The following is a 144,179-nucleotide window of genomic DNA, read 5'->3' on the forward strand; positions in this document are numbered from 1 at the left end:
GTTGTTGTACCCTTTCAAATTGACAATTGTACATGTGGCAGGTTGTTAAAACGTGATTGCCGATGTGTTATCAAGAATTGAATGAGATATGGGGGCATTCGGTGGCGGGTCTGCCACGGCCTGAATTCGCATGTAGTTGTGCGTGTTTGCATGTGTCATGTCAGTATAGTGTATATGTGTGCTTTAGATGACTAACTAGTTTGTTTTTGAAGGGTTTTAAAAATGAACCCATTGTTTGATCTTGGGGGTTCATTTTTTTTAAGGGGAGAGGTGTCACAAAGCTGGTCCTTTTTTTCTCTAAAAGCTGTTTCTTTTCTCAAGGATACTGTGTCCCTTGGGCCTTTTCAGAGGGTTCATAAACAGGCCGGGCTCCAAAATGTCTGGGTTTGGTACAGAGATGAAAGGCCTTTTTATTTATATATAAACAGATGAGTCTTTAGGCCAATGTTTTAAGTTTTTATAAATAACCTGTATAAATGAAGGGGCATGATCAGCTCTCTAGCTGAGCAGTTCAGTCTAGAATTAGTTCAGGAGTTCAGCTGTGGTCTGCGTGAAAACAGGCTGGGAGACTCTCTCTCCTTCTGCCCTTCTAACTTTGATCTGAAAGCCCTTGTTTCATTTTCACTGTATTTAAGTGGTTTGTTTATTGGGACTGTTGTGTATAATCGGAACAGCATAATTAGGTCCAATTTGGATAGAGTGAGTTCTGTAGGGGTTCTTTAATCTGTTCTTTGTGTTTCATTGTGTAATTTTGTGAATAAATTTTTGTCTGTTTTAAAACCAGGTTGTCAACCTAGCTAACTTACTCTGGATAATTTTCACTGTACAAATTGTAAAATTATGGTCTGTGCTGCCTGCTTAAGAATGTTTTGAGTGGTCTGATCTAGTTCATAACAAACAGATATTAAAATGATGGTCTCAAGCAAACATGACCACTACACAGTCTGTAGTAATTGCAGACCTTTCCGTGTCAGATAAGCAAATCTATTCAGCCAGTATGAACGTCTCACATGGGTTTACCATTTCTAAATTGCAATTAATACTTGATAGTGGAAAGCAAAGCTTTAGACCCGTCCCATTCAAACACTGAACAGCAATGAAAAGGCTTGTGATGTTCAAGGTGGCTTTTTTTGGGAATGGGTGCCAACATAGAGCAATAAAGACAGAATTACAACTCCTCCAAAATAGGATTAACACCGGTTTTGTGACATACATCTAGATGGAGTTATCCACCTCAGTGTTCCTTATCAAGGCAAGACATTGGCATCTAATGAAGCCTCCATGGCAGATTGTGTTAAGGAATATCATGACAGTTCATTGCGATCCATATGAAGGTGGGTGTAAAGGTGGATGACTTGTACAGAGGCAGGCTCCATCACCATCCCTGCCCATTGCTTGTAGCCTCAGTATTGTCCACATTAAATTGCAATGCCTTGGCTGCAGTCTCCAATGTTTCAAGGATCAGTAACTGCTGAGGCCAACTGCTGTCAAGAGCTTGGAAGAAATAAGCAATGCCTGGCCATTACAACTTCTTTTATTCTAGGAATGTCTGAATGGTTTGCTCATCACTCACGTGAATGCGTCTGCACCAGGTCTGGCAACTAAAAAGACATGAGAGCAGGCATTTAAGAGTGAAGTGAAGTTATATTTACACACCATCACATTGGAAGCCACAAGAAGAGGGTTTTCAGAAGCAGCAGAACTGAGCTGAGAAGCTCATTGACATCTCCTGGCTACCTGATAAATGAACAGTGCTCCGAACGCTTGTGCTGTCAAATAAACCTGGTGTCATGTGATTTTTAATGTTGGTTGATCACTGACTGAAACACCCAAACAACCTCCAAAGCAGACTATTGCTCCTCAATAATCAGAAACCCAGGCAGGGGCCTGCAGTAAATAAGCAGCTATTACAAGGCATGTGACTACCAAGAAATGCCTTATTTAAAAAGAAAGTTCCACTGTCCTTTAATTGGAATCTTCAAAACAGAAATCTAAGTAACGTTCAACCTCAGGCCCACAATATTGTTAAATATGAACCATTTATACATTTGCAATAAAAAGTGTCTCTTTAAGTTAGTTTTCAATTAGACAAAAGTCAACACAATGACTTGTTATTAACATGGAACAATTAATATCACTTTGCTCAAACAGAAATTGTACATATTGTAGATGATTACATAATTAAGTACCATATGCTGAGGATAATGATACAGCACAGTTAAAGACCAAAGCGTTTGTCATAGCTTGAATGAACTCAAGAGAATTGGCACATTAGATAATCATTTGAGATAGTAAAATCAGGTGTTGCGCTCAGTTTTGATTCTACTTGGCCAGAACTGAATTGAGATATAATACATGTAGTATAAAGCATACCGGATATGCATATTTTATTAACTGTGGGTTTCGAGCCAGAAACCCTTTTGTTGACAGGAGCAGAAACATTCGGAAAGGAGATATGCATTGGAAAGGCAAGATATGTTCCCTTAATATTGCATTTGAAGCACAAATTACATAATCAGGATTTTGATTTAGTTGAGAAAGAGCTGATATTGTTTCAGGTAGGTCCTTAAGCTGCTTTGTTTAATAACTGTCAAATTGCAGTGAACCAATTGTCAGGCAATTCTGGGGAGGTGTTAGTGCAGTGGTATGTCATTAGACTAATGATCCACTGGCCTTTGGGTCAATGTCAGAGTGACAAAACCAATGCTTTATGACCAAGGTAATAGATTTTAGATAGAATTAATAGAAATCTAGAATTGAGAGCTCGTCTCAATTGATTGTTGTAAAAACCCATTTGGTTAATAAAATCTTGCTGATCTGGTCTAAACTTTGGTTAGGGACAGCTGGAATACTGTGTGCTTAGTTCTGGTCACCACACTATGGGAAAGATGTGATTGTACTGGAGGGGGTGGAGACAAGATTCCTCGGGATGTTGCCTGGAATGGAGCAGCTTAGCTATGAAGAGAGGCTGGACAAGCTCAGGTTGTTTTCTGTAGAGCAGAGAAAACTGAGAGGGGACTTGATTGAGGTGTATAAAATTATGAGAGACATGGACAATGTGAACAAAAAATAGCTGTTCACTTGAGTTGAAGTGTGAGAAGCAAGGGGTTATAATTTTAAAATGAAAGGCAGAAGATTTAGATTAGATTTCCTACAGTGTGGAAACAGGCCCCTCGGCCCAACAAGTCCACACCGACCCTCCGAAGAGCAACCTGCCCAGACCTATTCCCCTACATTTACCCCTGACTAATGCACCTAACACTACGGGCAATTTAGCATGGCCAATTCACCTAACCTGCACATCTTTGGACTGTGGGAGGAAACCAGAGCACCCGGAGGAAACCCACGCAGACACGGGGGAACGTGCAAACTCCACACAGACAGTTGCCCGAGGTGGAAATTGAACCTGGGTCCCTGAGCTACCGTGCCACCCTTTTTTAAAACTCCATGATTACATGCTGAATTGAAGGAAAAATGTATTCACCCAGAGGTTGGTGGGAATCTGGAATGCACTGCTTGGAAGGGTAACTTTCCACAACCTTTTATAAAGAACTTGGATGAGTACTTGAAATAGCAATGGGGCAAGTACTGGAAAGAGGGACTAGTGCAGATTTAGATAGTTTTTGTCAGAACAGACTTGATGGGCTGAAGTGCCTCTAACCATACTGTGTGATTATATCATACATATGGCATGGCTTGTGGTTGACTCTTAACTGTTTTATGAAATGGCCTAACAAGCCTCCTAACTGGGGGAAATTCAAGAAATTGTCAACAAATACTGAGCTTGCTAGTGACACCCTTATTCCATGACAAAATGTGGCTGGAAGGCTATTGAGCATTGTTAGACCCATACTACCATGTAAACGGCACTTTATCAATGCAGGAGAACTTTTTGTAACAATAGACTTCCAAACTTACCAGGGAGGAAGATGTGCTGCTTCAGGTCCTAGGAAATGAGGCAGGGCAAATTGAGAACGTTAGAGTCGGGGAGTATTCAGAAACTCTCAATTGTAACATAATAAGATTCAATATTAAGTTGCAAAAGGATAAAGATTGTTTACTGATTAAATTCTGGACTGGAAAAGGACAGTTTTAAGGAATCTAAAAGTTGAATTGGAGTAGGTCGATTGGAAATGCATTTTGTTGGATAAAACAGTGGATGAAAAATGGCAGAATTTCAAAAGTGATAAACAAGCTAGAGACCTACCCAAAAGAAACATATACAAGGTATCAAAAGCTACAGTAACCTGAATGACTGACTAAGGATATTGAATGCAAACATAAAGAATTAAAAGGGGGCATATGATGTATGCTAGAATAATAATTGCAATAGATATAAGGAAGAGTACCTCGAATGCAGGAAGAAGGCTAAGGCTGGAATAAGGAAGGCTAAGAGGCTGCTCCAAAACAAATAGTAAAACATTCTTCAAAAATATTAATGGTACAAATTTTTAATGAAGCATCGAGTGGGACCCATAAGAAACAAGCAAGGTAAGCTGCTCAGTGAAGCAAAGGATATGGCAAAGGTACTAACTGCATATTTAACTTCTGGATATACTAAATTAGAAAATTATGACAATGGCAGAGTTGAAAATGCAGGTGTTGAGCAACTGAGCAATATAGCAATAGATAAAGAAGGGGTGCTTAAAAAGGCTGACAGCACCCCAGATAGGGTAGTCCTCAGGCCCGGATGGGAAGCATACTAGATTGCTGAGATAGATAAAGCAGCAAATTACGGAGCTGTTTACAGAATTTTTCAGGCCTCTCTGTGCACAGGATTAGTTCTGGAGGGATGGAGGATTGCAAGTATGACACCGTTGTTCATGATTTTGAATACCTCAATAAGTTCACCGTAAGAAACAGGAAAATGATAACCCAGAAAATTGCAGACCTGTCAGCTTAACATCAATAACAGGAAAACCGATGGCGGCTATAATATGGGATAAGTTAAATATACACTTAGACAAAAATAAGTTAATACATGATAGTCAACATGGCTTTGTCAAGGGCAGATTTTGTCTGGTAAATTTAATTAAACTCTTTGAGATGACACAGTCACTGGATGAGGATAGTGCTGTGGATGTTGTATATTTGGACTTTCAGAAAGTATTTGATATGGTGCCACATGGTAGGCTGGTTAGTACATTACAAATGTTTGTGGTCAATGGATACTTGGGAGCATGGATTAGAAATTAGCTAAAAGATAGTAAAAAGAGAGTAAATATAGATTGCAGTTCTCAGATCAGAGATGAGTTGAAAGTGGTGTTCCTCAGTGATCAGTATTGGGATCCTTGCTTTTTTTCTGATTTCCATAAGTGATTTAGGGATGGATATTGAGAGCAAAATCTCTAAATTTGCAAATGATACTAAGTTAGGGAGAATAGTAAATTGTGAAGATGATACTGAATGACTTCAGAGGGACATTGACAATTTGATGAATTGGGTAGACACGCAGCAGATGAATTTCACTGCAAAGAAGTGTAAGGTAGTGCATTTTGGAGGAAGAAACATGGATAGATGATACAGGCTCACTGGTACAACTTTGAGGGGAGTACAGGAACAGAGATACCTACAGGTTCACATGCATAGTTCTCTGAAGGTGGCCAAACAAGTAAAAACAGTTGTTAAGAACTGGATGTAGGTTTGCTCGCTGAGTTGGGAGGTTCATTTCCAGACGTTTCATCACCCTACTAGGTAACATCTTCAGTGAGCCTCAGGTGAAGCTGTGTAAATGATTCCTGCTTTCCATTTATATGTTTGGGTTTCTTTGTGTTGGTGATGTTATTCCTTGTGGTGATGTCATTTTCTATTCTTTTTCTCAGGGGTGGTAGATGGGGTCTAACTCGATGTGCTTGTTGATAGAGTTCTGGAACTCTATCAACAAACACACCGAGTTAGACCCCATCTACCACCTCCTAAGAAAAAAGAGCAGGAAATGGCATCACCACAGGAAATGGCATCACCACAGGAAAAGGCATCCTTATCTCTGTCCTTATCATGGTGGCTCAGTGGTTAGCACTGCTGCCTCACTGCACTAAAGTCGCAGGTTCGATTCCAGTATCTGGCGACTGTCTGTGTGGAGTTTGCAAGCTCTCCCTGTGTCTGTGTGCGTTTCCTTCGGGTGCTCTGGCATCTTCCCACAATCCAAAAATGTGCAGGTTAGGTGAATTGGCCATGCTAAATTGCCCATAGTGTTAGTTGCATTAGTCAGAGGGAAATGGGTCTGGGTGGGTTACTCTTTGGAGGGTCGGTGTGGACTGGTTGGGCCGAAGGGCCTGTTTCCACACTGTTATAACAAATGCACAGAGTATATGAGCACGGAAATGATGCTACACATCTATAAATCATTGGCCAAACCACATTTGGAGTATCGTGTTCAGTTCTGGGCAACTTATTTGAGGAAGGATGCTAAAGTCATGAAGAAAGTTCAAAGGAGATTTACTAAAGGATACGAGGAATGAGGGATTTTAGATACAAGGAAAGATTAGAGAAGTCGGGCTTATTCTTCTTGGAGCAGTGAAGATTAATAGGTGAACTTATTGAGGTGTTCAAAATCTTGAACAATCTTGAAGGATATTCTGTTTCTACTAGTTGGTATGTCAGTAACTAGGGGTCATAATTCAAGACAGTCAACAAGATAGCTCAGTGAGATGAGGAGAAACTTCTTTACTCCATTCTTGGAATTTGGAATGTGTTGTCTGGAAGAGTGGATTCTATAGGAGGATTCAAAAGAGAACTGGATATATGTTTAAAAGTGATGAATTTAGAGCTCTACGGAAGTAGGACTAGAGAATGGGACTAGTTAGTAGTTTTTTTTGGAAGCCAGTATCCCTGAAAGTTGCCACCCAGGTGGATAGTGCTATTAAGAAGGCATATGGTGTGTTAGGTTTCATTCATAGAGGGATTGAGTTCCGGAGCCGCAATATCATGCTGCAACTATACAAACGCTAGTGCGGCCAAACTTGGAATATTGTGTACAGTTCTGGTCGCCATATTTCGGGAAGGATGCGGAAACATTGGAAAAGGTGCAGAGGAGATTTACCAGGATGTTCCCTGGTCTGGAGGGAAGGTCTTATGAGGAAAGGCTGAGAGACGGGTCTGTTCTCAATGGAAAGAAGAAGGCTAAGAGGGGATTTGATAGAGACATACAAGATGATCAGAGGATTAGATAGGGTAGACAGTGAAAATCTTTTTCCGATGATGACATTAGCTTGTACGAGGGGGCATAACTACAAATTGAGGAGTGATGGATTTAAGACAGACATCAGAGGCAGGTTCTTTATGCAGAGAATGCCCTACCTGCTAATGTAGTCAACTCAGCCACATTAGGGAGATTTAAAAAATCCTTAGATAAGCACATGGATGATGATGGGATGATGAGCTGAGAATAGTTCACAGGTCAGCGCAACATCAAGGGCTAAAGGGCCTGTTCAGCGCTGTAATGTTCTATGTTCCATGTGATTGGTTGAATGGCCTCGTGCTGTACTGTAAATTTTGACTCTATGATTGAGCCTGCAGGAAATATCCCTTCTTTGTATTTATGGTCATGGTGATGCGGAGTCTGCTAATCATACCTTGATCTTGTTCCCTGTCATAGTTGCAAATTCAGTTTCCTGCCCAATGACAAATTAATTGTGAATCACATTGCTTCCAGGTGTAATTGTGATTTTCGAGTCATTTCCATTCTGGACTATTTCTGTGATGCTTTTCAAGTCTTTCTCTTTTCCAATCAGCTCATCTGGAATTCATGTAAATGGAAAAAAGGAGAAAAACCTGAGAATTTGAATTCCCTGTCTGGTTGAAATATCCCATTTGGTGTGTTGTCCCCAGGCCAAAGACAATATAAATACCTTGTCTACTCTCACTGTCAACATGATGGATTGGGTGACTAGCCAAGGTCTTTTTCCTTAGGGGATAGGGGACAGGGGTGTCCAAAACTAGAGGGCATAGGTTTAAGGTGAGAGGGGAAAGATTTGAAAAACTCTTCAGGGGCAACTTTTCACACAGTGGGTGGTGAGTATATAGAATGAGCTGTCAGAAGAAGTACGGAGGTTGGTACGATTATACCATTTAAAATTCATCTGGATGGGTACATGAACGGGAAGGATTTAAAGGGATATGGGCCAAATGCTGGTAAAGGGACTAGATTAATTTAGGATATCTGGTTGGCATGGATGGGTTGGACCGAAGGGTTTGTTTCCATGCTTTGAGTTATTGCTTTTACTCTAAATTAGGCAAAAGATATTAAACATTGCTGCAAACTATTAGATTAAAATGTGATATGAAGCACATTTGTTTCCGAAGAACCAAGAAGCTTCATAATTCCTCAGAAGGTGAGAAGTTGGAGCTGATTATATGGAAAAGCAGCTGCCGTTTAAGTTGGCATCATTTAGATTCACTCCATTAAACAACATGGTGTGTAACTAACCTCTAACAATGATTTTAAGGAAACGATTAATGTTACGCGTGAATATTCTGAAATGAAGAGGCCAAGTTAGTATTATATTCTGAAAAGCCAAGTTAGTATTTAACTCAGAACTTGGGGTGGGAGGTCAAGCAACATTTGCTTGTATTGGGTTTAAAAATGTTCCTTCTACCAATATTTTCACAAAGTTCTTCATGATCGTTACGCAAAATCAATTTTCTTAAATAGAAATTGGCTTTTAAAACATGCTTAACAAAATGATTAGCATTGAGAGAAAATCTGTTGTTGATAATGGTAACACAGATGAATTAGCTGTTAACAATTTAAATGGAGATATTAAAGACATTGTTTAAACTCATATGTTAGTTATCATTAAATTACAGAATTCCTACAGTATGGAGGCTGGCCATTCAGCCCATTGAGTCCACTCTGACCATCTGAAGAGCACCCCATACCCTGCACCCCAACCCTCAACCTTATATTCACCGTAGCTAATGCACCTAACCTATACATCTTTTGGACGAGATTCCCAGAGATTGGGTCATACACAGTGAGGGAGGAAACCAGAACACCCGGAGGAAGCCCTCACAGACACAGAGAATATTGAAACTCTACACAAACAGTTGCTCAAGGCTGGAATCAAACCTGAGTCCCTGGCACTGTGAAGCAGCAGTGCTAACCACAGCGTCACCGTGCTACCCATTTCATGTAAGATGCTGAGGAATGGCATTGCCTTTATTATAATTTTTTTTTAGGGATTCTGGATTAATAGTAGTTTGGAATAATAATAGCAGGGAGTAATCTGCCAAACGTAGTTTCAATTAAGAACAGCATGTTTATTTTGATTAAATCCAACTTAGTTAATTTTTTGTTTACTTACCTTCCGGAGAGAGTTCAGTGTGTGGAGGCCGTGGCAGTGAGAGTGTGGCAATGGCTGGGGGCCTGGAGCAGGACTTTGACAGTCACCATGAGCCTGGATGGCGGTCAGTGGTGAGGTGACGGTAGGCGGTGAAGCCTTTCTTTATTTTCCTACTTTATAATAAGAAGAACTATAATATTGAACTTATTTCTTTATTTTCCTATTCCTGTACCTAAGATTTTGTACCAAGGACCTTTGTACCTAAAATGGCGCTGGGATTGGTGACTTTGTATATTTTTCATTGTACTCATGTACTCCTATACTTGAGTATACATGATAATAAAACCGAATTCTAATTCTAATTCTAATTACTGTAAACGATTTTCGGAAAAGAATCAAAATTCTCCTGATTCTCAAGTTCATGTTTTCCAGAGAATGAAATTTTGGTGGATAGTTGTGACGTAAAACTGAGATGTGAATGTGAATTTATTACCTTTCTACTTAGCATTTTAGTCCTACTCCTTTTTGGTAACCTGGTAATAAACATTTTGGATCACTCATATGTGCATGTTACTGATAAGTGCACCTGTTTAATATTTAACAGAAACATTATGCAATGACCTCAATTAACTAATTATTTTCTCTGTTCCTTTAAATGTTTCCATGCCATGCAGTTGGTTAAGAGGACAGGATGGAAATTTACAGTGATGTTTTGCCAGTGTTGGTCTATCTCCCCCTAAGTGACAGAAATGAGTGGTCTTCTCCCTCTTTCCTTCTTCAAACTTTTCAGAATCTTTCCAAGGAACAGGAGAATCAGGAAGCCAATGTGTGTTGAACCATCTGCCACAAAACATCACTCAGGTATTCTGTGATACAGTGTGTTGTAACTCCAATTGTTGCCATTAAAGTTTTTGATCTTCTTGATTTGTCTTAATAAGTTGAATATCTTGAATGTTACAGTATAGAGACACACTGATGGCATTAAGTGATTAGAATATAGCATGGAAAAATGGCCTCGAGGTAAATGAGCAGCCATGGGTCAAGAATCATACGGCAGTGTCCAAGGGTTGAATGATCTACTCCTACTCCTACGTTCTTCATAATGCAGAACAACTTAGACCTTTGCTCGACATCAGAAACCCAGAAGCATATAATCCAGAAGAGGGAGAACCCAGAGACATTTTAAGGCTTTAACATTTATACGACACCAGGGAGCATAACAAAAATTCAACTGCCAAAGACTTTTTGGCCAACAAATCATTCTGCTTAGCTGTAAGTCAAAGGCAGCTAGCATAGATGGAAATCTGCTGGAGAAACAAGACAATTCGCAGACAGGGCAATAGTGAGCCACAGTAATCTTACAGAGGCTGGAGCAAGGCTTCCTGATTTCAATTTTTCTATTTAGGATTCGCACCCTCATGCTTAAATTTATTAGTGACCTTGCCCCAATCTATTTCTGTAATTTTCACCAGCCTACAATCTCCCCAAGAATTCTGTTATGTGGCTTACGGTGCATCCCTCTGCCATTATTAATGGCTGGCTATTCAACAGTGTAAGACCCAACCTCTGGGAAGTCTTTCCTTAAACTCCCCTACCTTTTCTCTCACTTCTCTTTTTTCAAAGACTCCAGAACAATCAAGTCTTCAGCTAACCTTCTGTCATCCCTACCAGAATCTCTACTTGAAGTCTGTTGAACATTTTTAAAGATTTTTAACCTCAGTGAAAGGCCTTGGAATATTTTTGTACATGAAATGCACAACATAACTGCAAATAGCCATTGAAAAAGTACATTTTTTTTCCCTTGAACAATCAAGCAGCAGCTATGAATTGTTTTTGCCTCCAAGGATAATGGGTCTCAAGACCAGATCTGCGGCATGGGAAAATGAACTGAGCAACATCACCTCCTCATGACTGATTTAAAAAAAAAAATCCCAGCCCATTTCAACTCCTGAGCCTCATCAGTATATTATGAGATGGAATGCACCTGAATCCCATGGGAATGATGAGAAAGAGTAGGAGAGAGATTTCAGGCAATCTGAGGATTAACCCCTAGGTTAAAAAGTTGGGTGCTAGAGATTAGCAGGCAATCATGATCTTGGGAGGGCAAAGAAATATGTGAAGAAATGGAGAAGGAGAGGAATATTTCTCTTTTTTTTAACCGAGCCACATCGGTTCTGAAGGGCCACTGAACGCAAAATGTTAACTCTCTCATTTCTTTCCACAGATGCTGCCAGACCTGCTGAGCCTTTCCAGCAGTTTCTGTTTTTGTTTCTGATTTCTAGCATCTGCAGTTCTTTTGGTTTTTATTGAGAAATGTTTTTTATTAATTTGCATTTAAATCAGACTACAGACAATATTGCATCTTTGGGAGATGTCTCAGTCTTCTTTTCGAAAACAAGATTATACAACCTCTTTTTGTTTAAAAAAAAAGGAAAATGTCTTTATTTAAAAACAGCTGTCTGTTGAAAGTTTCCACAGTAACCTTTGATCTATTTTCCCCTAGTACATCACAAAGAAGTGGTTTCCCAGAGGAAATGACAATAAACATTGCTGCAAAACATTCTGGATGATGCACTTAATGCTCACATAATCGGAGAGACTTCTCTTGTCACCGTTCTCCAAAGCCAGACTTATTTCTAACCCAATGATACTTAAGCAAAACTTTAACAAGCGAGAAAATATGTCTTGGCCTTGATACCAAAATCATGTTACAAGTTCTCCTTCAATATTCATCATACTTTCACATCTTCCATAATTTATCCATCAAATTTCTCTTGATCCAACTTCGAATTACTGCTTGATATAGGCTAAAATGATACAAATAGAGGTGATTGAAGGTTCAATGTCAACAGGTTTATTTCATTTGTGTACACAGATGAATCAGCACTCTGACAGGCTGCTTCCCCAAAAGTAGTTGGAGTCTATATTTATGCATCTATAAGTCTGATTTTGGGTGGGTTGAAACTAATCCAGCAGGGGGATGGGAACCAAAATTGTAGTTCGATATAGAAAAGGTTGAGAGTAGGGAGATCTGAAATCAAGTTTCAGGGATGCAAGATGGCACCGGCAAGCAAGAAGTTGGTTTGACGTGTGTTTACTTCAGCACCAGGAGCATTCGGAATAAGGTGGGTGAACTTGCAGCATGGGTTGGTACCTGAAACTTCAATGTTGTGGCCATTTCGGAGATATGGATAGAGTAGGGACAGGAATGGTTGTTGCAGGTTCCAGGATTTAGATGTTTCAGTAAGAACAGAGAAGATGGTAAAAGGGGTGTGTGTGTGTGTGGCATTGTTGGTCAAGGACAGTATTACAGTTGCAGAAAGGATGTTTGGGGACTCATCAACTGAGATAGTATGGGCTGAGGATAGAAATAGGAAAGGAGAGGTCACTCTGTTGGGAGGTTTCTATAGGCCTTCGAATAGTTCCAGAGATGTAGAGGAAAAGATAGCAAAAATGATTCTCGATAGGAATGAGACACACAGGGTAGTTGTCATGGGGGACTTCAACTTTCCAAATATTGACTGGGAACACTATAGTATGAGTCCTATAGATGGGTCAGTTTTTGTCCAGTGTGTGCAGGAGGGCTTCCTGACACAGAATGTAAACAGGCCAGCAAGGGGCAAAGCCACATTAGATTTGGTACTGGGTAATGAGCCCGGTCAGGTGTTAGACTTGGAAGTAGGTGAGCACTTTGGTGATAGCGATCACAATTCTGTTATGTTTACTTTAGTGATAGAAAAGGATAGGTGTATACCACTAGGCAAGAGTTACAGCTGGGTGAAAGGCAATTATGATGCGATTAGGCAAGATTTAGGAAGCATAGGATGGGGAATGAAACTGCAGGGGATGGGTACATTAGAAATGTGGAGCTTATTCAAGGAAAAACTCCTGTGTGTCCTAGATAAGTATGTACCTGTCAGGTAGGGAGGAAGCCGTGGTTTACGAAGGAAGTAGAATCTCTGGTCAAGAGGAAGAAGAAGGCTTATGTTAGGATGAGATGTGAAGGCTCAGTTAGGGCGCTTGAGGGTTACAAGGTAGCCAGGAAAGACCTAAAGAGAGAGCTCAGAAGAGCCAGGAGGAGACATGAGAAGTTGTTGGCAGATAGGATTAGGGTAAACCCTAAGGCTTTCCATAGGTATTTAAGGAATAAAAGAATGATGACTAAGATTATGTCCAATCAAGGATAGTAGTGGGAAGTTGTGTGTGGAGTCAGAGATAGGGGAAGCACTTAATGAATATTTTTCAACAGTATTCACTTTAGAAAATGACAATGTTGTCGAGGAAAATACTGAGATACAGGCCTACCAGACTGGGTGTGATTCACAAGGAAAAGGTATTAAAAATCATGCAGAGTGTGAAAATAGATAAGTCCCCTGGGCCCGATGGGATTTATCCTAGGGTCCTTTGGGAAGCCAAGGAGGAGATTGCGAAGCCTTTGGCATTGATCTTTAAATCATCATTGTCTACAGGAATAGTGCCAGAAGACTGGAGGATAGCAAATGTGGTTCCCCTGTTCAAGAAGGGGAGTAGAGACAATCCTGGTAATTATAGACCAGTAAACCTTACTTCAGTTGTTGGTAAAGTGTCGGAAATGATTATAAGAAATAGGATTTATAAACGTCTAGAAAAGAATAATTTGATTAGGGATAGTCAGCACGGTTTTGTGAAGGGTAGGTTTACCTCACAAACCTTATTGAGTTCTTTGAGAAGGTGACCAAACAGGTAGATGAGAGTAAACCGGTTGATGTGGTGTATATGAATTTCAGCAAGGTGTTCGATAAGGTTCCCCACAGTAAACTAATGTACAAAATGCAGAAGAATGGGATTGTGGGAGATATAGCAGTTTGGATCAGTAATTGGCTTGCTGAAAGACAGAGGGTGGTGGTTGATGGGAAATGTTCATCCTGGAGTCCAGTTATCAGTGGTGTACCTCAAGGGTCGGTGTTGGGTCCACTGCTGTTCGTCATTTTTATAAATGACCTGGATAAGGGTGTAGAAGGGTGGGTTAGTAAATCTGCAGGCGACACTAAGGTCGGTAGAGTTGTGGATTGTGACAAAGGATGTTGTAGGTTACAGAGAGACATAGATAAGCTGCAGAGCTGGGCTGAGAGGTGGAAAATGGAGTTTAATGCGGACAAGTGTGAGGGGATTCACTTTGGTCGGAGTAACCGGAATGCAAAGTACTGGGCTAATGGTAAGATTCTTGGTAGTGTAGATGAGCAGAGAGATCTCAGTGTCCAGGTACACAGATCCTTGAAAGTTGCCACCCAGGTTGACAGGGTTGTTAAGAAGGCATACAGCATTTTAGCTTTTATTAATAGAGGGATCGAGCTCCGGAACCATGAGGTTATGCTACAGCTGTACAAAACTCTGGTGCGGCTGCATTTGGAGTATTGTGTACAGTTCTGGTCACTGCATTATAAGAAGGATATGGAAGCTTTAGAAAGGGTGCAGAGGAGATTTACTCGGATGTTGCCTGGTATGGAGGGAAGGTCTTACGAGGAAAGGCTGAGGGACTTGAGGCTGTTTTCGTTAGAGAGAAGAAGGTTGAGAGGTGACTTAATAGAGACATAAAGATAATCAGAGGGTTAGTTAGGGTGGACAGGGAGAGCCTTTTTTCAAGTACGGTGACGACAAGCATGAGGGGGCATAGCTTTAAATTGAGGGGTGATAGATACAGGACAGATGTCAGAGGTAGTTTCTTTACTCAGAGAATAGTAAGGGTATGGAATGCTTTGCCTGCAACGGTAGTAAATTTGTCAACTTTAAGTACATTTAAGTCGTCATTGGACAAGCACATGGACGTACATGGAATAGTGTAGGTTAGATGGGCTTCAGATTGGTATAACAGGTCAGCACAACATTGAGGGCCGTAATGTTCTATGTTCTGATTGGTTCCACAGGTTTCTCAAGCATCAAAGGATTACAGGACATGTACAATGATTACAGAGTTTCACATCTCCCAGACACATCTCAGGTTAGTATATGGTATATCTAGAAACTCCTAAGCCAGTACACATTCCTCAGCACTGGGCCCTTTTGTGCTGCTAATGGCACCCTTGATAGTGTGCATTCCACAATGGTGGTGTCCCTTGTGTTTCTGACAGCAGCTCACCACATCCAAGCAGGAAAATGATCTGATCCCAGGTTTATTGACCCTTTTTGGCTCTACAGTATCAGTGGGATTCCTCTTTTCTTTGTGTTGCATAGAGGTTTCCCTCTGACCCATCTTTAACTATAGACCTTCACTAGATTATGAGGGTTCCCAGTATTTGCAGGCATTACAATCATAATATCCCTCTCTGTGTGATAGGGTGACAATCTTCCTATTTCATTTAATGCTTAGTCTGGTTCCAATGTTAAATGATTTGACTACAATATACACATTCCAGTTCTACTTGACAATGTCATCGCCTATTTATATATTTATTTGATGTTGAATTTCTATATCCTCCTATTACATCACATTTCCTGGTTGTGATGCGACTAACATTCTACTTCGCTATGATACTGTTTGTTTCTTTTCTGATCTGCCATTGCTATACTTTCATAACAAGCTGACAACTTCCATTTTTTCCAATTGGAATACATATCTATCCGACTATCTAACCAGCCTTTCCACTGCTGGGCCCATGAATGTCTTGCAATTTCCCACATTTGCTTCAATCTCCTTCCAAATATGTTCTGGTCTGTTTCTGAATGCCTTGGTATTAAATCTCGCTCCCAGACTTTTCCCACCTTGTGTCTTCCAGCTGTAACGTTCTGATGACTTATTAATCTCTTTGATGTTGATAGCACATTTCTGTGCACAAATTTGTTAGGTTTGTCTGCCTAACAATAATGGCTGCATTTTTAAAATAATACATTGCTATGCAGAGATGACAAAGATGAACCTTTGTCTTTTTTTTGTGAGTTCTTTCTTTTTGTACATTTTTCCAGCTCTCCCTGTCCTACTAGCTATGACAAAGCTCTCAGCCATATCTACCCTCTCTCTCTCTTCCCTAAAATCTCTCCTGCTATTTGCTCTGAACTTTTAAAAGTCTTTTTAAAGCTATAAATGCTCCAACCAAGGTGTGATATCCATTTGTATTATGTTTGTACGAGGATTCTTTTCTGTGACATTAAGCAGGCATTTCCTTGGGTAGCCATTCCAGCAGCTGTACTGGAAGAATATCTAATGTATATCTCAGTGTTGGAGGATGGGTGATAGGGAAAATTTGGAGCATCCTTGGCAAATAATTACCTTAAGCTATAGGGAACAAAGTTAGACAGCCCCCTTTGGTAAGAGGACTCATTACCCAGGTTCCACTGTGTCATTCTGAGCCATCCCCCATTAATACTGATTCTGGGTGACACTTTTGGACACCATTATGACCCACATACACACTTGATGAGACCCATTTTATTGGGTCTAATAACCAACATGGAATCACTCACTCAAAAACAGGAATTGCTAGAGAAACTCCGCAGGTCTGGCAGTGTCTATGGAGAGAAAGAAGAGTCAAAGTTTTGGGTCCAGTGACCCTTCTTTAGAACACCATCTTCGAACTGATACAGTACAGAAGGAAGGTACTCAGTTAGTCGTGTCCATGCTGGTTCTCTGCAAGAGCAATTTAATTAATCCCCTCTCCCAGTGCCTTCCCCATAGCCCTGTAATTTTATTTCCTTCAAGTACTTTACAGTTCCTGGATGAAAACTCTCATTGGATCTACCTCCATCATATTCTCAAGCAATACATTTAAGATCCAAACCACTCGCTACAAACAAAAAATATTCCTCTTGTCTGTGTTGGTTCCTTTGCCAAACACCATAATTCTGCGTCCCTTCGCTCTTTACCCTTCTACCAATGGGACTAGTTTCTCTGTAACTACTGTATCTAGATCTCTCATGATCTTGAACATCTATTTGAACCTCTTATTTACTTTCTCTTTGCAAAGGAGAACAACTCCAACTTCTCTATGCAATTCATGTCCTTTCTTCCTGGGACCATTCTAGGAACAGGTACTGCATGTCCTTGATAAGTATGTGCCTGTCAGGCAGGGAGGAAGTGGTTGAGCGAGGGAGCTGTGGTTTACCAAAAAAAGTTGAATCTCTTGTCAAGAGGAAGAAGGCTTATGTTAGGATGAGACATGAAGGCTTAGTTAGTGTGCTTGATAGTTACAAGTTAGCCAGGAAAGACCTTAAGAGAGAGCTGCAAAAAGCCAGAAGGGGACATGAGAAGTCGTTGGCAAATAGGATCCAAGGAAAACCCTAAACCTTTCTATATGTATATCAGGAATAAAAGAATGATTAGAGTAAGGTTAGGGTCAATCAAGGACAGTAGTGGGAAGTGGTGGGTGAGTCTGAGGAGATTTTTCATCAGTATTCACACTGGAAAAAGGCAATGTTGTCAAGGAGAATACTGAGATACAGACTATTAGACTAGGTGGGATTGAGGTTCATAAGGAGGAGGTGTTAGCAATTCTGGAAAGTGTGAAAATAGATAGGTCCCCTGGGCCAGATAGGATTTATCCTCAGCTTCTCTGGGAAGCCAGGGAGGAGATTGCTGAGCTTTCATTTTTATGTCGTCATTGTCTACAGGAATAGTGCCAGAAGACTGGAGGATAGCAAATGTTGTCTTCTTGTTCAAGAAGGGGAGTAGAGTCAATCCTGGTAATTATAGACCCGTGAGCCTTAATTTGGTTATGGGTAAAGTGTTGGAAAAAGTTATAAGAGATAGGATTTATAATAATCTGGAAAGGAAATGTTTGATTAAGAATAGTCAACACTGTTTTGAGAAGGTAGGTCTTGCCTCACAAACCTTACTGAGTTCTTTTGAGAAGGTGACCAAACAGGTGGATGAGGGTAAAGCGGTTGATGTGGTGTATATGGATTTCAGTAAGGCATTTGATAAAGATCCCCACGATCAGCTACTGCACAAAATATGGAGGCATGGGATTGAGGGTGATTTAGCGGTTTGGATCAGAAGTTGGCTAGCTGAAAGAAGACAGGCGGTGGTGGATGATGGAAAATGTTCATCCAGGAGTTCAGTTACTCGTGGTGTACCACAAGGATCTCTTTTGGGTCCACTGCTGTCGGTCATTTTTATAAGTGACGTGAATGAGGGTGCAGAAGGATGGGTTAGTAAATTTGTGGATGACACTAAGGATGTTGCAGGTTACAGGAACATAAATAAGCTGCAGAGCTGGGTGGAGAGGTGGCAAATGGAGTTTAATGTGGAAATGTGTGAGATGATTCACTTTGGAAGGAGCAACAGGAATACAGAGTACTGGGCTAATGGTAAGATTCTTGGCAGTCTAGATGAGCAGAGAGATCTGTGTCCATGTACATAGAGCCTTGAAAGTTGCCACCCAGGTTGATAGGGTTGTTAAGGCATATAGTATCTTAGCTTTTATTGGTAGAGGGATTGATGTTTGGAGCCATGTGGTTATGTTGCAACTGTACAAAACTCTGGAATTTCTGCACTTGGAGTACTGTGTATAGTTCTGGTCACTGCATTTTAGGAAGGATGTGGAAACTTTGGAAAAGGTGCAGAGGTGATTTACTAGAATGTTGCCTAGTATGGAGGGAAGGTCTTATGAGGAATGGCTGAAGGACTTGAGGCTGTTTTTGTAAGAGAGAAGGTTGAGAGGAGACTTAATTGAGACATATAAGATAATCAGAGGGTTAGATAGGGTGGACAGTGAGAACCTTTTCCTTCGATGATGATGACTAGCATGAGGGGGCATAGTTTTAAATTGAGGTGAGACAGATGTAGGACAGATGTCAGAGGTAGTTTCTTTGCTCAGTGGTAGGGGCGTAGAACGCCCTGCCTGCAACGGTAGTAGACTTGCCAACTTTAAGGGCATTAAAATGGTCATTGGATAAACATATAGATGAAAATGGAGTAGTGTAGGGTAGATAGGCTTCAGGTTGGTTCCATCGGTCAGTACAACATTGAGGGCCGAAGGGTCTGTACTACACTGTAATGTTCTATATTTAATGTTCATTGTCTTAAATTGTTCTGCACCTTCTCTAAATCCTCCACATTCTGGATAAACTGTGGTGCCCAGCATTCAACCCAATACTCAATTGAGGCTGAGCCAATCTTTTGCACAGGGTCATCATCACCTCTTTGCTTTTGAAGTTCATTCTTCTACTTTCAAAACCCAGAGTCCTGGGCACCTCTAGCCGTCTTCTCAAGCTGCTCTATGAACTTCAATGAGTTGTGCACATATGTCCCTTGCTCTCCCCCTATTTATCTGCCCTATTTTGAACAGAGCACTTTGTTTTATAGTGCCTCTCTTTGTCCTTCCATCTTCTGTGACTCCACACAAAGGCTGCCTTGCTGATCTTTGAGGGGTCGTATTCTCTCCTTAGTTACCCTTTTGTCCTTAATGTATTTGTAAAAACTCTTTGGATTCTCCTTAACCCTATTTGTCAAAGTTATCTCATGTCCCCTTTTTGCCTTTCTGATATCCCTCTTAAGTATACTCCTACTTCCTTTATACTCTTCTAAGGATTCACTCGATCTATCCTGTCTATACCTTACATATGCTTCCTTCTTTTTCTTAACCAAATCCTCAATTTCTTTAGTCATCCAACATTCCCTCCACCTACCAGCCTTCCCTTTCACCCTGACAGGAATATACTTTCTCTGGACTCTCGTTATCTCATTTCTGAAGGCTTCCCATTTTCCAGCTGTCCCTTTACCTGTGAACATCTGCCTCCAATCAGCTTTTGAAAGTCCTTGCCTAATGCCATCAAAATTAGCCTTTCTCCAATTTAGAATTTTAACTTCTAGACCTGGTCTATCCTTTTCCATCACAATTTAAAAATTAATAGTATTATGGTCCCTGGTCCCAAAGTGCTCTCCCAATGACATCTCAGTCACCTGCCCTGCCTTATTTCCCAAGAGTAGGTCAAGTTTTGCATCTTCTCTAGTAGGTACATCCACATATTGAATCAGAAAATTTTCTTGTACACACTTAACAAATTCCTCTCCATCTAAACCTTTAACACTATGGCAGTCCCAGTCCATGTTTGGAAAGGTAAAATCCCCTACCATAACAACTTTGTTACTCTTACAGACAACTGAAATCTCCTTGCAAGTTTGTTTCTCAATTTCCCTCTGACTATTAGGGGGCCTATCCCAATCAGGTGATCATCTCTTTATTTCTCAGTTCCATCCAAATAACTTCCCTGAATGTATTTCTGGGAATATCCTCCCTAAATATGGGTGTAACACTATCCTTTATCAAAAATGCCAATCCCCCTCATCTCATGCTTCCCTTTATGTCATTCCTGTAAACTTTGCATTCTGGAACAATAGGCTGCCAGCCCTGTCCATCCCTGAATTACGTTTCTGTGATTGTTATGCTATCTCAGTCCTAAGCATGCCTTGAGTTCATCTGCCTACCCTATTAGGCCCCGTGCATCGAAATAAATATAGTTTAAGTTATCAGTCCTACCTAGTTCTCTGCTTTGTCCCTACCTGACCTGGCTACTTTGCCCACATGCTTTCTCAACTGTACCAGTCTCAGATTGATCTCTTTCTTCACTATCTCTCTGGGTCCCCCACCCCCAGCTTACTCGTTTGAATCCTCCCAAGGAGCTCTAGCAAATCTCCCCACCAGTATATTGGTCCCCTTCCAATTCAGGTGCAATCCGTCTTTCTTGTTCAAGTCACCTCTACCCTAGAATAGATTCCAATGAGACAAAAATGTAAATCCTTCTCCCATACACCAGCTCCTCAGCCACACATTTATCTGCTCTATCCTCCTACTCCTAACCTCACTAGCTCATAGCACTGCAAATAATTCAGATATTATTACCCTCGAGGACCCCCTTTCTAAATTCTTGTCTAACCTTCTATATTCTCCCTTCAAAGTCTCATCCTCTTCCCTTCCTATGTCATTGGTTCCAATGTGTACAATGGCCATAGAAATGTCTGTCTGTGCCTCTGACTAGACAGTCCCCTAACACAATTGATCTCTTGAAACCCGACATACCCCTCATTTCATTAGAGCCTGTCTCTGTACCAGAAACCTGGCTGTTCGTGCTATGTTCCCCTGAGAATCCATTACCCTGAGTATCCAAAAGAGCACACTTGTTTGAAATATGGATAGCCACAAAAGACTCCAGCACTACCTCCCTCCCTCTCTTACCTTTCCTGGAGTTAACCCACCTATGTGTATCTGTGGCTTTTCTCCCTTCCTATAACTGCCATCTGTCACCCCCCCCTAGCTCTGGTAAATTCCTCATTGCCTCTAACTGTCGCTCCAACTGATCTATTTGATCTGATAGGATCCGTAACTCATGGCATTTGTTGCTGATATAATCCTCAGTAACATGTAACTCTCCCTAAGTTCCCACACTCGACAAGAAGAGCATGTCACTCTACTGAAGGCCGTTTTTGCTTCTTCCAATCTACAGACCCAGAAAATAGCATTGTCTTACTCCTCTACAAAATACCACTCCAGGCTAACTTAATACTTATGACTTCAGGGACATATCTCAATAAACATACAATCAATAAAGAACCTACTCTCCTCACAATTGCAAGGCTATACTTAAAACTATTCACTTACCTATTTCTGTACTGTGACCTCTCGCAAACAGGTTCCTCCAAGATCAATTGTGAATCCCTCTCTCTCTCTCTATCTAAAAATTGCTGCTCCTGGAATTCATGGAAATCACCTCTAACACCTAAAATACCTTAAAGGAACAGCCTGTTACAGCCAGAAATGTTTCCCATCTTCCATCTTGGATTACCCAGAATCCAAAAGTTACCAGAGGGCACAATTTTAAAGTGATTAGTAGAAGGATTAGAGGGGACATGAGAAAAACATTTTCATCAAGAGGGTGATGAGTCTCTGGAATTTGCTGCTTGGTTTGATGGTTAAGGCTAAAACTCATTTAGAAAGGAATGTGGATCTGTACCTGAAGCTATGAATCAAGGAAAAAAAATTGGGTTGGTTGCCTCGTCAGCTATTGCGGACACAATAAGCTGAATGGCTTCTTTCTATGCTGTAACTGTTCTATGGTTCTCTACTGTGCTGGGCCACAGCAGGGTCTCAGGAGAGGCTGCTCCAATTAAGGCCTGTGGTTTGCCATGTAACAATGCAATCAGAATATCCCATGAAGCAAAGGCATCTGACCTGACAAAATTATTAGTTTTCAAGGCTTTCAGCTGACCTGCCTAAGGTTTGAACAGTGCATCCATCAAGGGACAAGCTAAATTTCTGAGGGTGGATTGTCAGCTTGGGTATTGGAGGAATTCTCTGTTCTTTATCAAACAGTGCTGCAAGACCTTTACCATTATCCAAACTGGCAGAAGAAACCTCCACTTAAAGTTTCACCTGGAGGACAGCATCTTCGACAGAGCAGCACACCCTCACTATCACCTGAACTGAGCTTTAATTCTATTCTTAAAGCATGGGACTTTCTGACTCAGAAACAAAAATGCTGTAATGAGCCAAACTAACATATTTGGCAATGCACTTTAGTAATATTTTACACTTTTTGATACCCTTGGACTTAATTGAATTGTTGTGTTTTTTTAACAAATGGCTAAGAAATATCCAACATTAGAAATCTGAATGTCAATGCATATGGGTGACTTCCCTCAATCTGAACTGGGAACACTTTAATCAGCCATTTTCTCCAAATTTAATCTGCTCGATTTCCAGCTTCAGGCAACTCAGGTATTATTGATTTTTTTTCCAGCGTTGGACATCTTTTGGGAAATCAGCTTTTGCCTTCCTTCTGAATTATGTCACTGTTCTCCTGAGCAGCTGCTCCTAGAACCTGGGAGAAAGTCACAAACAAGTAAAACCACAGACATTTGGCAAACATACTTGATCAGAGCAGCCAGGCGTTCCAAATGCACTGCCCTCCCCTTCGCCCTGTCTTGGTTCACAGCAGACTCTGGTTTGAAACTGTTAATTATCTCACATATCCCCATCGACAATCCAGCCTCCCTTTCCCTTCCACTACACTCAGCCATGCTCCACCCCCCCATCACTCCTTTAACAATTACGTGATCTAATCTTCAGTCATAGGTTCCCATCCACTTTAAATTGCCTGTTTGAATCATTGCATTGGTTGTATAAATAATTTGCTCATACCTGACGCAGATTATAGTTTGGCTTCACAGTGGCATACAGACACCAAGTGAAAATATTTGTGGTACAGTCCAACAATTTTGCTTTTGTGCTCAAGAAAAGTTGAAGGTCATCTACATTTTTAACTTGTTCATCTCGCACAATGAACATGAGAGAATACATTGAACCATTTTTGGTTCAGTTAGTTCCAATAATTTGGCGGCTAGTGTTTTCAAAGCAGCCTCTGTGGTGCAGCAAGAAATACGAGAACATTGGCTTGTAGACTGTGGAAGAGAGTAGCTGCAGCAGGCTGTGTAACTGGACACTTTACTCTGCAGTAAATCACATACTGCTCCCCCGACAGACAGCTAGTTTAGGTAGCGAGCTGTGCAGATGGTGTTGTAGTGCTTGGGGGAGGCATGCCCGCACCAGACTGGAAGAAAGGTCACAGCACAGAAGCTAAATAGGGGAGCTGAAGTAAAAGTGATAGGATTTGGATATATGGGTAGAAAGCTAAAGAGACTCAGTGCAAAAAGGGAGAAAGATAACAAATTCTCAGCAAACAGAAAATGCTACAGAAAGCAAATAATATAATATCTGTTTCAAAAAAACAGTACAAGGTGCTGATGTGACCTCATCTGGAGTACTGTGAGCAGTTTTCGTTTCATTTAAGGAAAGATCTTATTTCACTGGAGAGTTCAGAGAAGCTTCACTGGGATGATCCTTGGCAAAGAGGGATTGTCTTATGATCAAATGTTAAACCGGTTAGGACTGTACTCTCTGGAATTTAGAAGACTAGGAGGTGATTTCATTGAAAAACATAGGATTATTAAGGGCTTGACAGAGGTTATGCTGAGAAGGTGTTGCCCCTCATGGGGTCTCTAAGACCAGAAAGAGGCGCAAAATTAAGACTGAGATAAGGAGGAATTTCTTCTGAGGGTTGAGAGTCTTTGGAACTACTTGCCACAAAGAGCTGCGGGAGCAGGGTCCTCGTGTATATTTAAGGCTGAGATAGATAAATTCTTGATCAGTCGAGGAATCAAGGGTTATAGGGATAGGGCAGGAAAGTGGGCATGATGAATGTTGAATCAACTATGATCCTGTTGAATGGCGGAGTAGGCTTGAGAGGCCGAACAGCCTCCTCCTGTTCCTATTCTGATCTTAAACAAAGGATCAATGAAAAATAAAAGCATATCAAATTGCAGTTACACAGCATCAACCCCCAAACAAGGGAGTTGGAGGCATTAATCAGAAAACAAGCATCAAAAACATAGTTGTAGACATAACAGGATCAGATGTGAAATATTGAAGCCTTAAGGGAATGTGTGGAAATCAGTATATAAATGAAACAATGCTGGGGAATTAACGGAACTAAAAAACTCTCAGGTGTGACAGTCTGCATTATATGTTTTTTTAAAATGAGATAACTGCAGTTATCATGAATTCATTGATTTTGGCCTCTCACATTGCAGATCCGAGGCTATGGATAGGAAAGTAACAAACGTAACCCTGCTAATTAACAAACATAACCCTGCTAGTTCACAAAGAGAAGGTGAGAAAACAGATAACTATTGGCTAGTAACCTAACATTCAAAGGAGCAAAATAGTAGCATTTACTGCTAAAGGCTTAGATCTGTTCTTAGTACATCCCCCTGGTGAATTTGAATGTGGGAGATACGTAAAATCTAGCATAAGGTCTTCTTGTCACCTATCCATCTGTCCTGATCTGGCTGCAGGACCTCATCGTGTCCCAGTGGGTCTAAGATTGTTTCCAGGTAAGCATGTACTTGCAGTTGTGGATGTCAGCAGACACTGTCTTTTTTTCTCCCCTAATCAACCTGTTTAGAGTTGTTAATATATACCTTTTGCAGCAAGTGCGACTTGAACCTGGGCCTTGCGGTCCAGGGGTAGGGACACTACCACTGCACAACAGGAGGACTCAAGGCTACTGCACCCGGTATTCCCAGGTGGTCTTCCATGCAAGTTTGAAACCGGCCTGAGTCTGCTTGGTTAGTACTTGGATGGGAGACACACACTGCTTTACCTTTACTCCCTTGCTTTCCTTGCCATCCTCGATTGCATAACATTGCACATCTGTGGATTAAATTCCATTTTATATCTTTACACACACAACAGAGCCATTGATATAATCCCTTAGTCAACAGCTACCCTCCTCATTGATGATGTAATTGAAACATATATATTTATATAGCAAGCATTTTTCACTGTATTGAAACAAGTACACATACCTTTGCACTTTGTATTTTACTTGGAATTTTGCAAAGTTTTTCAAATAAAACACTTCTTTCCCTATTTATAATTGATATAGATTACTGCATCATAATTTAAATCTGTTACATTATAAAACAATCCAACAGTTGGATTGCTAAAAAGACTTTTAGACTTGCGACAAAATCAATATTTAACTATGTGAAAAATCACACAACACCAAGTTATAGTCCAACAGGTTTAATTGGAAGCACACTAGCTTTCAGAGCGACGCTCCTTCATCAGGTGATTGTCGCTCCGAGAGCTCCGAAAACTAGTGTGCTTCCAATTAAACCTGTTGGATTATAATTTGGTGTTGCGTGATTTTTAACTTTGTACACCCCAGTCCAACACTGGTATCTCCAAATAATGTTTAACTATGAATAACAAGCACAAAATAAAAGGAAATTATGGCTTTCCTGAACTGAACTTTAAACATCGATATTAGGTTATAACAGTTGTATTTGGTGATGATATCTAATTCTAATGTTACATTGTATAGTAAAGGATGACACAGTGGAGCAATATGACAGTACAAATTCCATTATAAAGTTCAAACTCTGTACCTGAACCGCAGGCTTGTGTTTATGGATGTTGACTGAACTTTTGGGTGGCATGGTGGCTAGCACTGCTGCCACATGTGGGTTCGATCCCAGCCTCAGGTGACTGTGGAATCTGCAGTTTGACTAGATGTGACAGGTTATTGTTAAGGATTCCCAGGGCAACTTCCTCCCACTCTAACCCCACTGCAATGTCACCGCTGCAAGGTCTGACCTGTCGGTAGATCAAGAGACAACAGGGATAATGATGGCAGCATCTGGAGCATTGTCTGCAGAATATTTAAAGCCTTGCTTATCTAATCTGTGGGATAATTCTTCCAATTTTGAAATTAGCCCAGATGTCAGTAAAAATGACTTTGCAGAGTTGACAGCTGCATGTGACATTGTCATTTCTGGTGTCTAGGTTGATTGTAGAGTTTCCATTACATTTCATTGCTTTTGATTGTGTAATGCTTGGTCCAACTGAGTGGCTTACTAGGCCATTTCAGAGGGCAGGTAGAATTCAACCACCTATTTAGTATTTTTAGACTTACAGGAAAGAGTGTTAACACTCTGCAAGGCTGACAAATTTTCTTCAACTTCCTCCCTCAAATCACTGACTCACAACTAACTGTCTAGAGTTTGATCTAATTCTTCTTCCAACTTTGGGAATCAGGGGGAAAGCGTACCACTTGTCAGTGTTGCATGTAGCACAAATATAGATTGACCTCCAGCAACCAGAGCAATCATTGCAATTCCATCAAATACTGGAGAGGTTCCTCAGGGTACTGTTCCAGGTTGAAACACATTCATCTGCTCATCAAAGTCCTTCCTTTCATCATAACGTGAGAAGTGTGGATGTTCGCTGAAAGTTACATAATGTTCTGCACCATTTGGCACTCTTCAGGTACTGAAGTGGTCCATGTCCATGTGCAGCAAAACCTGGACAACATTCAAGCTTTAGCTGATAAGTGGCAAGTAACCATTTGTATCACCCGAGTGCGAGGCAATGACCACCTGTAACAAGAGAGAAATGCATTAAATGGCGTTACCATTATTAAAATGATCATATCAGCATTCTGAGGATTATCATTGACCAACGATCCATCCATATAATTGCTGCAGATGCAAAATCAGGTTGGGAATTTTGTGGCAATTCACCTTTCCATCATCCACAAGGCATAAGTTGGGAGTGTAATGCAATTCTTCCCACTCTCTGAATGAATGCTGCTCCAATTACACTAAAGAAACTTGATACAATCCAATTCAAAGCAACCTGCTGGATTGGCATCATATCCATCACCTTAAAAACATTCACCTCCTCCACTTGTACACTGTAGCAGCAGTGCGCACCATCTACAAGATGCACTGCAACAACTTACTGAGGCTTCTTAGACAGTACCATCCAAACCTACAAATACCACTATCGAGAAGGACAAGATCAACAGATACCTGAGATCATCTCCATCTGTAAGTCCCCCTTCAAACCACACCCTGGCTTCCAAATATATTGCTGTTTCTTCATTGCCAGTGTGTCAAAATCATGCAACTCCTTTCCTAACAGCACTGTCAGTGTACCTATACCCCTGGGACTGCAGTGCTTTATCTTCCTGCCTCACCACTATCTTTTCCAGGGGACTAAATGCTGGTCCAGCTGATATCCCATAACAGAACAAAGAACACCTAATGAGGAAAGTCAGGATAGTTCTCTTTCTGTCCTGGTCATTATTGATCTCTATTGATACCACTATCCGTACGTTATCAGGTCATTAATCTCATTGCTTTTCGTGGTGTCTTTGAGAATGCACATTATTGCAATATTTACTGACATTATAGTGCTGACTACTTTTTAAAACTATGTGATTGGATGTAAAAGAAAACGCTGAAAGAACTGTGGATGCTGGAAATCAGAAACAGATATTGCTGGAAAAGCTCAGCAGGTCTGGTAGCATTTATGGAGAGAAACCAGAGTTAATGTCTTGGGTCAAGTGACCCTTCATTAGAACCTCAGTTCTCAGATTTAACTCTGACATTTACTCTGATTTCTCTCCACAGATGCCGCCAGATTGCTGAGCTTTTCCAGCAATTAGTCATAGAGTTACAGAGATGTCCAGCACGGAAACAGAGCCTTCGGTCCAACTCATCCATGCTGACCAGATATCCCAACCCAATCTAGTCCCACCTGCCAGCATCCAGCCCATATCCCTCCAAACCCTTCCTATTCATATACCCATCCAAATGCCTTTTAAACTTTGCAATTGTACTAGCCTCCATCACTTCCTCTGGCAGCTCATTCCATACGTGCACCGCCCTCTGTGAAAATGTTGCCCCTTAGATCCCTTTTCTACCTTCCCCACTCACCCTAAACCTATGCTGTCTAGTTATGGACTCCCCCACCCCAGAGAAAAGACTTTGTCTATTCATCCTATCCATGCCCCTCATGATTTTATAAACCTCTTTAAGATCACCCTTCAGCCTCCAACATTCCGGGGAAACATTCAACTCAAATCCTCCAACCCTGGCAACATCCTTGTAAATCTTTTCTGAATCCTTTCAAGTTTCACAACACCCTTCTGATAGGAAGGAGACTAGAATTGCATGCAATATTCCAACAATGGTCTAGAACCTTACCTTTAAGTGTATAAATCCTTATAAGATTTACTTTCCACAAAATGCAGCATCTCGCATTTATCTAAATTAAACTCCATCTGCCACTGCTCTGCCATTATTTACATAAAACAGGACCAAGAAGAGGGTACAGTTTTAAAGTGTTTTCTTAAATAATAAATGTGAGGGGAGAAAAAGATTTAGTTAGGATATCTGTAAATCACTGCCGAGAAATCTTTTGGAGGTAGGTTGTTTCAGTTGACATGTTCAAAGGGACATTATATGATTATTTAAATAGAAATGATGTACAGGATTACATGGAAAAGGTAGGAATTTGGTACTCAGTCAGATGGCCCCAGAGCTATTGGCCATAAGGCCTCCTTCTGTACTGTAATAATTGTGATTCTTCTCTAAAAAATAAGCAAAGCAAAGATGCAAAACAACCAACTCTGAAGGCAAAGACTAAAAATCTCATGTCTAGGATTTGCCCAAACTTGCAGGTCTTTCAACAAGTGCTGTAATAATTGCAGTTTGTTTGAAAGCATGTGACAAAATCAATAGCTACTCTACCTGTTAAGTGTTGGGAATTAGAATTGTAAAACAATGAATTGATATGTGTATCATTGGTGATGCAGTATTTGTCATCCTAATGCATTGAGGGTTGGTTTGGTTAAGAAAAAGAAGGAAGCATATGTAAGGTATAGGCAGGATAGATCAGGTGAATCCTTAGAAGAGTATAAAGGAAGTAGTAGTATACTTAAGAGGGAAATCAGGAGGGCAAAAAGGGGATGTGAGATAGCTTTGGCAAATAAAATAAGGAGAATCCAAAGAGATTTTACAAATACATTAACGACAAAAGTGTAACTAGGGAAAGAATAAGGCCCCTCAAAGATCAGCAAGGCGGCCTTTGTGTGGAGCGGCAGAAAATGGGGGAGATGCCAAATGAGTATTTTGCATCAGTATTTACTGTGCAAAAGGATATGGAAGATATAGACAGTAGGGAAATAGATGGTGACATGTTGCAAAATGTCCATATTACAGAGAGGAAGTCTGGACGTCTTGAAACACATAAAAGTGGATAAATCCCCAAGACCTGATAAGATGTACCCTAGAACTCTGTGGGAAGCTAGAGAAATGATTGCTGAGCCTCTTGCTGAGATATTTGTATTGATAGTCACAGGTGAGGTGCCGGAAGACTGGAGGTTGGCTAACGTGGTGCCACTGTTTAAGAAGGGTGGTAAGGACAATCTAGGGAACTATAGACCAGTGAGCCTGATGTCAGTGGTGGGCAAGTTGTTGGAGGGAATCCTGAGGGACAGGATGTACATGTATTTGGAATGCTGCGCTTTTCCAGCAACACATTTTCAGCTTGGATCTCCAGCATCTGCAGACCTTACTTTCTCCTATGTATTTGGAAAGACAAGGACTGATTAGGTATAGTCAACATGGTTTTGTCTGTGGGAAATCATTTCTCACAAACTAAATTGAGTTTTTTGAGGAAGTAACAAAGAGGATTGATGAGAGCAGAGTGGTAGATGTGATCTATATGAACTTCAGTAAGGCGTTCGACAATGGGAGACTGATGAGCAAGGTTAAATCTCATAGAATACAGGGAGAACTAGCCATTTGGATACAGAATTGGCTCACAGGTAGAAGATAGAGGGTGGTGGTGGAGGGTTGCTTTTCAGACTGGAGGCCTGTGACCAGTGGAATGCCACAAAAAATCGGCGCTGGGCCCTCTACTTTTTGTCATTTACATAAATGGTTTGGATGTGAGCATAAGAGGTACAGTTAGTAAGTTTGCAGATGACACCAAAATTGGAGATATAGTGGACATTGAAGGGTTATCTCGGATTACAACAGGATCTTGACCAGATAGGCCAATGGGCTGAGAAGTGGCAGATGGAGTTTAATTCAGATAAATGTGAGGTGCTGCATTTTGGGAAAGCAAATCTTAGCAGGACTTATAGACTAATGGTAAGGTCCGAGGGAGTGTTGCTGAACAAAGAGACCTTGGAGTGCAGGTTCATAGCTCCATGAAACTGGAGTCACAGGTAGATAGGATAGTGAAGAAGGTGTTTAGTATGTTTTCCTTTATTGATCAGAGTATTGAGTACAGAGTTGGGAGGTCATGTTGCAGCTGTACAGGACATTGGTTAGGCCACTGTTGGAATATTGCATGCAATTCTGGTCTCCTTCCTATCAGAAGGATATTGTGAAACTCGAGTTCACACTGCTGGCCCCACTCATGTCCACACTGCTGATTTACAAGGATATTGCCAGGGTTGGAGGATTTGAGCTATCGGGAGAGGCTGAACAGGCTGGGGCTGTTTTCCCTGGAGCGTAGGTGGCTGAGGGGTGAACTTATAGAGGTTTTCAAAATTATGAGGGGCATGGATAGGGTAAATAGGTAATGTCTTTTCCCTGGGGTTGGGGAGTCCAGAACTAGAGGGCATAGGTTTAGCGTGAGAGGGGAAAGATATAAAGGAGACCTATGGGGCAACATTTTCACACAGAGTGTGGTACATGTATGGAATGAGCTACCAGAGGAAGTGGTGGAGGCTGGTACAATTGCAACATTTAAGAGGCATTTGGATGGGTATATGAATAGGAAGGGTTTGGAGGGATATGGGCCAGGTGCTGGCAGTTGGGACTAGATTGGATTGGGATATCTGCTCGGCATGGACAGGTTGGACCGAAGGGTCTGTTTCCATGCTGTACATCCCTATGACTCTATGACTCTAAGATCCAACAACAATAATCTGAAACAGAGCACAGCTGTGCTGTATTTGTGAATTTATAATCTGGAAAAAGTGTATAAATTCCATACACTGTAAGTTACCAGATTTAGATAATGAAATCTATGTTGAATCTTGCTACAAGGGAAAACTGTACTTGTTAAATTGGTAATTTAACTGCTGAAAAAGTGAATGCATAATAATTATCTTTTTAAGCACCAAAGGGGGAATTCAGAAACTTGCAACTTACAACTCTGAACAAACATATAGCTGGAGATTTTCTCATAAGGTCTGTCATCTTCACCTACTCTTTCCCCCAAATGTCTCCCATTGATCATCTGAAGTGTCTAACACTGAACAGAAATGGGAGAGTTTCTTTATCAGGTGATGAGCTGATTCCTCACTCAGTCATACAGTCATAGAGATGTACAGTATGGAAACAGACCCTTCGGTCCAGCCCGTCCATGCTGACCAGATATCCCAACCCAATCTAGTCCCACCTGCCAGCACCTGGCCCATATCCCTCCAAATCCTTCCTATTCATATACCCATCCAAATGCCGCTTAGATGTTGCAATTGTACCAGCCTCCACCATACCCTCAGGCAGCTCATTCCATACCCGTATCACCCTCTGTGTGAGTCCAAGCCTTTTTGCCCCTGCCCAATGCTTTCTCAACTCATGATTAACAATCAACAATAAAGCTCTTTTTTTTGTAAAAGCAGTGTACTGTCCCGAAAATAACGGTATCCTGGATTTTGACCCAGCGACCAGTGTAAATTGCTGCCGATTCTGGTGTGTTTGCGAGATCATCCCTGCCCATGCATGTTGTTATTTAAATCTCCTTGCTCAGGGGCTGGCTGCGGGAACAGCAGAGGAGCGAGTGATTGAGATCACCGAGTTTGGGTGTAACTGCAGAGCTCGGGTCTTAGTACCGTGCAAGGTCAGAAAGTGACAAGAGTTTGAACAGTGGTACAAACAGCTAAATCCCCACCCATAAGCAGACTCTAAAGTTAGCCTTTTGCTGATTCCACTTGGAGCTGACTTCAATCAGGGCAGCTCTTCCATCGGGCTCGCTGTAAACAAACGCGTTTCGAGGTTGTTTGGTGTAACTTGTGCTCAAAGAGCTGCCGTTGGAATTGGTAACACGACAGTTTGTGTTGCGGGAGATGGACAAAAGTAAAAGGAAGAGGTTCCTGTCTGATTCTGAGCCTGAGTCTGGGGAGAAGACAGCAGCAGAGGATCAGGCAGAGAGCGGCACATTGACTGTAGGTGACAGCAGGAAGAACGTGAACAGCAAAGAGTGAGTACACGGAATGGTGTTACAGTGGATATGAGCATCTCTGCTTCAGCCCATGCCTGCAGCTTCTGCCCATGAATCTGTATTATAAAATTATATTTGCCTTTTGTTTGCCTATCCTCTCCACTTCCCATTCATTTCTCGCCCCACTGTACCTATTTCTGTCATGCCTGTTGCTCAGACTCTCCTCTTACAATGAAACTTGTTGAAAGATTGGTGTAGCGACTCACAATGGTAAATGTGAGCAGAAAATCGCAACAACAAAAAAACTTAAGATGTTAGGAAATGCAAATCCGAAACAGGGTTTTTAATAATTGGGTGGTACGTTTTACGTGGTATTCTGTTATTCTAAAACAGCACCAGCAACTCACCATCATCAGCAGTAAAGTCTCTGGAAAACCAGCAGGAACTAAATCTTATCACGAGTAGTCAAGATGTTCAGATGTCCAAAAGCTTGTCATAAAATCTCGACAGATGGTTTCTGTTTGAAACTCCAAATACATTGTGGAAACCAGTAATTAATCACTTTTAATTATACTGTGATTTTGTACTGTAGGCCCAGGCCATTCTATTTTAGAAAATGAAACCTCGCTTTTCCACGCGCCGCTTCTCCTGTGATGTCCTTGAGTAAATTTCCTGAGATAATACTGCCCTCTGGTGTCCTGACCAAATGACCACTCTTTATTTGTGAATCTTGACAGCAAATGTGTTGGCAACATCGCTAAAATCAGCTCTGCTTTTCCTTGGCAACAACATCCTCGCATTTTGCAACTGGGGTCCAAATAACTCCTTTTCTTGCTAGCAATTGCAATTCTTCTTAAAAACCAATCCACGCAAGATTGATGATGCAATGTAGAATGAGAATTCAATTTTGAACCTTTCTTTTCACCTTACATTAAAAGTTTGGTTGTATTTAACTTTGCAACACAGATGCTGGTGCACACTGTAATGTTAATTTGTGTCACTGTAATTTAGTTCTGCATGTTTAATGCTGATATTGTAAACTATTGTCTGATTTTTTTTTTAAAAAACGATGACAGTTGAGGGAAAATATCTGCTGAAAATGTGTTGCTGGTTAAAGCACAGCAGGTTAGGCAGCATCCAAGGAATAGGAAATTCAACGTTTCGGGCATAAGCCCTTCATCAGCCCTTCAAAATATCTGCTGTTGAGTTCAAGAAACATCTTGCTGAAACTTCTCTGTTACAATTTGAACATGCTTGGGAAGGTTTTTGTTTTCATAACAACTCTTGTTGTCTTCTCTTAGTGATGTCACATGCAACTTAATTATACTCACTGTTTAACTGCAAAGCAGTTGGGCATTTGTTTTTTATTTGAGTACCACATTTGATTCTCTTCTGTTTTAAATACATTACACATTATTACAGGATTAAATGTTGACTTGCATTAATGTCTGTTTTGTAGTGTCGCTGTTAATCAAGCTCATCCAGTGTTGCATCAAGTTGATCACACAGTTCATTACGACGCACCTCAGCTGCCTGGTGAGTACATATAACTATAGCGAATACAGTCAGTGAGACTGCAGGCAAAGCAGCCAGTAATTTTACATGCATCAAATGTTGGTTTTTGAAAATGTTTCACTGTATTGTATTTGTTGTGAGCCTTTATCACTCAGAACCGACTGGAGATATGACACGTTTTGTTTTGAAGCATGGGTTGGAATGAGGGAACCTTTTATTTCCTTCCAAGCTGTAATGACAATTTTTTTATGTTGTGGGGTATAAAATGATGTTTTGAAATGCTCTCAAGTATCTCATTATTGTTCAAGATGTAGAAAATGAATTGTTTGAATCAAGATCCACCCAGAATATCCAAGATTATTTTGTGATTTGGAGACGCCGGTGTTGGATTGGGGTATATAAAGTTAAAAATCACACAACACCAGTTTATAGGTGAAAACATGTTGCTGGAAAAGCACAGCAGGTCAGGCAGCATCAAAGGAGCAGGAGAATCGACATTTTGGGCATAAGCCCTTCTTCAGGAATGAGGAAAGTGTGCCAAGCAGGCTAAGATAAAAGTTAGGGAGGAGGGACTTGGGGGAGGGGTGTTGGAAATGCGATAGGGGAAGGAGGTTAAGGTGAGGGTGATAGGCCGGAGTGGGGGTGGGGGCGGAGAGGTCAGGAAGAAGATTGCAGGTTAGGAAGGTGGTGCTGAGTTCGAGGGTTGGGACTGAGACAAGGTGGGGGGGAGGGGAAATGAGGAAACTGGAGAAATCTGAGTTCATCCCTTGTGGTTGGAGGGTTCCTAGGCGGAAGATGAGGCGCTCTTCCTCCAGCTGTCGTGTTGTTATGGTCTGGTGATGGAGGAGTCCAAGGACCTGCATGTCCTTGGTGGAGTGGGAGGGGGAGTTGAAGTGTTGAGCCACAGGGTGGTTGGGTGGTTGGTCCGGGTGTCCCAGAGGTGTTCTCTGAAACGTTCCACAAGTAGGCAGCCTGATTGTCAACTACCTGATGAAGCAGCAACACTCCAAAAGCTAGTGCTTCCACATAAACCAGTTGGACTATAATCTGGTGTTGTGTGATTTTTTAACCAAGTTTATTTTAAACTATTGTATTCTTCTTTACTTTGAGTGCAAGGGAGACCATTTTGATTGGGTTGTTACTTCTCTGAGCATCTCAGTTTGGACTGTATAGATGATTTGAGTTTCCAGTTGCCTGCCATTTTTATTCTCCATCTCGCTCTCCTTCTGGCCTCTTTGCCCTCTGTCACCAACATTGTTCCAAGCAACCTCAGTGTAAGCTTAAAGAATAGCTCCTCATCTTTCACTGAGGGACCTTAGAGACATTAGGATTCTTACCATGTTTGAATAGTATCATACTTTGGCTTGGTATCATTTTCATTAAGTTTCATGGAGGGTTTCTCTTCATGAGGGCCGATGAGTTTTTTCACGCTATTCTTGCAAAACTGCCTCATGAACTACCTACCACACATTGATGGAGCTCCTCTCATTTGATGTTAGCCTGATGCTACCACTACCAAGAATTTGGTACTGTCACGGCATCCACATGCTGTTATCCCTGGTGCTAATAGTATTGTTGAATCTTGGCTGTGACCCAGTCAAGTGCTGCCAAGCTGGAATTGTCCTTTACTGTTAATGTGTTTCCATAGCAACCACGATCCAACGCTTCTCATGACATATAGCTGGCATGATGGCACAGTGGTTCAGTGGTTAGCACTGCTGCCTCATGACACCAGGGACCCAGGTTCAATCCCAGCCTCAGGCAACTGCCTGTGTGGAGTCTGCACATTCTCCCCGTGTCTGCGTGGGTTTCCTCCGGGTGCTCAGGTTTCTTCCCATTGTCCAAAGATGGATGGGTATATGACTAGGAAGGGTTTGGAGGGATATGGGCCGGGTGCTGGCAGGTGGGACTAGATTGGGTTGGGATATCTGGTCAGTATGGACTGTTTGGACCGAAGGGTCTGTTTCCATGCTGTACATCTCTATGACTCTATGTGCAGGTCAGGTGAATTGGCCATGCTAAATTGCCCATAGTGATAGTGGCATTAGTCAGAGGGAAGTGGGTCTGGGTGGGTTACTTTTCGGAGGGTCGGTGTGGACTGGTTGGGCCGAAGGCCCAGTTTCCACACTGTAGGGAATCTAATCTAATCATAAATTATACTTACAGTTCAGATGTAGAGAGTGTCAGTTCCGTACTACTGTGTATACTATAATGTCTGACATTAGTTCTATGCGCATTGTGGCCCGGAGGTGCCCCTTTTAAGACTGTCACTGATTACTTCTGCCTCACAGAAATGTCCATCTACAAACTGCAAGGACCAATGACACGGTTGACATTGTTTATGACAAGCAGTGGACCTTACACACTGGGACACTGCCTGTATTTCACATGCACAATGATACGATTGCAAATGATGTGAATCTGCATTCTTCAGGTGTATTATTAATGCAAATGCCCCTTGAAGGACCTGTTTCACAGAACTGAAACCTGCATCTTTGGCCAGCAATTGTTTATTGGTCAAAGCATTGGGTATAGGAGTTGGAAAGCCGTGTTGTGGCTGTACAGGACATTGGTTAGGCACTTTTGGAATACTGCATGAAATTCAGGTCTCCCTGTAATAAGAAGAATGTTGTGAAACTTCAAAGTGTTCAGAAAAGATTTACAAGGATGTTGTTGGAGTTGAAAGGTTTGAGCTATAGGGAGAGGCTGATTAGGCTGGGGCCATTTTCCCAAAGCGCAGAGGCTGAGGGATGATCTTATCAGGGTTGATAAAATCATGAGAGGCATGGATAGGGTAAATAGACAATGTCTTTTCCTCAGGGTGGGAAGTCCAAAACTAGAAAGTATAGGTTTAACATGACAGTGAAAAGATGTAAAAGAAATCTGAGGGGCAACCTTTTCATGCAGAGGGTGGCGTGTGTATGGAATGAGCTGCCAGAGGAAGTGGTGGAGGCTAGTACAATTGCAACATTTAAAAGGTATCTGAATGGTTATATGAATAGGAAGGGTTTAGAGGGATATGGGCTAGATGCTGGCAAATGGGACTAGGTTTATTTAGGATATCTGGTCAGCGTGGATGAGATGGACCAAATGGTCTGTCTCCTTGTTGTACATCTCTATGACTCTAAGTAGACAGTGACTCTGTCCACTTCAGGCACGCTAGCAGCAATTTTCCATTCATAGGCTACAATTGGCAATGGAAAGATTAGAGAAGGCAATGCACATCACATTGGACATCACGAATATTAGGCTCATCCTGTTGGTCAGCTGTCCCTCTCCTACCCCAAAGCCCCATGTCCCTTTCTACCTTGCATTCCTTGGATCGTCCTCCTGACTGAACCCCCACATGTTTCTACCCACTACTTCAAACTGAGAACCAACTGTCTTCCTTACCCCCTGAGCTCCGATCACTACAGTTTGGTGATGTCCACCATTATGCTGCACTGTCCCTCCATTAACACCATGGTGGTGGTGACTATCTGTCACCCTGCCTCCTCTCCTGCAGTATCCCATGTTCCCCCATCTGAGGTAGAGTCACCAGGTACCTACTCAGACTTTCTTGTTGGAAATTCCTGGTATCCATTTTCTATCTAATGGAAACTTCCTGTTAATAGGGCAGGATTAGATATTAATAAGGGGTAATGAGTAATAATTCCCATTAATAGACTTCTCACTGCTCATTAGTAAGAATCTTGTTTCAACGTACGAACTTCTGTTAAAATTGTGATTTGTTGCTCTTGACATCAAAAAAGGCCTCACTCAACTTCTCACATGATTCTCCAGATTTCCAGCCGTAGTCCATGCTACACAGGGTCTGGGAAGATTCTGCCTACTTTTTTCCTCCTTACCATTCTCTTTTTCGTTAAATTTCTAGTTATCAACGCGAAATAGTAATGCTTTCCTCTCTGCACAGATAGAGCCTGCCTTTGATTTTCTTTGAGATACATAGAATTCTGAGGGGCTTATTAGGGTAGATGCTGAAAGTCATTTTCCTCTTATGATGAATATAGAACAAACCTGCCACAGTTTCACAATAAAGGCTCCCATTTTAATTACAGCAATGAGGTGGAATCGCTTCTTCAAGCATTGCAAATCCTTGGATTTCAGTCTGCCACAGACTGTGGAGGCTCAGTTGTTGTCTTTCTTGACCATAAATACATTCAGACTTTTCAAAAAGTAGCAATGCTGTAGCTTATGGGGAACAGGCTGGAGGGTGAAGAATTAGAATGAGAATTAAGTTACTTGTCACATGCATTCAAGTACAGGGATATATGAGTCCAGCGAAAATGTGCAAAGTCACCATTTCTGGCACCATCTTAGGTACAAAGATACTTAGGTACAATGTTTTAGGTCTAAATTATAAAAATGAAATAAAGTTAAAAGTTCAGCATCGTAGTTCTTACAAAGCTAGATACAAAGGTACCCAGGGTACAAATCTTAGGTATAAATCAGCAAGAAATAAAGATAAAAGTTCAGCATTACAGCTCCAAAACAGCGAGTCACTCTGGGCTTCACCTCGAGCCTGGGAGTCTGCGCTGGGCTTCACCTCCAGCCTGGAATCCATAAAGTCTGTCTGAGGCATGGAGGTAAATAGAGAGAAAAAATAAGAAAGAAGAAGATAAAAGAACACAAAAAGAGGAGAAGATAGAAAAGAAACCAATGGACCAGAAGAGCTCTGGCTTAGGAACTCTCCTCTACCTCCATGTTGAGTTGACCTGCCCTTGGTAATTGATGGAGTTAGATTTTGTGGAATTGAGTCTAACTGTAGTCAGCAATGACCTTCCTGAATGGTGGAGTAGGTTTGCTTGTTTTTGTGACCTGCTTTTCTGTGTATATTCTGGGTAAAATGATGTTAGGTTGGAAAGAACATGTTCCAAACTAAAGACTTGGAACACTTCCTGGAATGTGGAACATTTGCACAGGAAGCTTCAATGCAACATCATCATAAATAATTATATGTGGAGAGAAGATGTAAATGCTAAAGGGGATGATTGAAGAGCTGGAGAGGTGAGTGGAGTGTAGGTGAGGGATGTCAAAGCTTGAAGCTTATGAGATAAAGGGAGAGGCAAAAAAAATTTGCAAAGTTGGGGACAAAAAACATAAAATGAGTTAAACACAGGGATAAAAAAATGGGGCTTGTTGAAGCAGGAGAAACCGGTTACTCAACAAAAACAAGAGTGTCAGGTGACCAGGACTTGGTGCATCATATTATACATTTAGCAATGCAGCTTGCATGAACGTCAGTTCATGCAAAACAACGTTGTCCAGGGATCACTGAGCCAAGGGATGATTGACCCAAGAGATGACTATCTGGAAGAAAGATGAAACAGTAAATGGGTTCAGATGGAAGAGGAATCCTTGTGGAAATCAGGAGATAACTATCTGGGATTGGGAAGAGAAATCATTATTAGAGATAGTCTGCCTGGCATTGGATAGATTGAAACTAAGCAAGGTTAGTCCCACTGAGCTGAACAGTGGAATAAGGGGGATAGTGTGGTTGATCATATTAATTATATGCTAGCTTACATGTCTCAGGTAAACATTACAGAATGGCCCTGGTCTAAATAACTGAGGGCAGTATTCTCTGAGCAGAGGACCAGAAACTGTCATAATTAGAATTTAGGTGCAGAATGATGAGACTGAATTTTCCTGTATTATGGATTACTCAACTTCTCATATTTGAATGATTATCTTTTCTGCATTTTATGTACAATTAAAGCTCATGGAAGGTTAAGTGTGTATATTTCTTTTAAAGTTGAATCTGTTTAAATCACCCTGAAGTGACATTATATCCAATTGAGAGAAGAGACTATCATCTTGTCTCGTTAAGATTTGAACTGTGGTTCAAGGATAGCATGCCGTATCCAGGCTTTGAGGTTTTGTTGTGAATTTTTCTAAATCATTACTTTGTTTCCTAAGGTTCAGTGTCATGTGTAAATGGGAGATAAGACTGGTTATTGTTTTTGGTCCTTTGTTGAATGCAGGCCACTGTTACGACCCTGACACCAGTGCACCAGTCAGCTTTTACATCTCATCACTTGAGGAACTGAAATCGTGGCAGCTTTCTATTCAAGATGAGCATTTCAACAAAGCAGTCATCCCCCTCGCTCCACGACAGCCACCTATGCAGTGTAATCGGCCAAGGACGCTGGTCTGTCATGATATGGCTGGCGGCTACTTGAATGACAGGTGGGTTTTCTCTGGATAGCGTGGTTACTGATCGATATCCTTAACAATTTTTCTTGAAGTTGTGGCAGGCCTCAATGGAAAAGAATGATGACAAATGATTCACATGTTTTGCCTTTTATACCATGGAATGTGCCACAACATTCTGCCTTCTGACACAATTTGGTGAACTTGGAATACTTATGGTGATGCTGATCCAGTCACTAAGGATTTAACATTATCAATTTCTATGTCATTATTTAAAGCACAACGCTCAACATTTGCTTTTATATAATTGGAAATGTTATTTATAGTTATATTTGAATTTTTAAATGTGCTATACATTAAACTAAGATGAAAATATCCATTTGAAGTGAGGCAATTGATTAACATTGATACTTAAATGCTTGTTAATTACTTAGGGTAGACACTTAGAGCACTCTGTTGAAGCATGATGGGAAATATAGCCAATACTGTCGGAAAGAATGAGGCATGTTTCCGTTCCTGCAGGAAGTGAAAAATATAAGTTGTAACAATTATCCATTGCTGTACAGCCCACAGAGGTAAGGGAATACTGAAAGTTCAGTTGCCATGGAAATCAGGCTGAGATTGAGATTGAGATAAGAGGGTGCCCTACATTAAATTGAGAATTATAAACTGTGTTGAAACTCTTCAGGAGAGGAGAAGCATTCCTGGAGATAGTAAGCATTGCAGATACTGGAGAGTCAGAGTTGATAAAATGTGGTGCTGGAAGAAGCACAGCAGGTCAGGCAGCATCTGAGGCGCAAGAGAGTCGATGTTTCAGGCATAGTCCTCCTTCAGGACTAGCCTGGGCATTTAGCCGAACATTGTCTTCCTTCAATAAAATCTGCGCTGATTTTACCCAAGATTCAAAAGTGGCTGTTTTAAAATGGTCACTTTATAGCATAGTGAATTTCGATGAAATCTTTTTAACTCTTTCTAAGCCATTAATGATCATGTTGAGTTGGATTTGCCATACTGAATAAAGTCAGATCACCTAAAGCAGCAGCACCTTGTGTGATGCATTAAAATGTGGCAAATATTGGGAAGTAATGAAATCTATGTTTACAGCTGTGCCATCTCATTGGAGAAAAGGATTATTTGATGGGAGATTAGAGATTTGGCAGGTTTTGAACCATACAAAAGATCTCTTTAAATATTTTTGAATTTCTCTAAAGCTGCTGTTTTAAAATGTGGATACATCCCTGACAGCAGAAACTGTCCAGCTACACAACTGGGTGACTTCAAATTCCTTTTGCGGTTTAATGTTGGAAGATGGAAGTTTTACCATGATAGTGTATGTCTCATTAGCTTGTGGAGGTGAGGTAGGGAATTCCAGTAAGACAGCAGTTCTGAATTGGCCGAAGTTGGAGCTTTAGCCCAGAGACAGGCTAGCTTGTGAAGAACAGAAGTCTTATCTGATACGTTACAGGGTTTGTCAATGGAGTACTTTAGATATGGCCATAATGCTTCAAATGTCTTTGCCCTCAATATGCTATTTTTTTTATCATGAATCGGTCAATTGGTGTGCGATCCCCATCTTTAGCAGTTTGCTGAATGGCAGTCAAAACATGACAGGAAAGGTTAAAATCCCAAATACATGGCTGCGAATTGTGAAGTGCTGCCTCACCCTTGGAGCCTTACATTACTGTGATTTGATGTTTCATATATTTTTGAATTCCAAGTGTGTGATTGTATAAAGAAGATTAATTCAAGTTGCAAATCCAAATGTTCCAATGTTGCACTTTGCCCAGTGAATGCCTTGGATTCAGGAGAGTTCGGGCCCAGGAGAGAGGGGTGCATCAGAGCCCAATAACCAGGACCAGGGGATCGGGGGGGTCACTGTGTTTGGATCAGAGGGACTAGGGACCTGGGCCAGGAGCAGTAAAGGCACTCATAATTTCTCTCTCTAGCCCTGCACGGCACCACTGGTTGGGTTCTGCAAACAGGAATTTAAAGTAAGGTAATGTTAGAATTGTGAGCGGACAGCGATAATGGAAAATCACAGCATCATTTATATTTGGTTTGGTTATGGATAAAGAGAGATGGCACAGAATGCATTCTTAAAGTGTGTACTCTTGCTTGGACATCAGCCAGTCACTCTTTTTCTCTGGGAGATTATGTGCGATAAGTCCCTAACCTGCCACTTTCTTCTCAGGTTCATACAAGGCGTGCATGAGGAGAATCCTTTTGTTTTTTACCACTGGTTATATATCGATATCTTTGTATATTTCAGTCACCATATGGTGACCATCCCACCCGTCTGCTGGACCAACGCTGCACATAAACACAGTGTCGCTATTCTAGGTAAATATGCTTTATTTAGGAACTAAGTATATTTGTGCTTCACTATGGCAAAAGGCATGGTTAACTTTCTGTATTTTCAATCTGGATGATTTTCATTGACACAGAAAGCTTCTGATGGAGTGCTTTGTTTATTCTCTTCTTGGAAATAATCTTTCTTAACTGCTATGTTCCAAGAATTAGAATGCTATTTTTGAGTTATTTCAAGTCTCTTTCACAGAACTGGAAGCTCTTTTTTTTCCCTGTGTCTGGTAAATATTGTTGACTGGCTCAGGTATTTCTCCCGTGTGGCAGTCTGACTTTAGAAAAAGTGTTTTATAGAAACATGCTGTTCCTGATGTAGGAATAAGAATGCTTTTTTGCTTATTTAAGTGCTCAAATTAATATCATTACAGACATTCTATATTGGATATTTCTATAAAATAGGTGAGGTTATTTCTAATGGGTAGAAAATTTTGATTTTGTGTTCAGCTGTTTTTGGTTTCAGGAACATTCATCACAGAATGGGATGCTGGGGCTGCAATCTGTGAGACTTTCTTGGAGAATGAGGAGACATTCCGAGCACTGGCTGATAAACTAGTACTCATTGCCCACTGCTTTCAGTTTGATGGATGGTTGGTTAACATCGAAAATGAATTGAGCGTGAGTAAAGTGATCTGTATTTTGTTGGCACTTACTAAGCTAGTAAAGGATGCTGAGGTGACAGCACTCTTTGAGCAGAGGGAGAATGTAATTGTCACATTCAAGAGCTTTAGAATCGAAAATATTTATTGTTTTATAAGATGTGAGCTTCCTTAATTGGTCTTGAGAAGGTGATGGTGAGCTGTCACCTGCTGCAGTCCTTGTTGTGTAGATACACCGAGAGAGCTGATAGAAAGGAAGTTCCTGGATTTTAACCTAATGACAATGAAGAAGTGCCGCAGATCCAGTCAGGTTGGTCTGTGGCTTGAAGGGGAATTAGCAAGTCGCATTACTGTATCTGGTCCCCTTGCCCTTTAGGTGGTAGAGGCCATGGGTTTGGAAGATGCTGTCAAACGAGCCAAGGTGAGTTGCTGCTGAGCACCTTGCGGATGATACACAATGCTGCCACTTGTGAGTTTTAATTGAGATCTGTTTCAAAAGCAACATTTTCCTGAAACAGTCAACAGCCTGTGGCCAGAGGCTGTAGCATGTGAGACACCACTCCATGTCAAATATGGCTGACTAGGAGACACTGCTGCACTAAGTGACTGACTGTCACAGGCATATCAGAGAGATTGACAGGTTGAGAATAAGGTTGACCACATTATGAATACATCTTCCATTGTCATCAAGCCCTGGAGTGGAATGTGAACCTGGAGTCTCTACTCCCAAGCCAGAAGTGTTATGACTATACCACAAGATCTCCATCATCTGCTTTTGGCTGGTTGCTAATTATACAGTAATATTAAATAGACAGTAACTAAAGAATAAAGAGTTCAACATTTGTTTCTTTGACCCAGTGTTTATACAGAATGGTGTCCTGAATCCTATTAGCTTGCTCCAGAGCTTATTGTATGAAAATAATTTGTGATGGCCAAGTTACACTAAAAATACGCTACCCAGGCACACTTTTACATTGTATGTTGGTACTAGAGGGAGTGAACATTGAAGGTAAAGACATGGGTATCACTAAATCACACTGATTTATCCTGGCTGGTGTTGAGTTTTGTGTTCAGCTGTACTCATTCATCACACTCCTGACTTGTGCTTTCAAGATGGTAGACAGAGTTTGAGCAGTCAAGAGTGGGGTTATTCACTGCATATTTCCCAAACTCTGACATACTTTAGTAGCCACAATATTTACTTAGCTGAATCCAATTTAGTTTCTGGTCAATGGTAACCCCCAGGATAGGCCATCCTTTGTCTAACTTGATCAGTACCTCCTCAAAAAATTCTAACAGATTTGTCAGCCATAATCTCCCCTTGGTGAAACCGTGCTGACTCAGCCTTATTTTGCCATGCACTTCTACGTACGCCTCAATCATATCCTTAATAATGGATTCTAAAGTCTTACCAATGACTGCAGTCAGGCTAACCGGCCTGTAAAATCCCGCTTTCTGCCTCTCTCCCTTAAACAAAAGTGTTACTTTAACCATTGTCCATGCTTCTAGGACCCTCTCTGACTCCAGTAATTGCAGAATAGTCATACGAATGCTTCTATAATCTCTTCAGTGAGTTCCTTTAGAACCCTGGGGCATAGTTCATCCTCTCTGGGTGACTCATTCACTTTCAGATCGTTCAACTTCCCTAGCATCTTCTCCTCAGTGATGGCTACGACACTCACCTCTTCCCCATGACTCCCTGAAGTTCTGATATGTCACTAGTGTATACCACTGTGAAGACTCATGCAGAGTACCTGTTCAATTTCTCTGCCATTTCTTTGTTCCTCATCACTACTGCTCCAACCTCATTTTCCCGCAGTCCAAAGTCCACTATTACCTTTTTATATAACCAACAAGAACTCCTGCAATCTTATTTAAAATTAAGAGCTAGTTTACTCACATATTTCATAGTAATCCCCCTTATTATATTTTTAGTTATCCTCTGCTGATTTTTAAAGGTGTCTCAATCCTCTGGTTTCCCACTAACCTTCGCCACATTGTATGCTTTTTCTTTTGCTTCTCTGCGGTCCTTGACTTCATCTATGATTGCTTCATCCTCTCTTCCTTTGGGGATGAATTACTGCTGTCCCTCCTGAAATATCCCAGAAACCCCCTGCCATCTTTCCTGATGGGCTCCCCTTCCAGTAACCTCTCTCATGTCTTTGTCATTACCTTTACTCCATTGCAATACCGTTACATCTGATTCCAGCTTTCCACCTCAAACTGCAGGGTGGATTCTCTCCTATTGTGGCCACTGCTCTCTAGGGGTTCCTTTACCTTAAGATCCATAATTAAGTCTGTCCCATTACATATTACCAATTCCATAAATGCTTGTTCCCAAATGGGCTCCACCACAGGCTGCTCCAACAAAAATCATCTTGTAGACATTCCACAAATTCCATGTGATTTGCTACCAACCAGCTTTTCCCCAGTCTATCTGCATGTCGAAGTCCCTCATGATTATTGTAGTGGCTACACAGGTAGTGCCTTCCTTGCATGCCTTTTCTATCTCCTGATTTCTTTTCTGCCCCACATCTTAACTGCTGGTCGGAGGCCTGTACATTAGGATCTTCCTTGCTCTGCATTTCCACAACTCTATCCACACGATTTATACATTTTCTGGTCCAATGTAGCTTCTTGCTATTGATTTCATTTAATTTCTTACTAGCAAGTCAACTCTGCCCCCTCTGCCCACCTGTCCTTTCGACAGTATCCTTGGATATTGAGTTCCCATCGTCATGTCTCTGTGATGCACACAACATCGTACCTGCCAATTTCAATCTGTGGCACAAGCTTATTTACCTTGTTTTGTAGTGCTAACATTTAAGTACGACACCTTCAGTCCTATCCCCCCAATAGCTGTTCCCTTATCTGCTGTGCCTGAATTTAGATTCCTGAGCCTTCCCTACTCTCTGTCCGAATACTTGTTCTGGAAACTTTAATAATCACAGCTGAGCCCTCCCTCCTTTCTGTCACTTTGCTCATGGTTGAGAGTAACTTGCTTGGTAATTGGCTGGGTTAGATGTGTCCTGCTTTTTGTGTACAGGATAGGCCTGAGGACATTTTCACATTGTCAGGTAGATGCCAGTATTGTAGCTGTCCTGGCATTGCTTGGCCTGGGGCATGGCAGGTTCTGGATCATAAGCCTATTGTCAGAACGGTGTCGGGTCCCGTAATCTTTGCAGTATTTGAAATGTAAGCTTTTTTGCGAGAGAAGTGATGAAATGTAACTAAGTTACTAGAGAGCAGTTGGACACTAGGTCTTGCTTCAACATTGTGAGTTTACATCAACCATTACATCAATCATTTACATAGTGCCTTTAATGTAGAAAAGGATGCTAAGCAACAGAGGGGGTTTTTAAAGAGGTAAAACTTTGTCAAAAATGTCAGATTTAAGGAAGTTACGTGAAGGTAATGGACAGATTTATGGATGGAATTTCAGAGATTGAGGTCTCAGTGACTGAGGTATAACAAACTGAAGGGTGCAATGAAGTGAGGCCTGGACATGACACTAGAACAGGAGCCACAAAAATGTTCCAGGTGTGTGGGGAGGGAGTTGTAGGGCTGGAACAAGTTTCGAAGATGGTGAGGATCAAAGCCACAACGGCATATGGAAACAAGGAAAAGGATTTTAATGCAGAGAAACAGGAATATGCTGTAGAACATCATTGGGAGAATTTCTGATGAGCCGAAAGTTGCTGAATGTGGACAGTTTACATTTTCCGATGGGACCAAGATGAAGTGGTCATGGTGTGAGGGCCGGAAGCAGGGAAAACAAGAAATGATTCACTCTCGACTAGTGTTGTGTGCCTTTCAGACGGTGGCTGTTGTGCAACTGGGTAAGCAGACTGAGAGCAAGCTTCCTGCCCAGTCTCAACGCCAAGAAATTGTGTTCAGAATTAAAATGGGAGGTTGATTTTAAAAAAAGTTCATTCATTTTCCTCTTAACATTATTTAACTATAAGTATCATATTATTATCAATAAATGATCCTTGCATTTCATTTGGAGCTGCTATCGACATGGAGTATGCGAACTGCAAAACAGCTGTGTGCTAATGATCCGATAAAATGTTAATTTAGTTTCTGTCTTGTTCCTTCCTGCAGTGGTGCACTGTTGAAATTCTTCCAGGATATTGAGTCATCTACTTGATTTTAATCTCTCTTTGACTGAACACTTAGGAAATTCCAGTGCACTGGTGGTGACATGGTGGCTCAGTGGTTAGCACTGCTGCCTCGCAATGCCAGGGACCCGGGTTTGATTCCAGTCTCAGGCGACTGTCTGCGTGGAGTTTGCACGTTCTCCCCCTGTCATTTGGGGTTTCCTCCAGGTGCTCCGGTTTCCTCCCACAATCCATAGATGTGCAGGTTAGGTGATTTGGTCATGCTAAGTTGCCCATAGTGTTCAGGGATGTGTAGGTTAGGTACATTAGTCAGGGGTAAACGTAGCATAATAGGATAAGGGGATAGGTCTGGGTAGGTTACTCTCCGGAGGGTTGGTGTGGACTTGTTGGGCCGAAGGGCCTATTTCCGCCTTGTAGGAATTGTATAATTCTATTTGCAATTTATATAAGTTGTAAGTCGAATCGGGGCAGCACGGTAGCTCAGTGGTTAACACTGCTGCCTCACAGTGCCAGGGACCTGGGTTCGATTCCAGCCTCAGGTGACTGTCTGTGTGGAGTTTGCACGTTCTCCCTGTGTTTGCGCGGGTTTCCTCCGGGTGCTCAGGTTTCCTCCCACAATCCAAAGATGTGCAGGTCAGGTGGATTGGCCATGCTAAATTGCCCATAGTGTTAGGTGCATTAGTCAGGGGTAAATGTGGGGAATGGGTCTGAGAGTCTAAAATAAGGAGTTAAAAATAAGGCATTTCCTATTTAAAACACAAGTAAGATAATTTTTTTAATTGCAGGGTTCAGAGTCTTTGGAGCTTTTCCTTCAGTAGAGTAGAAGCAGAGGATTTGAATTGGCAGAGGTAACTATATGTTTTTAAAGCAAGGGGTGAAAGGTTATCAGGGTAGGAGTGTGTATTTGAGGGTGCAATCAGGTGTAATTGAGAGCAGACTTGAGCAGCATAGGAGGCTGATAAATAAGGTAAGAGCCCATGGTGGTATGGGCAAGGGACTGGCATGGATAGAGGATTAATTAACTGGCAAAAGGCAGAGGTTGGAGGGATAATGGGTTCTTTTTCAAGATGGTAGCCGGTGATGAGTGGAGTTCTACAGGGGTGAGTGATGAGACCACAATTATTACGTTATACATTCACAAATTGGTTGAAGGAACCGAGGACCATTGTGGCTAAGTTTGTAGATGACACAAAGATAGGTGCAGGGACTGGTAGTGTTGAGGAAGCAGAGAGGCTGAAGAAAGACTGGCCAGAAAGTGGGCAAAGAAGTGACAGGTAGAATACAATGTGGGAAAGTGTGAGGTTATGCACTTTGGTAGGTAGAATAGAGGCACTTTCTAAATGGGGAAAGGCCTTGGAAATCAGAAGCACAAAGGGATTTAGGAGACTTAGTTCACATTCATTTGGCAGTTAAGGCAACTGCAATGTTAGCATTCATTTCAAGACAGCTAGAATACAAAAGCAAGGATGTACTGCTGAGGCTGTATGAGGCTCTGTTCAGATTGCATTTGGAATGTTGTGAGCAGTTTTGGTCCCAGTATCTAAGGAAGGATGTATGGTGTTAGCGAGGGTCCAGAGGAGATTTACAAGAATGATTCCAGGGATGAAAGGCTTGATATATGAGGATTCTGGGTCTGTACTCAACAGAGTTTAAAAGGATGAGGGGGGCTTTGATTGAAACTTACAAGATACTGAGAGGCCTAGGTCGAGTAGATGTGGAGAAGACGTTTTCTCTAGTAGGAGAGACTATGACCTGAGGGCACAGCCTCAGAGTGAAGAGATGACACTCTAGAACTGAGATGAGGAAGAATGTTTTCAGTCAGAGGGTGTTTAATCTGTGGAACGCATTGCTGCAGAGGGCTGAGGAGACCACGTCATTGAGTGTATTTACTGTAGGTTCTTGATTAATAAGGGGATCAAGTGTAACAGGGAGAAGGCAGGGGAATGAGGGTGAGAAACATATTAGCTGTAATTAATTGGTGGAGCAGACTCAATGGGCCAAATGGCCTAATTCTGCTCCCATATTTTATAGTCATTAAATTTGTATGTTATGGTTATGTGATTTCATCAGCGATTTCACTTAACTTCTCTATTCAAAGACTGACCCTATTGGTAAGAAGTTCTAGATAATGGGGGAGATCAATACAAAAGGAAGCAGGAGGGGAATTGAGTCAGTTGGGAATGTGCAGTATCAATATTTTATTTTTACATCTTTTGAACAATCATTCTGATCCTAGTTTCATTTGTTGCACATTTGAATTAATTGCAATAATCCTGCTGGTTATGATACTATACTGTGTAACATTGTTAGCTGCTCAGAGTCTTCCTATTTGCAACTTTCTCCAATCTAAAGGCAATCTTGAACTCTAGTTGGGTTTTACAACATTAGTGATTCCAGTCGGCATGAGCTGTATGCGTGAAGTTTGTGATTGTCATTTAGTCTGGTGACTGGTGTTCTTGTAATGTGCTCCAATATCATAAAACCACTGATTAAGTAGATATCAAATGGAGCCTCCAATCACATTGACAACCATAAGAGCTATGACTAAAATCTTTACACAGAGGGGTACAGAGGACACAATTACAATTTAACAACCAGAGATTATTTTTTTAGCAACTGCGGCACATTCAGCTCAACATTGATTATTCACTAGTACTTCATTTATTTTAAAAGTCATGGTGCTCTTGCCTAATTGGAAACACTCCTGAATAGCGAGAAGTCGGGAATCTATTGTCTGAGTCCATAGCAACTGGAATTTAGAGTGAAAGCAGACCTTGGAGAGGTGAATAAATAGCCTGCCTGAGGGTACCTTACCGCAGGAAATGCAATTACTGGTTACAAATGCTGCAGATGCCTGTGGTATGCATTCTGACATTTGTTGGATGCCGATTAGCATGCAGATTCATCCAAAGTTGTGATTCTGATACAATGCATGAAACTTTTCCAAGACATGATAGATAGCAACGATCACACAGGGAGCTTGAATCTTGAGAAAAATGGGTCAACGGTGTTAGAGTTTGCTTCAGGATAAAGACTGAGAAAATACTTTGAAGAGATCATGTCCTCCTGGAACTTGGATATCTGTTTAACACACCATTCCAATGACTGCTTTGTCCACTGCATGCAGGAAGAACAGTGAGACTCACACTTAGAAAAGACCATAAGAAATAGGAACAGGAGTATGCCAATTGGTCCCTCAAGCCTGCTCTGCCATTCAATAGAATCATTCCTCATGTCCACTTTCCTGGTAACTCTCTTTCCCCCTAAAGGTCAAGAATCTATCAACCCAGTCTTAAAAATCGACTGCTCCCGCAGCGTCTCTATGGCAAGAAGTTCCAAAGACTCTGAACCCTCTGAAAGAAGAAATTACTCTTCATCTCTTAAGAACTAGAGAAATTGAGGGGTGTGGTTCAGAAAAAGAAGGAGGCATATATCAAGTATTGACAGGATAGATTGAGTGAATCCCTAGAATGTAAAGGTAGTAGGAGAGAAATCAGGAAGGCAAAAAGGGAACATGAGATAGCTTTGGCAGATAGGGTTGAGGAGAATCCAAAGGGTTTTTACAAATACATTAAGGGCAAAAGGGTAACTACGGAGAGAATAGGGCCCCTCGTAGATCAGCAAGGTAGCCTTTGTGTGGAGCCGCAGGAGATGGGGGAGATACTAAATGAGTATTTTGCATCAATATTTGCTGTGGAAAAGGATATTCAAGATATGAAATGTGGGGAAATAGATGGTGATATCTTGAAAATGTCCATATTACAGAGGAGGAAGTGCTGAATGTCTTGAAACACACAAAAGTGGATAAATCCTCAGGACCTGATAAGGTGTACCCTAGAACTCTGTGGGAAGCTAGAGAAGTGATTGCTGGGTCACTTGCTGAGATATTTATATTATCAATAGTCACAGGTGAGGTGCTGGAAGACTGGAGGTTGGCTAACATGGTGCTACTGTTTAAGAAGGGTAGTAAGGACAAGTCAGAGGCCTATAGACCAGTGAGCCTGACGTCGGTGGTGGGCAAGTTGTTGGAAGGAATCCTGTGGAACAGGATTTACACATATTTGGAAAGGCAAGGACTGATTAGGTATAGTCAACATGGCTTTGTGCATGGAAAATCATGTCTCACAAGTTTGATTGAGTTTTTTTGAATAAGTAATGAAAGTAATGAATGGTGGACGTGATCTATATGGGCTTCAGAATGGCGTTCAACAAAGTTCCCCGTGGGAGACTGGTCAGCAAGGTTAGATCTCTTGGAATACAAGGAGAACTATCCATTTGGATACAGAACTGGCTCAAAGGTAGAAGACAGAGAATGGTGGTGGAAGGTTGTTTTTCAGACTGGAGGCCTGTGACCAGTCGAGTACCACAAGGATCGGTGCTGGGTCCATCACTTTTCATCATTTCTATAAATGATTTGGATGTGAACATAGGAGGTATAGTTAGTAAGTTTGCAGATGACACCGAAATTGGAGGTATAGTGGACAGCGAAGAAGGTTATCTCAGACTATAATGGGATCTTGATCAAATGGGCTAATGGACCGAGGAGTGGTAGATGGAGTTTAATTTAGATAAATGCGAGGTGTTGCATTGTGGGAAAGCAAATCTTAGCAGGATTTATACACTTAATAGTAAGGTCCTAGGGAGTGTTGCTGAACAAAGAGACCTTGGAGTGCAGGTTCATGGCTCCTTGAAAGTGGAGTCGCAGGGAGATCGGATAGTGAAGAAGGCGTTTGGTATGCTTTCCTTTATTAGTCAGAGTATTGAGTACAGGAGTTGGGAAGTCATGTTGTGGCTGTACAGGACCTTGGTTAGACCATTTTTGGAGTATTACATGCAGCTCTAGTGTCCTTCTTATTGGGAAGATGTTGTCACACTTGAAATGGTTTAGAAAAGATTCCCAAGCATGTTGCCAGGGTTGGAGGGTTTGAGCTACAGGGAGAGGTTGAAATGGCTGGGGCTGTTTTCCCTGGAATGTTGGAGCCTTAGGTTTATAAACCTTACAGAGGTTTATAAAATCACGAGGGGCATGGATAGGTAAATAAACAAGGTCTTTTCCCTGGGGTGGGGGAGTCCAGAATTAGAGGGCATAGGTTTAAGGTGAGATATAAAAGAGACCTAAGGGTCAATGTTTTTATGCAGATGGTAGGTCATGTATGGAATGAGCTGCCAACAGAAGTAGTGGAGGCTGGTACAATTGCAACATTCAAAAGGCATCTGGATGGGTATATGAATAGGATGGGTTTGGAGGGATATGAGCCAAGTGTTAGCAAGTGGGACTAGATTAGGTTGGGATATCTGGTTGGCATGGACGAGTAGGACTTAGGGGTCTGTTTCCGTGCTGTACATCTCTTTGACTGTATGTCTAGGATGGTCATGTTCTGAGACTAAGCCTTCTGATCTGTGTCTCGCCCATGATATCCCCTTAGCATTTACATTGTCAGGCCTCATAATGATGTTACTGGTAGTGTGGCTGTGGCTGACGTTGGAACAACAGGTTTACTGCATAGCCCCAAGACAGCCAGTGAGAAGAGAATACATCTTTTGTTCTGCATTATCAAACAGATTTATTTTAACAGAACTGCAACTTGTACTCTGGAAAGCAGCAGCTCCATGGTTACCATAAAAGGATTTCTGTCCGTGCTATGAGCTACCTCTGCTCAATTCTTTACCTCGTTAGGACCACAGAGCTTGGTCCTACACAATGGCAGCAAACTGTCTTAGTGAAAGTTGTAAATTGTTGGCTCTTGTCACTTGTTTACCAAGTGTAAAATCTTTTCTTTTTTTCAACTTTTCAGAACCTTGTGTCATTTTAAATTCTTCAGTTGAAACTTTGAAATTCAGACGTGTGGGAAGAAGTCTTTTGAGGCCATTTGTGATGTAGACAAATACCTCAGTACTCCTCCAGGAAGAAATGTAATGGATCTAGGAACGCTCATGGGCCAGATTCAGAGATTAGAATCCGAGAGCTGTAATTTCTATAGAAGCCAAATAAATAACATTTATAGGTTGCATCCCATGTCACATGCAAATAATGTGTCTTTCTCTCTATTTTAATGCAGCCTAATGCAGTAAAGAATGTGCCAGACTTTCTTAGTTACTTCCGTGCTAAGATGCAGCAAGCTGTTCCCCATAGTCTCATTATCTGGTATGACAGTGTGCTGAAGACTGGACATTTGCAATGGCAGAATGAACTGAATAAGGACAACAAGTGAGTGACTGAAATATATATCATCTGCTGCTCACACATGATTTTGTGTCTTATTGAAATCAATAACTTTGATTCTGGCCTTCAGTTCAGTTGTATGCTGGTCATGTTGTAATCTGTATAGAGTGTATTATCTCCCTATAATGTGTGGTGAGATGTAGACTGCAGTCTGAATAATGAGGCCCAGTAACATTTGAGACCTCAGGGCTTGACAGTGGGGAAGCTGTTGTTCAGAGAATGCATGGGGAGGAGAAGAATTCAGGAAGCAAATGATAGCTTCTGTTACATTCTGTCTGTTCCAAACATCTTGATAAAATGTCTTACAATGCTAACATGATCTACCTTTGCCTTTTCCAATCCCCAACTATAAGTCATAGAGTCACCAAGATATACAGCATGGAAACAGACCCTTCAGTCCAACTTGTCCATGCCGACCAAATATCCTAAATGTATCTAGTCCCATCCGGCAATAGTTGGCCCACATCCCTCTAAACCCTTTCCATTCATATACTCATCCAGATGCCTTTTAAATGTTGGAATTGTGCTAGTCCCCACCACTTCCTCTGGCAGCTGATTCCATACACGGATCACCCTCTGCATGAAAAGGTTGCCCCTTAGGTCTCTTTTAAATCTTTCCCCTCTCACCCTAAACCTATGCCCTCTCATCTGGGCTCCCCTACCCCAGGGAAAAGACCTTGTCTATTCACCCTTTCCACGCCCCTCATGATTTTATAAAACCTCTCTAAGGTTACCACTCATCCTCTGACGCTCTCAGGAAAACAGCGCCAGTCTATTCAGCCGTTTAGCTCAAACACTCCAATCCTGGCAACATCTTTGTAAATCTTGTCTGAACCATTTCAAGTTCCACAACATAGGAGGGAGACCAGAATTGTTTCTCTAGTGTGTTTTCTTTGCTATATACTCTGGGTACTCTGGCCTATTTTTATCTTGCCTGTAAGTGTTTACATCCTCGTAATATTAGTGTTACTTTTATAGCAATCTTGTTATCATTTGGCTTTTGTAGAAAGTACATGTGCTGCTTGGATTTTGCCATAAGACTGCAGTTTAAAGAAACCTAGTAGCTTCAACAGGAAATTTTATAACTATGATGAACTGTAGCCAATCAATTGCCCATTTATCATAAGTCTTTGTTGTGGTTTTCTTTAAAATTATTCTGAATCAATTGTGAGGCCACTACATTTCACAGATGAACACCATATAGTGGAGGGAAGTATCTGTTCCATAATCTATATTCAAAATCAGTCAAATGAGTGTAAACATAGATCTACAAATATCTGGAAAATTATGACTGAAAAACACTTAGGGACTTTCTCTGGGTAAAGTCCTTACTTCAGTGTCTTTTTTGATGACATCTGTTATTGTTTTTGGGCTTTCTTTTTGGATCTTTCACAGTATGGAAATATTACACTTTTAAAAAATTAGCATTTAAAATGCTGCACATTGTGCTATAGGAACAAGATTTTGTTCAATTTCTCAATCACTTTTGAGAGTTGATTTCCAGGCTTCAGAACTTAGAACCTTTGATGTCCAAGTGTAATGATTTGAGGCTGAGAGCCATTTTGGAGTTGGAGTGATAGCTGCACGTTTGAGAATCTCCAAGTGCTTGCTGGAGACTGCTGTGCAATCTGCACTGGAGTGTGAAACTGTCTGTAGCATAAAGCAATCATCCATGCCAGTGTTGCCAGTTTAGAAAGATAAGATTTTGATCATGATACCAAAGGTCAAATTATTATTAATGTTGAACACAGTGCTTACAGTAGGCTAGAAGAATAATTTATAGATTCATAGGAAGTAAAAGATTATGCTATCACACTGGTTTGATAAATTGCATGTCTTTCTGCTAACTTCTAGCATGAGACTAAATGGAGTATTTCTAAATGTGATTACATTTCACCAAGTGTGTGTGAAACTCAAACAGTTTATTCACAAATGCATAACAATGCCTGAGTGTTTGACCAGTGCTTTATGTTGCTAGTATGTGATCTTGTTGTGACTCATTTTCCTTTGAGCCACACATTTTTATATTTAGTATCTAAATGTTTTTTTGTTACTTCACACATTTTCGTTCCTTCTTGCAGAGTATTCTTTGACTCCTGTGATGGCATTTTCCTGAACTATAACTGGATGGAGGAACATCTTCAGCATATGACATCGATGACGGAAGGGCGCCGGGCTGATATCTATGTTGGAATTGACGTGTTTGGCCGAGGAGATGTCGTAGGGGGAGAGTTTACAACCAATCGGGTAAGACTGATTTAGAGCTGTATTCAGACAATTAACAGCTCCAAAGGCAGTTCTTAACTCTTCCTCCCAAATCTCTTATTTTATTTATCTCTTATTATATGACAGCATTTTTTTCAATGGACCCTTCAAATCAGAGGGAACTCTGACATTGAGTATTTTGGTCATTTTAATGGGATATTCTGTTTATCGTTTGCATGAATTGCAGCTATGAATATTGACCTGTGCTTAGTGAACATATTGTTGCTCAAATTGTCTGTCGACTGGTAAAGGGGGATAGTGGTCTTGTATAAATCCAGTGAAATTATTACTCGTGACCCAGGCTGACACTGGTTCAGATCCCATGTGGCTGGGGTTTAAATTCAATTAATTTCAGGGGGTGAGGTTTAAATTCAATTAATAAGTCTGGAATATAAAATTATTCTGCTTAATAATGACCATGCCAACTAAAATTGAATAGATTAGATTACTTTACAGTATGGAAACAGGCCCTTCGGCCCAACAAGTCCACATCGACCCGCTGAAGTGCAACCCACCCAGACCCATTCCCCTACATTTACCCTTGCACCTAACACTACAGGCAATTCACCTGACCTGCACATTTTTGGAATTTGGGAGGAAACCGGAGCACCCGGAGGAAACCCACGCAGACACGGGGAGAATGTGCAAACTCCACACAGTCAGTCGCCTGAGCCGGGAATTGAACCCGGGTCTCTGGCGCTGTGAGGCAGCAGTGCTAACCACTGTGCCACCCACCAGCTAATCTATGTTAGTTGTAACTCCCCCATCTGATTTACGACAATCCTTGTGGGAAGGAAATCAGCCCTTGGTCCTGTTGACATGTGACTCCACTCTCATCACCCCCTTCCCCCCCCCCCCCAACTGAAATGGCCTAGTAAGTCACTTAGTTCAATAGTAATTGTGATGGGCAATAAATGCTGACCTTGCTAATGATGCCCACATCCTGTAAAGGAATAGAAATAAAAAGTCATTTCTAACTTATGCTGAAAAGTTCACAACTTTGATTTTCTGGACCATTACGGTTTTATTGCAGCAATTTGTCAGACTTTCTAATTGGTGACATTTTAGGAAGAGGAAGAATTAAGTATGGCACAGTGGAATGAGGAGTTCCCTTCTTTGCTGGTACAGGGTTTTGATATTTGCAAAGGAATTTGCGTTTCATATTAGTGCTTTTGCTGCCCTCTGCTGTTGATTTATTGTATTCACAGCTGCTGCTATGTGCATTTGACCAAATGAGGTTTCACAGTACAGTTCTTTGACCATGCTCAAATGATGGTAATAAATCATGGCTAAACATTTTTTAAATTCTTCAAGTTCGAATATTGAGACAAGAATTTGGAATTGGCCAGAAATTTGTTTTTGCAGCTGTTGAATGAAAGCTAAAATCTGAAAAGTTTAAGGCCAAAGAGTAAATTATAAAGGTAATAGAGTCTGCAATTTGCACTGGTCTGGATAATGCTTTTTTGTCAATTTCAGAGTGCAATGTGTCTTGTAAGTCCAGTTGAAAATAAAGGAATAAATTGAAGGTCCAGTTTGCGTGTGCTAGACCAATTCTTCTTCAAGTATGGATACCACACAAGTTGTTTAATGGTTGAATATCAGATTTCCTGCCAGTTTCTGCTTTGACTAGAGCCTTTTTTTTATGGTTATTTTATAAAAGTCTGTACAGCAGCTCAAAGACAGAGATTATTTTTAAGAAAAAGGCAGTTGTAGGTCATTCTTTTGTATACTGTATGTTACTCAAGCAAATTACAAATTCAGGAACATGGAACGATTTCATTTTAAATATGAGAAGCTGTGACACAATTGTGTGCATTTTGGAACATGTAATTATGTCTTTGAAGTATGTTCAGACTATCTTCTAATAGTTCAAAGTAATACATAAATGGAAGTTAATTTTAGTAAAACGATATTGTCGTTCGTCATGCAAGTGATTCCCTGCGCTCAAACCTAAAAGTTTCAGAACTCGTTAGCTCTTCAATACAGCATTAAATAGAAAGCCTACCTGCCTATTGCAGGTGAATGTTAAAGAGTATGTGATACGACTTGAAGTAAACCAGTAATTGTTCCACCTTCTTCCTCCACCATCTCTACAATTATTAAATTGGCTAACTGACCATCTCACAGTCGTATGTGAGAAATTGCAGTGTGCCAATGTCAGGCATATTCACCAATATTTCAAAACAATTCCTTCTGTATAAAGTACTTCATGATGTCTGGAGAAATGGCAAGGTTCTATATTAATGAAAATTTCTACTCTGTAAGTACAACCTATTTTGATAACTTTTGCAAATCCCTGTTTGACACTGTTATAATTTGCAGAAACTAAAGGATAATTTTTGCGCAAGTTGCAAAAATATATTTAATCATCCCGTTTGTTGAAAGCTTCTAACCACAAAATTTCTTTCTACTGTTACAACTTCATAGTAATTTGCATTGTATTCTAGTCTTTGGAACTCATCCGCAAGTACAACTTCTCCGCAGCTATATTTGCTCCTGGCTGGGTCTACGAGACTTTGGGAAAGGAAAACTTCCATCAAAACCAACACAAGTAAGTCAACATTGTCCAATGGAATATTGATGCTTGCCAAACCTGCGGCGATCAGGTCACCAAGTTCACCACATGACACAAAATATGTGCAACAGGTGTCGTGAATGTTGTAGCAATGTCCCAGAGATGAACTGGGGTTAAGGGCTAGGGTAGAATAGCACTGAGGCTGAGCGATATTGCGGACAGCAGCTCTGTCACAGAAACAGAGAAAGATAAAAGGTAGGAACAGGGAAAGGTGATTTGGTCCTTCGAGTCTGTTTTGCCACTCAATCCTATAATCATGGCTCATCATTCAACTCGGTAACTTATTCCAGCTATCACTGCACACTCTTTGATCCCTTTAGCCATAAGAATGATTAGATTTCCTACTGTGTGGAAACAGGCCCTTTGGCCCAAACAGTCCACATCGACCCTCCAAAGAGTAACCCACCCAGACCCATTTCCCTCTGACTAATGCACCTAACACTATAGGCAATTTAGCATGGCCAATTCACCTGACCAGCACATCATTGGACTGTGGGAGGAAACCGGAGCACCCAGAGGAAACCCACGCAGACACGGGGAGAATGTGCAAACTCCACACAGACAGTCGTCCGAGACTGGAATTGAATCTGTGAGGCAGCAATGCTAACCACTGAGGTACCATGCCACCATATCTCATTCGTTCTTAAATGTTCAATGTTTTCGCCTCGATTGCTTTTCTCTGGGAGAGAATTCCAAAGGCTCACTACTCTCTGGGTGAAGAAATTTCTCTTGATATGGTCCATCCTGTATCCAAAGATTGTGATCTCTGGTTCTGGATTCCCTGGTCATTGGGATCCCTGCATTTATCCTGTCTAGTCCTGTTAGAATTTTATTGTTTTCTATGAGATCATTTTTCTAAACTCAAGTGAGTATAATCTGGACCGATTTAGCCTCTCTTCATATGTTAGTCCTGCCACCCAGGAGTCAGTCTAATAAATCTTTGTTGCACTCTTTCCATAATCAGAACATCCTTCCTTTGATAAGGAGACCAAAGTTGCACACAATACTCTATGTATACTCCATTCCTGAAGAAGGGCTTATGCCTGAAATGTCGAATCTCCTGTTCCTTGGATGCTGCCTGACCTGCTGCGCTTTTCCAGCAACACATTTTCAGCTCTATGTATAGTCTCACCAATGCCCTTTGCAATTGCAACAAGACATTCCTGCTCCTGAATCCTCTCACTCTGATGTCCAATATAACAACATTATACTTCATTTACCATGCATTTGCCCACTTGCTCAACTTGTTCCAATCAGACTGAAGCATCTTTGCGTCCTCCTCATATCTCACTCTCTTAGTCAACTTTGTGCTGTCTGCAAACTTACAAACACTACATTTCGTTCCCTCATCTAAATCATGAATATATCTCGTGAATAGCTGGAGTCTAATTACTCATCACTGTGGTAACCCACTAGTCACTAACTGCCCATTTATTCCTACTCTGTTTCCTATCTGCCAGCTAGTTCCTTAACTATGTCATTCCACTGTTTCCAAGCCCATTCACTTTAATTATACATGCCAACATTGTGTGCCTTCGGTAAGCTCAAGTAAACCACATCCACCGACTCCTCCTTATCAATGTCTCGAATTACAATCCTCATACTTCAGTAGATTTATCAAGGATGTTTTCCCTTCCTTAAGTCCATGCTCTTTCTGGCCGATCCTTTCATTATTTGCCAAGTGCTCTGCTTTTAAACCTTTTAAAATAGACTCCAACATTTTCTGTGCTATGACACTAGGTTAGCCATTCTATATTTCCCAGTTTTCTCTCTATCTTCTTTTTTTAAACAGTGGGGCTACATTAGCCAGCCTAACAATCTATAGGAACTGTTCCAAAGACTATAGAATCTTGAAATATGGCACCAATGTTTCCATTATTTCCATGGCCACTTCCTCAAATGCTCTGAGATATAGATTATTGGGCTCCACGGATTTATCAATATTTATTCCCATCAATTTCCCAACACCATTTCCCTACTAGTACTGATTTCATTTGGTTCTTTCCTCTCAATAGACCCTCTGTTCCTCAACATTTTGGGACATTATATGTGCCCTCCTTCATGGATACAGAACCAAAATGTATATTTTATTGGTTTGCCAATTTGCTCCCAATTTAAATGTAACCTGTTTTTGACTGTAACGGACCTACATTTGTCTTCACTGACCTTTTTCTCTTCACATACCCTCAGAAGCTTTAACAATCAGTTTTCATGTTACTCTATTTTCCCTCTCTTAGTCAATCCCTTTGTCCTTCTTTGCTAAATCTAAACTACTTCCAATCTGCAGGTGTTCTGCTTTTTGTAGCCAATTTTTATGTCCCTTCCTGGGTCTAATATTACCCCTAATTTCCCTTTCTGGTTTTAGTACTGGCAGCTAATTATTACCCAGCATCCAGTTGCAATGCAGTAACTGCCAGAATTTCATTTTCATAGACGGTGGCCTCTTTACTGCAAAACTGAATGCAGCAAGACTGGAGATTATTTTTATAACATTGAGGATTGTTTCTACCTGCAGGACTTTTTACTTAATTTTAACATGGCCAGGCAGACTCTTGCGTGTTCTCAGTCAAATAGATTGCCACAGGGTCCTAATGTTTCACCTAATGGAGAGCATCAATTCACCAAATGTCAATGGCTGATTTACCCCATGCAACTGAAGTGTCAAACAACACTACACAAATGCTACTGGCATTTCCATTGTTTCATTTGACACTGTGGGTGAAAGAGCAAGCATTATGGGAATGAGTTCTGTGCAGGTATTGCAGGTAGAGAAGACATTAGGGCTGCTCTGAGATTTCCTCCCAAAACTACTCCTCTGTTCCAACTCTCTCCCTGCCTTTCAAAGTCTGTCTTGCCTGGCCCAATATCTGTAAATGTGATAACATTTGTTTGAAGTGCATTAGAATGTTTTACTATGTTGAAGGGATTTTGTAAATATAAGTTAGGTTGTGGGGGGTGTTTGACATTATTGATCACATTTTGTGAAAGGATCTGTTATGTGTTGGAATCTGTTGTCTGTCTGTCTCTTTCTAGGTTCTGGAACTTGTTGACTGAATACTTACCCAGTCATAGCATCTGCAGCTTGCCCTTTGCCACCTCTTTCTGTCAGGGCTTTGGAATGAATCTTTACAGGAATGGAAAGGTAGGACTTGAGTGAATAACTTTACAGTGCAACGTTAACTCCTTCCCTCCCTGTCCTCGGACATGTGGAGGGAGGCTATGTGGAGCAAACTAATTTTGAATTTAATTGCATGAAAAAAAGAATATTGAACACACTCATTTTTGTAGCTAGTCACCATTGCTGCAATGGTAGGCCTGAGCATTCCCCTGATTCACCTTCCTCGTTATGTTTAAAAATATGTCCTTAGGATGAGCTTCCTTTGTGATGTTATTGTATTAAGTCCATCCAGGTACAGTAGAGGGTGGTATATGTATGTTTCAATTGCCCTCCATGCTCCTGAGAAGATGGTGGTCCTCCTTGGACTAGTGCAGTCCCTGTGTTTCTAGGATTTCAACAATAGTGTTAGACAGGGAACATCCAGGGGTTAGTGCAGCAACATTGCAGAAATAGCAGCTTGCAGTCTAGTCAGGATAGTCTGTGATTTTGAGGAGGATGGTCATGATCTTGTTTCTCTTGCACTTCTTGGTGGTAATGCTGAAAGGACAAGAATGGACGTTTGCTGTCATCTTGGTAAATTGTGCACTAATGGAGAGACTGGGTATTACATCCAGTGGTGGAAGCATTACTCACGGGAGTTGCTCTGTGTTATTAGGTTTGACAGCCACTTGGTGAGGAGATCCAAATGTGAATCTTTACTTAGTTTTAGATTATTGAAAAAAGTGAGAGATCAGAAATTTATGGTTCCTAAGTCTACAGTCCCCAACCAGTGTCAGTATGTGTTTCCTGATACTCTTTAAATGAACCAATAAAAGAACTATATCCAAATTGACCAGCAATAGCCCCCTAACAGGGCTGTGTAACACAGATCAAATCCTCAGTGGCACAGTGTTAGATTTAAATTGAAATTTTTTATGGGAGTCTCTCCCTTTCTCTCTCTCTCTCTCTCTCTCTCTCTCTCCCTGTCTCTCTCTCTCTCACTCGCTCCCTCTCTCTTTAGTGTGTTGTATACACACATGTTGTTATCGTAGAAGAGTGCACCTCCCCGTCTTATAAACACCTAATCTTATTTATACAATTAGCACAATTTCAGCTGTGAAGAGAGACTAGAGTGGCTAGGATTGTTTTCTCTGAGTGGTGGAAGCTGAGAGTAGATCTGATTGAGGCGTACAAATTTCTGAAAGGTCAGAGGAAGGATAGCTTGGGAGAAACCTCCCCTTTAGGTAAAGGGGTCAGTAAACAGGGGGCCCAGTTTTGAGGTAAGGAGCAGGAAGTTTAGAAGATTTTGAGGAAAACCTTTTTTTGGAAAACCTGTTTTTGCTGCCTAAAAGCATGGGAGGGGCAGGGACCCTCAAGACATTTAAGAACTGTTCAGATGAACACTTGAAACACCATAGCATAGGGCCGAAAGGCCTCTTTCTGTGCTGTAAAAACTCTAGCCTGTTTGTGATGAGCTTCCTTCGTGATGTTATTGTATTAAGTTCATCCAGGTGCAGTAGAGGGTGGTACATGTATGGAATGAGCTGCCAGAGGAAGTGTTGGAGGCTGGTACAGTTGCAACATTTAAGAGGCATTTGGATGGGTATATAATAGGAAGGGTTTGGAGGGATATGGGCCGGGTGCTGGCAGGTGGGACTAGATTGGGTTGGGATATCTGGTCTGCACCGTCGCGTTGGACCGAAGGGTCTGTTTCCATGCTGTACATCTCTATGACTCTATAAATCTTGAGTACACCATTACATTCCTGACTTGAGCCTTGTAAATGATAGAGAAGCTCTGAGGAGTCAGGAAGTGAACCTCCTTTTACAGGGTGCAGTGTTTGGCTTGGTCTTTTAGCTACTGTATTGATATGGCTAGATCACTTATTCTTTGATTCAATGATGGCAGTTTGTTTGAGGAAGGAAGTTTGTTGATAACAGTAGATTTTAAAATTGGGGATGTGGAGATAGATAATCACGACCTGGCACTTGTACTAGTGACTTGAGTCCCAGGCCTATGTTTATTCAGGCTCTGTTATAATTTGGCTCAGGTTGCTTAATTATTGCAGAAGTGGAATTAAACAAGTTGAATCCTCAATGAACAGCCTAGTTCATGACCTTATGAGGGAAAGAAGGTCATTTATAATACAACTTACAATGATTGACTCAGGATGTTTCCCTGAGGAGCTCCTGCAGTCATGTCCTGAGGCTGCAGTGACTGACTTCTGGTGAGCATTTCCATAAATCCTGTTGAGACCAGCTACTGGAAGGGTTTCCCCAGGGCCTTTACTGACCAGTACTGGACCAAATGCTGCCTTGACTTTGAGGATGGTTACTGTCACCTCCGCTTTGTGTTTTATAGAGAATTCTTGATGCTGCAGTGATGTTTGTTCTGCTTGATTCTGCAGTTCAGCACAAACATAAAATTTGCCAGTCTATTCAAGCACATGTAAAATAAATGTGCTGTGACTCCATGTAAATAACACTTAAATATATTGGACATACATCTCTTATTCATTTGTGAATCTATTTCTTAATGACTGTTTACAAATCAGCATTAAAGACACTCTCCTACAAACTCCATTTAGCACAGAATGAATCTCAAACAAGTCCACACAGACCTATTACCCGAACCTATTATTCTACATTTACCCTAACTAATGCACCGAACTTACACATCCCTGAGCACTATGGGCAATTTAGCATAGCCAATTCACCTAACCTGCACATCTTTGGATTGTGGGAGGAAACCGGAGCGTCCGGAGGAAACTCACGCAAACACAACTCCACACAGACAGTGGCCCGAGGCTGGAGTTGAGCCCGGGTCCCTGGTGCAGTGAGGCAGTAGTGTTACCACTGAGCCATTGTGCCGCCCCAGACAGCAGAGTTCTTTCATGCACATTTGAACTCATCTCATTCTTGTTGGACCTTTTTGACATGAAAGGCATCAGTAAGGAATATAGGAAAAGGAGTAGGCCATTCTGTCCATTGAGGAGAAAGTGAGGTCTGCAGATGCTGGAGTATCAGAGCTGAAAATGTGTTGCTGGAAAAGCGCAGCAGGTCAGGCAGCATCCAAGGAACAGGAGATTCGACGTTTCGGGCATAAGCCCGGATTCCTGATGAAGGGCTTATACCCGAAACATCGAATTTCCTGTTCCTTGGATGCTGCCTGACCTGCTGCGCTTTTCCAGCAACACATTTTCAATTCTGTCCATTGAGCCTACCCCACCATTCAATATAATCATGGCTGACTGAACACTTAAGTGCGTTTTACTCACTCCATCCCCATAACCTTGTACATCACTGGTAATCTGAAATCTATCAATTTCTACCTTAAAGACACTCAAAGACTGAGCTTCCTAAGGTTGACATTCAAAAATAATTTCTTCTCATCTCAAACCAAAGGAACATCCCCCTTATTTTTAAATTATGTTTGAGTTTGATTTATTGTTGTCAAGTCATAGAGTCATAGACCCTTCGGTCCAATCCGTCCATACCAATCAGATATCCCAACCCAATCTAGTCCCACCTGCCATCACCGGGACCATATTCCCCCCAAAGCCTTCTTATTCATATACCCATCCAAATGCCTTTTAAATGTTGCAATTGTACCAGCCTTACCACTTCCTCTGGCAGCTCATCCCATACATGTACCCACCCTCTGCATGGAAAAGTTGCCCCTTAGGTCTCTTTTATATCTTTCCCTTCTCACCCTAAACTTATGCCTTCTAGTTCTGGACTCCCCCACCCCTGGGAAAAATCTCTGTCTATTTATCCTATCCATGCCCCTCATAATTTTGTAAACCTCGATAAGAGCCTGTTCAGTCTCTCCCTATACCTCAAATCCTCCAACCCTGGCAACATCCTTGTAAATCTTTTCTGAATGCTTTCAGGTTTCACAACATCTTTCTGATAGGAAGGAGACCAGAATTGCAGTGGCCGAACCAATGTCCTGTACAGCCGCAACATAACCCCCCCAAATCCTGTACTCAATATTTTGACCAATAAGGGAAAGCATATCAAATGCCGCCTTCACTATCCTGTCCACCTGCGACTCCACTTTCAAGGAACTATGAACCTGCACTCCAAGGTCTCTTTGTTCAGCAACACTCCCTAGGACCTTACTACTGAGTGTATAAGTCCTGCTAAGATTTGCTTTCCCAAAATGCAGCACCTCACATTTATTTGAATTAAACACCATCTGCCACTTCTCAGCCCATTGGCCCATCTGATTAAGATCTTGTTGTAATCAGAGGTAAACCTTCTCCACTGTCCACTACACCTCCAATTTTGGTGTCATCTGCAAACTTACTAACTGTACCTCTTATGCTCACATCCAAATCATTAATATAAATGATGAAAAGTACCATCACCAATCCTTGTGGCACTCCATTGGTCATAGGCCTCCAGTCTGAAAAACAACCCTCCACCACCACCCTCTGTCTTCTACCTTTGAGCTAGTTGTTTATCCAAATGGCTAGTTTTCCCTGTATTCCATGAGATCTAACCTTGCTAACCAATCGCCCATGAGGAACGTTGTCAAATGCCTTGCTGAAGTCCATATAGATCCATATACCGCTCTGCCCTCATCAACCTTCTTTGTTACTTCTTCAAAAAACTGAATGAAGTTTGTGAGACATGATTTCCCACGCACAAAGTCATGTTGATTATCCCTAATCAGTCCTTGTCTTTCTAAATACATGTACATCCTGTCCCTCAGGATTCCCTCCAACAACTTGCCCACCACTGATGTTAGGCTCACTGGTCAATAGTTCCCTGGCTTGTCCTTACCACCTTTCTTCAATAGTGACACCATGTTAGCCAACCTCCAATCTTCCAGCACCTCACCTGTGACTATTGATGATAAAGATATCTCAGCAAGAGGCCCAGCAATCATTTCCTAGCTTCCCGCAGAGTTCTGGGGTACACCTGATCAGTTTTTGGGGATTTATCCACCTTTATGCATTTCAAGACACCCAGCACTTCCTCCTCTGTAATATGGACAATTTTCAAATGTCACCATGTATTTCCCTACATTCTATATCTTCCATGTCCTTTTCTACATTAAATACTGATGCAAAATACTCGTTTAGTATCTCCCCCATTTTCAGCGGCTCCACACAAAGGCCACCTCACTGATATTCTCTCCGTAGTTACCCTTTTGTCCTTAATGAATTTGTAAAAACCCTTTGAATTCTCCTTAACTCTATTTGCCAAAGCTATCTCATGACTCCTTTTTGCCCTCCTGATTTCCCTCTTAAGTATACTCCTACTGCCTTTATACTGTTCTAAGAATTCACTCGATTTATCCTATCTATACTTGACATATGCATCCTTCTTTTTCTTACCCAAACCCTCAATTTCTATAGTCATCCAGCATTCCCTCCACCTACCAGCCTTTCCTTTCACCCTAACCGGAATATACTTTCACTGGACTCTCGTTATCTCATTTCTGAAGGCTTTCCGTTTTTCAGCCGAACCTTTACCTGCGAACATCTGCCCCAATCAGCTTTTGAAAATTCTTGCCTAATATCATCAAAATTGGCCTTTCTCCAATTTAGAACCTCAACTTTTAGATCTGGTCCATCCTCATCCATCACTATTTTGAAACTAATACAATTATGGTCGCTGGCCCTAAAGTGCTCCCCCACTGACACCTCAGTCACCTGCCCTGTCTTTTTTCCCAAGAGTAGGTCAAGTTTGGCACCTTCTCTAGTAGGTACATCCACATATTGAATCAGAAAATTTTCTTGTACACACATAACAAATTCCTCTCCAGGTATACCTTTAACACTGTGGTAGTCCCAGTCTCTGTTTGGAATGTTAAAATCCTCCACCATAACCACCCTATTAATCTTACAGATAGCTGAGATCTCCTTACAAGTTTGTTTCTCAATTTCCCTCTGACTATTAGGGGGTCTATTATACAATCCCAATAAGGTGATCATCTTTTTCTTATTTCTCAGTTCCATCCAAATAATTTCCCTGGATGTATTTCCGGGAATATTTTCCCTTAGCACAGCTGTAATGCTATACCTTATCAAAAATGCCACTCCCCCTCCTCTCTTGCCTCCCTTTCTATCCTTCCTGTAGCATTTGTATCCTGGGACATTAAATTGCCAGTCCTGCCTATCTCTGAGCCATGTTTCTGTAATTGCTATGATATCCCAATCTCATGTTCCTAACCGTGCCCTAAGTTCATCTGCCTTCCCTGTTAGGCCCCTTGCATTGAAATAAATGCAATTTGATTTATCAGTCCTACCTTGTCCCTGCCTGCCCTGACTGTTTGACTCGCTTCTGTTCTCAACTGTACCAGTCTCAGATTGATCCCTTTCCTCACAATCTCCCTGGGTCCACACCCCCCACCCCCCACCTTACTAGTTTAAATCCTCCCGAGCAGCTCTAGCAAATCTCCCTGCCAGTAAATTAGTCCCCTTCCAATTTAGGTGCAATCTGTATATGCATCGAGATACAGTGAAAAGTGTTGTTTTGCATGCTTTACAGGGAGATTGTACCTTACAAGATGCATGAGGATAGCAGAACAGAATGGAGAATACATTGTTACAGCTACAGAGAAGGTGGGGAGAGAGACATTACTATTAACATCTGAGAGGTTCATTCAAAAGTCTGGTTATAGAGGGGAAGAAGCTGTTCTTGAACATGTTTGTATATGTATTCAAACTGTCATATCTTCTGCCTGATGGACTGGGGTGGGGGTTGTCTTTGATTATGTTGGTTTCATTCCCGAGACAGCAGGAAGCATAGATGGAATCAATGGATAGGAGGCTGGTTTGTGTGATGGACTGGGCTGTGTTCACAATTCTCTATAGTTTCTTATGGTCTTGGGAAGAGCAGTTGCCAAACCATGCTGAGATGTATCCAGATAGGATGCTTTCTATAGTGCATCTATAAAAATTGCTGGAGTCTTTGTGGACAAGCTGAATTTCCTTAGCTTGTTGAGGAAGTTATGTACAGACCTCCAAAGAATGGTCAGGACCACGGGTACAAGATGTACAGGGAAATAGACACAGCATGTCAGAAAAGCAAGGTCACGGTGATCATGGGGGACTTCAATATGCAGGTGGACTGGGTGAATAATGTTGTCGGTCGATCCAAAGAAAGGGAATTCATGGAATGCTTATAGGATGGCTTTTTGGAACAGCTTGTGATGGAGCCCACAGTGAAGCAGGCTATTCCGGACTAAGTGCTATATAATAAGCCAGACTTTTAAAAAAAAAAATTAAAGTAAGGGAACACTTAGGAAGCAGTGATCATAATATGGTCGAGTTTAGTCTGCAGTTTGAAAGAGAGGGGGAAAAATCAGACGTAATGGTGTTACAGTTACATAGAGGTAATTACAGGAGCATGAGAGAGAATTTTCCTTTTAAGTAGACCCCTACTGCTTTTATACTCTTCTAAGGATTCTCCTGTCTATAACTGACATATGCTTTCTTCGTTATCTTAATCAAACTCTCAGTTTCTTTTGTCATCCAGCATTCCCTATACCTACCAGCCTTCCCTGGTCTATCCTTTTCCATGAGAAAGTGAGGACTGCAGATGCTGGAGATCAGAGCTGAAAATATGTTGCTGGAATAGCGCAGCAGGTCAGGCAGCATCCAAGGAGCAGGAGAATCGACGTTTCGGGCATGACCCCTTCTTTCCTGGAGAAGGGCTCATGCCTGAAATGTCGATTCTCCTGCTCCTTGGATGCTGCCTGACCTGCTGCGCTTTTCCAGCAACACATTTTCAGCTCTATCCTTTTCCATCACTATTTTCAATCTAATAGAATTATGGTCGCTGGCCCCAAAGTGCTCCCCCATTGACACCGCAGTCACTTGTCCTGCCTTACTTCCTAAGAGTAGGTCAAGTTTTGCATCTTCTCTAGTAGTTACATCCACAGATTGATTGATTCAGAAAATTTTCTTGTACTCACTTAACAGATTCCTCTCCATAGCCCCAGTCTATGTTTGGAAAATTAAAATCCCCTACCATAACTACCCTATTATTCATACAGATAAGTGACACATCCTCACAAATTTGTTTCTCAATTTCCCTCTATTAGGGCGTCTACAATACAATCCCAATAAGGTGATCATCCCTTTCTTATTTCTCAGTTCCACCCAAATAACTTCCCTGGATGTATTTCTGGGAATACCCTCCTTCAGTACAGCTGTAATGCTATCCCTTATCAAACCCCTCCCCCCACCTCCACCATTCTGTCCTGCCTGTAGCATTTGTATCCTGGAACATTAAGCTGCCAGTCCTGTCCCTCCCTGAGCCATGTTTCTGTAATTACTATGATACTCCAGTCCCAGGTTCGTAACCATGCCCTGAGTTCATCTGCCTTCCCTGTTAGGCCTCTTACATTGAAATAAATGCAGTTTAATTAATCAGTCCTACCTTGTTCTCTGCTTTGACCCTGCCTGCCCTGACTGTTTGACTCACCTTTGTTCTCAACTGTACCAGTCTCAGATTGATCTCTATCCTCGCTATCTCCCTGGGTCCACCCCACCTTACTAGTTTAAATCCTCCCGAGCAGCTCTAGCAAATCTCCCCGCCAGTATATTAGTCCCCTTCCAATTTAGGTGCAATCCATCCTTCTTGTACAGGTCATTTCTACCACAAAAGAGATTCCAGTGATCCAAAAATGTGAATCCTTTTCCCATACACCAGCTCTTTAGCCACACATTCATCTGCTCTATCCTCCGATTCCTGCCCTCACTAGCTAGTAGCATTGGGAGTAATCCAGATATTACTACTCTCGAGGACCTCCTTTTTAAATTCCTGGCAAATTCTCTGTAATGTCCCTTCAGAATCTCAACCTCTTCCCTTCCTATGTCGTTGTTTCCATTGTGCACAGTGACCTCTTGCTGGCCTCTCTCCCTTAAGAACATTCTGTACCCTCTCTGAGACATCCTTGATCCTGGCACCAGAGAAGCAACACACCATTTCTGATTTAGTAATCGTGCGTGACAAACCTGTTTGAATTCTTTGAAGAGGTAACAAGTAGGTTAGACCAGGGAAACCCAGTGGATGCTATCTACCTAGACTTCCAAAAGGTCTTTGATAAGGTGCCTCACAGGAGGCTGCTGATTAAGGTGAGGGCCAATGGTGTTCAAGATGAGCTACTGGCATGGATTGAGGATTGGCTGTTTGACAGAAGGCAGAGAGTTGGGATAAAAGGTTCTTTTTCGGAATGGCAGCTGGTGACAAGTGTGTCCCGCAGGGTTCAGTGTTGGGGTATCAGCTGTTCACTTGTATATATTAATGATCTGGATGAAGGGACTGGGGGCATTCTGGCGAAGTTTGCCGATGATACAAAGTGAGGTGGACAGGCAGGTAGTACTGAGGAGGTGGGGAGGCTGCAGAAAACAATAGACAGTTTAGGAGAGTGGTCCAGGAAATAGTTGATGAAATTTAACATTAGCAAATACAAGGTCTTGCACTTTGGAAAAAAGAACACAGGCATGGACTATTTTCTAAACAGTGAGAAAATTCATAAAGCCAAAATACAAAAGGATCTGGGAGTGCTAATCCAGGATTCTCTAAAGGTTAGCTTGCGGTTGAGTCCATGATTAAGAAAGCGAATGTAACGTTGCCATTTATCTCAAGAGAGTTGGAATATAAAAGCAGCAATGTGCTTCTGAGAATTTATAAATCTCTAGTTAGGCCCCATTTGGAATACTGTATCCAATTTGGGCTCCACACCTCAGGAAGAACATACTGGAGCATGTCCAATGGCGATTTACACGGATGATCCCTGGAATGGTAGGCCTAACATACGATAAACTGCTGAGGATCCTGGGATTGTATTCATTAGAGTTTAGAAGGTTGAGGGGAGATCTAATAGAAACTTATAAGATAATGCCTGGCTTAGAAAGGGTGGACGCTGGGAATTGTTTCTGTCAGGCGGGGATACTAGGACCTGTGGGCACAACCTTAGAATTAGAGAGGGTCAATTTAAAATGGAAAAGAGGAGACATTTCTTCAGCCAGAGAGTGGTGGGCCTGTGGAATTCATTGTCACGGAGCGCAGTGGAGGCCAGGACGTTAAATGTCTTCAAGACAGAGACTGATAAATTCTTGGTGTCGCAAGGAATTAAGAGCTACGGGGAGAGTGCGGGTAAGTGGAGTTGAAATACCCATCAGCCATGAGTAAATGGCAGAGTGGACTCAATGGGCTGAATGGCCTTATGGAAATAGTGGAGTTATTGTGCTTTCTTGACCACTGTATCCCTCTCATTTTAATTCCCAAGACAAAGGGAAATCTTACCTGCACCTACCCTTTTGATCCCTTTTAAGTATTATGTAGCTTTCAATGAGATCACCTCTCATTCTCGAGAGAATACAGGCCCAGTTTGCCCAAACTCTCTTCATAGGAAAGTTCTGCCTTCCTGGGAACACATCTGCTGAACCTTCATTGCACTCCCTCAATGGAACTAAAGATATTAGCAGACCAAAACTGCACACATTACTGCTGGCGTAGTCTAACCAATTTAGTGCATAGGTATGCACTGCCCTGGGTGAGGTTGAATATTCGTGTTGGGAGAAAGTGAGGACTGCAGGTGCTGGAGATCAGAATCGAGAGTGTGGTGTTGGAAAAGCACAACAGGTCAGGCAGCATCTGAGATGCAGGAGAATTGACATTTTGGGCATGAGCCCTTCATCAGGAATTTAAGACTAAGATAAATAGGTTCTCGAGTATCAGTGTGATCAAGGGTTATGGTGAGAAGGCGGGAGAATAGGGTTGAGAAGCCTATCATCCATGAGCAGACTTGATAGGCTGAATGGCCTAATTTCTGAATAGCCACCTTCCTGATGAAGGGCTCATGCCTGAAACATCGATTCTCCTGCTCCTCGGATGCTGCCTGACCTGCTGAGCTTTTCCAGCACCACACTCTCAACTCTGAATATTCATGGTTGAATATTTTACAATAAAAGGAATCTGCTGACTCTGACTTGGACTTGGCCACTATGGCTCATTGTGAGCAGACTGCAAATAACATCTGAGCTGAGCCACAGTACAATGGTACTTGTCAAAATGTTCAAGTAAAAATATTTCATTTATAAAATAAACCTCGTCAATCACAAAGAGTCTTGCCAACAAATGCTACAATTTTCAATGTCTCTTTTTTTTGGAAAGTCTTGCATTAACTATGCAAAAGCACCAAATCATAAAACATATTAAAAGTAATATGCAGACAGAGCCACAGCCAAGCACATTAAGACTTTCTAATATAATGATCCGAAATTTCCATCTATATTGCCACAAATAATATGGAGCCTTATAAAAGACATAATCAAATCTGTGTTTAGATAACATAATAAAGGATCAGTCCAAAGCATTGCAGCCTTTGATTAGATTACAAGCTCATAGTCAATCCTTGCTGCGTATCATTTTTTATACATATTGTACATTCATTCTTGGACACTTGCAAAAATGTAGTGGCATTTACAGTGTTACAAGTTACAATGATATCTTGAGTGTTTTAATAGCTGTAAAAGTAAACATGCAGATGTAGCATAACCAAGTCTTCATGTCTCTGATCTTTGATGTATCAGAACTGCTCAGTTCATGGCCCAATTTGACCTTCAGACAATAATATGCAAGAAGAAGAGCCTTTAAGCATCTACAGTGTACACTCAGCAGTAGCACTCTCATTTTCTCAGGTAGAAGGTTGTGGATTGAAGATTCACTCCAGAGGCATGAGTACTGTAATCGGGGCTGACACTCTCAGCACAGTACTTCCTGCAGGAATTATAAAACATGAAGGCGAGACCCCATCTGCCCTCTCAAGAGATTTTAAATGATCTTACGGTATTGTTTCAAAAGAAGTGCAATGCACCGCTCCCTGATATCACAGCCAATGTTTATCCCTCTGTGATATTACTAAAACTGTCTGCTCCTGGATGCAATTGCTGCTGCTGCTTTGCTCAGCACAAAATACTTGTTGCCATTGTTCTTACATTACAGCAGTGAATGGTCATAATGAAGTGTGGGTGTTACTATCTGGGTCATCGTTTATTGCTTGTGCCTAGTTGCCTTTGAGAAGGTGTAGTGAGCTGCCTTGAAATACCACTGCAGGCTATCTGTGTGGATACAACACAATGCCATTAGGGACAGAGTTTCAGGATTTTGACCCAGTGACAGTGAAAAGATGTGAGATATTCCCAAGTTGGAATGCTGAGTGGCTTGAAGAGGAACTTGAAGGTGGTCAAGTTGTTCTGTACTACTGTTCCTTGTCCTTCTAGATGGTAATAGTCACGGGTTTGGATAGAGTTGTTTAAGGAGCCTTGGTGATTTTCTGCAGTGCATCTTGTAAATGGTATACACTACTGCTACTGAGTGTTGATGGTGGAGAGAGTGGATGCTTATTGATGTGGTGCCAATCAAGTGGGCTGCTTTTTCTGGATGGTGTCAAACTTCTTGAGTGTTGTTGGAGCTGCACCCATTTGTGTAAGTGGGGAGTATTCCATTACACTCCTGAGTTGTGCCTTGTAGATGATGGATAGGTTTTGGGGAGGCTGAAGCTCGAAGGTTCCTAGCCTCTGACTGGCTGTAGTTGCTATAGTACTTACAGCTACTCAGATCAGTTTCTGGTCCATAGTAATCCCAGGAGGTTGATAGTAAGGAATTCAGCAAATGGCAATGCCATTGAATGACAAGGGACAATGGTTAAATTCTCTTGTTGAAGATGGTAATTGCCTGGCACTTATATACACGAATGTTACTTGTAACTTGCAAACATAAAGGAGACTTGGAGAATTACATTTTATATTGACTTTAAAGTCCATTAGGGATCCTGGACTGATAAGAGGCACTACCTAAAAATAGTTTTACTCTTAATTTGACATGTATCATGGATATATTCTTGGAAATATTTGATTATGATGCCAGGCTGTTGGTATTTTGGATTAGTTGTTTGAACGATTAATTAATCCACTGAGATTAAAAATGCAGAAAATTAATACTTGTAATAATATTTTTATTTTGAGTACCATCAATAAATTCAGAATCTAAATTGTCTACTGATTCCCATCTCACATTTGCCTGCCAGTAGACTTCACTATTTTTGTATCTTGCTTCAGTCATTTACCAGCACTGTGGTGTTGCTTCCTGCAGGTGGAGGTTGCTGGAAGTTGGCTTAATCTAAGTGCACAGGAAATTCAGCCTCTGTTTGTGGATCAGCAGCTGGATCCGGCCAATGGCTGTGTGAAGACCCATGGGTGTTCAAAGGATGCCTGGAATGGAGGATGCTGTCTTGTGGTTAAAGGGCTAATCCCTGCCAGCAGATCAAGTGTGTCTGTGAGGTTAGTGTATCTATAAATATTTTTAATATTCTTCATTATTTACCACTCCTCCCAATTAAGAGATTTTTTTCTATGGAACACCTTTACATTCAATGTGGACTATCCCAGTGCCATCCCAAAGTTTTCATGCCTTTTAATTTTAATACATCCAGGACCCAGATAAAGTTGGAACACTCCCAGCTTCTGTGTTACCAATCCCTCAATGCCTTGGAAATTAATTGTTTTGATTGGATCTGTGTCCTGTAGGTTGTATTTCTAACACGCACTTAGGTGATCTTGACCTTTCCATCTGCAAATCCTCCTTCACTCAGTAAAATCAGAATAAATGATTGGATTCTCATTGTGCTTAATAATGACAGGTTAACATCTGAAGAAGTTCCAGCTGTCCAAATATCTTTAAGCAAAATAAAGCAAAGAGCTAACGGATGCTGGAAATCCGATACAAAAACAGAAATTGCTGGAGGAGCTCAGCAGATCAGGCAGCATCCATGGGGAGAGAAAGCACAGTCAGTGTTTCAGGTCTAATCACCTTTCATCAGAATCGCTGGACCTGATACATTGCCTTTGCTTTCTCTCCCCATGGATGCTGCCAGACTTGCTGACTTTCTCCAGCAGCTTTTTCTATCCCTGTATCTTGCTTGGTGGGAGGTGGGGAAAGACATTTGTGACTTTGCCAGTGTTATGCCTACCCTAAAGTGGAACCAGCTTGTCAGGAACAGCCTTTTGACCTGCATACACATACTTGGGATCAGGTCTGCACCATGTTTGGCTTATAACTGTGTAACTAGTGTTTCTCTTCCTTTCATGTCTAATTTGCGTGTTCATTATGGAATTGGACATTTATTGACAAAGTGGGCAGGAGGGTGAAGAAAGAAATGCTATCTATCTGGTCAATTGAAAATTCAATATGGATGATCGTATTTTTATTATCTATTTAATTTCCTCTTTTATCTTGTTTCTGCCCCTCTCTGTTTAAAAACATCAGCTCTTATCAACACTCCAAATTGCAAGCTGTATGACTGTGGTAAAAACAACACTTTTCCACTGTTGGGAAACTGGGTATCTGCACTCACCTGGTTCAATTCTCATCTGTGTCTAATCATAGCCAGAGGGTTGATGCTAATGGCTTCTCTTCTCATTCCTAAATCAGTGGCTTTTGTGTTACCTCAAGATCTGTATAATCTTGGAGGTCAGTAGTGCCTGTGACACCTTCTTCCAGAGAAAAGAATGGTTGAGTTTTCAACAAATGAATGCGTGTTAAAGACTAAGTTGAAATTAAAGTTGTCTTTTTCTCTAATTGTTGTGATGAGGAACGCCATTATTTTATGATTCTGCCAAGCTTAGAATGATACAAACTGTGAACAGCTGTATTTTTACCTTTTGGAACAAAATGGATTGGGATTTTTAAAAACAATCCATATTCAGATATGGACCAGATTTAATGGGATTTATTTTATCCAGCTTTAAAAGTGGAACAAAGCCACCAGTGCACCTCCCAATGAAGCTGTTGGGGACTCTGAACAATTTTCAGATTCAGACATCAGTTGACTTACGTCAGAAAGCTGATAGTGTTATATGGGGACCTTGCTGCCCCCTGCTGATTATTGGCATACTGCACTCAACAGGCTTGGCTCAGATACAAGAGGTGAGGTCAGACTGGCAGTGGGCCCTATTCAAAATCTGTGCCTGCTGACCCACCCCTCTCAAAAATGAAAATTCCTAGGCTGGTGACTACCAGCTGACCCTTTCAGCGTTAGTAATTAGACCACTCAAAGCTTCAATGTGACTGGGCCTTGAGTGCCAGGTACACACCCTCCCATTTGGGTTTGAAAATGGCAGTCAGTATCCCCAGTTAATCACTATTTGCATAATTAAACAGTCTTCTGCCTATTCTGAGAAGAAGTGCTAAATGACAATTCATTGGAGGTTGAACTGAGCTCTTGGCTTTACAGGTGTGTCTAAGATCTCTTTTGATTGGTTTCAGCTAATTGTCCATTATTTCAGTCAGGAAATGGACAATCAGATTGCTATCTCTCCATCTGCTGTCTATTGGGATTTTGACTGCTTGGTTTGGAAGAGAATTCTAGTTTAACAGACCTTAGAGGTGAAATCAGATTAGGCAAGTGAGGTACATTAAGAAATTCTGCCAAGAGGAAAGTGACATGTATCAAAAGGTTACTGTCATTGGTTTGACACAATGGATGAATTGCTTGCACATTCCAGCGTTGTTAACAAGTTGTGATGTAATGGATCCATTTATTTGAACTTCATAAAAGTAGTCACCCAGGATGAAGTTTGTCATTTTAAATGTCAGCTGAACTGGAGAATCTCTCAAAATTATGTGGGTCAGAGTTCAAGTCTCTAACTGTTCAGTGAAGAGAAAACACTGCTGATAGAGATAAAGGCCTGTTGGATCTCGACAGGAATTCAACCAGGACTTTCTCCTTAATATCTCTGAAATTGTTTAGGCTTAAGCATAATGGTCAAAACGTCTGTTTAGATTACTAAGCTTGTTACGTTCTTTATCATTTTATGTATCATAGGGTTAGATGATAAATTATAATTGACTACATCTGCTATCCTGATCATTCATATTATTTGTTGAAAATTATCAATGTATTAGTTGATTTGTAACCTTACTGAACTGCTCATCAATCCACCTTTGAAAGGCAGCATGGGGACAGTATCCAGTTCACTCAACAAGCAGTTTTATTTTCAACGGCCTTTGATCTGGGTCATGCTGTCATATGACTAATTACTGGGCAGTGAAGGTAAACCCCTGATCATAAAAGTATGTGGGGACCTCTTTCAGGATATATTGGTAATGCTGAATGTATGGAGACTATTCAGTGTAGCTGTTAATTTATAATGCTACCCAAGAGTTCACTTGTTCATTTTAAGGCTACAAGTGAGCAGGCAGTAATTATCTGGGGCATATATTGGTCTGTGCAATTGCGGTGTATTCCCAGTGGATACACTGACATGGATTGAAATATGCATCTACATGAAATACGTAATCCATGACAGAAGTCCCTGTAGCAAATACTTTAATTTATCTTATAGTTCTCAGCATTATTTATTGCCAATATCCAGACTGTGTAGATAAGATGGTTGCTAGAAATTTTCAAAGCCGTATCATAAAGGTTGATGAATGATTTTAAAAAGTTAGGTGAGTTTTAGTCAAGTAATACGTAGAAAGTTAATAATTCCAATTTTGAGGATGTGTCTTTGTGACACTATTACCCTCTTTGTTCAGAGTCTTTTTAATTCCAATGTATAACATTTAGACAAATTGCTCTCCACAGGTTATTTAGTTTGCAGGTCCAGAGTCCTCCCAAAGTCTTTGTTGCCTTTGTTTATAAGGTTGAAGATGACACCAAAGTTGTTGTGAGGCCAGAGCTAACAACCTGTCCTGTCTCACAGTGTGGTTCAGAGGCACCGTCTACTGTGGATGGTGAGTGAAATGGGAATGAGTCCGTGTCTATCTCTAGAAAATAGTAAAAGGCATCTGAAGCCTTTTTATTTATATAAATCACACTGTTTTCAGATCTCATTGTTTAGAAATTCAGCAGCACTGTTGCACATTTGATTTGATCCCCATGCTCCCTCCGGCACTTGAGCATGATATGCTCTGCAGTTACTGTAGGAGCTGCTCATTTAGGTTATTATTTTACCAAGAATAAATTGGTTTATTTAGAATTTAATAACACGTATTTTCCACTATATATCCCCACTATGATTTCTAAATTCATCATCAATTAACAACTGCATTCAGTCTAATGAAAGTATCAGACTTGAGTTTCACAGTATACTGTGGAGACCATAGATGTAATTGTGCAATAACATGTATTTGGTAACTCGATCTCTTTACAGAAATCTCTTTCCAAAATACACACAACAGTTGCCTTTTTTTTTGCCATTTTATTTAGCTGTTCTGACATTTTATTTTATAATGTACAGCAGCCAGGACTAACACACATTGCCAAGTGTGGAGATCCTAGTTAATAATTCTATTTATGCCTTGTATTCCTAACATAATTTCTCGGTTATGGTGATTCAATTTTGTTTTTATCCAGTGAGTTTCAAGAGCCTAAGAACGTCCAAATGACAGGCGTATGAATCAACTAATTATTTTCAAAAATCTTTCCTTGTGTTGATTCAGGCTTGGTATTGCATAGCCAAAAAAAAGAATCTTGCCTTTGACGTTGGTGTCAGTAATGAATGGACATCACTCGTAAATGTATTGCATGTCCACCTTCCCACAGACTTTCCATGGGCTTTTACTCCGTAACATGTGCTGAAAACCAAAACAAAATGTCATTCTCCAAAGAGAATCTAAGCTCTGTGAGAGCGGGGGCAAACAAACAGCCTCCAAAAAGAAAGGAAACTTTGAAGGAATGACTCTCCAAATTTACAAAATTACATTTTCGGTGTCCGAGAGGCTGTTGGTAAGTAATTAAGATTTTAGCACTGCTAGTTCCTATTGGGCAGGTGTCTGGAGGGCTCCTGAATATAGAATATTGAATAATGCTCAGAGTTGGACCTTGCTGAGTCCGTGCTGATTTGGAACTCAAGACTGGGCATCCATGAGGTATTGTGAGCATCAACGGTGGCTGGGGCGGCACGGTGGCTCAGTGGTTAGCACTGCTACCTTACAGCGCCAGGGACCTGGGTTTAATTCCAGCCTCAGGTGACTATCTCTGTGGATTTTGCACTTTCTTCCTGAGTCTGTGTAGGTTTCCTCCAGATGCTCTGGTTTCCTCCCACAGTCCAAAAATGTGCAGATTAGGTAAATTGACTGTGCTAAATTGCCCATAGTGTTCAGGGATGTGTAGGTTAGGTGCATTAGTCAGAGGTAAATATAGGGTAGGAGGAATGGGTCTGGATGGGTTACACTTTGGAGGTTTGGTGTGGACTTGTTGGGCCGAAGGGCCTGTTTCTATACTGTAGGGATTCTAGAGGGAAACAAAATAGCAGCAACCTCACGGCCTTCCATATTCCTCACTCAACCATTACCATCAAGTCAGGGGGTAACCCTGGGTCAATGGAGAGTGCAGGCGGGCATGCCAGGAGCAGCAACAGGCATACCTGAGGATGAGGTGCCAACCTGGTGAAGCTACCAAACAGCACTACTTGCATGTCAAACAGCATAAGCAGAAAATGACAGACCTAAGTAACCCCACAATAACAGATCAGATCTAAGTTCTGCAGTCCTGTCTCATCCTGTTGTGAATAGTAGTGGACAATTATACAAATCACTAATGGAGGAAGGTCCTCCATAAATATCCCAATCCTCAATGATACCCAGCACATCACTACAAAAGATATGGCTGAAGCATTCGTAACAATCTTCAGTTAGAAATGCAAAGTGGATGATCCTTCTGTGCCTCCTCAAGTGTTCCCCAGCATCACAGATATCAGTCTTCAACCATTTCAATTCATTCCAAGTGATATCAAGACACAGTTGGAGACACTGGATATTGCAAAGGCTATGGGCCCTGACAACATTCCGGCAATAGTACTGAAGATTTGTGCGCCAGAACTTGCTGCTGCTCTAGCCAAGCTGTTCCAGTACAGTTATAACACTAGTAACTACCTGACAATGTGGAAAATTGCTCAGCTATGTCCTGTACACACAAAGCAGGACAAATCCAAACTGGCCAATACACCCCATCAGTCTGCTCTTGATCATTGGTAAAGTGATGGAAGCTGTCATCGACAGTGCTATCAAGTAGCACCTGCTCAGCAATATATCTGCTCATTGACATTCAGTTTGGGTTCCACCAGGGACACGCAGCTCCTGACTTCATTACTTGGGTTCAAACATGGAGAAAAGAGTTGAATTCCAGGAGAGAGGTGCTAGTGACATCAAGGCTGCATTTGACTGAGTGTGACATCAAGGAGCCCAGGCAAAACTGGAATCAGTGGGAATCGGGGGTCAAAATCTCCACAGGTTAGAGTCCTATCTGGCACATACGAAGATGGTCGTTGTTGTGGAGGTCATCTCGGCTGCAAGACATCTCTGCAGTTCTTCAGGGTAGTGTCCTAGGTCAAACCGGCTTCAGCTGCTATGTCAATGATCTGCGTCCATCATGAAGTGAGAAGTGGGGCTGTTCGCCAATGATTGCACAATGTTCAGCACCATTCACGACTCCTCAGATACTGAAGCAGTCTACGTTCAAATGCAACAAGATCTGGACAATATCCAGATTTGGGCTGACAAGTGGTAAGTAAGATCTGTGCCACACAAATACTAGGCAGTGATCATCTCCAATAAGAGACCATCTGATCACCGAACTCTGGCATTATCATCACTGAATCCCCCACTATTAATATCCTTGGGGTTATCTTTGACCAGAGTTAAACTGGACTCATCACATAAACTCAGTGGTGGCAAGAGCAAGACAGGGGCTAGGATTATTGTGGCAAATAACTCACTTCCTGACTCTCCAAAGCATGTCCACCATTTACAAAGCACAAGTCAGGAATGTGATGGAATAGTTCCCACTTTCCTGGAGGAATGCAGCTCCAACAACACTCAAGAAATCTGAAAACAGGACAAAGCAGTCTGCTTGATTGGCACCACATCCATAAGCATGCACTCTGTCCACTCCGATGCTCAGTAGCAGCTGTGTGTATTATCTGCAAGATGCAATGCAGAGACTTACCAAAGAAACTTAAACAGCATCTTCCAAACCGTTGACCACTCCAATCTAGAAAGAAAGAGCAGAAGATACATGGGAACACTACCATCTGCAGATTCCCCTCAAAACCACTCACCATTTTGACTTGTAAACATATCGCCATTCCTTCAGTGTTGCTGGTTCATAATCCTGGAATTCCCTCCCTAATGGCATTGTGGGTCAACCTTTATCATGTGGGCTGCAGTTGTTCAAGAATCCAGCTCCTTGTGAAGGGCAACTAGGGGTGGGCAATAACTGCTGGTCCAGTCAGCGATGTGCATATCCCATGAGTGAATTTTTTAAAAAATTCCACGGTGGCCAGAACTGCTTCAGATCACTTTGGAGAATAATTAGAGAGATTCTTAAACAAATTTAATCACTCTTGGTCTATTCAAAAGGTTCATCACTGATTGTTTTTCCTCATGTTCTGTACTCTTGCAGTGCTAAAACCGTTATCACTTGCAGAAGATAATGCCCTTGTTCAAAACTTTATTCAGAACAGTGCTCCATGGGACCCTGAGGGATGGACAACTTGGTGAGTCTGTGTGCTGACATGTTTGTGGATTGAATGGGCATACAGTGATGTCCAATTACAATAACCATAACATGTGACATTGGCTGTGATTTGTTCATGACCTTATATGCACTTTGGGGTGAAACATTAATCCTGATCATAGTGTAAACGGTGTTTGTGAAAATAAATTCAGCTCCCTTCACCTAAAACTAACAATGGTTGACTATTTGGGTGAAGTCGAAGAGTGTGGTGCTGGAAAAACACAGCCATTTGGGTGGAGCTCTGTTCCAGTTGTTCCACAAAATGTCTCAGTTTTGATGCAATTGATTTTCCTTTTTCTATTATCAATGCCACTGGGTTTTAATTTCACAGAAAAATTGGTAGAATCACATGGTCGGTTCCTAAAGCATTAGAAAGAATTCAATGTGAGCAATAATGAATCTGTCTCCTTGTGAGTAGTGACCTTACCAGTAATGTCAAGAGAGGAAGTGAACTCTCGTGTTAAACAATTTTTATGTTGGGTCCTACGTCAAAATGGAATAGCCTCCATAATGCCTCCAGAGGACTGTTGTGATGCGTACAAGATGCAGTCCATCACATTTCATCTTGTAGATGGTACACATTGCTGCCTCTTTACCCTGACAGGAGAGGGAATGAAGGCTTCAGGCACTGAGTGGGGTTTTGATCAAGTGGGCTGCTTGTCCTGGATGGTGGATTAGTGGTGCTGGAAGAGCACAGCAGTTCAGGCAGCATCCAAGGAGCAGCAAAATCGACGTTTCAGGCAAAAGCCCTTCATCAGGAATAAAGGCAGTGAGTCTGAAGCGTGGAGAGATAAGCTAGAAGAGGGTGGGGGTGGGGAGAAAGTAGCATAGAGTACAATGGGTGAGTGGGGGATGGGATGAAGGTGATAGGTCAGGGAGGAGAGGGTGGAGTGGATAGGTGGAAAAGGAGATAGGCAGGTAGGACAATTTCGGACAAGTCAGGGGGACAGTGCTGAGCTGGAAGTTTGGAACTAGGGTGAGGTGGGGGAAGGGGAAATGAGGAAACTGTTGAAGTCCACATTGATGCCCTGGGGTTGAAGTATTCTGAGGCGGAAGATGAGGTGTTCTTCCTCCAGGCATCTGGTGGTGAGGAAGCAGCGGTGAAGGAGGCCCAGGACCTCCATGTCCTCGGCAGAGTGGGAGGGGAAGTTGAAATGTTGGGTCATGGGGCGGTGTGATTGATTGGTGCAGGTATCCCAGAGATGTTCCCTAAAGCACTCTGCTAGGAGGCGTCCAGTCTCCCCGATGTAGAGGAGACCGCATCTGGAGCAACGGATACAATAAATGATATTAGTGGATGTGCAGGTAAAACTTTGATGGATGTGGAAGGCTCCTTTAGGGCCTTGGATAGAGGTGAGGGAGGAGGTGTGGGCGCAGGTTTTACAGTTCCTGCGGTGGCAGGGGAAAGTGCCAGGATGGGAGGGTGGGTTGGCGGGGGGCGTGGACCTGACCAGGTAGTCACGGAGGGAACGGTCTTTACGGAAGGCGGAAAGGGGTGGGGAGGGAAATGTATCCCTGGTGGTGGGGTCTTTTTGGAGGTGGCGGAAATGTCGGCGGATGATTTGGTTTATGCGAAGTTAGTAGGGTGGAAGGTGAGCACCAGGGGTGATCTGTCCTTGTTACGGTTGGAGGGGTGGGGTCTGAGGGCGGAGGTGCGGGATGTGGATGAGATGCATTGGAGGGCATCTTTGACCACGTGGGAAGGGAAATTGCGGTCTCTAAAGGAGGAGGCCATTTGATGTGTTCTGTGGTGGAACTGGTCCTCCTGGGAGCAGATATGGTGGAGGCGGAGGAATTGGGAATACGGGATGGCATTTTTGCAAGAGGTAGGGTGGGAAGAGGTGTAATCCAGGTAGCTGTGAGAGTCGGTGTGTTTGTAAAAAATATCAGTGTCAAGTCGGTCGTCATTAATGGAGATGGAGAGGTCCAGGAAGGGGAGGGAGATGTCAGAGATGGTCCAGGTAAATTTAAGGTTAGGGTGGAATGTGTTGAAGTTGATGAATTGCTCTGGATGGTGTTGAGCTGATTGAATGTTATTGGGATTGCACTAATTGAGGCAGTTAGAGAGTATTCCATTGTACTCCTGACTTATGCCTTGTAGATGGTGGAAAGGCTTTGAGGAGTCAGGAGGTGAGCTATTTGCTGCAGGAAACATAGCCTTTGACTTGCTGTTGTAGCTGCAATTTCTTTTTGTGGCTGGACAGTTAGGTTTCTGGTCAATGGCAAACCCTGGATGCTGATAATGGGGGACTTAACAATGGTGATGTGTTGATAGTTAAGTGGAGATGGTTATTACCTAGCAATTGTGTGGTCTGGGTGTTACTGGCCTCTGTCTCAAGTGTGAGTGTTCTCTTGTTCTAACTGCATGGGCAGGCACAAACTGCTTCATTTTCTGAACAATTGCAAATGAAACTAAATACTGGGCAACCATTAGAAAACTGTCCCACCTCTCACATTCTGACAGAAGGAAAGTCAGTTTTGTTGCAGATGAAGCTGGCTGGTTCTGGGAAACTCCAGTGAGAAACAAAAATTGGAGTTGTGGATAGTGGGGAGGATTGTCAGAGGATACAGCAGAATGGGCATGGGCAGAAAAATGGCAGATGGAGTTAATCTGGACAGATATGAGGTGATGCATTTTGGAAGGTCAAGTACAGGTAGAAATTATACATTGAATGGTAGAACTGTTAGGAATATTGATATGTAGAGGGATCTGGGTGTGCAGGTCCACAGATCACTGAAGGCAGGTAAATAAAATGGTTAAAAAAAGCCTATGACATGCTTGTCTTCATTTAAGTATAAGGATAGGTAAGTGATGCTGCGGCTTTATAGAACTTTAGTTAGGTCACACTTGGAATATTGTGTTCAGTTCTAGTCACCACATTACCAGAAGGAAGTTGGTGCTTTGGAGAGGGTATAGAAAAGGTTTACCAGGATGTTGCCTGCTATGTGGGATTTTAGTTATGAAGAAAGGTTGGATAGATTGAGTTTGTTATCACTGGAGCACAGGAGTTTGAGGGGCGACCTGATTGACATTTATAAGATCACAAATGGTATGGATAGAGTGTGAAGTATGAAGCTTTTTCTCAGCGTGAACAGGTCAATTACTAGGGACATGGGCTCAGGGTGGGCGCGGTGGTGGTGATGGTGATGTGGAGTTTAAAAGAGATATGCGAGGCAGGTTTTTCACATAAAGGGTGGCGAGTGCCTGGAACACGCTGCCAGAGGTGGTGGTGGTTGCAGACGCAATAGCAGCTTTCAAGAAGCACCTGGACAAATACATGAAAAGGAAGGGATCCTGTAAGTGAAGTCAGTTTTATTATAGGAGGGCAAAAGGTGTGGGTGCAGGCTCGGAGAGTCAATGGGCCTATTCCTGTGCTGTAGTGTTCTTTGTTCTTTGTTCCCTGCAGCAGTGTGCTGGGGCTGAATTGACTGGACCTCCAACAATCTCAACCACTTCACTTGGTGCAACTTATGACTCTAGTTGGGCTCCTATTGGTTTTTAATTTTGCTAATGCTCCTTGATGTTGAACTCAGTCAAACACAATCATAACATCAAAAAACAGTTGTCCTTGCCTTGTCTTATCTTTGAAGCAAGAGTGTAATAAAATCTGGAGCTGAGTGGAATTCAAGCTGAGCATCAGTGAGTAATAGTAGTAACAAAACCAGTGTGTAAGTGACACTTGTTTGCATGTCATCCTTTTGTTGTTGTTTGACAGCAAACTGAGTTGAATTTGTCCGGGACTTTGCGATTAAAAATAAATGTGGGCAATATTCCACATTGTTGGACTGATGAGATTGCATCAGATTAGCTACATATCCATCTAGTTCTCTGGCATAAGTCTTCAGTATTACTGCTGTGATCTTACCCATAACCTTTGCTGTATCCAGTGCACTTAGTATTTCTTAATATTACATGGAATGAAGTGATTGACATTTTTGATGCTGGGGACCCATGAAGCTTGCTGAGGTGGTTTATCTACTCAGCATTCCAGGTTGAAATAGTTGTCTGTTGTACACTTGTGGGGCTATGTCGGCACGTTTATGGAGCTACCCTAGTTGTTTTAATGAATTGTTGCCATTTTGACTGAATGTGATGGAACTACATGCTTTTGATTTGACCTATCAGTTTACAGATTGGGAGGCTTTGTGCAATGTACTCTGCATTTGCAGTTTAGCGTGTGTGTGGTCTTGTATTATAGCACAGAGTAGCACTTTGTTTTTAGGTGCATTTCATGCTGCTTCTGGCATGCTCTCTTGTGCACCTCATTTATTGAGAATTGGTATTCCAGCTTGATGGTAGTGGTAGATTGAGGGATGCTCTGGGTAGTCAGCTTACAGATGGTAATGGAGTACGATCCTGTTACTGCTGATGGTGCAGTGTGCTTCATGGGTGCCCAGTTTTTAGTTGTTGGATCTGTTCTGAATGTACCCCACTTAGCCCTGTGGTAGTAACATATAACACAGAGGCAGCTGCCCTCCATGTGAATATGGAACTTCTTCCACAAACGTTGCGTGATGGTCACAGACTTGGACAGATAGATTGGTGAGACCATAAACAAATAGGTTTTTTTCCCTTGTCTTGGTTTTCATCAGCAGTCTGGCAACTATGCCTTTCAAGTTTTGGCCAGTTTGGTAAATAGTATGACTGCTAAAGCATTCTTGGTGAGGTATATTCAAGTTTCTCCCCCTTCTGCTGTCATGTTCAAAATGGAGACTTAAATGGTTTGGAGTCAATGTTGAAGGCTACCTTGGCCATTCCTGACTGACTGTACCACTGTGCTGCCACCTAGAGGATCTGCCCTGCTGGAGAAGGCATACTCTGAGATGATGATGGGTGAGTGAGGGAGGGTCATTAGCCAGAGGTGTGATTCTGTCAATGTGATTTTGTCAGGATTTTGTTTGACTTGTCTGCAGAACAGCTCTCCCAGTTTCTGCTGGGTTAATTAAGAGTTAACCATATTACTGTAGATCAGGAGTCATGTTAATGTCAAGATTAAGCAAGGATGGCAAGTTTCCTTCCCTACAGTTATTTTTGACCATCTGATTGCTTTACGGTCACCATTTAATTCCAGATTTCCATTTAATTAATGGAACCTAAATTCACAAACTGCTGTGGTGGCATTGGAACTCAATATTTCAAGGTTAGCAGTGGAGGGTTTTAGATCAACGTAACCAGTCACATGGTCACTTTGCTATCAGATCGAACAGAATTTATCTCCTTAGTATTGTGGAGCCTTGTCATTTGTAGTGCTTTTGTCGAAACTTCCGTTCAGAGTAGTTTGTTACCTACGAAGTGCTTAAGGTACTTTATAAATGCAAATTTATTGATTATGATTTTAGGAAATTTCTGACTGCATTTCAGTCACTTTAGTGTTTGCCTGACCATTTAACCTTTGCAGTCTGGATAACCAAGACTGGGATTTCAACATAAGGGCAATTGTGCAAAATCTTTTTTAAATAAAGAATCTGGGTAATTGCATGCAACACAATATTGAAATATTTTCTCCGATTGCTTTAATGACATACATTTGAATCGAACTACATCAGCATCAATTCTAAAACTTACAAAAGTATAGTGTGAAATTTACAAGTCACTGAAGCTTAACCATAACTGGCACCGTTGTTCCAGTAGACTTTGTATGAATACCTATTGATGCTGTATATCAAAGTGCAAAGAAAGTCACTGTGCATCCTATACATCATCTTCATGTATAGTCATATGTGGCCTTTATGTGTTGTTCCTTTCATGAACAGGCATCAACATGATTATAATTAAAATGGTTAATAAAAACCAATCAATAAATGACCAAATTTTTTTTATAAATGTTGTTTGCATGATAAATATTGTTTAAGACACTGAAATAATTCCCTTTCGTTCTTCCATGAAATGCCCCATGATTGTTTACTTTTATTTCACTGGAGAGAAGGAACTTCTGCTTTTTAACACTCTAAATGACAGCAGTTCCTCTGACAGTGTAGCCCTGTCTCAGTGCTACACTGGAGGCTCAGATGAGATAATGCCCTGCGGAGCTGACTCTCAGGTGAAAGCTGGTACTCACTAAGTGAGTGCAAGTTCTTTTATTTCCTTAGCTTCTGCTATTTTCCCTTCCTAGTTCTTTACCCCATTATTCCTTCTGTCAAAGTATCAATCACCGCGATACAATTGTAAGGATGGTGTCAACCTTCAGGCATTACACCCAAGCAGCCATACTTTATTTCTGAAGCTAAGTTATGTATATTGCAGCTGCCCCCAATCTTCATGGCTTCAAGTCAAGAAGGAATCCCTTCCCATGATCAAATTTGTCTTTTCTGAGCTCCCTTTGCAATTTAGTGCAGTTAACCATGTTTTATCACTTTGCAAACCAGCAAGGAACCAATCTTTGTTTCAGTTACTAAAAACCTCTTTATTTTTCAGCTTCTATCTCTTAGAGTTGACAGATTGCATTCTTCAGGATATTTCTGTCATCATTACTCGTCTGCTGAAGGATGAGCAGGATGTACAGTTTCAATGCAGAATTGGAGAAATCAAGGTAACCCCAGGACTTCTGCTGTGCATTAAAAGACATTGCAGAAGAATCATCGTTAAATGCTGTAACATTCGCTATCTTTCTGAATGTACAAGTTGTGGTGCTGTGTAATGGTGGTCTGTTTGCTGCAAAGGTACCCATGCATGAGAGTCATTGACTTTGCAGATCCTGTTTACACAGCAGCTATGGTGTTTGATCTTTGCTGCTGTGATCAATTAAAGTGCATGACATAAATATGATAGAATAACGGTTCCATTTCCTCACAACTGTTTATATAGACCATCTGCAAAATCAAAAGGTTTCAAATTATGGTCATGTCGGTGGACTGATTTAAGTCCTCATTTGTTTTGCTCCATGCAGTACAACTAGGCAAATGCGTCAGAGTGTAATTTCATACTGTCTGACTCGTGTAGTGCTTGAGGGAAGGAAGGTACTTTGCAAACGCTGAGGAAGATTGAAAATGTTAAACATTCTATTGATCAAATGTGACACTTTGGGAAGGTATATGGAGCGGATCATTTGATTACATCATCATATGACAACCAGGCAATTTAACTCCATTTAAACAGGTTTCTGTGGGAATCAGCTCCCAGCCAATCATTTATTTCCAACTAGTTCTGCACTGTCTGCACTACTTGTGCACGGTTTGCAAAAGCAGCGCGCCGGTTTCAAATCTGCATTTTACTTTTAGAATTGTGCAAACAATTGTTACTTCTCAAACGAAAAATCTACCTGTAGAGGACAGTGATAAAATGAGAACCATATATACACAATCAACTTGAAATTAAAAATGAAAAGATTCAGAAATATGCAGTCATTACATCTTCAATCATTTTCAATGTTTTGCCAATTATTTTAAATTTATTGTTGATCCAGTTGCCAGAGAACATAGTTTCTCTCTAAATATTGTATCAATACCTCTCTTAACTTTACACTAGGTCTCTCCTTACTCTCCTCACTAAGGAGAGCAATCCCAGCTTCTCCAAAACTCTCCATCTAATTCAAGGTCTTTCATTCTTAGTAACCATCCTGAATAATCTCTCCAAGCCTTAACATCCTTCTTACAGTGTGATTCACAGAATCATACACATACTCCAGCTCAAGGCTGCCAGTGATTTATAAAAATTTAGATTGTAAATGGGGCAGGGAAGAAAAGATTGATTTGAAGGTGATTCATACCTTTCTTGCTAATGTCTAAGAGTAAAGCAAAACTTATTTTGTTCTTGTAAAAGGTAATTAGTGGTACACCAGTAGGTAAATGAATGTTGTGCTTTGTTTAAGATACTGGACGCTGCGAGATTGAGTGTGGAACAGAAGCCAGTTGAAAATCTTACTGTCTTTGACATTTTGTGGAAAAAGGTGCCTGGAGCTACAGATCACTTGCATCTGAGTGCCACGTTGCAGTGGACCTACCCTCCAAACACAGCAAGTTGCTTCAAGATATACTTTCGAGGACCAAGCTACCATAAAAAACAAAATGTTACAGACTCTGAGCTAATATATATTGGTCGAACAAATGCAAACCTTTACCGTGTGGTGAATTTGCAACTTCCCAGTGCTCCAGCTGGCGAACCCTGTCGAGTGGAGTTTCTGATTCAGCCACTGACTCAGGCAGGTTTTGTATTACTTGAGTCGACGTGTGGAAGGTTAATTCTCAATTACACTCAACCTCCTGAAATCAGTAATACACAGTAGCTTTGCTGTCTGAAAAGATAATAAATTTAAAGTTCTGTTGGTTTCTGTTTTTGTGTGTGTTCATAGCTGGTAATGTCCAGGAGTTAGTTAACTGGTGTTGGGTTGCTTTGCTTTTCTGAGGCCAGTGGAACACTATGGTCACTACCTCATCACCTTGCAAACCTCCAAATCACCTTCTGGTCTTGGATATCATGTGCTGTGTGCATTCTTGCAAAATGGGAAGGTGGCATGGTAGCATTGTCACTGAACTAGTAAACAAAAGACCCAGGCTAATGCTCCAGTGGTATTGATTCAAAACCCACTAGGGCATTTAAATTCAGCTCATATACCTGGAACAGCACTGTTGGTCTATGGTAGTACAGCAAGTGGACTCCAACAGTTCAATCAGGCAGATCCCCACCACCTTCTCAAGGGGCAACTAGGGACAAGCAGTAAATGCTGGCCCAGCTTGTGATGCCCACATTCCATGAATAAATAAACAGAAAACTACACCAAAGAATTTGCATTTAGATAGTACCTTCAAGACAGCAAAACAACTGAAGTCACACTTCTCACAGTAATTTATGATCTGAAGTCAATGAGAGTTTCTTGAGTCTAGAAATCTTTCTGGTTTATTATCTTGTCTGAAATAATCTATTGCAGCTAGCACTGTAGATTCATACAGTGGAGGCTGAGCTATAAAATAGGAGCTGAAAATGTCATCATGGCAACTTTGCTCCTCCTCTGCCCATTTCTTTACTGCTTCTCTTAACTCTTTGGTTAGCAGGCAATAACGGCTAATGAACCAATGAACAAAATCAAAAACTGACTCACAAATGATCATGACAGATTAACTTTAGTGGGAAGTAAGGATTGGAGGTATTCACAAAATTCCTTGGAATGGCAAAACTGATAATCTTTAAAAGACACTTGGGAGGAATTTGCAAAGTTATGGTCTGTGTGGTCACAGAGTTCTTTCACGTTGTATTACTGGAGTTAGATCTTGGTCCCCCATGAAAAGTGGTGGTGAGGGAAGTGAGAGAAAGAAACACTTGAAGAGATTGGAATCAGATGTATATAGAGAATCCTCTCAGAAAACAGGCCATTTGACCTAACAACTCCACACCAACCCACTAAACAGCATCCCATCCAGACCAATCCCCCTGCATTTCCCATTGTTAGTGGAGACTGGTTAAGGAACAGTTGTTGAGAGTGATGTATAAAGGAAGAAAGTAGCTTACATAAGGTGGAGGGAGCTAGGGTCAAGCTCAGCTCTAGAGGATTACAGGTAGGCAAGGAAGAGCTCAAAAATGGTCTGAGGAGAGCCCGGACGGGGCACAAGAAAGGCTTGGCAGAATGGATTAGGGAGAACACAAAGGCATTTTACGCTTATGTGAGGAATAAGAGAATGGTCAAAGAAAGAGTAGGGCCGATCAGGGATAGCATAGGGAATTTGTGTATGGAATCTGAGGAGGTAGGGGAAGCCCTAAATGAGTTTTTTGCTTCTGTCTTTATGAAAGAAACGAACTTTGTAGTGAATGAAACCTTTGAAGAGCAGGAGTGCGTGCTGAAATGGATAGAGATAGAGGAAGCTGATGTGCTGAAAATTTTGTCAAACATTAAGATTGACAAGTCGCCAGACCTGGACCAGATTTGTTCTCGGCTGCTTTGGGAAATGAGAAATGCAATTGATTTGCCACTTGCAAAGAACTTTGTATCCTCACTCTCCACTGGAGTCGTACCCGAAGACTGGAGAGAGGCAAATGTAATTCCTCTCTTCGAGAAAGGAAATAGGGAAATCCCTGGCAATTACAGACAAGTCAGTCTCACACCTGTCTTTTGCAAGGTGTTAGAAAGGATTCTGAGGGATAAGATTTATGACCATCTGGAAGAGCATGGCTTGATTAAATGCAGTCAACACGGCTTTGTGAGGGGCAGGTCATGCCTCACAAACCTTAGAGTTCTTTGAGGATGTGACTAGAAAAGTTGATGAGGGTCGAGCTGTGGATGTGGTGTATATGGACTTCAGCAAGGCATTTGATAAGGTTCCCCATGGTAGGCTCATTCAAAAGGTCAGGAGGAATTGGATACAGGGGAACTTAGCTGTCTTTATACAGAATTGGCTGGCCAACAGAAGACAGCGAGTAGTAGTAGAAGGAAAATATTCTGCCTGGAAGTCAGTGATGAGTGGTGTTCCACAGGGATCTGTCCTTGGGCCTCTACTGTTTGTAATTTTTATTAATGACTTGGATGAGGGGATTGATGGATGGGTCAGCAAGTTTGCAGACAACACAAAGGTTGGAGGTGTTGTTGACAGTATAGAGGGCTGTTGTAGGCTGCAGCGGGACATTGACAGGATGCAGAAATAGGCTGAGAGGTGGCAGATGGAGTTCAACCTGGATAAATGTGAGGTGATGCATTTTGGAAGGTCGAATTTGAAAGCTGAGTACAGGATTAAGGATAGGATTCTTGGCAGTGTGGAGGAACAGAGGGATCTTGGTGTGCAGGTACGTAGATCCCTTAAAATGGCCACCCAAGTGGACAAGGTTGTTAAGAAAGCATATGATGTTTTGGCTTTCATTAACAGGGGGATTGAGTTTAAGAGTCGTGAGATCTTGTTGCAGCTCTATAAAACTTTGGTTAGACTGCCCTTGGAATACTGTGTCCAGTCCTATTGTAGGAAAGATGTGGATGCTTTGGAGAGGGTTCAGAGGAGGTTTACCAGGATGCTGGCTGGACTTGAGGGCTTATCTTATGAAGAGAGGGTGACTGAGCTCGGACTTTTTTCATTGGAGAAAAGGAGGAGGAGAGGGGACCTAATTGAGGTCTCCAAGATAATGAGAGGCACAGATAGAGTCGATAGCCAGAGACTATTTCCCAGGGCATAAATGGCTAACACGAGGGGTCATAATTTTAAGCTGGTTGGAGGAAAGGATAGAAGGGATGTCAGAGGCGGGTTCTTTACACAGAGAGTTGTGAGAGCATGGAATGTGTTGCCAGCAGCAGTTGTGGAAGCAAGGTCATTGGGGACATTTAAGAGGCTGTTGGACATGTATATGGTCACAGAAATTTGAGGGTGCATACATGAGGATCAATGGTTGGCACAACATTGTGGGCTGAAGGGCCTGTTCTATGCTGCTCTGTTCTATGTTCTAATCTGCACACCCCTGAACGCTATGGGGTAATTTAACATGGCCAATCTACCTAACCTGCACATCTTTGCTCTGTGGGAGGAAACTGGAACACCCGGAGAAAACCCACACAGACACAGGGAGAATGTTGCAAACTCCACATGGGCAGTTACCCGAGCCTGGAATCGAACTTGGGTCCCTCGCACTGTGAGGCAGCAGTGATAACCACTGAGCCACCCCAAAAGACTTGCATTTATATAACACCTTACCCCACTGGGCATCCCAAAGTGCTTTAGTGCCAATGGAATTTAGGCACTGTTGGAGTGTTATAAGTGCAGCAACCAATTTGTGCACAGCAAGCTTCCCAAAACAGCAATGAAGTAGGAATGAGGAATGGCCAAGGATAACTGCCCTTTTCTTCTTGTAGTCATGTCCTGGAATCTTTTATACAGAACAGAGGGAGGTTCCTAATTTTGCAGCTCATCTGAAAGTGAGTGAGCTTCCAACCGTGCAGTGTCTCTTCACTGCAGGTTTAGGTCAGCACAGGTTTTGTGTGCTTAGTTCCTGAAGTGAGATTTGAACTCTTTACTGACTGCGAGGCAGGAGTGCTACAGCTGACACCGTGGGCCCACTTTTTGTACATCAGCCTCATTGCAGTTGGTGGAGAAGAAAAAAAAGTGCCTGATGGGTAAAGACTGGCACTTCTTGCAGTTTCCACCTACAGACAGCAGGAGGCAGAAGCTTCCTCCAGGACACAGATGGATTGTCGAGTCTACCCACATGCTGGATGATACTAACTGTGCTGATATTTTCATGTGCTTGTGTGCATTAATGAATTGAGATTTTTTTTAGGAGGACAGAGTGCTGTTTGCAAACAAACCACATGCTGATTGTCTTTATCTTTGAAGACAGCCCCCAACCCCCATAGCTGTTACTTGTATATTAGTTTTATTGAGTTACAAGTGTAGGATATATTTGCAAAAGTAATGTCACCATGGTTTTACCAGATCCAGTAGAGAGAGGTGACTGGTGGTGGTATAACCTGAGGGTCACCATGCCTCAGACAGGGGGAGGGATTGAGGAGGAGAATCCTTCAGACCCTTTGTCAGTGTGAGAATTGAACCCACACGGAATAGTAAATAAGGGTGTGTGACCTATTGCGAGTGACCTGCCCAACTACATGGCTGTGTGGACTGATTATCATGGTGACTGGGGCATCAGGTTAGGTCCTATTGAAAATCATGTGGCAGATTCAGCACCTGAGAACAAGCCATAAGACAGCTGAGCTCAGAGCCATTGCAGAAAGAAGTGTATGTCCAGGAGAGAGACTCTGGAAACCAGGAGCAGTGGAAACAGCGATTCTGTGCTAAGTACAGACCAAATCCTGGCGGGGCTCATCTTTTGATCAAGGAGATTAGGCCCGAGGAGATTCTGCCTCGTGTGGCTGGGGAAAGGATCACCAGAGTGTTCTGTGCTGCTGTAGTCTGCTCAGAATTTTTCGGAAGACTGAGGGGGAGGACATTTGATGGTCACTGGATGTTGCAACTCAGTGAGCAGGGAGAAGAGAGCCCTTTAAAAGCTGAGAGTAACTTTGGACTGATGGCTGTAAACACTGAGGTTATCTGGGGAGTGTACTGTTAGAGAGAAATGCAACATTATCAAGCAATGGACAGTGCATCAAAGATAAACCCTCCTTCCATAGGATTCCATCTCCCCAGCCCCCTCCCCCCACTCCCCAAACCATCCTGCCTGTCAGTGCCATTTGTAGCATTTTTACTTAAGGACTGACTTGACACACGCAAAGACTTCAGCCTGGAATTACTCTATTCTACACAGGGACGTTGCACTCTAAATGAGAACAAGAGACCATGCTTATGTATTCACTCCCAAGCTGTTATATCAGTTCCACATGAAGAGGCTGTCATCAATTGATGGGGTTGGTGCAAGACAGCTGGTAAACTTGGCAAGTCTTGTTCAGTAGATCTCATGGACTCACTGGCTGACTTCTTCAAGGGAAACAAAGGAACATTTTAGACACTTTCTTTTCAGAATAGAAATAGAAACCTTCATCCAGATACCAGGTCTAATACAATGAAATGAATAATGAAAACAATTAGCTACTCTGCTGGAGAAAAGGTAAAATCACTAACATTGTCTGGATAATCCTCTGGTGGTGTTCAACCAAATGACCCTTTATCTCCAACACCTAGTCCGTCAAAGAGCCATTGCCCCCCATCATTAATCTTTATGTTATTGCTGAAAATTATATATTATTGAAGCTTTTACTCTTGCAATCATCAGGGTAAAGGCAGGAAAGCCACATTTCAAAGGAAACAAAAATTTATGTTACAGGAGAGAAGTGATGATTTGTTGGCAAACATAGAACATAGAAAAGTGGGCGGAACGGTGGCACAGTGGTTAGCACTGCTGCCTCACAGCGTCTGAGACCCGGGTTCAATTCCCGACTCAGGCGACTGACTGTGTGGAGTTTGCACGTTCTCCCCGTGTCTGCGTGGGTTTCCTCCGGGTGCTCTGGTTTCCTCCCACAGTCACAAAGATGTGCGGGTCAGGTGAATTGGCCATGCTAAATTGCCCGTAGTGTTAGGTAAGGGGTAAATGTAGGGGTATGGGTGGGTTGCGCTTTGGTGGGTCAGTGTGGACTTGTTGGGCCGAAGGGCCTGTTTCCACACTGTAAGTAATCTAATCTAATCTAAAAGTAGAGCACAGAACAGGCCCTTTGGCCCATGATGTTGTGCCGAGATTTAATCCTAATGTAAAATATAGTAACTTAACCTACACACCCCTCAACTCATTACTATCCATGTGCATGTCCAGCAGTCGCTTAAATGTCCCTAATGACTCTGCTTCCACCACCACCGCTGGCAACACATTCCATGCATTCACAACTCTCTGCGTAAAGAACCCACCTCTGATGCCTCCTTTATACCTTTCTTCTAATACCTTAAAACCATGACCCCTCGTATCAGTCAATCCTGCCCTGGGGAAAAGTCTCTGGCTATTGATTCTATCTATTCCTCTCATTATCTTGTATACCTCGATCTGGTCTCCTCTCTTCATCCTTCTCTCCAGAGAGAAAAGTCCAAGCTTATTCAACCTTTCTTCATAAGGCAAGTCCTTCGGTCCAGGCTGCATCCTGGTAAACCTTTGTTGCACCCTCTCCAAAGCCTCTGTATCTTTCCTATAATACAGCGACCAGAACTGGACAAAATATTCCAAGTGTGGTCTCACCAGGGACTTGTACAGCTGTAGCAAAACCTCGCAGCTCTTAAACTCAATCCCCCTGTTAATGAAAGCCAAAACACCATATGCTTTCTTAACAACCCTATTCACTTAGCTGGCAACTTTGAAGGATCAATATATTTGCACACCCAGATCCCTCTGTTCCTTCACACTGCCAAGAATCCTACCTTTAATCCTATATTCAGCATTCGAGTTCGACCTTCCAAAATGCATCACTTCGCACTTATCCAATTTGAACTCCATCTGCCATTTCTCAGCCCAACTCTGCATCCTGTCTAAGTCGTACTACAGCCTGCAATAGCCCTCAATACTATCAACAGCACCTCCAACCTTTGTGTCATCTGCAAATTTACTAACCCCTGTGATTTACTAATCTCACTGGGGCCTCATTGCATAAAATAAGGGCGGCACGGTGGCACAGTGGTTAGCACTGCTGCCTCACAGCGCCAGGGACCTGGGTTCAATTCCCGCCTCAGGCGACTGACTGTGTGGAGTTTGCACGTTCTCCCCGTGTCTGCGTGGGTTTCCTCCGGGTGCTCCGGTTTCCTCCCACAGTCACAAAGATGTGCTGGTCAGGTGAATTGGCCATGCTAAATTGCCCGTAGTGTTAGGTAAGGGGTATATGTAGGGGTATGGGTGGGTTGCGCTTCGGCGAGTCGGTGTGGACTTGTTGGGCCGAAGGGCCTGTTTCCACACTGTAAGTAATCTAATCTAATCTAATCTAAAAGTAATCTAATCTAATCTAATCTAACCCACCCCTCAACCTCCTCATCCAAGTCATTTATAAAAACTACAAAGAGCAGAGGCCCATGGTCAGAGCCCTGTGGGACACCACTCACCACTGACCTCCAGGCAGAATACTTTCCATCTACACTCACTCTCTGCCTTCTGTCAGCCAACCAATTCTGAATCCAGATAGCCAAGTCCCATACTTCCTGACTTTATGAAGGAACCTGTTGATTCTGTAGCCAAGGCATAGCCATGGAGAATGCACCAGGGAATTGTTGTCTCTTAGACTTTTATTTGATGAAAAAATGCCCTTCCTCCAGGATAGGTCAGGTATGAAATATACATAGCTTCCATATATATATATATATACATATATAAAAATATATATAAATAAATATATATACATATCAAACATAGCCTGACTGATAGTTCTGAATTGGTCATTAATGTGCACTTGAGATTATTCAGCAAGTATTTTCTAACTATAGAAGCCTTTCTAACTTTAAACCTATACATTTTATAATTAATCAATGAGACCGTTAAAGAAAATGGGGGAGAACAAAGGCACAATATGATTCTTCTCTTTTCCTCATTGTCTACAGGATAGAACAACTCTGGAGTGTTAGCAACATTAACATAGAAGGAGATTGGTAGTTGTATGTTACTGAAATCAACCAATGGGGCTGGCACATTTTGGCCCTTTCTTGTGAGCCTGGTTAAAAGGATTTGGGTGTAAACTTTGCAATTATTCAAATTTCTGCAGGATTTCAAGCTTGACAAATGTTTACCATCATAAGTTTATTGTCTTATTGTAATATATCCTACCATTTTTGTTATTTAAAAGCACAGTTAAATTTAATATCTGAAGTAGTTATACTGTATCACTGTGGAAGCTGCAAACTGGGAAAAGAATGCAAGAAGCAATTGGCAGAATTGTCAATATTTGTAAAAGTGCTTGATAACTGGATCCAACTTTCGAAAGAATAGCATCACATGATTCATAGAAGAGTTTAATAAAGGTGTCTATTGTTGTAGTGTTTTTGATTTGGAAAAACATCTACTCCATGATGATTGCAAGTCAATAGCCTCAGCAAACTGTTCACATGACCTCGTAAATAACGAGTGCAAATATTGAACAGCTTATTAATTGTTATATGAACCCCAGGGTGAAATAACAGCCTTGAAATTACTGCAGTGTTTGTTTTTGAAGAACAGTATTTATGTGATGTTGTGGAGATAGTTTTATTCTATCCTTGGTCAGTTAATTTTTATAAGGCAGCAGATGTAGCAGTCCTTTAAAATGACTACTTTTAGAATCCAATCTTTCCCTTGTGCATTTGTATCTTTTTCTTTTAACATTAGCAAATACCAAGACGACTCCATTCACAGGAAGTTTGTTTTTGTGTTGTGACTCCCTCTGCTGGATAATGATGTAATTGCAACATTCCATTTGAAACTACTGGTCTCAGTGCCCATACAAGAGGGCATATGAGGAACGGCTGAGGATCCTGGGATTATTGACACACGAGGAACGGCTGAGGATCCTGGATTGTATTCACTGGAGTTTAGAAGATTAAGGGGAGATCTAATAGAAACTTACAAGATAATACATGGCTTGGAAAGGGTGGACGCTAGGAAATTGTTTCCGTTCGGCGAGGAGACTAGGACCCGTGGACACAGCCTTAGAATTAGAGGGGGTCAATTCAGAACAGAAATGTGGAGACATTTCTTCAGCCAGAGAGTGGTGGGCCTGTGGAATTCATTGCCGCAGAGTGCAGTGGAGGCCAGGACGCTAAATGTCTTCAAGGCAGAGATTTATAAATTCTTGATGTCACAAGGAATTAAGGGCTACGGGGAGAATGCTGCTAAGTGGAATTGAAATGCCCATCAGCCATGATTGAATGGCAGAGTGGACTCGATGGGCCGAATGGCCTTACTTCCATTCCTATGTCTTATGGTCTTATAAGATACAGGGCATCACAGAGAGAGATAACTGAGACTGGCCCCAAGAGATATGTCTCACCTACTAGATATATGCACACCATCAGATGAAAGAAGACCTGATGATGTACAATGAAGGAGGACCTTCAAGAATATACAGGAGCGGAAGAGAATTTGATGGACTGGGGCTGGTGGCAAAGTTTTGTTGCCCACCAACCTGCACAGGAGCATAGGAGTGAAGCTTAAGTAAAGCTATAACTGTGGTGAAGTCAGAAAGGAAATGTTGTCCAACAGAGGAAAGCCTTTTCAATGTTGTGATGCTGTCAGTGCTATGCAGCCACTAATTTTCTTTATCTTTCGCAGGATGTGGAGTGTCACTGACAAGATCAGCATTTATTAATTTTTAATTGTCATTGAGAAGGTGGATTGTGAGTCATCAGCTTGACCTGTTGCTGTTTGTGAGTGATGAAGATACAGACTCCAGCCACAGCGATGTTGGGAAGTGAGCTTCAGGTTCCTGAGCCAGTATGGGTAAAGGAATAGTGCTGCATCTGGATGTTGTGTGACTTGGAAGAAAACTTGGAGTTTCCAAGTGCCTGTTGACCTTGTTCCTCTGGATTGTATATGTTATGGTTTGGGTGAGGTGATAGAGCATTAATGACGAATTGCTTCAGTGAATGCTCATACTACTTGCACATTGAGATATTTGCGTATCTTGGGCTGTGGGTACCTGCACAGACACTGTCCCTGAGGCTTCTTGCTCCTATCACTAATTAAGTCTCTTCAACACCTTATGTACTTTAAGCTAATTATACCTGTACATAATCACTTATCAAATGCAGCTTTCTTATGTCTTCTTATGCTCATTCTAGACTGCTATCCAGTCTCACTGATCTCATGACTTTCACAAGAATTATATCAACATCATTTACAGGAATCACATTATACCACACAAAAGACCACATACCACGGTTAGTGTTCAGGGACAACAAAGTGTGACTGTAAGTGAGATAGGTAGGGGGATTCTGAGTTCAGGAGTGGAGGAGGTCTCAGCCCTAGACCTGTCCAACAGGTATGAGATTCTTGCTCCCTGTACGGATGAGGGAAAGGGCTGTGAACAGGATGAGCCAGCTGACCACGTCACCATGGTGCAGAAGGCCATTCAAGAGGGGAGAGCAAAAAGACAAGTAGTTGGTATAGGGGATTCTATAATTAGGGGGACAGATAATATCCTATGCAAGCCGGATCGGGAGTCCCGCATGGTGTGTTGCCTGACCGGTGCCAGAGTGCAAGACATCTTCAACCTGCTTGAAAGAATATTGGTGCGTGAGGGAGAAGATCCAGTTGTTATGGTCCACGTTGGGACTAACAACATAGGCAAAGCTAGGGTGGAGGACCTGTTGGGGGAATATCAAGCACTCGGAAGGAAATTAAAGTACAAGTGCCTGAGCCACATGCCAATTGGCACAGGGATAAGAAAGTTAGGGGAGTAAACACGTGGCTAAGGGATTGGTGTAGGAAAGAGGGATTCCATTTCATGGGACATTGGATGCAGAGGTTGGGGGGATCTGTACCAATGGGACGGTCTCCACCTGAATCCATCTGGAACCAGTGTGGTGGGGAGTCAGAGTCGGGTTTCAAAGACAGAGTTTGTTGTACAGGAAATACCGGAGCTCTGGGGAGAGAAAGCCACCAACAGCACAGTGGTCAGCTGCGAGTCCTCTCTCAACACAGAACACATGTCAAGATACTTTTATATATTTTGTGATATAATAGGTCAGTGATAAGGTTCTTGTCTCTGTAACATAGTTTGTTCATTGTAAACGTTGCAGAATCGTTGATAGTTTTGGTGCAGTCATTGCCAGTACCAGTACAGCCTTTGTTAATTTAAGTTCAGTCATTGTCAGTTTCAATGTCTGCTCAGAATTCCATTGCTGTGGTAATGGGCGTTAATCGCTCTTCCTGAGAAGAGACGATTACTGCAGCCCTGGCTATATCACTTTTTATTGAGTCCGTATCAAACTGTTAGCATTTCTATAAGAGGTGTTGGCTGGACCCAGACACTTCAGCAGGCAGTATACACTACTCATGTGTATTCTCTTCCCCCACTCACCTTAAACTAATCAGCTAAGTTGTGAGTGCATTGTGCTGGCATTCAGGTGGCCCCAGGCAGTGCCTCTGTTTGCTCTGCTGTCTCTGTGGTCTGGTGGCCATCTAATGTGTCAGGTGGCCAATTTGTGGCCCAGCGGCCTTCTTGTGTGTCCGTGTGCCTAGGGTCACCCTGCCCCATGCCATCTCCCACTTCACTCTCCCCTTTGTAGTCAAGGAGGAGACTTTGGAGATCTCCCACAGACCACCCAATTTACATGCAGAGGTAAATCATCTCTAGTAGCTCCTCCACCCGAGGGGTATCATGGAGTGCCACTTTCACTGGGGGCTCTTCTGTGGAGACACTCGCTGCTGAAATAATTTTTGTCAGTAGAGCTTTAAACACCTAAGGCCCACACAGAGTACCAGCATGAGTGCAATGAGGGGAACTATCCCGTGTGCCAAATAGGGTCCCCAAGATTTACCTATCAACCAACTTAGCCAGCTGTCCGTAATTGTGACTCCCTGTCAAAAATTATCTAACTGGTCTTGGATATTCTTGATGGCTTCTGTAATGTTGTAAGAGTCATCAATAACATGGGTGATACAATTGTCACCAATAATTGTACAAACTCCCCCTTGCTGTGCTAATTGATAATTCACCACGTAATGTGTCTGCTGTGTGTAGTGTCTGAGTTCAGCAAACTCAGCACATTGCTTCCAGAGCTTTAGAAGTATTGTTGCCTCAGATAGTCAGGCAAGGTAATTCCGGTTTTTAGTGCTGACCCCTGCTGCGCTCCCCAAAAGACAGAGATCCCAAGAAATCATATCCCCATGATGATCCCAAAATGGAGGGGACCTGCCAGTCAGCACAGAACTCCTGACTGATGGAGCGGGTTACTATCCTCATCCGGACATGTCCCCTGCTGGGGCATAGTACAGTAAGGTCCTTACTGCGAACAGGTTTGGGTGGTCTGGGGTGTCTGTCCCTTAAATAGAAAAACAAATCCCTTTGTCACTTAGTAACACAGACTGTCCTGTCCTTCCGTCTGTTTGTCCACCCATGTTGCCCCTGATCCCCTGGGTGCCCCCTCCCCAGCTGGTAAGTATCGAATGGGTATGTCTATGTGGCAGAGCTGACATGGGTGTCATTGCACTGACCACATATGAATTGTCGGCCCATGGTCATATTCAAGCATGCCTGCTCACTACAAATGCAGGTAAACTGTCCCCTGGTGACTGTACAGTGCTGACGCTTTAGACAAAAATTTCACATTCCCTATCACCCCCAAAGCTCAGGGATGGTAAAAAGAATGAATAGAACCATCGAAAATACTGTACCTAAAGCTCTGCAAACCTCAGGCAGAACATGGGCTGAAGTGCTGCTAGCCATCCTAATGAAAATAAGTGCCTGTCTGGACGCATGAGTCATTTTTGGAAACAAGGGCAGAAATGCATCTCCATCCCTGCCCTGTGAAACATAGTGGGTAATTACTGGGTTTTAAATGGGTCTACCCTTCCCTAGGCTAGGGGACCTGGTGCCATAGGCTGGTGGTCCTGCCCAGCTACACACATCTGCCCTGGAATCCCCGTTTGTATTTTCCTATCTGCCCCTTACACGACACTCCTTAACACAGGTCGCGAGGGGTCCACACCGGAGTGGCCACAAATAGGGATTCTACTGATCACGCCGGTGAGTAGCAGACAGTTCAGTTCCTATGCAAACTTAGGTGGGTTTTATAGACGAGGTTATCCTCAAATCCTAACATGCTCCCGATAATCGCGACACTTATACACAGTGAAATACATGCAGGCAAATACATTTTGTAGTTAAATAAAGTTATCAAAGTGTTTATTTTCGTCAGGAGCTGCAGTCGTGCTTCTGTGATTTGTTGTGGTGTGTTTTCGGTATTCCCTCTGGGATGACAGTCTTGTACACTGCTCCTGTCTACAGCTGGAGAATGGTCAATGACATTAGTTTGGTCACAGGGGTCTTTAAATGGTTTTAGTTGGGTCCAGTGTTTCCATGTGCCTTTTCCTTTAATATCTAGGCAGGCACGGGTGTCCCCACTTATTACCACATCATATGGCCCATTCCATTTCGGGGCAAAGCCTGGTTTGCCGGGCAGTGCTCACACAAGGACACTGCTTCCTGCTGCTGGGACCTCAGGGAAGATTGGGAGTTCCTCTGCCTTGTCCTTTTTGTCCTGTTTATCAAGTACAGATTTCTGCATCCCTTTCAACTGGGTGCTTAATTCTATCACATATCGCCGAATTTTGTCTTGGTGCGCCCTGTGACTATTGTCTCTGGTAATTGCATTGCTCGCCCGGTCGTTATCTCATGGTGTTAGCCCAGTGCCTGATTTGTGGAGGCTTTTAATTTCATTAGTATAGCTGGCAGCACTTCAGCCCATCTTCTGCCTGAGGTTTGCAGAGCTTTAGGTACAGTATTTTTGATTGTTCTATCCATTCTCTCTACCATCCCTGAGCTTTGGGGTGATAGGGAATGTGAAATTTTTGTCTAATGGCAAGTAATTGGCAGCAGTCTTCATGACCTTGCTTGTAAAATGCATCCCTTGGTCAGACTGGACCTGGAGGGGCACCCCCTCCCACCCCACCCTCCACCTTCCGGACATAACAGTTTCTAATGTATCATTTACCACAGCCCATCCTGTTCGGGGCGACCCTGCTACGTATTTTTGTGACCCGTCCACAATGAGGGTCTCCTCAGCTATGTCTAGGGAGTATCCTTTACTCTCCCCCTATCCTCATCCCCATCTATATCCCCATAGTTGTGCAGTTCCCCTGCATCTAGAATTCCCTCAGCCTAACTGTATCCCTAACTATTACCATGGATTGACTTGGGGGGAGGGGGGGGGGGTGAAAGAACTTTTACCCTTCTCATATTGGAGATGCCCCTCAGTTTCCTTGTGTTTAGCATGGCAAAAACAAGGACTGCAGATGCTGGAAACCAGATATGCTGTGTTTTACCAGCACCACTCTAATCTAGAATTGTGTTTAGCATCTCTACTAGGGTGTGTTTAGTGTGGATCGGTTCAGCCAATTTTGTGAACTCAGGTATAAAGCTCCGACTATAGTTGAACAGCCCCAAGACCTTCCTGACTGCCCTGACAGTGGCAGGTTGCGGCATCTGTTGAATTGCCTTCTTGCGGTCGTTGGGCATTTCTTTGAGTTCTGGGATGTAAGGTGTCCCAGCGATGAGACTTGTGTTTTGCCAATTTGTGCCTTTGTTGGGCTAACTTTTAACACTGCAGTTGCCAATTCTTGTAATCCTAGACATAAAGCTTCCTGGTGTCCTGACTTGGACTCTGAAGCTATTAGGATATCACCTACATATTGGATGGCAGTGCTACCCTCTGGTAAATCGAATCTCTTTGGAATGTCACTCATCACCCTGTGAAAAATAGTGGGGCTGTTGTGGAACCCTTGTGGCAGGAGGGTCCATGTGTACTGCCTGTCCCTTACTGTAAAAGCAAATTTGTTCTGGGACTCAGGGGAGAATGAGTTGGCTATATCTAAAACAGCAAATATCTTATGATCGGGGGCCAAGCCATTTAAAATGGTGGAGGGGCCAGTTACAATGGGGTGCAATTTTGGGGTGACATTATTTTGTCCTGTATAATCAATGGTGAGCCTGCAGCTCCCATCAGGCTTTATTACTAGCCATGTTGGGGAATTAGTTATACTTGTGGTTTCTTTCAGGATTCCCTGTCTCACTAGTCGTTTCACTATGTCCACAATTGCTTTTTCTGCTTTGGGTTTTATTGGGTATTGCTGGTGGGGCTTATGCTCCTGTCTGGGAACCCTTACCAGATCTATGTTAACTAGACCTGTATCTAACTTTGTTTATGTCCCGGCTGCAGGGACAGAGGTGCAGATGGCTCTGAATCCCCCCTTTTCAAGGTTCCAGTCCCTACTGGTGGCTATAACCTCTTTAATAGTTTCAAGGTGACTTGTAAGTTTCCCAATCTCAGTCTTTTGACCGTCGTGTCTGGGCCAATTAGTTTCTCTTTTGCACAGTGGATTAGAACATTATATTCTCTCAGGAGATCATTGCCCATTATGCTGCCCTTATTATTTCATGGGGATATATAAATGTTGTTTATTTCTACGAGGGTAGTTTTGCTTAGGTAAGCTGGTGTTTTATCCCCTCCTACCCCAGTTAAGTGAATCATTTTATTTGTGTGGGGTAAGGGTAGGTTTTTGATGGATACAGCAGCTCCTGTGTCTATTAGCATTTCACATTTCCTCCCTCCTATTTCTGTGGGCATGTAAATTCTCCCCTCTGCCTTACCCTCACGAATAGGGGCAACTGGTTGTCAGCTCTGCTGACCTCGGGACTCCTGTGGTTCCCATGGTGTTCTGGGTGGTGTTTGGGGTGCCCCATGCTTTTTCTAGCACACTGTTTTTGTGTGTCCTATTCTGTTGCAGTGGCTGCAATACGTACAATGTTCCCTGCTCTAACTCTTGTATTCTGTCCTCCAGCTCTTTAATGCATCCTGGTCCTTTCTCCACCTACTCATGGAGGCACTCACTTATTCAATTAGGCCTGCTAATTGGTAGACTAACATTACCCCAATCTTTTTAGTTTTATTCCGTTTCTGTTTACCTATCCACTCTCTCTGTTGTGCTAATGTCTGGGCTGGGTCCAAACCACTTATCTTCATTTCCTCTGTCAACCCTTGTCTGTCTCCCTTGTATTTATCAATAAGGGAACCTGCAGTATCCCCCTTAAAACTTTGGTCTGCCATTTGGCACATTATGTGTCCCTGGATACCACCAACAGTAAAGTGTTCCTAACCACTGGGGACTTCACTATCCCTTGGCCAATAATACTGTCCCAGCACTGTCCGTATGACTGTAGCAGCTTCCTAGGAAGGTGTGCTGGATCAGTGGTGCTGGAAGCGCACAGCAGTTCAGGCAGCATCCAACGAGCAGCGAAATCGCGTTTCGGGCAAAAGCCCTTCATCAGGAATAAAGGCAGTGAGCTGGAAGTATGGAGAGATAAGCTAGAGGAATGTGTGCTGTCTACTAATGAGACTTCTCTACCCTCCCGGCCACCTCTACTGACCCAACCCCTCCCGATAGGCCCAGAAACCTACCTCTAGCCCAGTGTGCTCTTGACTGGTGGGACTCTTTATCCTCCCGGCCACCGCCACTATTCAAGCTGTTTTTCTACGGACTGACAGGGTATTACATTTACTCACAGTGTCCATGCTCCGTACCTTGGTAACATGCGCTCCACTGAGGTTTGCCTCTTGGTCAGTGTGATCAGATCCTCTTCCTCACCACATTAGAAATTACAAGTGTAAACAGTACCCAACTTATAACTTAAACTTGAACTAAACTCGGAAGGGGGGGGGGGGGGGGTCGGTTCAGGGCAGGGTTTTTGAGACAGGCACTACCTTGTCCTCTGGCTGTTTCAGCACAACCAGCAGGTTCTTACAACATACAATAAAATTAAAACTTATTCTCCATACACATGCACTTACATTTTTAACTCCATACTGTAGACATTACAATCGGTATACCTTTTAAACTGTGTCTTTGACCTGGTCTGACTCTTCCTGTTTGCAGGTACAAATTGGTTCTTACCTCAGCTCCCCGATCATGGCCTTTGACCAAGGGACCAATAACAAGAACCCTGCTCGCTGTGCCAATTGTTGTGGGGAAAATCACCAGCCTCGGAGTCAGAGTCAGGGTTCAACGACAGAGTTTATTGTACAGGAAATACCCGAGCTCCGGGGAGAGAAAGACACCAACAGCACAGTGGTCAGCTGCGAGTCCTCTCACAACCCAGAGCACATGTCAAGATGCATTTATACAGTTTGTGACATAATAGGTCAGTGGTGAGGTTATTGTCTTTGTGACATAGTTTTTTTATTGTAAACATTGCAGAATCATCGATAGTTTCAGTGCAGTCATTGTCAGTTCCAGTGCAGCCTTTGTTAATTTCAGTGTGGTTGTTGTCAGTTCCAGTGCAGACATTGTCGGTTTCAATGTCTGAGTGGAAGCCCATTGCTTTAGTAATGGGCACAAATTGCTCTTCCTGAGAAGGACAATTACTGCAGCCCTGGCTATTATCACTCTGTATTGAGTCTGTATCAAACTGTTAGCATTTCTATCAAAGGTGTTGGCTGGACCCAGATACTTCAGCCGGCAATATACACTACTCATGTGCATTCTCTCCCCCACCCACCTGAAACTAATCAACTAGGTTGTGAGTGCATTGTGCTGGCATTCTGGTGGCCCCAGGCAGTAGCTGTGTTTGCTCTGCTGTCTTTCTCCATATTGTGGTCTGGTGGCCATCTTGTGTGTGAGGTGGCCAACTTATGGCCCAGCGGTCATCTTGTGTGTCAGTGTGCCTATGTCAACCTGCCCCATGCCATCTCCCACTTCACCAGTGTTCTAGCAAAAAGGCTAAGTAGGGTGATCAGTAGGACTTTAAGGTTCTAAGTTGGGGGGGAAGGGAAAGCGAAAGCGACAGGGAGTTTGAAGTTAACTGAAAAGATAAGCAGCAGGATAAGCAGGTGAGCTTAAGCTGAGACAGACTAGGAAAACAGCAAAAAGGAAGGATAACTTAGGACATCTTATCTTTATTAGAGATAGCAGAAATCATAAGAAGGTTAACATTAAGACACTTTACCTAAATGCTCGTAGTATTCATAACAAAGTAGATGAATTAGCGGCACAAATCATCGTGAATGATTATGATGTGGTATGCTTCACAGAGATGTGGTTGCAGGGGGTTCTGGACTGGCAGTTAAACATCCAAGGATTTGCAACTTATCGAAGACAAGGAGGTGGGCAGAGGGGGCGGGGTTGCCTTGTTAGTTAAGAATAAAAATAAATCTATGGCACTGAATGACATAGGGTCAGATGATATGGAGTTTGAGTGGGTGGAGTTGAGGAACCACAAAGTCAAAAACACCATAATGGGAGTTATATACAGACCTCCTAACAGTGGTCAGGACCAGGGGCGCAAGATGTGCCATGAAATAGATAGGGTATGTCAGAAAGGCAAGGTTACAGTGATCATGGGGGACCTCAATATGCAGATGGACTGGGTGAATAATGTTGCCAGTGGATTCAAAGAAAGGTTATTCATGGAATGCTTAAAGGGTGGCTTTTTGGAACACCTTGTGATGGAGTCCACAGGGGAGCAGGCTATTCCGGACTTAGTGCTGTGTAATGAGTCGGACTTTACAAAAGATCCTAAAGTAAGGGAACACTTAGGAGGCAGTGATTGTAATATGGTATAGTTCAGTCTGCAGTTTGAAAGAGAGAAGGCAAAATTGGATGTAATGGTGTTACAGTTAAATAGAGGTAATTACAGGGGCATGAGAGAGGAACTGACGAAAATTGACAGGAAGCAGAGCATGGTGGGGAAGACAGTAGAGCAACAATGGCAGGAGTTTCTGGGTATGATTGAGGACGCAGTACAGAGATTCATCCCAAAGAAAAGAAAGATTATTGGGTGGGGGGAGGGGTGGTGATTAGACAGCCATGGCTGACAAAGGAAGTCAGGAAATGTATCACAGAAAAAGAGAGAGCCTATAAAGTGGCCAAGAGCAGTGGGAAATCAGGAGATTGGGAAGGCTACAAAAACAGAGGATGACAAAGAGAGAAATAAAGAAGGAGGAGATCAAATATGAAGATAGGCGAGCCAGTAATATTAGCAATGATAGTAAAAGTTTCTTTCAATACATAAGAAACAAACGAGGCAAAAGTAGACATTGGGCCTTTCCAAATTGATACTGGAAGGCGAGTGATGAGAGATAAGGAAATAGCTGAAGAACTTAATAAGTACTTTGTGTCAGTTTTCACAGTGGAAAACATGAGTAATATTCCAACAGTAAGGAGAATCGGGGGCTGAGTTAAGTATGGTAGCCATTACAAAAAGGAAAGTACTTGAAAAGCTAAATGGTCTAAAAGTTGATAAATCTCCTGGCCCCAATGGGCTACATCCTAGAGTTCCAAGGGAGGTGGCTGAGGAAATAGTGGAGGCGCTGGTTGTGATCTTTCAAAAGTCACTGGAGTCAAAGAAAGTCCAAGATGATTGGAAAATTGCTATTGTAACCCCCTTGTTCAAGAAAGGATCAAGACAAAAGATGGAAAATTATAGGCCAATTAGCCTAACATCAGTTGTTGGCAAAATTCTAGAATCCATCGTTAGGGATGAGATTTCTAAATTTTTGGAAGTGCAGACATGGATTAGAACAAGTCAGCATGGATTTAGTAAGGGGTGGTCGTGCCTGACAAGCCTATTAGAATTCTTTGAAGAGGTAACAAGTAGGTTAGACTAGGGAAGCCCAGTGGAGGTTTTCTATCTAGATTTCCAAAAGGCCTTTGATAAGGTGCCTCACGGGAGGCTGCTGAGTAAGGTGAACGCCTATTGGGTTCGAGGTGAGTTACTGGCATAGATTGAGGATTGGCTGTCTGATAGAAGGCAGAGAGTTGGGATAAAAAGGTTCTTTCTCGGAATGGCAGCTGGTGACAAGTGGTGTCCCGCGGGGTTCAGTGTTGGGGATGCAGCTGCTCACTTTATATATTAGTGACCTGGATGAAGGGACTGGGGGCATTCTGGTGAAGTTTGCCGATGATATGAAGTTAGGTGGACAGGCAAGTAGTACTGAGGAGGTGGGGAGGCTGCAGTAAGATTTAGACAGTTTAGGAGAGTGATCCAGGAAATGGCTGATGAAGTCCAACGTGAGTAAATGTGAGGTCTTGCACTTTGGTAAAAAGAATGCAGGCATGAATTATTTTCTAAATAGTGTGAAAATTCATAAAGCGAAAGTACAAAGGGATCTGGGACTGCTAGTCCAGGATTCTCTAAAGGTTGACTTGCAGGTTGAGTCCATGATTAAGAAAGCGAATGTAATGTTGTCATTTATCTCAAGGTGGCTGCAATATAAAAGCAGCAATGTGCTTCTTTTTGGGCCACGCACCTCAGCAAGGACATATTGGCACTGGAGTGTGTCCAGTAGAGATTCACATGGGTGATCTCTGGAATGGTAGGCTTAACATATGATGAACGGCTGAGGATCCTGGGATTGTATTCATTAGAGTTTAGAAGATTGAGGGGAGATCTAATAGAAACTAACAAGATAATGCATGGCTTAGAAAGGGTGGACGCTGGGAAGTTGTTTCTGTTAGGCAGGGAGACTAGGACCCATGGGCACAGCCTTGGAACAGAAATGAGGAGACATTTCTTCAGCCAGAGAATGGTGGGCTTGTGGAGAGTGCGGGTAAGTGGAGTTGAAATGCCCATCAGCCATGATTAAATGGCTGAGTAGATTTGATGGGCCGAATGGCCTTGTTTCCACTTCTATGTCTCATGGTCTTAAAATCATTTGAATTTCACTGTACAAAAGGAGGCGATTTGACACAGTGTGTTTGTACCAGTTCTCAAAAGAGCTACTGGACTAGTCCCACTCTCCAGCCCTATCTCTGTTGCCCTCCAACGTCTTCACTTTCAAATATATATCCAACTCTCTTTTGAAACCTCCTGTGGAATTCACCTGCACCACTCTCCTAGGCACATCTCCACTTGGTCCACATTGTTTCAGCAGCTTACTTTTTACTTATTAACATACCTTTTCTCTACTGAACGAGAAATACAATGCCTCTGACGACAGTGAAAGGCAAATTCAAGATCAGTGCATGAATGAGAGTATTGGGAGCAAAGAATAAGACTCAAAAAGGAATTGAAAAGAAGAGAAAGGAAACAACAACTCATCGAGTCCTATGGTACAGATGGGCAAAGATAAGATGGGACCCGTAGTGGTAAAAGTATTTAACAGAGCAATCTGAAACACTTACTGATGAGCAAATTGTTTTTGTGACAAGATAGTTGGGACTCCCTGCAGTGATAACTGAATCTTAAGATTTCTTCTGTAACTAATTTAAAAACTCAGTATTTTTTTCCATTGCAGTCCTTGCAAACTGAGGAGAGAGGCCCATAAGCTTATGACTGCCAAGAACTGGGTTAAAGTGCAAAATTATAGCAGGAGTCAGAAATGTGATAATACGTAAAAATTCATGCATTCTTCCCTTTTTATATTGTTGTTTGCCTCTGTAGTAACTGATTGTAGGCTGATGTGTTTGCTGCCTCACCGCTTGTTTACCTTTTGGAGAGAAGGAAGAAAATTCACACTCTCTTCCAACTACTTTGGAGAGTTCCCCATCTCAATCTGCACAGTCTGCCCAATGTTCATAAAGTCAGGGCAAAGTCATCAGCTGGCCCACATATATGCTGATGCCAGCAGCACATCCTCAGTCCTGTAGCGTACCTCCAGGCTTTCTGCTCTGCATTAACCCAGTTCTTGGCAGTCATAAGCTTATGGGCCTCCTCTCCTCAGTTTGCAAGGACTGCAATGGAAAAAATACTGAGTTTTTAAATTAGTTACAGAAGAAACCTTAAGATTCAGTGATCACTGCAGGGAGTCCCAACTATCTTGTCACATTTCATGCTGATAGCCGCTGGACATAAGGTCTAATTATTTATTTGGATAGGAATCTTTAAAATGGTCTCTTCTTATCTGATGTGGAAGGAATAACCTGTACTGATACCAGTCCAGCATCTTTGCACATTTTTGGATCATTTAAAGCAGACCTATATCTGTGGGAATGTGGAGCATGTAGATGCTGCAACAATACTAATGTCAAGCAAATAGTACACAAACCGCTCAATAGATTGGGAGACTTAACTTCTTTTTCACTTTTTTAAAAAAAAAGTATTTACCTTTTTTGATTTCTAGGTAGCACTGGAAAATCTTCAACTCCTTTCTTTATGAGGTATGGTAGAATTTATCCAAAATACTATTAATGCAGTAGACTTTTGATAAATTTATTGTCTCCAGATGCAACAGATTTTGATCCTGTAGTTCTTTTATCTTTTATCCTCCAGTTGTGCTTTGGTTCCTGTGTAGTTGTACTTTTAGATTTGGAACAAGGCTTAACTTCTTTGTTCTGACATATTACCATCACCTATGTCGTATTGTCCAGTAATAACAAACATTTTATCCAATTCAATTTTGCAGTGATTCTATTTACAGGAATTTTATGCAGGCTTCTGGACAGTCTTAACAGATCAATGGAATACAATGTTGCCTGTTCTCTCTCTTTATTGAACTGGCTGTAAGATGGATACCTGCAGTGAACGTGTTGCATAGACTTGTCATGACTATGACAAGCCAAGTGACCTACTAGTGCATCATTACATTTTAATCCCAAACATATGACCTTTCATACAAAAAAGTGCCTGCACAATTATTTACACTAAGTTATACGAGCTAACCCAATATGCAAACACCTGTTCTTGTGCATATACCATTAATCATTCTTATCAGTATGTGCACATGCATTGCACATAGTCTTTCAAACTGTCTTATGCTGGTTTCTGTTTTATGGTGGTTTCTGTCTTATGGTGGTTTCTGAGTTATGCTGGTTTCTGATTTTTGGTTTATGGTGGTTTCTGTCTTATGGTGGTTTTTGGTTTATAGTTTCTGTCTTATGGTGGTTTTTGGTTTATGCTGATATTGTGGGTTTTTGGCTTTCCTTTCATTGTTTACTGGTTGGAATGATGTGCTCTCTTGCTCTGAGCTGACTGTTGACTCCCACGGTTACCCTTGACACCTCTTTCCTTTAATTGCATTAGTTTTGTCTGGAAAGACATTCTTCTCATTTTGTGGCTTAAGCATCAAGTTTCCTTTGTGCTCCTGCAGTCAGACCCTATCTTGTCTTGTGCTGTTTGTTTGTCTCTTTGTTATTCAGTGTGGCATCTGAAACACTGTCAGCCAGTTTCTGGACTGAGCTTTTGACTTATCGTCATCTGTAGAGATGAGTTGCTTTAGCTTTGTGGTTAATATCTGCAATGCCCGCTCTTAATTCTTGCCTTAACACTCGCATGCAGATTAATTTGCCCTCTTGAGGTGAGCTATGTTCTGTGACAGGGGCTCACACATACTTTTGAGATTTTCACTTTTTGCGAACCATTGGGTGGAAGTGCATAAAGTTGCAGGAAAAACCGGTGTCTATCAGGCACATCAATGTGGTTTGATATTCTTGTGTCGCTGTCTTAACTGCAATATTTACAAACTATTTCTCTCTTTTAGATTTGAGTTTGTCAACTTGCTTTAAGATGTCAATTGAATCAGTGAATTTTTGTCTGACACCTCATACTTATTTGATTAGACAGGATTGCTGTCCAACAACTCTGTATCAGCAACTGTTTCTATAGGCTTTATAGGCTCATTTATCATCTTTATGGTGAAACAATGACGTACAAAATGGTTTAGCTTCTTGCACTTTAAACACTGTTTTCTCATGCTGGACATGTTTTCTTTTGCTATACATGATGACCTCCACAATATCTGCAACATGCCCAGCAGCCTTGGTTTTCTTTTTGCTCGCTTTCAGAGTCATAGAGATGTACAGCATGGAAATAGACCCCTCGGTCCAACCCATCCATGTTGACCAGATATCCCAGCCCAATCTAATCCCACCTGCCAGCACCCGGCCCATATCCCTCCAAATCCTTCCTACTCATATGCCCATCCAAATGCCTCTTAAATGTTGCAATTGTACCAACCTCCACCACTTGGTCTGGCAGCTCATTCCATACATGTACCACCCTCTGTGTGAAAACATTGCCCCTTAAGGTATCTTTTATATATTTCACCTCTCACCTTAAACCTATACCCTCTAGTTCTGGACTCACCCACCCCAGGGAAAAGACTGTGTCTATTTACACTATTCATGCCCCTCATGATTTTGTAAACCTCTATAAGGTCACCCCTCAGCCTCCAACACTCCAGCCTGTTCAGCCTCTCCCTATAGCTCAAATCCTCCAACCCTGGCAACATCCTTGTAAATCTTTTCTGAATCCTTTCAAGTTTCACAACATCTTCCAACAGGAAGGAGACCAGAACAGCACGCAATATTCCAACAGTGGCTTAACCAATGTCCTATACAGCCGCAACATGACCTCCCAACTCCTGTACTCAATACTCTGACCAATAAAAGAAAGCATACCAAATGCCGCCTTCACTATCCTATCTATCTGTGACTCCACTTTCAAGGAGCTATGAACCTGCACTCCAAGGTCTCTTTGTTCAGCAACACTCCCTAGGACCATTAAATGTATAAGTCCTGCTAAGATTTGCTTTCCCAAAATGCAGCACCTCGCATTTATCTAAATTAAATTCCAAATGCCACTTCTCAGCCCATTGGCCCATCTGGTCAAGGTCCTGTTGTAATCTAAGGTAACCCTCTTCGCTGTCCACAACACCTGCAATTTTTGTATCATCTGCAAATTTACTAACTGTACCTCTCATGCTTGCATCTAAATCATTATGTAAATGACAAAAAGTAGAGGACTCAGCACCAATTATTGTGGTACTCCACTGGTCACAGGCCTCCAGTCTGAAGAACAACCCTCCCCCACTACCCTCTGTCTTCTACCTTTGAGCCAGTTCTGTATCCAAATGGCTAGTTCTCCCTGTGTTCCATGAGATCTAACCTTGCTAATCAGTCTCCTATGGGGAACCTTGTCGAATGTCTTACTGAAGTCCATATAGATCACATCTACCATTCTGCCCTCATCAATCCTCATTGTTACTCTACAGTTCCCTGGCTTGTCCTTACCACCCTTCTTAAACAGTGCCGCCATGTTAGCCAACTTCCAGCCTTCTGGCACCTCACCTGTGACTATCGATGATACAACTATCTCAGCAAGAGGCCCAGCAGTCACTTCTCGAGCTTCCCACAGAGTTCTGGGGTACACCTGATCAGATCCTGGGGATTTATCCCTCTTTACGCGTTTCAAGACACCCAGCACTTCCTCCTCTGTAATATGGACATTTTGCAAAATGTCACCATCTATTTCCCTACTGTCCACAGCAAATACTGATGCAAAATACTCATTTAGTATCTCCCCCATTTTGTGCGGCTCCACACAAAGGCTGCCTTGCTGATCTTTGAGGGGCCCTTTTCTCTCCTTAGTTACCCTTTTGTGGTTAATATATTTGTAAAAACCCTTTGGATTCTCCTTAATTCTATTGTGTCCCCTTTTTGACCTCCTAATTTCTCTTAAAATCCCCCACCATAACCGCCCTATTAATCTTACAGATAGCTGAGATCCCCTTACAAGTTTGTTTCTCAATTTCCCTCTAACTATTAGGACGTCTATAATACAATCCCAATAAGGTGATCATCCCTTTCTTATTTCTCAGGTCCACCTAAATAACTTCCCTGGATGTATTTCCAGGAATATCCTTCCTCAGTACAGCTGTAGTGCTATTCCTCATCAAAAATGCCACTCTCCCTCCTCTCTTGCCTCGCTTTCTATCCTTCTTGTAGCATTTATATCCTGGAACATTAAGCTGCCAGTCCTGCCCATCCCTGAGCCATGCTTCTGTAATTGCTATGATATCCCAGTCCCATGTTCCTAACCATGCCCTGAGTTTATCTGCTTTCCCTGTTAGGCCCCTTGCATTGAAATAAATGCAGTTTAATTTATTAGTCCTATCTTGTCCCTGTCTGCTTTGACTGTTTGACTCGCTTCTGCTCTCAACTGTACCAGTTTCAGATTGATCTCTTTCCTCACTATCTCCCTTGGTCTTACATCACCCTCCTCCCTCCCCCGCCCCACCTTACTAGTTTAAATCCTCTTGAGTAGCTCTAGCAAATTTCCCTGCCAGTATATTAGTCCCCTTCTAATTTAGATGCAATCCTTCCTTCTTGTACAGGTCACTTTTACCCCAAAGTAGATTCCAGTGATCCAAAAATGTGAATCCTTCTCCCATACACCAGCTCCTCAGCCATGTATTCATCTGCTCTATCCTCCAATTTCTGCCCTCACTAGCTCATAGCACTGGGAGTAATCCAGATAATCTGTAATCTCCCTTCAGAATCTCAACCTTTTCCCTTCCTATGTCATTGGTTCCAACATGGACAATGACCTCTTGCTGGCCCCTCTCCCCTGTGAGAACATTCTGCACCCTTTGTGAGACATCCTTGATCCTGGCACCAGGGAAGTAACACACCATTCTGCTTTTTCGCTGCCGGCCACAGAAACATCTGTTTGTACCCGAACTAGAGAATCCTCTAACACAATTGATCTCTTGGAAGCTGACGTACCCCTCGTTGCATTAGAGCCAGTCTCAATACCAGAAACTTGGCTGTTCATGCTATGTTCCCGTGAGAATCCATCACCCCTACATTTTCCAAAATAACGTACCTGTTTGAGATGGGTATAGCCACAAAAGACTCCTGCACTAGCTGCCTACCTCTCTTACCTTTCCTGGAGTTAACCCATCTATGTGACTGTATCTGAGACTTGCCCCCTTCCTATAACTGCCATCCATCACACACTGTTGCTGTTGCAAATTCTCATTTTCTGTAAATACTTGTTGCATTTCATCATCTTGTTGCTTGTGGCTAGTCTGGGCTCCTTTTCAAGATAGTGGAAAGGTTTGAGCAGCTTATTTACATTATGGGCTTTCCTCAGCAGCTGTGCTGTCATCATAGGGTCTTTAATTCTTAAGATATTTCTGTTCTTGATGAGATCATCTTCAAGGGACTTAATTTACAGGATCCTCCAAGCTATGTTTTTTTTTATAGATATTTTTATTGGGAATTTAACATTTTGACAAATTTACAAAAATAAGCAGAATTTTCAAGCACAAACATTAATATAAAAATAGATCTTAAATATATAATCATCAAAATTCAACTAATCCACAATCATCCAGAGTGTATAGTTGAGTCGCTTACATCCTTCAAAGAAGAGAAAATGTTCTCTAATACACTCATAACAGTATGATAAAAAGGAAGTTATTTCCAAACATTAAGAACAAAAAAAAATTAAACATGTTTGAATGGAGATCTTCCCCCTTGTTCTCAGGGGGCCTTACTACCTTTCCAACGTTCCACCATATCCTCTCCCAAACAGTGTCCCACCCTCAACCCGGGTGCTCCTTAATAGGATTTAGATATAATACCGAGCTAGAGTTAACAGTGAGCGCTGCACCCCCACCCCTCCCCACCCATACCTGAGTATATCTGCTAGCATCAATGCCACGTACAAACACACATAACTATAAAATTACAACTCCAACAGATTACAGTTAAGTATAATAACATAGCAAGGAAGACAACCCCGCTCCCAGAGGCAAAAGTAAAGTAGAATAAAGTATCCATTTCTCCCCACAGAGTGTGGGAGAGGCAAGCCAACATAAATTGTCTCTTACGATTTATTTAACAGAGTCTAAAAGTTTCTTGGCCTCTTCCGATGATCTAAAATTATACTCGGATCCTTCGTGGGTAAAGCATAACGTCGCTGGGTAGCGTAAGGTGTATTGAATATCTAAGTCCCTTAAACATTTCTTCACCTCATCAAACGCCTTCCTTCTTCGTGCCAAAGCCGGGGAGAAGTCCTGAAATAACATAATCTTGGATCCTTCATGAATCATAGCTTTAGGATCCTTTCCAAGCTTTCTGGAGGCATCCAGGAGTATCTGCCTCTCCCTATAACTCTGCAGCCGGAACTGGACCGGGCGTGGGCGCTGGTTTGGGCCAGATCCGCGTACTGCGACCCGGTAGGCCCACTCCACCCTTACCCGGTCAGTTTCAGCCCCCAGGTTTAAAAGCTGGGGCAGCCATCGCTCCAGAAATACTACTAACTGTTCTTTCCCTTCTTGTTCTTGAAGGCCCAGCAATCGAATATTCTTTCTCCGATTTCTGTTGTCAATATCATCCATGTAGATTTCAAAGGCCCGGACTCTCTGCTCCAGAGCTCTCACCTGTTCTGCAGCTGTTTGAGCTGCAGCCTTGGAGGTCATGGCCTTTAGCTCCGCCCCCTCCACTCGGCCCTGCAATTCTCCCATAGAGTGATTCTGTTTCTGCAGCTTTTCTTCGAATGCATTCCATCTCTGTCTGGATTCTGCGATGAAATTGACGAGTGTCGATTCCAATCTAGCAATCATCTCCACAAGGCCTGTTTTTACATCAGCTGCAGCCGGAGGAGACTTTGTTTTCTGAGAGCTGCGGGGTCCCTTTGATTTACTCATTATCCACTCAGTATTAGACTATTTAAATATAATATTCAGCAGCTAAGTAAGATTAAAGAAATTTTTTGGGTGGTTTGGCAAGTGTGGTGGGGGCAGGAAACCCACTTTTCCCAGGTTTTGGGAAGAGCTCTGTAGACTCAGACTTGCTGAGTCGCCGCCATCTTGGATCTCTCCAAGCTATGTTAATGTAGTTACCTATTTGTCAATGGACTCTTCTTTACATTAACTCCAATGTGGAGTACAACATTCACATGTTACATTCAGTTTTGATTTAAAATGCTTCTACAAGCCACCTAAAATTTCAGTTTTCCTTTGTTTTGTTCTTTGGAAGCACCTTGTAATAGTTTCTGTCCAATAGTGATGATATGTAGCTACTTGTAGCTGCTCTGGTTTGTTTAGTAAATCTGTCACAATTTTACAATTTTGCAATTGTGAATGAAAAAACTCACAGTTTTCTTTTATATCACCTTTAAATTCGACCAGGGCCAAGCGAGATTCCAGCTGTTCTGTGACTTGCCCATTGTTTCAGTTACAATCTCTTTCTTTGTTCTTTTTCTGTGCTTTTCAATGGCCTTTTAGAAGTCTTGAGCATTTCTAGTTCTCCTTTAAGCAGCAGTGTTTCTTTAGCACTGAGTCTTACATGCGTTCTGACACCATGTTATAAGTTCAGTGAAATATGATGATGACTGTACATTATTCTTATTGAACTAGCTGTAAGGTGAATGCCTGCACTGTGTGCCCCATTATAGAAGTCACATGACTTCCCAAACAGCCAACTCACCCCAGCTCCATACCTAAAATCAGAAGGGTCCTACTCCAAAAATACGGCTTAGAGGTCAATGTTATCACTGATCCCTGCTAGATCTTCATTTTAATTTGAGCAAGAGTGGGGAAGGTCCACCAGGAAGGTAGGAGGCCCATACAAGTATTATTTTGCTTTTCTGTGTGGCCTTCATAGAGAACTCGTACTCTTTTCACTTTAGATCTTCCTGGCTCAGATTCTCCTTCTCCATCTCCACATTTACGTGAGCTCTGGTAATCCAGGACAACATGATATTCTTGAGTCAGCAGCTGCTCCGATCCTGGAGAATAAGGGGACCAGGAACATGCTAATGAGGCTCGGGAGTTACAATAGGCTCGTCCTTTAATCTCTCACAGTGAATGAGATGTCTATTTACCTTGTTACCTGGTCTCCTGGGAGACCACTCTGGCAAGATAGATCACTGATGCCACCTGCTCAGTGTGTGGCAGTAATAAAGGCAGCAAGTGGGGGTTTGAGCTGGACAGCTCAAAGAATATGCCATAAATCATGGCAGGCAATCTGCATTTGTACAGCATGCTGATATGGGCCCTCAATGCTGATCACAGTAGTATTAGAAAGATATCCAGGTACTGAAGAGATTGCAGCTACGTTTGTTGCTAGGTTTGGGGTGTTGATTATAAAGAGATGCTGTGGAAGCTGCAAGTGTTTACACTGAAGTGAGAACGTTTGGGCTACACTTATTGTCCTTTTCAGTATTGCATAAATAAAATGTAGCTTTGTCATATAAGAATGTGTGACCTCAAACTTGAAAGGTGGAGGGTGGACTGCCCACAATGACAATGATAGCTGGTTTGACTGGTAAATTGAAACAAATGTTAAATAGGTAGAAAAAAAGGTAAAGTGTATGATGGGGGAGCAGCAAAGTATATAGTTTCTAAACTAGATGGACTGGAATAGCTTCTGATTCAGTAAATTCCCATATTTCTGTAATGAGTCTAACCAATTCCCTCTTGTACTAGGTCAAAGACTCTCATGTTTTTTTATATATAAAACACTTGCCTAGCTTTATAACGTATAGATTACAGTGAGGTCTGTGTGCCTTCTCTAATCCTTCAAATCTAGTTTGCAAATTGCAGATGGAACTCCCGACATTAAAATCATTTCAGCTTGTTCTGCAACTGATCATCTGCACTTCCTTCACAACAGTTTATGGAAACCTTTTAGTTTTTTTTCCTTCAAAAATTTCCAGGCGACATTGGAACTGACAGCAACTATAATTAAAATATGGATGGAAATGAGTTTACAGTCATGTGAACACAGGTCTTTTGCTCAGACTAATTTATACATCTTAACCTTTGTAGTTGCTTCACAGCTGTGGCTGCCCAGTGCAAATATATTGAACAGAAACAGCCTCAGTTAACAATAGTGAAAATGTGAAGCAGCCATGACGGAAATTGGTGGAACCACTCGGGCAAGGAATGGAAAAGAGAAGAGATCATCAGTCTCCTGTAAGGAACTGAAACTGCCCTCACAAATTGAAAAGAAAAGAGAAATTAATGCCTTCTGGATGTCACATGAAAGTAAAAAACCACATGTAGAAATGGCAACTCCTATTTGTAAAGTGCATCTACTGCAAAACAGTTCTGAAAGAGATTAGATAGTGTTGGAGTTCATTAGATATGATGATTAGAAAAAGAAGGCCTTTAAGTAGGAGAATTAAAGGAATCTGCACAGCAAAGGTTTAAGGGAAACAATTGTAAAGCTTATAATCTAAAACTTTACAGATTGATTTCATGGTTTTTCAGAATTCTCAACACTTTAGAGATGCCTACAAAAGTTGAGAAGATCAGTCAGAACGTAATGCTGATTAACCCAAAATTAATGGAACATTTGGAGGGCACAGTGGCTCAGTGGTTTGCACTGCTGTCTCAGAGTGCAAGGGACTTGGATTCGATTTTGCCCTTGGGCAACTGTCTGCGTGGAGTATGCATGTTCTCCCCATGTCTGTGCGGAATTTCTCTGGGTGCTCTGGTTTCCTTCCACAGTTCAAAGTTGTGCAGGCTAATTGGATTAAACATGGGAAATGCAGGGTTACAGGGTAAAGTGGGTTTGTGTGGGATGTTCTTCAGAGGGTCAGTGGAAACTCGATGGGCCAAATGGCCTGCTTCCACACTGTAGGGATTCTATGATTTAACATTATGATCTACTGACTGGCAGGTAAGTACTAAGTCAGAAACTCCTGAGAAAATGTCCCCAATCTCAGATAATTCAATTGCATGGACAGTACTTGAGTGATTAGATTAGATTCCCTACAGTGTGGAAACAGGCTCTTCGGCCCAACAAGTCCACACCGACCCTCAGAAGAGCAACCCACCCAGACCCATTCCTCTACATTTACCCCTTCACCTAACACTACGGGCAATTTAGCATGACCAATTCACCTAACCTGCACATTTTTGGACCGTGGGAGGAAATTGGAGCACCCGGAAAAAACCTACGCAGACATGGGGAGAATGTGCAAACTCCGCACAGACATTTGCCTGAGGCAGGAATTGAACCCGGGTCTCTGGTGCTGTGAGGCAGCAGTGCTAACCACTGTGCCACCGTGAAAAATCTAAGCCACTCAAGTTTGTGAAATGACGATTGAATAAAATGGTTGCATTTTGTTATATGCCAAGAATTCTGAATTGTCCACCTGATTTGAAAGCCATTATTCTAATGACAAAGAGAAGACCATTCTCTCTCCTATGTTGTGATTTTTTTTTATTTGTTCATGGGATGTGAGTTTCACTGGCTGGGCCGGTATTTATTGCCCATAAGAAAGAGATGCTGAACTGCCCTCTTGATGTGCTTCAGTTTGTATGCAGTTTCCACTCAAAGTTTCCAGGTTTTTATCCCAGCAGCAGTGAAGGAATAGAAATATAACTCCATATCAGGATGGTATATGGCTCAGAGGGAAGTTTGCAGGAGCTGTTAATCCCATATATTTGCAGCCTTTGACCATCCACGCAGTTAAAGCTGAGCGTTTGGAAGGCACTGTTAGAGGAGATGTGGTGAGTTGACACAATGCATTTTGTCGATGACACACTATGAGTCAGTGGTGACGAAAGTTGAATGTTTAGCGTGGTGAAAGGGATGCTTGTCATTTGAACTACTTTTTCCTGGATCGTGTCTTAAGTAATGTTGGAGCTGTATTCAGGAGAAAGTGTGGGCTGCAGATGCTGGAGATCAGAGTCGTGAGTGTGATGCTGGAAAAGCACAGCAGATCAGGCAGCATCCGAGGGGCAGGAGAATCGACGTTTTGGGCATAAGCCATTCATCAGGATTCCTGATCAAGAGCTTATGTGCAAAACATTGATTTTCCTGCTCCTTGGATGCTGCCTGACCTGCTGTGCTTTTCCAGCATCACACTCTTGACCCTGGAGCTTTATTCATCCAGGCAGATGGAGAATATTCCCTGGTTTGGCACCTTGCAGATGGTAGACAGACTTTGGGGTGTTGGGGAGGTGAGTTACTCACCACAGAATTTCTAGTCCCTGATTTTCTGTTGTAGCTATCTTGGTTATATGGCTGGCCCATCAGTTTCTAATTAATGATAATTCCTCAGGATGTTGACAATGGCAGGTTCTGTGCAGGTAATGCTATTGAATATCAAAGGAAAGTAGTTAGATTCTCTCTTGTTGGAGTTGACCATTGCCTGGCATTTGTTTTGCCTGATGAATGCTTCTTGTCACTTTTCAATCCAAGCCTGACTATTTCTTTCTATGTATGCTTCAGTATCTGGGAGTTGCAAATGGCACTGTGCCATATGTAATCATCAGCAAACATCCCAACATCAACTTTCCCTTCATCAGAAGATCAATGACGAAGCAGCTGAGGATACTGGGCCAGGACTCAACTTTGAGGAATCCCTGCACTGATGTTCTGAAATGATTGGTCTCCAACAATAATATCAGTGGAAAGTTCTCCCCCATGGCCATTTGACTCTAGTTTTGTTAGGGCTCCTTTATGCCATCTCTAATAAATACTGCTTTGATGTCAAGGGTAGTCACTTGAGCCTTACCTTTGGAATTCAGTTGGATAGAGCAAATAGCAATGAAACTAGCCAAGGGGACTGCTTGTTTATGCTCTGCATTAGATTACTTACAATGTGGAAACAGGCCCTTCGGCCCAACAAGTCCACACCGACCTGCCAAAGCGCAACACACCCAGACCCATTCCCCAACATTTATCCCTGGCCCTAACACTACGGGCAATTTAGCATGGCCAATTCACCTAACCTGCACAGTTTTGTTTGGACTGTGGGAGGAAACCGGAGCACCCGGAGGAAACCCACGCAGACATGGGGAGAATGTACAAATTCCACACAGTCAGTCGCCTGAGGCAGGAATTGAACCTGGGTCTCTGGTGCTATGAGGCAGCAGTGCTAACCACTGTGCCACCGTGCCGCCATGAACCTTCTCTCACCCATCTTTTTCGAACCTTATCATAACCTTCTATTCCATTCTTCCTCATTTTTTATGTTTAGCTACCCTTTAAATACATCAGTGTTCTCAGAGGTATTATTAATTGTGCCAGCTGTTTTGCAACCCACTTCTCTCATTTAAAGTTCTCTGTTAGCAGGTGGTAGAAATCAGGAAAATGATGGAAATAATAGTAATAGTAACAGAAACCAAGCTGTAACTAGCCTTTGAAACAGATCCCTCTTTTGTTTGTGTCCATGTTTGGAGCAAGTTTGTAACGAGGTCAGTAGCTAAGCACCTCAGCGGAATCAAAATTGAGTATTGACACACAGGATATCGTGTTTAATGGTGGTGTTGATGACATCTTCCATCTCTTGCTGATTTGAGAGTGGGTGATGGGGAAGGAATTAATTGGAATATTTTCGTTGCATTTTGGTTAATGGAACATCCCTGGGCGATGTTCCAGTTTGTCCATTAGATGTCTCTGTTATTGCTAAATTGTAACAGCATGATTGGAAAGGATGTGACTGTTTCTAATGGATGACGAAGAGAAACATATTTGAACATTGATATGTTTTGTGAAGGAAAATGATATTAGTGTTAATGCTATTATATGTGTATCAAAGAGTTCCGTGTATACATGTAAATATTTAGTATTGCTTTGGATTTATTGTTTTTGATACATTTGGTTGCATACACACTACAGCCAACACCAAAGGCTTTACACCCTCCTGGTAGGATGTTTGCAAATGAAAGCAGGGACTGAGGAGGCAGCCATTTAATTACATTAAAATGGATTTGAGCCTTTCTTGTCAAATTTCTATTCCATTTCATCTGCTACGTCCATTATAATTTCCTTGGTCAGAATAGTGAGGTAAACTGGTCCGCTATCAGTTCCACAGATGTTTCCCAGATAACGGCTTTAATACTGTAATAAATGGAGCAACTCACTAGATTAATATGCCTGCATTACATTAGTTATGCTAACATTCAGGTTTCACTGTAGATATCAGCTTAGCTGCCAGATGCTCTAATGTATTCTGCAGTAAGGTTTCTTTGCCCCTTGCCATCTCATGGAAGTGAACTTATTGTGACTCTTGTTATCTGCTACACATGTTGGCAAATAGTTCTGAAACTCAGCCTGCAGTTCAGATGTTCATTAGATCCTCCTTTTCACAGCAGGTTTGTGGCTTCCTCAGCAATTAAAATATATTCACTGGGAAAGGGAAGATTCCTCACCTATTCTCCACAGCCTCAATACCACAGTATATTTTTATGTATTTACCTCTCCCTACCATCTACAGCTTCCTCCATGTTGGAGTCTGATTTGATCTCAAGAACTGAGAAATGAAATAACCCCACAGAGGCTGGTATCCGATCACCAACTCACCCTTTATTTACATGTGGAGAGTCCTTGACACTGATCCGGCTCCCTCAGAGCCAGCTCTCAGAGTGAACATAACCTTTGAAATTCCTTTTTTTAATCTATTCAACAATTCACTGTGACAGGGCTGAGGACAGCCTACCCACCTTCCGGCTCTCGGTTCTGCCCCTACATACCATTGGGCTCTCACCCATCCTGATATGTCATCTGGCCCATGGACTGCCCTGACACACCTTCTGGCCACTTCTAGGGCAGCCTACAAGCCTTCCAGATCTCAGCCTGCCCCAACCCGCCTTCTGGCTCTCGGCTGCTCTGACACACCTTCCGACCACCTCTAGGACAGCCCATCCCGAATACACCTCGGGATGACAGTGCTCAGAACAGCCTACCCACCTTCTAGCTCTTGGGGTGACCGGCATCGGGGTGGCCTACCCACCCTCCAACTTTCGGGACAGCCTACAAACCTTCAGGTTCACAGGATGGCCTACCCAACCTCTGGCTCTCAGGGTGACAGCTTTCAGGACGACCTATGAGGCTCCCAGCTCAGGGACACAGAAGACAGTACAGGTGATAACCCAATAATCAACAGAGTCAATTATCAACACACAAACAGAGTCCTTTCTGGTACAGAGCCCATTACCACAAACAGTTCTCTTCAAAATATAGAGTCCATTCCCAGGAACAGAGTCCACTCCAGTATACAAAGTGCATTGTCAGAAATGGAGTTCACTCCAAACTGCAGAGTCCATTGCTAAAAACAGGGTCCAGCACACAGGTTTCCAGTCTCCATGGAGTTCTGGCCCTTGAGAACCAGGCCCACTCACAGGAACACCAAGCCCACTCACAGGAACACAGTACATTGTAAAGGTGCAGTTGACTCAGAGAGGTTTGGTCCACTCCTGAAGACAAGGTCTTCTCCCAAACTCCAGGATACAGTAAGTGCTTACCTCCCAGCACTCACACAAGTATTCAGTCTTTACAGAGGCATAGTCCAAGGGTCAGGCCTACCCACAGGAACAGCTCATCTGGTAAAATACATTTTCTCACAAGGACTCAGTCCAAACACCAAAAAAAAAGTGAAGACACATACAAAAAACAAAGAAAACCAAAATCCAAGGGCTAAGCCCTGCCACAAAATCAACATTGTCCTTTTCTCAAATTAAAAGAATGAAGAATAACACACAGGGTGTAACCAGCCAGTGAAACAACAATTCCCTAATGAGAACTGAGTTACACCTGAAACACATTGACTGTGTAGATCAGACAGTTTAGAGATCAGTCCTCAATAAAAAAAGGAATACCAGTTAACAAAACTGGCTCTGTAATCCAGCCAGTTTAAGAATCAGGTTCCCCCAAAAAATCACAGAAACCAATAGTAGCAATACACACGGGATGTGGGCAGCCAGCTCAGAGTCAGCTCCCTCCCTGACACAAATTGGAGAGTCCTTGACACTGATCCAGCTCCCTCAGAGCCAGCTCTCAGAGTGAACATAACCTTTGAAAGTCCTGTTTATATCTATCAGCCAGGGCTCCCTGACTGAACCAGATTAACAGGCCCAACCAGGGAACACATATTCTATGAGTTCCACCTGGCTGACCTTGTTACAATCAATACAAGGTGGTTGATAAAGCTGGTGCAATCACAGAAATGTAAGCATAGGAATAAGGAGCAGGAGTAGACCGTTCAGCCCAACAACCCTTTCCACGAGTTCATAAGATCCTGACTGATTTAATTGTAACCGCAAATCCACGTTCCTGCCTCGCCCAGATCACCTTTCACCACCACCCACCCACCGCTCCAGCCTAACAATAATTTACCCATCTTAGCTTTAAAAACATTCAAAGCCTCTGCATTCACCACCTTTTTGGGAAGAGAGTTTCAAAGATTTACAGCTTTCTGAGAGAGGAAAAGAAATTCACATCATTGTTTTAAATGAACAAACCTTATTCTTAAACACTAACACCTAGTTCTTGATTCTCATGTAAGAACAGACAGCTTTTCCACATCCAACCTATCAAGACTCCTCAAGGTCTTGTACGTTTTACTTTATTATTCTAAGTTCCAGTGGATATAGCCCAGCATATTCAATGTTTCCACTGAAGAAACTTATTCTAGTGACTGAATCTGGTAAACCTTCTCTGATGGGCTTCCAACACATGGACATCTTTCCTTAAATAAGATGCCATTACTGTACACAGTACTTCAGCAATGCCCTGTACAGCTGAAGGATAACTTTACCACTCTTGAATTCATTTCCTTTCACCATAACTGATGATATTCTATTAGCTTTCTTAATTACTTGCTGTTCCTGCATACTAGCCTTTTGTGATTTGTGCACTGAGGTACCTAGATTATAAAACACTGCAATTTCTTACCATTTAAATAAAATGCTTTTTTTAATTCTTCCTGCCAACATGGACAATTTCACATTTTCCCACATTATAATCCATTTGTTGGAGCTTTGCCATTCACTTAACCTGTATATGCCTTTTTTGTAGCCTCCTTATGTCCTCCTCACAACTTACATGCTGGCCCATCCTTGTATCATACAGCACAGAAGGAGGCCGTTGGCCTGTTTATACTAGCTCTCTGAACAATCCACGTATCCCATTTCACTGCACTATACCTGAAAGTTTCTTTCTCTCACCTATCTACCCACTTCTTGTAGAAATCATTGGTCATTATCACTGATATGCAATGAGTTCCAGGTCACATCATTTGCTGATTTTTTAAAGAAAGGTTCTTCAGTCACCCCATGGATTTCTTGTTTAAAATATCAAACCTGTGTTCCTCAGTCCTTGAAATCAAAAGGAATTTAAAAGCTCCTCAGGGCAGTGAGATGGGATGATTATTGTCTTCATTGTCAAAGTTTTCCAACAATAGTTAGTTATTTCTTTGGTCCTCTTGCTCCTCTTCATCCTTCTCTTCTGCTGTAGCTTCCTGAATGTACAGCCAGACCAGAAATGAGAACTCAGTGTGTGCCCAGTATGTGGTTGATCAGTTTATCAACAACAATCACTAACTGACCTGTACTTTCTGGGCTTTATCCTGACCCCCCCCACCACCACACCTTTATTAAACAGAAGTATAATACTTGTCATTTGACATTGCTTCCTTTTACAAAGTTGTGTTGCTATGCAGGTGAGAGACACCATATTTGGAGTTTGCACTCTGAGGGCTGGGAAAATGGTAGTGGATGGCATTCGAAAGTGCTGCTGTCACCAATGGCAGCAGCCTCAGTGTCATCCAGGCAAATTGCACCAATGAAGCCTCGGATGTTGCCTGACTGGCTTGCTTTTTCCGGTGCCTCACTCTTTTGAGTCTGCATCAATGAAGGGTCTATTAAGGGTCATCTCCTGCACCTGCTGGCATTTTACTCATATCAGGAGGGGCCGCTGGCACATGGGGTGACTCGCAGGTTAATCCTGGTGACCTCCTAGCAAATTCTTGGAAATAGGGTTGAATGCTCTTCTATATCGCTGCTGCATCATTCACACAGGGGATCTTTGATGGCAATGCCCACCCCCATGGTTATGGCTATGGTCAACAACTCCTGCCCCTGATTGCCCAAGCCTGCCTGTTTGACCTTGGGATGGTTAAAGAAGAAATCTTTCATGGCCATTTCAATACAACGATACTGTCTCCTTTGTGATACCTCAACACTGCCCCCTGTAATGGTGACACTACCCAACCTGCAGTGCTGCTAGTCCTGGGAAGTGGGGCACTATCCTCAATTGAATAACAGCCTCTGAATTAGAGTCGTGGAATCATAGAGATGTGAGTAGGCTGGGTTTTTTTTCCTGGAGTGTCGGAGGCTGAAGGGTGACCTTATAGAGGTTTATAAAAATCATATGGGGTATGGATAGGATAAATAAACACACAGTCAAGATATGGGCCAAGTGCTGGCAAGTGGGACTAGATTAAGTTAGGATATCTGGTCGGCATGGACAAGTTGGACTAAAGGGTCTGTTTTCCGGGGAAAACAACCCCAGCATATTCAGCCTCTCCCAATCGCCCAAATCCTCCAACCTTTGCAACATCTTGAAACGGTTCAGGAATGATTTACAAGTTTCACAACATCCTTCTGATAGGAGGAAGACCATAATTGCACACAATATTCCAAAAGTGGCTTAACCAATGTCCTGTATAGCTGCAACATGACCTTCCAACTCCTACACTCAATGCTCTGACCAACAAAGGAATTGATGGCAGTTGATAAAATGCTAAGGGAGCAGGATTTCAATGCTAGTGGAAAACCTGAGCCCTGGAAGGTCAGTTTTGCCCACAGGAAATACACATTTTACATAATTTCATGCCCAATTTACAGTCAGAAAATTGTGTGGAATGTGTGCTGGAGTGTGTGCTCCCAGCAGACTAGGTTACCTGTCGGGAGTGTAAAATCAGAAAAGTGCTGCTTAAACCCCCAGCAGTGTAAGAGGTCAGCTCTATTAAGTTTCCACTTTATTGTTGTGGTATCTCTTATAGTAGGCTATACAAAAGATCTTGAATATATGATTTGTAAATAGAATTACTTACCATAGAAATGTAAACTATGCAGAAATTCAATAACTCTAAACTGGAAATGAGATATTCAACATCCTGTGTCATCATGGTCTTAGAAGTAATTGAAGCATGTATTTCTGAAGGAGCTGATTAGGATAGTGCTGGACCTCTCATCTGTCACTCCATGTTATCATGCGATGGCGTAATTTATTAGAGAAGTATATCAACATCAAAATATTATCATAAACTATGTCTGTGAGAGGCAGATTGTTAGTTTTCTGGATGATAGAAATGTTACAAGACCAACAAAAAATCAATTTGTCACTTTAACCTCTCTTTAAAGTGAAACTATATTGGTTTCACTATCTGCATTAGAGACTGAGCCAATGCCTGGAATCTTGTTAAACCTTCGCTATCTGTTTGCTCTGTATATAAATTCTCTCAATCCATAGCACCTTTAGACTATAAATGATGGTAATATTACACGTGATCTCTGATCCTATTAGTTGCCACAGTTTTCTTATCTGAGCAGATAAAATTAAACCGGGAACATCTGGATAATCAAAATAAACCACTTTCCCTCCCCCATCCAGAGATTACAGTTGGTTTATTTTCTATAGTCATTTATCACACATGACTCTATGGGTTGCACTATTGCTCCTGAGTCTGAAGGCTAAGGGTTCAAGTCCCACTCCAGAGACTTGAGCATAGCAATCTGGCTGACACATCAGTGCAGTACTCCCTTAGTCAGAAGCACCATATTCTAGAGACGTAAAACTGTGACTCTGGATGCACTTTCAGGTGGATGTAAAATATTTTGAGATATTATTTCAAAGAGGACTAGGGAAGTTATACCTGATGTTTTGGTCAATATTAATGTCATTAACATCACTAGGGCAGATTATCTGGAGTCATTGTCATTCCATTTCTGAAAGTTATCTGTACAAATTGCATGCTGTGTTTACTACATTATAGCAGTGACTAAAATTCCAATGCATACCATTGGTTGTAGAGGGATTCCAGGTGGCCTGAAGATATGAAAGATGATATATACTGTATATGTGCAAGTCTTTCTTCTCTTTATTTGTCTTTCCCATTGGTTAACATCAGATTAGCAGCTGGAGCTAGTAGACCAGATACAATGCAAATCCAACCCAACAAAGAACCTTCTATTCAGGAGGCTTTACACAATACTGCTGAAGACACTTAGAAGCTGGACTAATTTTGGAATATTTGAAGTCCCAATCTGGCAATGTACCAGTAGTGGATTGGTGATAATTCAATGCAGAAAAATACTATTCACAAGCTCAGGCAACTTTTGACTAATTATGTCTGTGTGTTAATATAATGCATTTTTACATATCTTTGTAGATAATTAGCACTGTAGAAATTTCAACATTATAAGTTAGAATTTGACATTAAAATTGCTGCCATCAGATTCTGTGCACCGTTGCACTAATAACTATTAGTTTGTGCTACCTTTTGGTTGCCTAATTTAAAATAGTTGATTGTGATGTTGATTGAGCTATTAAAATTAGATTAAGACAACTCTGCAATAATATGGGTGGTGGTTGAATTGGTGCAGCAGGACTGCATTTTTTTGTTTATATTTGTAGGTAACCATAGTGACTATACCTATCATCAATCTCCCTCTCTCAGTGAAATGTCATTTGAATTTCAATCTTTACATTTACCTCCCTCCAGGGAAATGTAAATTGGAGAGGCTCTTTTTGTCCTTAAGTAGGTAGAAACAATTCATTACTGCCTTTAAGTGCCTTGGAGCATGTTTGAGGATATGCTAATTTATATATTTTCTATCTGACACTTCTCCTCACTGCAAATCTTATCCAAAGGCAGTTAAAAATTTGTACTGTAAAAAAATTCATACCTTTTCCAGAAGATGTCCTTTATTGTTGGGTCAGCACAAAAAAATTAAAGTTAAGTGCTAATTTGAAAAGCAGGAGGCCTCTTTTTGTTACAAAAGGGACAAACTGCCTCTCATTGAGTGTGTGTTGTGGTGGGGGAGATTATTTTTATTTTGTTTTGTAACCTAATGTGAAGTAAAAGACAATTTGAATTAACTGCTTCAGAGTTTTTAGTTGCGGCAGATTCTGCTGATCTTTACTGTATAACTCACTGAGAACCAGGCTGGAGAAATGCAAGATCAACACTTTATTTTTTATTCAGGCTGTTCTGATCATAAAAATGCATTTTTTTCCTGAGCCTCTATTTATGTTCAGTACTGCTTTTAAATATAGTTTTACTGAAGCTGTTGACTTGGCATACAATTGGATTTGTAGGTTCGCAGTATATCAAAATGATAATGTTGATAACTATTGATGTCACGATAACAGACTGGTAAGCTAATGAAATTGTTTTTCTGTTTTCTGTTACTTCTATGATGAATGGGAAGGTAACGCCTTGAGGAAAACGCAGAATATTTTCTCTGATAAAATAAACTTTTCCATTCAATCAGTGACAGACATTTCTGAGAGAAAAGCACAAGAGAATAATTATGTCTCCCCTTTCAGTTTTAAACCTGCAAATTGTTTGTTTTTAAATAAATGAACGTTTATAATTTAGAATGTACAAAAAGCCTTGCCTTTCAAACTTGGTGTATCACAAGGATTTACAGAGTTCATTCTCCAAAACAGGCTATTGAATTTCCAGTTATTATTTCTTTCTAATCTTTACTTGTTTCCCTTACTGCATGGCCTGTGTTGTGGAGTGTGAAATGTAAAAGTATTGGTCTTAATGTATAGCTTTCTGGTTGATGTAACAAGTAGATTTTCAAACCCTTTAGCAAGGAATCTGTCCTTCTAAATCAAAACCTTACTAAATTAGCAAATTTGGTACTTATTTACAATAAGTTATTTTAAAATCTGAAGATATTCAAACACTTACACTCAACTTTGTTAAACAAACCTGAATGATCAGGTCTATTAAAAATGTATCTTTAAAATCTTGCAATGTTCCATCCTAATGATTAAAGTCTAATTTATTAACGGCATTTATGAGCTCCGAGATCATTAAATCTTCACTTTAAATCTTTTGGAAAAGTAAAGACTCGTTAAATTAGTAAATCCCGAGACTGAATTTTTTATGAAAGCTTAGGTTTAACAAATCACATTTAATAAATTGCAATAAGCCCCAAATTTAATATTCAGATTGACCAAATCTGAACTTTAATTGACGGGTTTTAAAAGCAAAGCTCACATAAGTCTGGCACTCATAAATAATGTAAAAGATGGAAATGTGTACCATGAAAGCTTGGTACCTTGTCTCATAAAGCTGCGGGAATCTAAAGATGTTCAATACCATACTATTGCATTAGAGGCTTCACTGTCGATGTGACTACCCACACCAAGATTTAATTTAAAGCAACTAAAACTTCATGAAAAGTTCTAACATCTTCTAAGAAAAGCACTATTTCCAATACCTTCGCCACAAAATCTGCAATTTTTATTTTACTTTATGATGCACTTATTTAATTAGTAACTTACGACATCCCACAGAGAGAGAGAGATTTAAATGGCAGCGCCTGGGACAAAATGTTAACAGAAGGACGCATAAGTACAGTGCCTCAGCTATCACAAGTGCACAAGTTATTGTATTACGCTACAATTCTACAGCTACTGGTAAAGCTAATTAAATGAAAAAAATATAGTACTTAATAAAAACAAAATCAATTACAGTTTTGGGAATGAAGATTGACAAAGTAAAGTTGCTCAATCAGCAGAGATTGCCATTATTGTTTTAATCGATATCTGAAAGATCAGACGTTGCAGTTTCAAAACCTGGGCAGTATTTGAATAGCGAAGCTACTGATAGGTTAAAAAAAAGAAACAATCATTTTCAGTTTTTATTCTGATGAATTGGCAAACCCGAGACACCAGCCAATTATGCTATTTGATTCCAATGAAGTCATTAAAGCGAGCGGTTGATTAAAATTTAGCGTGACAAAATGAAACTATTCAGCAAGGACCAGGAATGGACCTCTCCGTCAGTGCCAAGATTCCCATTTACTAAACTAGAATATATCACTCGGGGACAAAAGAAGGATCTGAGCTCATTCAGTGGCATAAAATATTCAGCATCCCAGCACACACGGAATTACAGCCATTTGTTCCCTTCACTCTGCTGCCCTTTTTTACTGGAAAGTATAAGTAATGCTATTTTTTTAAAAAAGAGAGTTTGTAAAACAACAACAAATATATGTATTCAATTGCAAAGCAATGAAATTACTTGCAGTGAGAGTGTGAGAGGTTTGGGCTGGAGTTAGTTTCTCAATGGCTTGGGGAACAAATGGAGGCCCCGATTCGCATCCAGCAGCAGCCCGGCCGATGGTGCAGTTTTCCAAGAAGCAGCTTCCTTATCGAGTTCCTCTCACAGACTCTATGATGAATTGACAAGAGGTTCCGAAACCTCAGACACCCACCAAAAGAGGCGGAGACAGCCGTGGTAGGTAGGCAGGGAATTATAAGGACACCTCGACATGGGGACGCCTTGGAAATGGGCATTTAAAGAACCAATTCTCAGGAGGGAAGCCATATCAGGCGCTTCGGAGCTGAGGGGGAGAAACCGATTCTTTGGCCCCTAAAGTTGGGTTGGAGCCTCCCGCTCTGGAGGCCCCTTGATTTTCTGCTGAAGCTGCGGACCTGCCCTGAGCTGGGTACCATAATCAGATCAGTGAGCCACCTCTGTGCTGTGGGCTTTTGCCCGAAACATCGATTTTCCTGCTCCTCGGATGCTGCCTGACCTGCTGTGCTTTTCTAGCACCACTCTGATCTAAACTTCTGTGCTGTGGGTCTGGTTCCTCATTCCACCCCCCCCCCCCAAGTGAATCCATTCCCTCCACCCCCAGCAACAGCGGGCATTGTGTGAAGGTTTGAGCAGAAGTCAGAACTTTTAACCAAAAAAAATCCAGTGTGAGCCAACTAATTGGCACACAACAGATCAACAATGTGATGTGATACCAAGTGTTATGTTGCTGGGAGTGCGTGGGGAAGAGTAAAATAAAACATGGTCTCTTTAAACAAGCTAGATTTAAAGTACAGGAGCACATTGTGTGGATAGTTGATAGGTGATTTTGCATTTTCAATGTGAGTGGGAATAAGAAATGAATCAGTTGAATTACATTGTATTGTATTAATATATACAATATTACATTAGTACACCTTATAAAAACGTACAGCTCATGAAAGCTATTCTCTGCTGTAACCTAACATTTGCAGTGTTGTGACTGTTGGTAGGCAGTGGTGCAAATAACTAAGCAGAGGTCAGATCTCCATTGAAATATCTTTCTTCCATCCACTGTCACCAAAAGTAATTGCCAGGATCTCTCAAATATTAATCCCTTATTGCAGTGAATCTTACTCAGCTGTTTTATTTAAGCCTTATTGCATTTTCTGTTGTGCCAGAAAATAGTAACTCAGAGTGTAAAATGACTTGGATTCTTTTTTGTTTTCTTGCAGGGCTCAAACTGGTTGCTGTCTACTGGTTAATAATAATGGTAAAGGTGAATAGAAAGACCTTTTCCATGAAGTCTGAAATCATCCACTTTGAATCTAAGAAAGATAATCAGAGTATTCTCAAAATGGTAAGCAGACAGTTGGATGAGCAGAAAGAGACATGCAGAGATCACTGAAAGCCAGCAGACAAAAGAAACAAAAAGGGCTGATGCACTGTTTGCCATTATGGCAAGGAGTCTGCAGTATATGGGTTAGCAGGGTGGTGTGGATTTGGGGATGCAGTTAGTTAGACAGCATCTGAAATATTGTATTCAGTTTTGGGAACTGTACCTCGGTGAAGATAAATTGGATTTGGAGGGAAGTGAATGGAGTAGATACTAAATAAAAATTTAGTGAACTGTGGATGCTGTAAATCAGGAATAAAAATAGAAGTTGCTGGAAAAGCTCAGCAGGCCTGGCAGCATCTGTGAAGAAAAATCAGAGTTAATGTTTCGGGTCTGGTGAATCTTCTCAGAACAGCGGACCCAATTCAAATCCTGACAGATGGGGGAATTTTAGTTAAAAAGAAAAATCTGGAATTAAGGTTCTAATAATGACCATGAAACTACTGTCAGCTATCATAAAAAATCCTATGGTTCATGATGTCCTTCAGGAAAGGAGGCCTACACATGATTTCAGACCCACAGCAAGGAATTGACTCTGAACTGGGCAACAAGGGATGGGCAGTACATGCTGGTTTAACCAGTGATGTCACATTGCATGAATGAATTAAAAGAAAATATCCTGCTAGAGGCAAAATGCACATCATGATTAGTGGTGTTGGCCATTTATAAAGGACATTTAAATGTATTGGTGGTAGATAAAGAAACAATTGAGGATCATCTAGATAACAATTTTAGACATCATAGAATTCAGACATTTAGCTCAGTCAGTATTTCTGTACATATAGCAGCATGACAGCATAGGTAGTCAAAATTAGAAGACAGGGCTATTTTTTTTCTGATTAACATCTGAGTTATTTAAGCCAGTAAAAAATTCTAACAGTGAATCTGAAAGTACAAGCAAGGCTGAAGTTTACAAATCTGTGTAAGGCATTGAATCCTTCTCGCTTCCTTGAAGAAAAAAACATAAACTTATAGCTTGCTTTTTTTTCTTTTGATTTAACTGGCAGCTTAATAGTCCTCACAGTATAGTGATAAAGTTCTCTTGAAATAAAATGCAACAAAAAAAATCACTAAAAATGGATTTCTACACGAAGAAGGCTTACCTGTTTGCAAAGGTTGGTTGGTTTTACTATTATCATTCTCTGATTCACTGAATAAATAATGCCATTACCTCTTATTTGGTGTAAATTCGCTCTCACAGCTGAAATCTTCTACCACAAGACTTGATGAACAAAGGAGCAGCAGTGGTGAAAAATGGAGGGAAAATGAAGTAAAAAAAGGAAAACTAAAAGGAGAGAAAAGCAAAAAAAAAGTAAAAAGAAAACAAACATTATAACAAATACTTATTAACAACAAAGCAAAGACATTCAATGAGAAATGGAAGGTCATTCTTAATTAGGGACTGGGCAGCCAATTAAATCTTCACTAAAATGCAGCTGTGCAAACAATACATGCACTTTGATTTTTCAGCTCAGGTAATCGATTCTCTGAGGAGTGCTTTGGAATGTTGCTTGCTGTTGGCATGAAGGAGCTTTACACATTTGGCAGGTCAGACTCCCTTACTTGCATCGTTAACCAGGAAATGTTAGACAGAGAAAGAACAGTTCTAACTCCTGAGTAGCAGTGTAACTGAACCCACCCTTCCCTCACACTTTTAGTCCATTTGATGCTCCAGTCTCCTCTGACCCAACATGAAGAGATTGTACCACTTGAAACCCTACCCTCTTACGCAGTCACCTCACTCACACTTACTCATTACAAGCTGAAAAGCTCTTTACCTGTCCCAAAGCTTTTAAGTGCTTCAGTAAATGAATGAACTTGCCAGAAACCAGTCACTTTTCTAAAAAAGGTGTTTTCCTTGGATTTCCCCCATTGATCATACACAGTGAAGAAGGATCCTGGAGAGGCTAGTTTGGAATTCTGGGTCAGAAAGACAGAGCTACATCAGATTAGAAAACAATAGTAGCAGAGTGGCAAACTCACCATATACAAGTATAATTTGGTGTTATTCCTTGTAACTAAGATCACAGGAAATTTAAGCCCTCTAATTCTTTCTCTAAACCTCTTTGCACTTCTACTGCTTCTTTCTTTAAGACATTCCTTAAAATCTACATTACTGTAAGCTGTTCGAAACTTTGTCAAAGTTTGTCTCATATCACTCCTCTGTACTGCTTTGGGACATTTTATTACAATAAAGCCACAATGGAGATAAAAGTTATTTTTGTAAGAGATAAATAGTTTGAAGTCAATATACCTGGTGTTGACTTCCTTCTGAAGGCCTCGCTCAAAGAATAACCTATTTACAATGTTAATTTTAAGCCTGTTTAAATCTTAAATTTAGATCGGCAAATGGAAGTAAATGCTTTGATGCAATGTGGCTTATTTGAAGCAAATGGCACAGATGCAAAGTGTAGATCTTGCGTGTTTTCAAGGAGAGAAAATTTATGACACTCAGCCCCTGTTTTTGAAGATTTTCAAGTGACAAAATGTTAATACACATCAAAGCTAATCATTAAACAATGAATGCATATTAATTAGCTATCTGTTCAACAGGTATAGGGCAATTATCACATTTTATTCAACACTGAGTAATTCAATCAGTATTCAAAAGAACATCCAACTGTTAAGCAACAGCATATGTCTCCTTCACAAATGTATATGCTCAAAATATTGTTACCGATGACTAATCATCTTGTGAAGGAATGTAAATTAATTCATTAGTGTAAGCGGTTGTAAATTGAGTTGGAATAATTTTCCACTTCCCACAGAGAAATCATTTTCATCTTGGTTCTGACTTGTGTTTTAGATACTTAAAAAAGCTGACCAGCAAGTCTTCACAGCAGTATTATTGCATCATGTTTTTTTTCATGCAAATCTTTGGATGCAGTCCTGGAAATTATATAATGAGAAGAAACAGCAGAAGGGTTTCTGAACTTGGGTCCACCTTTTTTCAACTTGCCTAATTTACATCACATCTGATTTGGGCAAAACTGTATGTGATGCTTATAGCAGGTATCAAGCTAGTGTATTCAATAAATGAACACTTTTTTAAAATTACAGATTCATTCCTCTCAATGGTTTTGATATTGAAATATTTCTACTGATCTGGGTCTCTTCCTTCTGTGTGTAAATATAGCTTAAATAACTTAAGTGTCCCAGTGTAATTAAGACTGTTGAGTTGGGAATGGCTCCATGCTCTAATGCAATGGCAAGATGGATTCAGACTGGTCGGCTCTTTTTAATACTCATAATGATGTTCTCGGGATCCTTTGATCTATAGAGGTCTGTGCTTTCAGGTTCTAACTTGCATATTTAAAATGATTTCAGGCAGCCCAGAAGAAAGAAAAACTTGCATTTATATTGCACCTGTCACAATTATCTAACATCTCAAAGTGCTCTACAGCCAGTTAAATAATTTTTGAAGTGCAGTCACCGTAGTAGCTTGACAGACAATTTGCATTCGGAAAACATCCCCAAACATAACACTGCAGTAATAATCAGAAAATCTATTTTCGTGATTTGATTGTGGCCAGAACACCAGGAATAACTTCTCTTCAAAATAGTGTCATGGATGCGGCTCGTTCCTAACGAAGAGCATAAGCTTGAAACGTCGATTCTCCTGCTCTTCGGATGCCGCCTAACCGCCGGTGCTTTTCCAGCACCACATGTTTTGATCTCCAGCATCTGCAGTTTCCACTTTCTCCTCATAGATGTGTCCACCTAACAGGACAGAAGGGGCATTGTTTTCCAAGCTTGCCAGGAATGCTCATGTAATCTTGATATCCTTCAAATATCAATCTGGTCCAACTTGCCTCAAACAAAGCCTTGCAATCCAAATCATTGACCTGCCTTTTCTCTTCCCAAAATATATTTTTTAAAAGTGCTGGGTAACTATGAAAGTAAAGTTGCCTGGGCTTACCAGATCATAGGCATCGCTTTCATTAGAGGGAGACACCTGTGATGGTTTAACCAGACAGTCACCATGCCTCAGTTGAGGGGAGAGATTGAGAAGGAGAATCCTTCATGGTAACCTCAGCCAGTGTGGGAATTGAAACCACACTGTTGGCATCACTCTGCATCACAAACCAGCCAACTGAGCCCATGAGCCCCCCCTGGGTAACCAGTTACTACATTGCAAACCTTGGCATGGATTGGATTCTGTTAAGAACATAAAAGCAAGATTTGTGCAATTAGTTTAAATTTCTAATGCTTGCATTAAAAAAAAGTCTTCTTATATGCTGCTTATAGTTATTATAAATTTTCAGTGTTTCCTGATTTGCTTCAATATGGATATGCCAAGTTTGATAGCACAGCCTGACCGCAGCAGTCTCCTCACTGGAAACTGCTGTACTGCACTTTTTCTGTACTGGAAACAATCACCAGCTTTAAATGTGTTACAAGATTGTAACATGGTCTTGCAGTTTAGATGATGTCATAAATCATAGCAGAACAGTTCAAGTGGTTTATACAGTCATTTGAACTCCCAAGATTGCATTATACAACCTTGGAACATAACACGAGTTAGCTCCTATTTGAATAATATTCAGAAGGGAAGCAAGTTGTACATATTATAAATCTTGGTTACTGTGATTCCCTGGGGTTAGTGACAGTTACTGTGACATGGCATGACAGAAATGACAGCATTGATGTAACTCTTTGTGATGTAAGTACTTATGTGGTTGGACAAGTACATTTTATAGCAATTATGATGCTTGACCTGCCTTGTGTCAACAGTGTGTTACTGTGGGACAGTTTTAGCGAAAAATAATATGTTTCTTTACCAGGCTTGAGTCATAAAGCATTGAAACAATACTCCATTACATTGTGTCTTGACGTGAAGTGTGCAGTTCAACAGGTAGAGCTGAATTTTAAGAAAGTAGTATTCAATCTTCTTTCAAAATGTAACACTTCTAAATATTCTTTTTAAAACTTTACTAACATTGCAGATGATGTGTTACTGAGAAAAGATAAAACTCCTTTTTTTAAAAAAGTGTTAATAATCAAAGGTATCTGTTGGTATTCAATATTATAAGTTTGGCCATTTATTTGTTACCGTGCTGCACAGTGACAGACTGCAGAGAGGCCTTGTGAAGAGAGATGGGATCCGATGCAGGAGTGACAGCCCACGGAAGGGAAACTCTTCTAGAATCTTGCCATGGAGCCTTCAACTTCCTTACTTATATCATTGGGGATTAACTCACAGGCAGCCCTGGAATGTAAGGCTCTGCTCCATACATAGGCTGCATAATAGCAAGAAAATGTTATCTGTTCTAAACAAAATGCTGCATCCATTATATAAAGTAACAGGTACTTGGGAATCAAAGAGATATTTATGCCTCGAAGGGAGATGAGTTGAACAGCTGTGCATCACTTTTTGTCATGAAGATGATTGCCAGCACAAAGAACATTTCGACACTTTTATGATGTTTTGATGGGAATTCTGTCATTGGATCTTAGTGTTGGCAAGCGAGCAAAAATGCTTTGCCAACTGCACCTCCTTCTGCATAGTGCAATTAATTTTGATATTCACTAGCTATTTTTGCAGTTTATGATACCTGAATCCTTCAATTGTTAGTGCTGCAAGCTCACTTGTGAGTATTAGTTACTGCATGTATAATTGCATCTGCATGCAAACTGCTACAAAAAATTATTCCTCTTATTGCACGTACTGTCATATCATACTGTTTAACTTCAGGGGTTGCAACAGTGGCATTAATAATGTCTTATATCCTCAATAATAATGGCATTACTCTCACTCTGACTCCTAAAATGGAAAAATTTCTGCATCAAGGAACAATGCGCTATTGCTATACTTCAAAAACTCACCATGGAAGCTTTAATTTACTACAAACAGCCGAGTCAGACGAAAAACAATAACCACATAGAGCCTGAAGTCAGCTAGCCAGCCATTTTCATCTATGCACTGTAAAACTCCAAAAGCCCATATTGTAAATCATAATAAATAAGTAGAAAGACTTGAAAGCAGTAATCCAATCTTGGCAGGCAGATGAAGTGCTTGAACTTACTGAGCCAGATGGTTTATGTTGCTATCTGGGGCCCTTTGATTGGATTATTGCCTCTTCATTACCTTCCAGGTATCGACTAATCCCTGTGCACTGCACATTATGGTGGATCTTCATTTGGAAATTGTAGCAGAAAGTCAGAGACTGCTATTATTCCTTGATCAGATGTGCAGCTTGAATTACAAACTGGGTCAACTTGCAGTTGCTGTGATTAAAACAAGGAAACTTTTCAGCTGCTATGCCTGAACAACAGACAAGGGATGTTACTTGTCAATTTGTGGGATCTCAATTAATTTTGGAGTGATATTCCATTGTGCTTTTTTGGACAGCAATGGAGTTGAAACCATAGAATTTGTAATGTACATGTCCTGCTCCCTGACTTGGATTGACAGCTTGTGATTGAAGACAAGAAAAATAAAGGACAGTAAGACAATAAGTATGCTTGCCATTCCTAGCATCCTTTGTTATAATACAGTGAAGTTCAACTCTGTGGTTGGTCATTATTATGCTATGTTTGGCATCAAATAGTTCAGTCTCTAATCGAGTGTCCACTAGAACAGGGTCAGATATAGTCCCATGCCCGATAGATCCAAACCTGATTGGATTGCTTAAAATGAAAAGCTTTGCTCAGGTTCTGTTGTTTCTCTTAAATATTAATTATTTTAATCATTTTTAAGGGATACAGAGAAATATCAGGCTTATCTGTACAATTAGTTTTTTTTAAGCAGTGTCAATTTTGAATACTTTAGTATGCTTGTCCTTAACTAGCTCAGATATTTCTATATTTTGCATGACTTAATTGAACTTCTTACTCTGCACATGGATTTAAGCTGTGACTCAGTGGTAATGCTCTCACCACTGAGTTCCCAGGTTCAACCCCCATTCCAAACACTTTAAATACATTGGGTGAAATCTTATGAGGGCCTGAATGATATGGAACACAATGAGATTAATGATGTGAGAAATCACATGAGAAATCTGCCATAGCCTTTCTCAATGTCCGGAACAATGCATTGCATCTCTTATGCATTTGCTGAGTGGCCAGGTGAGATTCTCATTAATGTAGTGTTGAGTTCCCAATAAAGGGTGATTATTGTTTGTTGCATGTCTCATTGACACCATAACTCACCTCGTTAGTGTTCAGCTTCTCATCTTTCCAAATGTGTTGAACAAGATAGACATCAAGAATTCTCAATATGGAAGTCACAGTGGGTACCTGGCATCTTCAACTTGCCAAGTGTTCCATAAGGCACCAACCTCTCAGGGCTTGTTCTATAAGCACCAGTCACATGCAGTCTATGCCCACAGTCATTAGTATCTAACACGTGACATCCTCTATTAACTATCATGGCACATCTCTGATCCAGTAATAAGATGGTTCTGTATTTCAATGTTGCACTGGTATCTCTCATGATAATTTTGCAGCAAGGTCACTGAACACTCAGGGACTCACACCCAACTAATGGACTGGATCAGGCTGTACCTCTGGGCTCTGTGTTTGAGTATTAGCCCTCACTCACTCAAGCCTGTCTGGATGTGTATAGCCTTCCTGTTTTGAATTGCTTTGTCTTGCCTTTTTGCAAATTGCTCCTCAGCCAGAGCTAACAGGTTCACAGAATATGTCTCACACAGTTTGTCTTATGAGCCAAGGTTAAACAAATTGGGACTCTATTCATGAGAATTTAGAAGAATGAGAGGTGATCTCATTGGAATATAGAGGATTCTTAAGGAGCTTAAAAGGGTGAATACTGAGAGGAGGTTTCCACTCATGGGGAGCCCATGGGTTAGGACCAGAGGGTACAGTCTCAGAATAAAGGGCCACCAATTTAAGTCTGAGATGAGGAAGAATGTCTTCTCTCAGAGGATGGTGAACTCCTTTTGGAACAGAGAACTGTGGGGGCAGAGTCCTTATGTATATTTAAGGCTGAGATAGATTCTTGATCAATAGGGGAATCAGGCGATATAGAGAAAGGGCAGGAAAGTGAATGTGAGAAATGTTGCATTAGCCATGATCCTCCTGAATTGTGGAGCAGGGTCAAGGGGCTGATATTCCTATTCCTGTTTCAATTTCTTATGGTCTTATGATCTAATTGTTGTTTACCGTGTCATTTAGCACAGATACAAGATCAGGAGGCTTGTTACTGTTGCCTTTAGTTCTCAGTCAAGTCAAAGGATATAACATTCAGTCAAGGTGTTCCAGCACATTGATATCACTCCAATAGCTTGGACCTGGTCAGTCAACTGCCACTCAAGGTGCTAGGATCCTTTCATAAGGGGTGGAGCTGAATGTTAGGGTGCCCACTATCCATTTGACTCTTTCTATTTCCCTAATTGGTGGCTGTTTTCCTCCTGGATTGTGAGGAAGGCAGCTATTAAGGGAGATGAAAGTGGAAGGCACAGCTGTTATTTTGGTGCAGCTGGGGAGCTATGCTGAGTGAATGAGAGGGCAAGATTAATAGATTGGGAGTTAGGGTGGGTGACAGGGAGTGAAGAGAGATTTTGCAGGCAAGAGAATGGTAGAGCATGAGCCTTGACGGGATATGGGTACAGTAGAATCAAGGAGTCATAGATATGTGCAGCATGGAAACAGACCCTTCGGTCCAGCTCGTCCATGCCGACCAGATATCTTAAATTAATCTAGTCCCATTTACTAGTATTTGGCCCATTTCTCTCTGAGCATACATGCACTATGCTCGCCATGAAAAGATTACCCTTCAGGTCTTTT

General features: G+C 41.7%; 1 protein-coding gene across 1 annotated transcript; it reads left to right on the top strand.

Annotated features, from left to right (window-relative positions):
• The first annotated feature begins 32,389 nt into the window (after window positions 1-32,389).
• Window positions 32,390-90,501, top strand: engase (endo-beta-N-acetylglucosaminidase). Its single transcript, XM_060844973.1, has 14 exons — window positions 32,390-32,821; window positions 34,242-34,318; window positions 40,282-40,486; window positions 42,642-42,790; window positions 43,275-43,429; window positions 53,591-53,739; window positions 55,836-56,001; window positions 58,467-58,570; window positions 61,628-61,736; window positions 74,813-75,000; window positions 78,306-78,454; window positions 82,125-82,218; window positions 88,654-88,768; window positions 90,047-90,501. Exons 1-14 carry the CDS (start codon window positions 32,688-32,690, stop codon window positions 90,458-90,460), a joined length of 2,208 nt encoding a protein of 735 aa, XP_060700956.1. The 5' UTR covers window positions 32,390-32,687; the 3' UTR covers window positions 90,461-90,501.
• The last annotated feature ends 53,678 nt before the right edge of the window (window positions 90,502-144,179 follow it).

The sequence above is a fragment of the Hemiscyllium ocellatum genome, chromosome 25 (assembly GCF_020745735.1).
Source record: "Hemiscyllium ocellatum isolate sHemOce1 chromosome 25, sHemOce1.pat.X.cur, whole genome shotgun sequence".
NCBI lineage: Eukaryota > Metazoa > Chordata > Chondrichthyes > Orectolobiformes > Hemiscylliidae > Hemiscyllium > Hemiscyllium ocellatum.

What these genes read in the sequence shown, in the direction of transcription:
- engase (XM_060844973.1), top strand. Translation starts at nt 32,688, where the DNA reads ATGGACAAAAGTAAAAGGAAGAGGTTCCTGTCTGATTCTGAGCCTGAG. An exon ending in ACACAGTGTCGCTATTCTAG is followed by an intron (nt 42,791 to 43,274) that starts GTAAATATGCTT and finishes TTTTGGTTTCAG; the next exon opens with GAACATTCATCACAGAATGG. An exon ending in ACATCGAAAATGAATTGAGC is followed by an intron (nt 43,430 to 53,590) that starts GTGAGTAAAGTG and finishes ATTTTAATGCAG; the next exon opens with CCTAATGCAGTAAAGAATGT.